Here is a 139,110-nt window from a genome sequence, read left to right on the forward strand (position 1 = left end):
TGCGTGTTAGTGTAATTAGTTAATTAACTGAAGCTCCCGTCAGTCTTTGGTTTACCAACCCTCAGAAGTTGACGTTATCACAAGTCATGTCAGAAAGCACAAACACGGCAAAAAGATAATCTACGGAAAAAACTAAATGCTTAAAAAATATAATTTAGAAAAAAAACGGCATACCATTCTAGTTGTGAATCAGTCACAGTTTCATAATCTCACAATAAACCTCTCTATACACACACCTTCATCAAACCCTGAGCGAAGAGGATGAACTTAAGACTTTCAATAATAAGAATCTATCAAGTGACAGAAGAATACCTGTTATGATATGTGTATCTCTGCGTGCCTTGACCCTCTCATAATTCTTACTGAGGGATTCACAGGTTTTTGGATCAGATGCAGTTTATGTGGCAGTGATCCAGGCTCCGAGCGAAGAAGATAATGTGGCTTGTCTTCCCGATGAAAGTTAAAAGAACTATGCAGTCAGGTCGGTGTGATCAGATCAGACCAATTAAATCAGATGTTTTTCGTTTTTTTTTTATTATTATCAAATATCAGGTATCGGCAAGGCAGTGTCATAAAATGATATGGGTAATATTTAAGTATAGAAATTACATGTGAATTTTGGACACAGACACTTACAAATGTATAATGTTGCTTTCTTAATTGCCATGAGGGACACAAAACAAATAACTGCTTCAATAAAGAACATGTAAAATGAAGAATGGGACATTTTTATGACCTAATTTAGGAAATTTTGACAGAAAAGAAATGTGCAATGTTATTTTTTCTATACTTATTTCATGATTTCAAAGCTTAGCCACAGAGGCTCCTAAAATGTTAATGAACCTCAAATTTAAAGTCCTCCATTGGTCTATTCAACAGTTCCCACAAATCTCAGTTAAATTGGACAGACATAACCATAACTGTCCGTCAAATTTGACAGTTTCCTTGACCTGTCAAAAGTCCTGGGCAGTTGCAGGAGGTTTAATGAACTTTCCAAAAATTCTAAACATTGATTCTAGCAAACAAATCAAGAAGGGACATTTTCTGCAAAGCACAAAGTGACACAACATGCGTTAAGGTTTTTAAAGAGCTGCGACGACGGCTCAAATTGTTTTGTGTCATGATGGTATGAAAGCCGTCTCAATGGCTTTTCAACCCGAGATAAAACAGGAATTAAATTCTACGGAACACCAACAAAGCATTAAAACAACGACATGTGTCAGGGTGGTCTGTGAGGTCATGGCATGACAATGCGGATGTATGTAGCCGACAATATAGGAGACATGCACATTATTTAAAAGGTAACTCCCGCATAGGCCGACTAATCCCAACTGGCCTTGCCTGTAAACTGCTGAGTGGACAAGCAGATAATCCTGACGACAGATGGCGGCAGAGAGGAGGGAGGAGGAGGAGGGCTCGCTCTGCTCTCAGCAACTTCCCATCACTGCAGAGCACGTCAGCCAAGAGACTGAGATGAGTTAAAAGGAGAGCCGGAGCAGGGCGCGGTGGGAGGATAGAAGGGGAGGAAACAATGGGGGATGAGGAGAGTGTCACACACTTTAAAAAAGGAATGACCTGCAGCTTTTCATCTCAAATAAAAATGGTCGACTGAAGTGACGACCATTGGTTTCGACGACAGTGAAAGTGGAGAGTTAGGATGAAGCGTAACATTGTATGAATGTAAATCAGACTTTTCTCCTTGGTGGCTCCGTTTGGCCTCAGATGCAAGAGGTAACAACCTTTTTCATTTGCACCCACTGCTGCCTATCTGGAGACGAGCCGGGGGGTGGGGGGGGGGGGGCGTCGGGGGGCGTCGGGTAAACCGGACGGTGGGAGAATTCGGCAGAAAGCAGCACAAAGAACATGGGATGTCGTCCAGTAAGAAGTGGGCTGGTCAGCAACGGACAAAAGAGGGCCGCTCTCTGCTGGACTCTGGCCAAAACGAGACGAACGAGCCCATCATTCAGCAGCTCAGCTCTCCTTACACCCACCCTCTCCATCCACATGCTGCTCGTCAGCAAACAGGCTGTCCGTCTAGCGAAAAGAGGACTCATCACCCCCCCAAAAAAAACAATGCTACCCACCGGTAGGACAGAGCAACAAGATCCTGAAATTTTTTCCAATTGGTTCTTAGAAAAAACCTCTTCCTAAAATTAGCTCTTTGTAAAGTAGGCAATTGAAATGATGTAACTTATGAAAGGAGAACATGCAATTCCCCAGCAATGAAACATAACCCTCGCTCATTTCAGCACATACCAACTGTCTGGTGTGACCAGTGGCTCGGTTGGTGACAAAATGCTACATAGACATTGCCGCGTAACTGACATGACTGAGTCAGTTTTACGTCCTCTCTCCACTCGTACTGGTGTCACTCTACGTTTCAGCATTCACGACGATCCCACACTTTTGAGTCACAGTAACGTAAGCTCACTTTGAACGCAAAATGGACGAAAAAAATTAAATAAAAATGGCGATCATGACACAAGACCATCTGAGAAAGTGACGTGTGGAAACAATTTTTTGAAAATCGAAAAACTTGAGATGAACAGTAGACGTGGACGAAAGGTAATCGGTTTGCGGCCTCTTCAAAAATGGAACTGCCTGCCTTACAGTCAAGGGATCGGGACTTAAAACCTGCGGCGCTCGTTAGCCGTGTCAGTTCCAGTTTCAAACGATTTTCTTATTAGTTGCATGCAAACTTTTTTTCAAAGAGAGAAAGAGAGAGAGCCCTATCAAGTCAGTATCCTATCAAGTCAGTATCCAAACAAGAAAACTCAACCAATTCGTCAACTGAGCTGCAGTTGTAAACTTGTTGGTGTATGCTACAAAAATGTTGTTACTTATGATCAATATACACTTTACAGCATTACATGAATTTAAATTGATCGGAACACTACTGAGGTCAATTTATAAAGACAAGCAAAAAAAGTGAAATGCAACACGAGACCATGATTTGTAGTGTGTAGTTCCAGTAGAAATGTACAGCAAAAAAATAAAATGGTCCCAAAAGAATAACAAACTGAGGTGTGGATCAATCCGAAATTACTCAACATTAGTGTTGCACACACGCACCGCAGCCTTTTTTTGCATAGATTGAATTTGCAGGACATAAAAAAATGCCATAAACCACTCTTAAATCAGTTAGTTCACTATAAAGCTTAAATGACCAAGAATATGTTAAATCAACCTCCGGGGTTAGATCGTGTATGAAACTAACCCCACTGTATTCTTAGGAAAATAAATATGAAGAAACAATATTCTCAAGATTGAAAGTGAAGCATGTTATTTTCTCTAATAAATGCCTTTAAGATTAATGTCTTTATGCAACTGAATACAGCAACAAAGATTGCTTTAAAAAAGAAAGAAAAAAAAGGTCCTTTCAGGTCTAATTACGATGTTGCGATTATAGGTTAAGTTTTAAAACTATTTTAGATTTTTGTGTTGAAGCTAAAACATGATGTAGATCTCTAAAAACATTCAGTATATACAGCCCTGTGTGAAGTACACAAGTGCATATAAATATGTGGAGCCTCCAGGAAACTAAACAGTTACTTCCAGGAATAATCACTCCTGATATCCTTCATTTAATTTTTTTGTGGCTGATCGCTCATGAACTTTAATCTTCTGTTTAAGTAAGGCCCGGCGAGCCTCCGCTCACCTTATTGCTCTGACCTTGGCCCCGAGTTCATCCCACATTAAGCCCCTCCCCTTCTGTGGTCTGACGAGCAGATCTGATTTTTTTTTCCTTCTTTTTTTTTTTTTTTTTACAGGAGAAAACAGAATCTCCCAACATCCTTCACATTTGACCATGAGTCATCCTCAAAGACTGCGTCTCCCCATGCTCCCCTCCATCAGCTCCGTCTGCCAGCATTGCAGCGTTTCTATGGCAGCTGGAAAACGCTCCAGTGTCAGATAGAGATCCTGGATTCAGAAGACAAATCTCTTGCCAGCGAAACAACCTAATTAACCCTCTGCTCTTTGAAAGTGGCTCAAAACATATAACTCATGCATGCAAATGATATATAAACCTTGCAGAAATTAAAATCCTTGCACTTGGGTGTTAGTCCAAATACATCATATCTTTTACTGTTATCCCATCATGGCTTTACATTGTTTATTTAGACATTGAGAGCAGTCTGGTCTGTTTTTTTTCTCCAAGGTTATTCATTTGAGGTCAACTGTAAAAATTTAAAATCCAGCACAGACTTGTTTAATGCCATGCATATCATGAAAAATGTTGTGAAAATGAAGAATGGTTTCCACAACTGAGGTAATCCCTGGTTGGTGCCATCATTCCCCAGCTCCGACAGTGGAGGATATTGCCAAACCGAATTCCTGAAAGCTTTCTTAAAATGGAAGTGGACGTAATCCCAAGAACATGAGTGCAGCATTGAATCCGTGGGGGGCGACACCATGCATACAGAGCTCAAGCCCTGCTGAAAGGGGACGGCTTCTGGAATATAAGTGAGCCTCGGACATAATCATGATGTGACATCAGTGTGTGTGGGGGTGGGGGGATGGAATTGGATTGATGATGCCACTGTAACATGCTCTATGGGAAAACTACAAACCAAATGAACAGAGGTGAAAAGTCACATTAACCGGAGTGTCAACAAAATGTAGCTGTTTTTTTTTACGCTCTCAAACGTGAATAAGGTGACATGTATTCTTCCTGCTAATACTGCCCGGATTTGCTTCCCCCACCTACAAACACTCCCAATCCTTCTCGTCGACGGGTTGGGGCGAATGGATGGGAGGGGAAACGCGACTATCCGGCACTCAACAGCAAAATCATCTCAATAAATACAACCTGTCGTAGCAGCCACTCACACAAACACTGTAATAGACCTTCACAGTCAGCAGAGGCCGTAAACACAGTCGGAGTAAAGGAAAAAGATAATGTCTATCCGTGGAAGCTCTTCTTCAGTTTCTGGTGATTTTTTTTTAAATTTTTAATCCACGTTTTTTTGATTTTCCTATCGCAGTGAAGCAAAAACGATCTTTCTTCAGTGTTGTAAATGTTGACAGATGCAGTGTAGCACTTCAACAAGATCCAGGCATGAGCCAAAATACCCTCATCCACCCCCCCCAAAAAAAAGCAAATCATCAAACTTCAGTAGTAGAGCTGTATCGGTGGAGCGGTCCACTTAGGCAGCAGATATTGTAACAGAGGACTTAAAGTGTGCGAAAAAATGCCCAGGAGTTGTGGGACAAGAGCAGGCAGTCCTGGTGTACTACAGTACAATGGTGGGGTTTGAAATGTGAAAAGTCAAACTAGTGCCTTTGCAGAAGTAGTTGCGTTAGTAGCTGAGTGTGCGGCTTGAGCGGGCAAACGTGAACTTGATATCAATCATCCTTAGAATTGTCAGTGACCGAGGCCGCGGGAGACGAGTCTGGCATACGGCTGCGCCGGTAAAGACGGAAGCCCTTTCGGCAAAGAAGGACGAACCAGTAGACCTGCGGCGCCAGGATGCACACGTTGCCCAGGTTGGCGATCAGCGGCAGGTGGAAGGGCACGCTGTAGAGTGGGATGCCGTAGTGGCGGCCGTACACCCAGTACATGTAGGGGAACAGGGCGATGCGGAACACGAAGAAGGTGAGTAGTACCATGCCGCCGTTGGCCTTGTGCAGCCAGCATTCCTGGAGGCTGAGCTGGTGGAGGAGACACAACACAAAAGAGGGGAGGGACAGAAAGAGGTTGTGGAGGATGAGAACATGTTATAGTCAATTATGTTTCCCTGTGTTTAATGTTCAGTTATCTCTTGGTTTATGTTAAAAACACATCAATTATAAATGTCCTCTTAATTTATTACAGACCTGCAAACTCATGAGGGGTGAAAAAGGTGACACCAGCTGGCGGGCGGAGGGGGGCGAGTCAGTGCCGAACACCATCACTCGTCCAGAAGCTGACAAACTATGATCATTATGGGTTTTATTTATTCTTTTGTCAATACCCAAGTGCACACACACACATTATTTATATTTATATTTATTTATATATATATATATATATATATATATATATATATATATATATATATATATATATATATACTTCGTTACTGTACTTAAGTCGTTTTTTGGGGTATCTGTACTCTACTATTTATATTTCTGTTTACTTTTACTTCACTACATTTTGCAAAGAAACCTCCGATACATTTCCCCTGAAACCTTCGTTACTCGCTACAAAAGAAAAAAGAAAAAAGAAAAAAAACACATCCGGGAATGTGATGGGAAACAGACTCCACCAAGCAGGTTTTGCGAATCACAATATTCTGCATTTTCCCTCTACATCCTCTAGTCCAGCGCTCCCAAACTTTATGCGCCACAGACCGGTTACGTGAAGACAATATTTTCACGGATCGGGTCCGACCTCAGGGAGAAGGGAGACAATGACACCTGACGTGTGTTCGTTATGTCCAGTCTACTCCAAACTAAACCTTTAGTCCAGTCTACTGCTTAACTTATAACGCGCTGCACAAAGACAGGATGTTGGGAATGGAGGCAGGTTTTCGTGCTTTTTTGGCGATCTCAGGATACTCTGCCTTGGTTTTAATCCAGAACACCAGCAGAGTTGAAACAGACTTAAGTTTCATTTGTAGAGTAACGTAACATCTTGACATGTGTCAAGAGGTTCCGTCTGAGGTTACCACAGACGGATGTATCCGGTCATTTTTCACAATAAAACCTCTTTCCTGCCTTGATTTTTTAACTTTAATTTAAATTGTTCATTCATTCTGAATGAGCATACTTGTTACAACTCCTTCATAGTGTCATATTGCTTTTTGGAGAATTATGATTGATGATAAGTTCATAATAGATGCAAAATATTATGTTGGACATAATATATATGGATGGATCACAGCCAACCCAGTTATTTTATCAACACAACTCCTGATCCTTTGCTTTTTTATTAAAAGCATGTACTTGTATTACTTTTAAGTACATTTTATGTCAGAAAAATACTTTTGATACTTAAGTACAGAAAATATCAGATACTTTAAGACTTTTACTCAAGTACGACTTTTGGGTACTTTATACACCACTGTGTGTGTGTGTGTATATATATATATATATATATATATATATATATATATATATATATATATATATATATATATATATATATATATATATGAAAGGCTACCTGGTTGATCCTGCCAGTAGCATATGCTTGTCTCAAAGATTAAGCCATGCAAGTCTAAGTACACACGGCCGGTACAGTGAAACTGCGAATGGCTCATTAAATCAGTATATTATTTATTTATATATATATATATATATATATATATATATATAACCTAAATGAGAAAAACCTAAATGGAGCAAATATTAACGTTATTTCGTCAACCTTTTTTCACAAATGTTCTAAAACACTGGCAATTAGGAAATGAGAAAAGCTGATTTAAATCAGCATTAAGAGGTAGACGATGCAAATGCGCCAATTTGGCAAATTGGCCTGAAATTGACGCTTTCGATGTACCGATTGAGCAAAGTACCAGCCTCTAAATTATGGTCACAAGTATCTGTACGATATCAACCCCGATGCTCACCATAATACGCAGATCACTGATGAATATGACCGACAGGATGCAAGTAATTAGGGTTGCAACAACGAATCGATAAAATCGATAAAAAATCGATTCTCAAAAGTGTTGGCAACGAATTTCATTATCGATTCGTTGTGTCGCGCGATTATTACGCCGGGCAATAAGTCGCGGAGAAGGAAAAAAAAAGAGCGCAGCAGAGCAACTGGCCGGCCAGCGTTTCTGAGATTGGAGTGAGACACGAGAAAAGCTGAGGTTGTGATGTTCTCAAAAATAGAAGATCTTTGACAAGTCGAGTCTTGGCCAATCAGCGTCTTCATGTTCCTCAAACTTGTTTTTAATGGAAGCTAGTCAGCTTGCTATCACGTTAGCTAACGTGTTTGGGTGTGTATTGTCGTTAAAGTGACGTTATGTTCCGTTACAGTTCAGTCTTGCTTGTAAAAAACCGTAACGTGATGAAACATGCCGTCACCCCCCGGTCTGGTTCAGTTCACGCTGTCACTCGTTAACGTTAAACCGGCACACCGGCGGATCTGGCTGCAGGTTTTTTTTTTTTTTTTTTCTCAAAGTAGAATGAAGCAAATCACGTCGTTGGGCTTAGCCAACAACGTGACGTCGTGGTCATAAGAGACCCAGAATGAAAGAGTTTAAGGAAGAAGACTCTCTATATGTAGCAGTACAGCTTCCCTCTGTCCCAGTATTTCATACATATTGATAAAGCAGGGTATGTAAATGCAGCCTCTGGAGGGATCAATTACAGTAAAAAAGGGCTCACATTTGGCAGATGTAAAGCATAGATGTGTATGTTTTTAGTGTTAGTCCATTTTATTGTTTTAATTAACAGCTCAGGGATGTTCAAGGAGCAACTTGTTTGTGCACTTTCTGAAGATGTTTTGCACTGTCACTTCTGTTTTTGAATAAAGGGTTAGAAATGAACGCTTTTTTGATAAAAACATTTTTTTATCCGATTCATCGATTAATCGAAAAAATAATCAACCGATTAATCGATTATCAAAATAATCGTTAGTTGCAGCCCTACAAGTAATCCACATTACATAAAAAGAATTCTGTAATGTCTGGTAGACTTTTAATTTGATTAAATTCTTTCAGTCATTAGCGGCCGCTGACTCAATCTTTCGAAATCGGTACTCCGTGTTGGCCGGGGCACGCCAGTAAGGGTTGTCAGGCTATCATCCGAAGCATCAGATGCCAGCAACCACAAAAACAGCTACAAACTAGTTGAGGGGACCGGTGCATAAGAAACAGTGGGTTTTAGCGTTTGGAACTTTTCTTCGCAAAAAAATTACATGCGAGAGCATGTAATTTTTTTTCTGGCCATTTTGAGAGTATAATGGAACCCACAAATGTGATGCTATGCATATGAAGGCCAGTTGTAAAGCTTCTCTCACCAGCATAACTGTTTTAAGTTGTGCTAACATAATTGTACAAGGGTTTTCAAATCATCCATTAGTCTTCTATGAGATGAGCAAACACAATGTACCATTAGAACACTGGAGTGATAGTTGCTGGAAATGGGCCTCTATACACCTGTACATGTAGATATTTCATTAAAAACCAGAAGTTTCCACCTAGAATAGTCATTAACCACATTAACAATGCATAGTGTATTACTGATTAATTTAATGCTATCTTCATTGAAAAAAACAGTGCTTTTCTTTGAAAAATAAGGAAATTTCTAAGTGACCCCAAACTTTTGAACGGTAGTGTGTGTGTATATATATTTTGTAGACTTAATACTTACAATATGCAATACTGCTGTACTATACTGAATATTGTTTTGCTACTACTACATTTCACTTCATAGTATTACACTTATATGCCATAATATGTATAATGCACCAGCCTTTTTATTTTATTTGACCATATTATGTCATACCACTTTACTTTGAGGAGACGTCACTGTTAGTCTAGAACACTGAATAATGTTTCCACCGGTAAACCTGAACACCTCTCTCTGTGTGACAGTGATTATAACCGCAAAACTCTATAGATTATAATTAACTGGAGGATACACTCTTTCCTACACGTAGATCTTAAACCCTTAAATATAAACAGTAGTCCGGCCACCCTACGGAAGAAACTCATTTCGTTTTTTTAATTAAAATAAAAGTTGGATAAAATCTCCACTTGTCCTCTCCTTATATGTAGTCAGGTGTCGGTAGGTAGAACTGCAGAGCCGCTGACTCGCCGCTCACCTGGCTGACGTCACACGCTGCCACGGACTCGCCGCTGCCTGTAATCTCACTCGCTGTCTCTCCCAACAACGTTAGCTAACGTGTTAGCTAGCTGACTAGCTTGTCATTAAAAAACTGGTGGGAGGGAAATGAAGCCGCTGTAGACATCTTAACGCTGATTGGCCAAGACTCAACACGTCAAAGATCTTCTATTGCTAAAATGATCACAACCTCAGTTTTTTTCCGTGTCCCACTCCAATCTCAGAAACGGCGGCCAGTCCCCCCCTCCCCCCTCCCAAAAACAAAAACTCTTCGGATCTACACAATTCACGTGGATGACATATTTTGATTTTAAAACGGCGAATTTTGCCGAAAGGTGACAAGTTTGCAGGTATGTTATTAATTCTCCCATCGTCCTCCTTCTCGCCGTCCACAACCGGGGCGAGGAGGTGTGGGTTGAGGCCTAAAGTCCACTCGGCCTAAATAGCTTCACTAACTGTTTCCGAAGAGTCCAAAAAGCTGGGTAAAGATGATCATGATCCCCAGAGGATGAACACCAGTAACTTTGGAGGTCATCTGACTCTTCATTTGCCACCAAATGAAGAGTTGTCTAACACCAGTAACACAATTTTTTAAAAAGTCATACAAAACAACAACAAAACATACGTGATATGTGATCTTCTTTTCATCTTTGATGTGAAAGAGTGTGGGAACCCCTGGTCTACACACCAGTGCCTCCTCTGCTGATCCAGTCCAAAGGAGCGTTTTTTTTAAAAGACAAAGGCGAGCAGTGAAGCTTCGCTTTGCTGTTTTTCCTCTGCTAACACCAGATGTCAGCAGAGGCCAGGCAGTCCACTGATTTCACTGGAAAACACAGCAAGGCTATTCTATTCTTAGATCACGACTTTACCAAAAACACGCAGCCGCCGGCTGTGCTTGTCAGCGTGCACGATGTAATGCCCGCTGTATGAGTGGAACAAATGAAGGCCTTAACTGCTGTTAATGGGTTATGAGGCAGAGAGAGTAAACACGGTCATGGCTCCTTAGCTGAATGCCGCTAACTGAAGTGTTTTTTTGTTTTATTGGTGAGCCGTGCACCTTAATTATTGATGGTACGGTGACAAGCTACATCCCAACTAAAATGGAGATACTCAGTTTTTTTTGATGATGCAAGACACTGCACATCACCTAAGCGTGAGGGATTTTCTCTTGCTTGGCCAGAGACATTGATTTTAGACAGCGCAGTTCATATCTTGGCGAGAGATGGTTTCAAATTTCACTTTTGCGGCCCTATAATTTGCGTTTATGGCTATAACTAAATCTGAGGTGACCGAAAATACACTTCTCAACTGCAGCGGAACACAGCCAGTAAGATAAGTTAGCTGGAAAGAAGAACATTAGGAGCTCACTTTATAGCAGACAAACACACTTTTAATGATATTTCTTATACTTTTACTTGTGCTTTCTTATTGCAGCTCCATGCATACCACTTCTGCTCGTAGAAAAATCCAACGCTGGAGGCCTGACGTGTGGTTCTGTTTGCTCAACTGGGATTATACAATTGCTGCTCTTTGGCTGAATGCTCGTTGACCTGTCTGACAAAGCAACGGTGGCCAATCTTCAAATGTTCACTCTACACTTTCTCAAAACCTTTGTTCTTTTTGGATAAAGGGACAGTATGAAGTACATGACAGGTGTATGACTTCCCAGTCTGTTGAATGCACATGCGAGCCGTCTCACCTGAATAAATATCTTCCCCAGGGAGACGAAGGGTGTGCTAAGCTCCGTTAGAAACAAGCAGCCGATGAAGAAATCCCCCTGCTCCCTTCTGCAGAACTGAGAAACAGACAAACAGAGCACACACAGAGTGAGAAAACAAACATGAGCATAGGAAAAATAAAATAAAAAATACACAGCTGACATTCAAGGATGATTTCTGGAACAGTGGGGAGAGGCTTCAAAAAAGGTGCATTATCGAGTTTTAAACACCTGTGTTTCTCAAGGTTGACTGACAGATTTGGACTGATAGTTACATATAGTATTCTGTATAATGTTTGTGTGCTATCTGTTGAGAGAGGATGTAAGGTCTGTCTGTCTGACATAGCAGGACAGATTGGACAGGATTTGGACAGCCTCTCTTCATTAATCAGTTGACAGCAGCACCTGAGGGACCTCACTGGAACAAAGCTAAAAACCAAAATGGCTCCGCTTGCCTCTGACTGCTGCCGTTCATTTGGGTATATACAGTATATTTCTGTAACAATTTCTAAACCGTGATCCAGGTAGTAGCGTGACATTCCGAACGCACATGAAATAAGTGTGTAAGCCAGGATGAAAATAGTTGAACTTCAACCCCTGGAGACCAGGTTTCTCATCCCGTCACCAACGAACAATCTATTGCTGAGTGTCCCAATTCAGGGGAGGGGTGCTTCTTAGACAGTCCAACAAGGTGGTGACCCCCGAGGGCCTGAAAGCCAGACTGAAACGGCTCCTCCTTTTCATTGGGAAAAGGACGCAATCTAGCCTCACAGAGAACTATAATGGCATGCACAATAAGGTTCCAGAGTAACTCAACCCTTATTTTCTCATGCTTTTGTGTCTATGTGTTCCAGTCCGGTACTGAGCAACAGCACGACAGCCATGTAATCAGTCTGTTCCTTATGTACATCCACAAAAGGTGCTTGTTTTTGCCTCCGACAGGGTCAGATTTTTTTTAAATCAACATCATGGAAAGCATCTTCGAGAAGAAGAAGACAATATGTTTCTTTTACCCTTCACTTGATCTGGTACTTAACCAAGTGTCGCTCAAGGAGATGTCTCATAAACAGTGAAAATAAAAACAGAAAATAGCTTTCTGTACTCCAACACAACAAACTTTTCCTGGCACTCCTCTCACAGAGATTATAACAAACAGACCGGATCAAACGAAAGGTAAAGAAGAAATGACCGAGACGGCCCTTTCACCGTAACAGGGAACAAGAATATTTTGCTCAAATGTTTTGTTATTATTTTGTTCTGTGGAGCCCAGCGCTTGACAGAAAGTTTGCATTTTGCTCAGTAAACCAGTTACAAAAATTGTTGTCTCTATTAGTCAGTTGTGGAAAAAAAGGGTTCAGGTAAAAAAAATAAAAACGTTACCCTTTAATTGTAAATGTCTATAAATTGAATTTGATAAAATATAGTTACTTGCAACATATTCAGGCTGATAAAAAGAGCCAACGTTTTGCTGGTTTAAGCTGGGATGACATCGGGATGACAGCGAGGAGGCTCGCCTGAGAGGCCGGTTCACAATAGAGAACTCCACTTCCTTCAAACACAGGCAAACGACGACGCCACGTCTCTTATGATTTAGGGGACTTTGGACTGCAACTTTGATCAACAACAGTCTCGACAAGTAGGTTGAGCTCCATGCTTGAAACTCTAAAAATAAACGTGAATATTTCGTGAATAAGACTGTCAAAAGTCACCCATGGTTTAGTGGTCTTCTTTCGCAAGACTGAAAGTACAAGTAATGTCCTGTACTCTACTCCACATACACAGAAGTACCGAGCATGTCTCAATCCTTAATTAAATTTAGGTGGATTAAATTTAAGAGCAACACCCGGAGTGAAATCCTTTACCGGATATTGGTCTGACAATCTCTGGGGTTTTCTTTTTACAATGCCACAAACCGCAAAAGGCAGATTCAGTCGGATTCTAACAGAACTTCAACATAGCAACAACAACAAAAAAGGTAGTGTGCGGCGAGCCGGAGCAGGAGGCAGTGATGTCCTGTGCATACGTAATGAATAAAGCTTTCTGTATAGTTAAAGGGGCCGTCCTAAAATAGGTGAGTCAGTCGAGATGGATAAAGAGACTCCAGACAAAAGATGAGCGCAGTCTGGTAGCCTAGCTTGCTGTGTGGCAACGATGAATAAAGCATGAGCGGCTCTCGACGTGGCCTTGCCATCTGCCCATGAAAGAATGATCGAGACCGCAGAGGGAAACTTTACACCGCGACTAACAAACTCAGAGGCTACCTCATCCCAGGCCCACCTGCTGTGGGTGTGCGTTACCTTTGTCTATTGCTGTCGGAGATGCTGCAAAAGGCAGCATTTGAACTTCACCCTACACATGTTTTATCCGTCAAATACAAATTTCAACCTTGCTTACACAGCTGAAAACACAAGGCCACGTAAGGCCTGTGAAAGGGCAGTTTTAGTCTTAGTCCCAGAATTGTAATGTGAGACAGCTAAAAACTGACCTGAGTCAATAATAGTAATACTTTTGATACTTTAAGCATATCTTGTTGTCCCGGGACCATCACATCGGGGTCCACAGAGGATGTCGTTTGTGTTCAGATTGTAAAGTCGTCCGAGGCAAATTTGTGGTTTTGGGCTGTACAAAATTTGATTGAAATTGTTAATACAATATTTTACTTTATTCAAGTGCAGTTTTAATAACATGTGCAATCACTTTGTTATAGAACTTTATTTGCATTGTTCTATCTCTGCAAAAAAAAACTAATATTTGGCAAAAAAAATACTTATTGTGGCTGCAAATAACCTGTTTTGCACTGAATATATTTTCAAGATAATAACAGTAACGTTCAACCTGTGCAAAACAAAATGAGTTCAGATGTGTGAGCCATCACGTTGTATCAGTATTAGTGGCTGCAGTGAGCTGCTTTCCTCTATAAATATTTTTTAAATGAGATGGTAGATTTGATACGGCCGCTCTTAATTCATGCTCAATGTTGAGCTTAGATGTATATTCTGTTTTGAGAGACGCAACAGCAGAAAAGCCGATCTAGGCCGGTAGGCTTTTAGCAAAACGCCAAGAATCGTTGAGTAGCACATGCAAGCGTAACCTGTTAACGGCGTAACGTAAACATTTCCACGAAAGTACAGGCATTTCTCGTTTTTATTAATGACGTTTTATGTCTGTGTTACTTTGTACTTTTATACTATGTAAAGTTATCATGCTCATGGAGAGAGTGGTCGTCCTGAAACCAGAAGGTAGCGGTTCATCCCTGTTCTCCATAGTTTCATGTTGAAGTGTCCTTGAGCAAAACACTGAAGCCCCAGAGCTTCACAGCAGCACACTGCTCCCTAATTACTAAGGATGGGTAAAATGCAGAGAATAATTTCAGAGAATAATTTCCCCATTGTGATATTAAAAAAGGATTACATAAATAAATTACAAAATATCTAGAATTTTTTTTAAATTTGAGATGCTGTTTTTTTTTAATATATATATATATATATATATATATATATATATATATATATATATAAATAAAAAAAACAGCATCACCTCCCCGCACCTCACAGTTTGAGAACCACTGACTTAAGTTAACAAGTTCCAAACGCTAAAACCCACTGTTTCTTATGCACCGGTCCCCTCAACTAGTTTGTAGCTGTTTTTGTGGTTGCTGGCATCTGATGCTTCGGATGATAGCCTGACAACCCTTACTGGCGTGCCCCGGCCAACACGGAGTACCGATTTCGAAAGATTGAGTCAGCGGCCGCTAATGACTGAAAGAATTTAATCAAATTAAAAGTCTACCAGACATTACAGAATTCTTTTTATGTAATGTGGATTACTTGTAGGGCTGCAACTAACGATTATTTTGATAATCGATTAATCGGTTGATTATTTTTTCGATTAATCGATGAATCGGATAAAAAAATGTTTTTATCAAAAAAGCGTTCATTTCTAACCCTTTATTCAAAAACAGAAGTGACAGTGCAAAACATCTTCAGAAAGTGCACAAACAAGTTGCTCCTTGAACATCCCTGAGCTGTTAATTAAAACAATAAAATGGACTAACACTAAAAACATACACATCTATGCTTTATATCTGCCAAATGTGAGCCCTTTTTTACTGTAATTGATCCCTCCAGAGGCTGCACTTACATACCCTGCTTTATCAATATGTATGAAATACTGGGACAGAGGGAAGCTGTACTGCTACATATAGAGTCTTCTTCCTTAAACTCTTTCATTCTGGGTCTCTTATGACCACGACGTCACGTTGTTGGCTAAGCCCAACGACGTGATTTGCTTCATTCTACTTTGAGAAAAAAAAAAAAAAAAAAACCTGCAGCCAGATCCGCCGGTGTGCCGGTTTAACGTTAACGAGTGACAGCGTGAACTGAACCAGACCGGGGGGTGACGGCATGTTTCATCACGTTACGGTTTTTTACAAGCAAGACTGAACTGTAATGGAACATAACGTAACTTTAACGACAATACACAACCAAACACGTTAGCTAACGTGATAGCAAGCTGACTAGCTTCCATTAAAAACAAGTTTGAGGAACATGAAGACGCTGATTGGCCAAGACTCGACTTGTCAAAGATCTTCTATTTTTGAGAACATCACAACCTCAGCTTTTCTCGTGTCTCACTCCAATCTCAGAAACGCTGGCCGGCCAGTTGCTCTGCTGCGCTCTTTTTTTTCCTTCTCCGCGACTTATTGCCCGGCGTAATAATCGCGCGACACAACGAATCGATAATGAAATTCGTTGCCAACACTTTTGAGAATCGATTTTTTATCGATTTTATCGATTCGTTGTTGCAACCCTAATTACTTGCATCCTGTCGGTCATATTCATCAGTGATCTGCGTATTATGGTGAGCATCGGGGTTGATATCGTACAGATACTTGTGACCATAATTTAGAGGCTGGTACTTTGCTCAATCGGTACATCGAAAGCGTCAATTTCAGGCCAATTTGCCAAATTGGCGCATTTGCATCGTCTACCTCTTAATGCTGATTTAAATCAGCTTTTCTCATTTCCTAATTGCCAGTGTTTTAGAACATTTGTGAAAAAAGGTTGACGAAATAACGTTAATATTTGCTCCATTTAGGTTTTTCCCAGTAGGCCAGGCTAGTGAGTGAGCATGCACAATACCTGGACCCTTAAACTGGCACATCTAAATGGAACCCAGCCATCATTTAAAATGTTAAAGCTATGCTTTTCCTACTCAAATTTTTCCAAATGTCTACTATAAAAAATAGTAGCTTGCTGCATTACTCGACCAGCTCATGTGTTGGGGGCATAAAGCTGACAGGTGAGGGAAAAAGAGGAGAATCAGAGGGAGAGGTGGTGAGTTTAGAGAAAAGAGATGGTGACTGCGGCTAGAGCTGAATAATGTAGGGTAATGTGATCTCATATTGACAGTGCAAACAAGAGGGCTGGGTTTCCACTGCACCTGGCCTGCTAACCTGGGTACCACTCGGAGAGGAGGGTGGCTGTGCTATGCGTTTCTGTAAACTCTTTGACATAAATACTCTGTCGGCCAGTTGAACTTTGTCAAGTGTGTGGGACGGTATTAATTGGCTTCTATTCTGGCCAACACTAAAATCCTCAGAAAATGGAGCACTATTATGAACTTCCTTGCATGCTTTACTGCTCAAACTGTGTTCAGTGAACTCAGGTTTAACAGTTCAGTAGGTTTATAGTGCACGTCAAAACCTGCACTATAAGTCATCATGGTCCACAGTACGTCTCCTTTTTTGTTTCCTGCGTCCACCTTTTTGCCCTAGCTGAACAACCGACTGTAGATTCATTCATTCAAATCACCTTTTCCGTGTTTGATTGAACATTGAGATCTTTGCCTGGCGTCCATTTGCCAATACAAGGCAAAAACAACCTGCATATTTCACTCTCACTTCCTGTCTATTCTTAATGGATCCGTCTCTCTGCAACACTTACAATTCAAGGATGTAAAAGAAAAAACATAACTATTGGTTGCTATTTGTTCAAGGCAAGTAATCAATAATTGGTACATTATAGTTATCTACCCTTTCCTGCCATTTACTACCTTGAAGCCAGCAGTTATTCCTTTGGACTGACCAAGTTGTACTTTCAATGGACCACACAGTAAATCAGTTAAGTACTCCACGTTACTGCATAAACCTGCCAACTTCATGGTTAGAATACTTCAGTCGTAGGATTTATTCATAAAAATGCTCATAAATGTAATCCATGATTAACCGTTCTAATGGGGATGACGGTGCGTGCTTTCTGACAATCTTCCCTCCCTCAAAAGGCATTCACAGTGTTGATGCAGATATGAAAAATAAGGTGTGAAGAATGAAAAAAAAAGAAAAAAAATGAAGGTTATATACAGGCTGTTTGCCAATCCAACAAGTACTTTGGTTCAGACGTATACAGAGCCCTTTAACCTCACCACAGCGTAATTTAATTTGAACCGTTTTAGTGTCACTTGACATTTCCAACCATTTTGCTGATGAGAATCATCTTATTCAGTTCAGACTCGAGTTCAGTAGTCATTTCGGTCGGTTGCTTTCTTTAAGGTCATTACAATACAAAAGGAGGCCTGTAAAAACCAAAGAATATATAAGCTACAAGCGGAGTCAAACTTTGTACACTAAATGTGAAGATGATCTTTACATGTATGCACTATACATGCCAGTATAGTGTGTATAAGTACGAAGAGCTAAGTGAAACCGGAGTCAAATTCCATGCATGTGTAAACTTACATGGCCATTAAAGCTGATTCTGATTCATAATAGATGCTTTCAGAACCAGTTGGGATTAGCATGTTGGCACACTAATGTACTTGAAAATGACTTGATTGGTAATCCATAACAGTGAACATCATGCCTATTTTATTGTTGCCACTTAACTAATCATTAGGAGATAATGTGGCTCAATTGATTTGAAAACAATGCACTACATTACTAATGACGGATTACTGGCAATGGACAGTACTGAGAGAACACATGACTTCTCACAACTCTCTTTGATGCAACGTATCATGTCATCAGCACCAGTAGGATTGTTTACTGCTCCACAAAGTAATAAAAAATGCTTGTCATGAAGGGGTTGAATATCATTGTGAGACTGCAGACATTAAAAGTGTCATTTTGTGTTGAATTAGGAGAAACCACTTGTAGTATTAGTTGTGTCGAGCTATTCTTGTTTGTTGAAAGTTTGTACATTTTGCCAATAAACCTAATTTTGCAATGGCCGTTCCATACTGAACTGTACACATTTTTAGAATTCTGACGGGTCGGACTCTCCTCAGTGCGAGAAGTCTACAACCCATCGGACCGGTCTTATATATATTTTTTTATATTGTGCACCCTTGAGATCAACGAGTTGTAGTAAACAGGCGGTAATCTGTGCTGCTAATCACTTTAGCACCAGCACTGCAGGACAGCGATTCCTACCAGCAGTCGCTGCAGCAAGATAGTGATCCACGACCAGTACTGCCTGCATTACATTCGGTTTGATCTTAATTATTGGCCTTGACTACTGACATCAAGACCTCATCAATGCCCCCTCAATCCCGCCGTAATTTTTCTCACCACCTCTCCCTCCCCTCCTCACCAGTGTGACGGGCAGCAGGATAGTGAGCAGGGCGATGTGGTGCAACACCAGCAGGAAGTCTCTGCGGATGAAGGTTTTTACGGTCTTCAGTGAATGTCGCTTGTAGTCCTCGTGCCCTTTAACGCGGAAACGGTGGTAGTGACTGAGGTACATGGCGAAGATGTCGTACGTCATGTAGGGCACACCGTACCAGATGATAAAGTAGGTGGCCAGCCAGTGCCTGAGGATGAAAAAAAACAAACAACTAATGCAAATATTCATCTGTACTCAATACTTAATTCATGCTTCCATCTCATGTTTTCCTATTTAAAAACACATTTGCCATGTTTGCAATAGCGGTAGATCCGTTGCACCAAATCTCAAACAATGATTTTATTTATATGTGATCAGAATCGTTTTGCACAACGTTAGCATGGCAAATACTGGTCATTGATAAGTTAATGATTCGGTAGTACTTGAGTACACTACACACACTAAATAACCTTTAGTATCAATAAAAGAAAACACACAGAAGCTAATTTATCGGCCTTGCCTCTCTCACATAAGCATACAAAGGCTTTAAGGCAGACTAAAGGGCCATTCACACCAGACGCGACTATTAAAAGCGAAGCCGCTTCAAAAACGCCTTGGCAAAAACGCGCCGACCAAAAAACAAAAAACTGCCCGGTGCGCCTGTGGAGCCGGTCTGTGTGCGCAACCGGGCGATAATCAACTGCGGGGCGGTAGCCGGGCGATCTTTAACAGGCGGTAGTTAAAGATCATATTAATGCCTCGTCGGAGTTCATACCACACGAAAACAGGAAGGAAGTGGTGAAGTAATAAAGCCCGCCTCTTGCTTCATCCGATTGGCTGCCCTGGCCGAGTGTGACATTGATGAGCTGTGCGACTCCGCGCAAGGCGCTTAAAGTTGAGAATATTTCAACTTTTAAGCGCGCCCAAAAAACGCTAGAAAAACGCGTCGCGCGGCAAATAAAAAGCGTGCATGAAAGGTGCACCGTACCATATGAAAACAATGGTTTTGCTAGTGACGCGTTTGAGAGTCACGTCTAGTGTGAACGGCCCCTTATGTTAGTACAGTATAATAAACGGCGTGGATGGCTGCAGCCCTCTAATGAGCACCGGTTACCGTGATGGTTAATTATGTGGACAGCACGGAGTAAAGCTGCAGGGCAGAGCTGAGCTACTGACCTCTGACTGGGCTTTTCAGCTCTTTAGGTCAGCAAATGGAGATTAAGAACAGTAAGGCACAACACATCACTCAGTGAGGAAAGGAGGGCTACATGAGTCAATTCTGTGGCACACATACATACATACATACATACATACATACATACATACATACATACATACATACATACACACGCCTAAAGTGCAAAACAAACCGAACAGATACCCAAGAACTGCGATACAAACCGAACCGCTTGTTAAACTGTTGCACCCCGCAACTAGATAGAGTCGCTTTGCAGCTTTAAAGCATATGTCATTTTTGGAAAGCGGTAAGATAGGTGTGTTCTTGTTTTTAAGTTAATCTATTTAAAAAAGGGACAATTCCAGTGTATTACAGCTTTTTTGTAGCCTTAGGCATCATTTCCATTGGTTAGAACAGGGGTGGGCAAACTTTTTGGCTCAGGGGCCACATTGAATAAAAAAAATTGACAGACGGGCCAGGCCAGTATCAGATGGATGGAGAGTGTTTGTGTGAACCGGTCACTTTTTCAAATTTGTTTTTGCTCTCTGGACATAAGAGACCTGCTGTTTCTACCATACATTCTTTCAAAAACTCTCCTTCAGAGAAAGGTTTGCTGGCTTTTGCTAATTTGAATGCTAGCAAAAAACTTGCCTTGGTGCTTGATTCTTGTATAGCAGTTTGGCGGAGAAAAATATTTTGCTGACTCTTTAAATTGGCTGCCAACCTCTTAGCAGTAGCCGCCCGTTCTGTCGTTGACTGTTGGCTAGCATAGTTAGCATGCTTGGCGGAAAAGTGGCGGCTAATATTGAATTCTTTGAATACTGCAATGGTTCCTTGGCAAATAAGACATACTGCCTCTGATCGTACTTCGGTGAAAAAATACTTAGCAGTCCACTCATTAAAGACTCTGCACTCACTGTCGACTTGTCTTTTCTTGGGTCCACTCATTGTGACAGAAGGGATCAATGCAGGAGGCTGGCAGGAGGCTGACAGACAGAACCCTATATGTCACATGACATGAGCGCGCAGGGTGGCGCAGTTCCGTGGGTCGAATGTGGTTAGTTATGTTAGTTATACTGAGGAAAAATACTCTGCATGCAGCTGTCAGTTCATTTTACAACTCTAAAACTGTTGTAGTACAAACCCTGTCTCCGGCGACAGAAAGTGACTCATATTACCGTAATTCTTCTAAAGTTAACGCTTTACGCCATAATTAAAAGAGATTCTGATCGCTAAGAAGTGGAGCTTTTCAGTGTTTTGCGGTATATTACGGTAATAAAAAAAATAAAAAAGTGTCGCCCTTGTCTGTGGGATCAGTGGGGGAGGGGTGGAATTGACCAGCGCAGCACAGCAAGTGTTGTGTGTCGCTCTAGTTCAGCAGAACACGGCAGGCAGCGGTCCGCACGGCGCGTACAAACTGCTGTAACGCCTCTCTGTTCCCGACTTGATTTTCCCAAAGCACGATGACCACAACAGACCAGCGTTGATGTTTCTTCATGCTTATTTATTGCACAGCGCCCTTTTAGGCTTTTTGTGTGTGTGTTCTTTTGCAGCAGAGCCGTGTGCGCAGCAGAAGGCATTACAGCGGTCTTTCTGCTGCAGCAGAACTAAATAAATAAGCATGAAGAAACATCAACGCTGGTCTGTTGTGGTCATCGTGCTTCGGGAAGCTGAATTTGGGAACGGAGAAGCGCTACAGCGGTCTTTACTATAACTTTTTTTTTTTTTTAATGTTATAATAATTATAATACTCGGCTGGCCGGATTAAAATGCCCCGTGGGCCAGATCCAGCCTGCGGGCCGTAGTTTGCCCACCTCTGGGTTAGAATGACAATGTACTGTTCGGAAACGTGGCAACGTAGCAAAAGTGGAGCCAGCGGGGCAAGCAACAATCAAACAGGTTTCAAAACACACCCAACAGTTGAGCTGCATTATCTCAACCACTTTATTTGGAGGTAAAAGCAAAAGTGGTGGCTACGGTTCGACCGATAACTGATGATGGCCAAAAATGGGCAAAAGAAGGGTCCCCAAGTTGTTCTAAACAACGAAATGAACTACAATAAAGAATTTTTGCAACTTTTTGTGAAACTGGGTACTCTTTTCATTTAGCTGTTCAGTGATGAGAACATGGATACAAAACCATTCTTGTGTTACCATGGGATAGAATATGCTCCACATCGACAGTCAACATATGGACATGGACCCCTAATTATTCAGCCGTTTAAACGCCAACCTCAGTATTGGATGATTTTCCACTGCAAAACCTTGCAAAAAGTTACTGCAACAGAGGCAATGAAGGCTAAATAAAGTGACAGATTGTGATAGAGCATTAGAGTATTCATGGGGTCTGACTCTGGAGCATGTGTCCCATAAGCTCCAGGCCGTGTGCACGTCACAGGACAGCCGAACTGAGCAGCGCTGTGGAGGAATTAAACCCTGTGGGTGAAGGGGAGGGGCAGTGGAGATTAGCAGCCTGAAACTGGGCCTGCCAGCGTCAGGCCGTTCACTTGGTAGGATTATTACGCTAGTGGTAGCTTAGCCTCACACTCTGCCAAAAATGCGCCGGGAGGCTAACGCTGTGCTAACTTGCTACCAGGGTGCAGATGTGAAGGTAGAGCTCGGATAAAAAAAAAAAAAAAAAAAAAAAAAAAAAAAAAAAAAAGGAAATTGAAAAGGCTGTAGAGGCTAAAAACATATTTTTGTGGAAATAAAAATAAAGTTGCCTTTGTTTTGCCAGACTTTATATGACATCGCAATGGCTCAAAAGCACTTAGGAACCACTGCGCTGCAACTTCTCCGTGGGTCAACCCAGTCCCATGGGGTAAAGCCTACGACGTCTCTACGACAAGATGCAGGACAGTCGCATCTGAAGCATGTCAAGATGAAAGATAGCAAACTCTAGTACAGATATAGCACAGCGGTACTATTCCTAGAACTTTTTTAGCCCAATCAACCACTCGCCCTATCCCAAAACATCAAATCATTTAGCAAAGGGGACTAAAGACTTCACCTGTCGTTGATGACGCTCTCCCGGCATGATGACACAACGATGACTCCTACAGTGGTCGCCATGAGAGCATGGAGGGAGGACACCAGTCTGAGAAAGAGACAAAAAAAACACGAGACAATACATTCATGGACAGTTATTAATCACACTCTACAGCAGCAAATATAACATGACGGTATTTATGTTTTAAGCCATGATAGCATGGCAAGTGGACCTAATCACCATGATGTCACCCACTGGTTTGGTCTGTTTTAAAGCCTCGAGTTCAGTGTTTTTTTGTCCATTACATCTTGATTTTTTGCAACCAGAAGCAACACATGAGGGTTGAGCAAAGGACAACCGACATCTGAACAGGAAGAGTAAAGTAAGAGTTTAAAATTCTAAAACAATAACAGACACCAGACCGGAGAACGCTGTGGTAGCAACCTGTCAATCACAAAAGCAGCCCCGCCCATAAAGCACACCCTGCTCAACTGTCTCCTTTACTCTTCATGAGACCATGATTCACAAAATGAGCATCATGCCATGTTGAAGAAGACTTTAACCTGGCGATCCCGACACTGAACTCATGTTCACAGTGTTCGCTGAGGTAATAAATACAGTGAGAAGTTGGGTCGTTTTCTCATCGACTTCTATACAATCTGAATTATTTTTGCAACAGGAGGAGTCGCTTCCTACTGCCTATTAATAAGAATGCACGAGTAAGGCGCTTCCCGTGTTGGCTTCACTTTTCAGGACTGGAGGTTGCTGCCTGGTTGAAACCCGATGAATCTGAGTCAAGTTTAGAAAAAGTGTCCCTTCAGGTGAACAGCATAAGCAGTCAGACCTACAAGTTGGGTGTAACATCATGGGATTAGTAGTGCTTGGCCTCAACTTTCCTCGTCTATAAACAGACCTGTGACATAGGAGAACTTGGTACATCTTTATTTGAAGTGTCACCGTGTGAGGTGGCGCAAGGCACACACACTCAGAGGCACCGGCCTCAAAAGTATACTCACACGCCGTGAACTTGTGTTCAAACAGTAACTTCTACATTAAGAGAAACCCCTATCCCCACCCCCGTAGTGTTCTGTGAAAAAAAATTAAAAATACATTCTGGCCATCTCAAAAACAGGACGTTGGGTTATATCACCAATTTGTTCAAACTATGAATGGCCGCTTTTGCTCTCTCCCTGGCTGTTCTCCAACTTGGCAGCACTGACAGTAAGCTGCTTTGAAATCAGAAAACATGTAATTCATTCCCCAACACTCACTGCAGCCATAATGGACAGTCAACCCTTTAACACAGCACTGTTTAACTGTTTCAGCTTTTACTGCACTTTATGTCGGGGGTTTCTGCTCAGCACCTACTCATCACCACCTACGCCGGTGACTGGAGACAAACACAGGTTACCTGGGGAGATCGCATCTGGTCGGGCACAGTCACTCAGTTATGGCTTTTTTTTTAGAGACTTTTTTTAATTTAAACCTTTTTCTTGTGGTTTGCAGGGCTTATTTAGTGTTGATACTATATTTGGACCATTCAAAACTAATTTGAGGTCAGGTCTGTCAATTTCTTTTATCACCAAAATGAATTGTCAGGACTGTATACGTTTATATTCATGCACACAGTGATCAGATGAAGTCCAATAGTTTGATTTAACATTCTATTTTGGGCACTCCACAATCCCTCTTATAGTACACTTAATTGTTCACCGTGTGATCTCATAATGTCACAGATTGCCATGAAATTCACAGAGAAGTATCATGCTCCCAAAGGGATAAACCCCTTTGATTCCACACTTAAGGACACATTTTACAGTTACAGTGTGAGGATGTGAAATCAGTATAATTTTCTCATGTGATCAAAAGGTGTTGGCTCGAGCAGGTATCTTTATTTTTCTAAAATAATTTAAGATAAAGATCTAAAGATTAATAAGGGGCCGTAAGGGAGTCGGACCCGATCCCAGGAGACCCATTCAGTTCCAAAATACTGATCACCAAAACAAACTACCTAGAAAACACCAACACTGGTGATGATGCTCTGTCAATTAACAAGCATCTGAAATCAAAAAGAGCGGCGGCCCATTCAGTTAATTTTTCCTGCACTTTATAGATCACGTGATCAGAGCTGATGGCAGATCCCCATGGATCCACTGACTCTAGGCCTGTCAACAAATAGTTTGATGTATGTACGAATTGTAAAAATAAAAGAAAAAGGCAGCACTATCGCAGCTGTTTATCTCACCTGCATTGAATGCACCGCCAAAAAGGAGTTAAACAACGTCACTTACAAGCCCTTACAAATTAATTGTAAGGGCTTGGTCAAGCTGCACGAGAAATAATTAAAACAAACAAACTTGATGATTGCAGAGATACCGTATCATGTAAATAAACCACACATCTATGAGCTGTGCGCCTGAGATGCTGGAGATGTAACGGCATAAAAAGGTGGGTTTCCTATTGTGATATTCACTGGAAATGGGCTAACAGCAAGCCCGGAAACTTTCAGGCAATCTCCCTCCAGCCAGCCACCACCGTATCTAGCTTTTTGTAGTGAAATGAGGGGAGTATCGTAAAGATAACTCCTCATTTCAACTTCACAAATCAGCAGTTTCTCATCCGTTGTGGCTCTTTCAACGTGAGGAACAGGAATACATAGATGAGGTCCGTCTGACAAAAGTTCAGCTCAAGACGGCAATCGTGGCGAGGACACACAGTCATGGACATACTGCACAAATAGTTTGAACACATGTATTTTTTTTTTAGAACGAATACTCTTTTTTGCACAATTTTGACTGAGATCTGATTAGAGTGAATATCATTCGGACCCAGCCCGACTCGGGTCTCAGGTCAAGCCTCAATTGTTAGAGGACCTGTGAAATCCCTCTGCGCAAGGAAAAGATTTAGACTTTTAGTCCTGCCGTTAAGTATTGACCAGTTTTACAAGGCCAATAAAGGGGGCTTTTCTTTCTCTTCTTTAACAAGTAAATTGTGTGTTGCAAACGGCGAGATTGAGAAAACAAAGGGTGCATTTGTGTTTCCTGCTTGAACCTGCTGTCACCTCGCACCAATCTCCATGGGAATGCGGCCATGACACCGGCAAGGCAACAAAGGCCACGTGACCGGCAACTATAAAACCAAAGCCCGGGATGGAAATGACTAACTGGACTCCACACACACACACACAGCTGCCTTCAAGGGCTGTACGGTCGCATACTCGATCACAAGACCCAGATTTTACACAACTCATTCATTGTGTGTCCGCCAATAACCCCCCACACTCTCCGCTGATAAAAGCTGGAGGTTGACGGGGTGAGTAGCGTGGAGAGGGCAAAAAGGGGATGAATGTTATGCTGCCTTCTTTGGCAATGTTGTCGTTTCCTCCCCACTGTGTCGGGCTGGTGACAAACCCGGCTTCTTTTTCACTTACAACCCCAAATCTTACATCCGACAGTTCCGTTCCACACGGACAACTTGGTCTTTTATGTTCTGTCACACGCTCAGTGTCTGACAGTCATGAGTGGTGCTTTTTAGCTCCTCCAGTAAATGGGCTACGTAATCTGTAGTTGCATTGGTGCTGCAGCAGAGCGAAAGGAAAAAGCCACAGCAGAGGGGGAAAAAACAGGAAAGAAAAAAAGTAAATGGGGTGCATTTCACAGGAAGTAGGAACCCCGTCTCTGGATGCAGCTACAGCCCTCGCTGCATTGTTCCTTAACCACTTCGGTAGGATTACATAAAGACGTCAGTCAAACAATCAACAGAACGTTATCTGGATATGTGTGCTAGTCGCTAACCGATTTCACAATATTCTGTCATTTTATGTATTACGGGTTACCAAAATCAATAGATCAAACTGTCCTTAACTATGGCCTATAGTTGGTGGCCATCATAACGCAAACTAAAGGAAAGAAAAGGGAAAACAAATATTTCAAAAAGGGTATATATTCTTTTAAAGTTATTAAAAGACGGTTTCTTCATGTGACTTACTTACTACCCCATTAGCCTATATAATGTTTATTAAACTTTTCCTAATAATCGGTTGATTATTTTTTCGATTAATAGATGAATTGGATAAAAAAAATTAAAAAAAATAAAAAAAAAAAATCATTAATTTCCAACCCTTTATTCAAAAACAGAACTGACAGTGTTCAGAAAGCACAACAGGTTGCTCCTTGAACATCCCTGAGCTGTTAATTAAAAAAATAAAATAAAAATGGACTAACACTAAAAACATACACATGTATGCTTTAAATCTGCCAAATGTGAGCCCTTTTTACTGTAATTGATCCCTCCAGAGGCTGCATTTAGCATACCCTGCTTTATCAATATGTATGAAATACTGGGACAGAGGGAAGCTGTACTGCCTCTCTCACATCTGTTTGGACCTCCACCTGCCTTAAACTCTTTCATTCACATCATCTGATAAATATCTGGGTCTCTTATGACCACGACATCACGTTGTTGGCTAAGCCCAACTACGTGATTTGCTTCATTCTACTTTGAGTAAAAAAATAAAAACCTGCAGCCAGATCCGCCGGGTTACGGCATGTTTCATCATGTTACGTTTTTTTACAAGCAAGACTGAACTGTAATGGAACATAACGGAACTTTAACAACAATACACAAACACGTTAGCTAACGTGATAGCAAGCTGACTAGCTTCCATTAAAAACAAGTTTGAGGGAAATTAAGAGCTTGAGACATCTTAACTCGGATTGGCCAAGACTTGACACGTCAAAGATGTCCTATTTTTGCGAAGATCACGATCTAAACTTTTCTCAGTGTCTCACTCCAATCTCAGACACGCTGGCAGGCCAGGTCTGTCATTGTGACATGAAACAGCAGCGTTTCAATTAAAAAGTAATCAAAGAATAAGAGCGGAGAAGGGACTAATAAATAGCCAATCAGGGGCCAGTAGTTGTCAAGCTGTTATCAAGCAGTCGGCTGTTCGCTGGAACAGAGTAATAATTGATTGGTTAGCAAAAATGAATATGTAAGAACTGTTTTTGGTATTCTGAATGGCTGATCTTTTTTGTAGAAATCCTAAATTGAGTCACAATTTTGGTCTGTAGGCTGGCAATTGCAATCAAGACACACGAGAGAAACTGTAAATTGAGTCACTTCCTGTTTTGCCACCGTTACAAGTGGGGTTTGTTTTGATGGTGATGGGGAGAGGTTGAAGAGCCTTGCCAACTGTAAATGAGGAGTGGTTTGGGAAAGGTTATGCCTTCAGCAGAATTCCTAATGGATTCACCGCAATTGTATTCCATTTTCATCCCAAGGTAATGTAATGGATATCAACTTTGAGATGATAATGCAGAGAAATGCCAAGCTCGACCTGAACTAATGAAGTACAAATCTCCCTTTCTCCAACTGGATTACTTAAATGAAAGGACAATTGGGTTAAGGCATGAGGTAAGCTTCCAAGAAGTGATGTTACTGTATGAGGACTGAGTGCAGTGTTGCAGTGAATTTGGAGTTAGTTAGATGTGGTGAACATGCAACGTTAAGTGCTACCCTTCGGCCTCTAATATGTCGGCTGATTGGGTGCTTCAAGGTTGCTGTCAAGGATGTGGTTGACATTCCTATTGGCTTGATTTGCCTGGGCTTCACTGTTAATGGAGACGTCGCTGGCCTGCCAGTTTTGTCTTGAGATATTGTGAAATGGGAATTAGGAGTGAAGATGAGCACATCTCCTTGTTGTCAACGTGTATGTTTACTTTACTAAAGCTTACCTTTAAGCCAAGTTAGCATGGCTAACATTGTTTGCATGTTATACCTTATCTGCTTAGGCAACAGATCCATACTGGCGAGAGCTAGCAATCAGCATTAACTTTGAACTCGGCTAGTCTGTTACTTGGTAACGAAACCAAAATAGGTAACCTACGTGAATCGTGTAGATCCGAAGAGTTTTTGTTTTTGGGAGAGGGGGGGGGGTCAACTGTCCGCCGTTTCTGAGATTGGAGTGGGACACGGAAGCTAACGTTGTTGGCGAGACAGCGAGTGAAATTACTGGCAGCGGAGAGTCCGTGGCAGCGTGTGACGTCAGACAAGTGGAGATTTTATCCAACTTTTATTTTAATAAAAAAAACGAAATGAGTTTCCTCCATAGGGTGGCCGGGCTACTGTTTATATTTAAGGGCAAAACAATATTCAGGATAGTATAGTAGTATTGCATATTGTAAGTATTAAGTCTACAATATATATATATATATATATATATATATATATATATATATATATATATATATATATATATATATATATATATATATATATATATATATATATATATATATATATATATATATACATACACATATATACATACACACACACACTACCGTTCCAAAGTTTGAGGTCACTTAGAATTTGGGGTCACTTAGAATATTTTTCAAAGAAAAGCACTGTTTTTTTTTTCAATAAAGATGACATTAAATTAATCAATAATACACTATACATTGTTAATGTGGTAAATGACTATTCTAGATGGAAACGTCTGGTTTTTAATGAAATATCTACATCGGTGTATAGAGGCCCATTTCCAGCAACTATCACTCCAGTGTTTTAATGGTACATTGTGTTTGCTAATGGTATAGAAGACTAATGGATGATTAGAAAACCCTTGTGCAATTATGTTAGCACAACTTAAAACAGTTATGTTGGTGAGAGAAGCTTTACAACTGGCCTTCATATGCATAGCATCACATTTGTGGGTTCCATTATACTCTCAAAATGGCCAGAAAAAGAGAACGTTCAGCTCTCCCCAGGTTGGCAAAAAAAGCATCTCAAAATGCATCAGATTGATGCTTTAAAATATGGAATATTTAAATTTTTCTTACGGGGGAACATGCCCCCGGACCCCCCTAGAGGGGTAATATCCTTCTCACCTTTTTCACCCCTGACCCGTTTTCATGCCTGGACATTACCATTGCTGACACTCATTACCCACTTCTCCCAGACACACTGGGTACTGGAGTGGCAGACGTACAGTACATAGTACAGCTTAGGTTGCCGATAGTTTGAGATTACTAGAAAGTTAATAACCAACTCTTTTTGGGGCAACATTCTTAGCTTCTATTAAGGATTTCAAAAGAAGCTTTGAATGATTGTTGGCATTATGTGTAAGGTCATGATACAAAAGATGTGCAAACATTTACATAATATAAATGCTTATTTGAATTTATGATGTTGTTAGATTGCTGCTAGACCGCACCGTTACTACAGACGCGTGCCTCCCTTTGAGTGAAAAAAGTCAGTTGACCACAATTAAAATGTTTTTGAACGGCTTAAGCCCAACAAATATGGATTGAAGCAAAAATATTTAATTAGATAAAAAAACTTGAATGAATTGCAGAAATGATAACATTATCTTTTTCAAAAGTCTATTGAACTTGACAAGGCACTAGTTATTGGAAATGGTTGGATCACACAAGTCTTAAACAAACTTAAGCCGTCTCTTCCTACAAATAGTATAATACTAATATTAGTGTGGCCTTGTTGTTATCTGCAAATGTTCAGGAAAAAGAGGGTTAGACGCAATGAACAGGCATGCAAGTAAAAGCTGATTTAAAATTTGAAAGTCAATTTTCAGAATGAAGCTTTGAACTATTGGGGCATTTGATCATTTCATTGTTTTCCAATGTTACCGAGTTCCTTTTTCTATACGTTCTCATATGTGTTTCTATTTCATCCGATAGTAAACTTCAGATAAAAGCAAAAACACTTTTAACAGACTGCCTACAATACAAACTGGAGATGTGGAGTTTAAAAGACATGGTCACATGCATAGAGAGTTGCATGGGGGACGCTATCACGGGGGAATTGTAGCATCCATTGTTTTAGGAGCTTGACCCATTCTCTGCATTTTTTGGGGGCTTTTCTGATTTGATTGTGACCATTCTTCTTTTAATCAGTCTCTCACAAGTGTTGTGGAACATCCGGATTCCTTTTAACTCGCCAAACAAATATTATGCACTTTCACTTCTGAGCTAAATTGCATCGTAGTAAAACAAAGTGATTAATTGGACATCTCACAGTTAAGCCTAATTTATGGTTCTCCGTCAGGTCGACGCAGACCCCTACGCCGTAGCCTGACGTGTACCTCCAAAAAAATCCTAACTACGCATCGCGTTGACGCGGACCGCAAGCGCTGTGATTGGTCCGCTCAGAACGTAATTTCCGGCAGTTGCTTATTCCCAGCCCCGACCGGTTTAGTGGTCGTACAGACCACCTCCGCAAACGTCTTCTCTGTCGCCTGCGCTTCAACATTTGCAATATAAGCATTTGCTCTTCAATATTGATGAGCTCCGACTCCAAATGCAGCCACTCCAACTTGGTCGCCATTGTTTACTGTGACCGGAATTCGGCTATAACCCCTGAAACCACACAGCCACACACCCCTGGCGGCATGGCGGTTAATTGCAGAGCAACGCGGTCCCTCGACGCAGAACTTCGAATGCTCAACGACGCCGTCACGTCGACGGCGTAGGTACGGCGTCGACCTGACGAAGAATCATAAACTAGGCTTTAGGTAGATGTTTTCATTACCTCACCGACTACAGTAACCTGATTTGTGACTTTGAACACTATACATTACATTGCGTACGTGAATTCCAAGTCACAGTGAACCGTCATGTGCTGCCCGTTATGTTTTACCACATGCATTTAATTAAAAAGGTAGAGCACACACATATTTAACACTATTAGATTTGCACAAAAGGCACAAGAACCACACAGGGACATAAACACTAAGAAGAAGCCACATAATAGTTTAGTACACATGAACTCTACTGAAACTGTTCCACTATAATCAAAGAGACGAGCGTGATCCAGGCTTGGGACCTTGGCAGAGCAGATACAGTCGCCTTTAGAGACGGGTTAAGTCGCAAACAAGCAGCGAAATATCCCCTGAGGCATGTAGGAACATTTTCCGTTAGCTGAGCGTTAGTAAATTAGTAGAAGCATTATTCAGGAGTAAGGTTCAGTGTTTTCCAGCGCATAGCTAACTCAGCATTCGACCCTGACCGGAGCTCAGAGGATTAGCAAGAGTGACAGCGTACAAATGAGCATTGAACTGAGCTGTGCACATGTGAGCAAGTCACACTGACCCACACACGCATACACAAACAGTGTTAATTATCATAATTTTGCCTATATCCGTGCCAGGTGATCTAAAAGTTACTGAAGAGGCTGCAGATTTAAAATAATAAAATAAAATCACGTGTTTGTTCATATAATTTATAAGAACACATGGATCAAGCTGGGGTTTGTTCACATGTAACACAATGTGTCACTTCTCATTGGGACCAGTTACAAAGCCCCTGAGGGATGCTAGGTTTTTAATGATGTCCCAGACTTCTTTTTATTGCATGAGAGTCACCATCAAACCATTGCATGTTATATTATATATTATATTTATATTATTATATTTTATATTATTTGTTATATGTGATATTTGCAAAATCATCCTTGTAAAGATTATTTTTGGGAGGGATTACTGTGCCAATTTAGCACAAAAAGCAATAACGTTTGAGAACAAACTAAAACAGGAAATTTAATTTGCACAAAATGTACACATGCTGGTGATTCGACAGACGTAACAGTAATCGTAAAAATACCAACGTTACATTAAATAATATAACAAGATTAGCTAGCTAACTGAATGGGAAGAGGAGAAGGGGACGTTACTAGCTACAAGCCACCAAACAAGGTCAAATGCTATACATTAGCTCACAGTGTTCGGTCATATTTGGACAGGAAATGTTGCATAAAATTATGAATTTATCTGGTTTACCTCTCGCTGACCAGCACCACGTCGGCATCGCTCCAGTGTTTGAACACACACGGCAGGATTTTCCTAAAGGCGAAGAAGAGACCGGGGAAAACTACGGCGCCACAAGCTAAAACTTGCAACATCCTGCCTGTATTTTCCTCTAAACCTGCCCGGAGACCTGACTCTCTCCCCTCCCACGAAGTTTCGCCCGTTTACACGCGGCGATGAGGCATTTTAATGCGGGCCGGTGGGGGGGGGGGAGGGTGTCGGTGTTTTAACGGTCCACCATCCACACATACACACCGCCGAGGCTCAGCAGCAGCACCACTGTCGAGCTAAAAGGCAAGGAAACAAGCTTAGCTATCCAGGGCTGCTGTCAAAATAAAAGTCTTGACCCGGCGCCGGAATAAAGGGGGCGCTTCCGGTTAGAAGGTTCACTTGGCGAGCCGTGTTACACAATTTGCGCTTTTATTTTGAAGGTCTTCTCCGTTGTCGACAGATGCGCTTGGAAATAAACGGTGTAATAAACGAATTTGATTTTCTTCTTCTAAATATAAACGTGAACGTTAATAGTTAATCAATACTTTATTTAACATTTTAATTTGTTTTTTTATTTTTACATGAAGAGGAACTTCAAGGTTGAATGTTTTACTGAAGTTATATTTTTGGGGGGAAATGTTTTTGTTTTTTTAAGAAGTAAAATAAGTAGCCTCTTCCCACATGTCCAAATACTGTAACGAGTTAAAGTTCTGCATTCAAAATGTTGTTCAAATCGGCATAAAGTCATGTTTTGGCCTTTAAGGATCAGTCAGCTCACTTTAATCACAATATTAACATGACATATCCTGATAAAGGTCTTATGGGGAAGGTCTCAGGTTGCCCTTAGACGGATCCAACAGACATTATCAGTTGTTTGGTACTGGGTAGGTATGTGGAGAAACTGTGAATGTGCCGTAAAAACTCCAAACAATGAGATAAAAGAATCTACACCTCTGACCCAGTCCCTGTATCTGCAGTTCATGTTAAACTGAAGCTATCAGCGATCAGATGCTGCATTCAACTGTTAATTAAAGACCCCCTTTAAAGTAAATTGACCTGGCTTCACAGGCTTCACCTGGCTTCACCTGGCTTCACAGGACAGTTGTAATGTCTGATAGTTGCTGGTTAAAGAAAGACTGACATCCAGAATCACAATAATCCAAGCAAACGTCCACATCGATCTATCTATCTATCTATCTATCTATCTATCTATCTATCTATCTATCTATCTATATATCTATCTATCTATCTATCTATCTATCTATCTATCTATCTATCTATCTATCTATCTATCTATCTATCTATATATTGTAGCTGGGACATGACATATGGGTTGCACTAATATACTACTGCAGTTTTTAGAGCATTCATTGTTCACAAACAATAATTTAATTTAACCCAGCAGACTGGGTTTACAAGGACGGATCCAATGATGACCTCACGTGATCAATAATTAATCAATTAAAAGGTACAGTGTACAGCACTTTGGGGAATCCATGAGCAGGAATAAATAAATAAAAAGTTGTACTAGTATATTAGTTTAGAATGATCCCCTCATATCCACATAGTGAGCGGGTCCAACGTGTTGCACCACCATATTTATATGGTAGCCCAGAACGGACAAACCAAACACTGGCTCTACGTTACCTGAAGGGCATGTTCTCTGATGCATTGAGAAAACTGTGGTAATGTGAGTCCCAGAGTGTCAAACCGTCTGACTACTGTTGTTCTTAAAGAATTTATATTATGGTAAGGATGGACTCTGAGCGAGTACCATGGTTTTGCATTCGCCTACTCACGATACAGCAGCCTTGGAAAGGGAGAAGTGAGCAGAGGGGTGTTTAGTTAGTTGCAATTCGCAACCACACCACTACATGGCACCAAATCCCACACACTGGACCTTTAATTGATGTTGTCTATTGTCTTTAAAATGTCAGTAAATACCTGTCACAATTTCCGAAAGCTCAAGGTCTTTCAAATCGTCTGACAAAAAGTCCAAAACTCTAAGGTCATATCATTATCTCATACAGTAAAGACCAAAAGCAAATTCAATTGTAAAGTCAAATGAAGTGAACTATATATATTACAAATAACCAAATTGTGCAATTATTAATTACAACTGCCACATCTTTACAATGGCCTGCACCTGTGACCAATTTAAGTCGTCAGGCAGTCAGTATTACAGCCTTAAGTTTCACATCATAAAGGGTCTACGTTTCTTGAAGCTCTGGAATTTTCCATGACTCACAGATCCCAATAACTTTAAGGATCAAGGCATCCGTGCCTCCAGATAAGCTTCTAATTACCTAAATATTACATGTGTTTCTTTACCCTGAGAGCATAGTTGAGTTTCATTTAATCTGAAAATGTAGAGAGCAGTGAATCACAGTTTATTGTTGCAGAGTGTGTTGATACAAGATTACGGTTTCTCTGATCTGTTCTCAAATAGGATGGTTGATAAAGATTAGATTGAAATGTTAAAATGTAACTAAGAAACCAAACTTCCTCAGTGGATTACTTACTTTAAGACATAAGTTTCAATATGCAAATTGAACATTCTCGTATTTAAGATGTACTAATTTGCAAACATTTCCTTAACACAAGTTAAAAAGGTTTTACAGAGGTATTTCTGGATACTTATCTTTATCACATTATAAATCAGAAAATACTACAGTCAAAAAATATAGTCAAAAATAGTCACTGCGAGCAACAAAGTAACGACTATTTGCGGTCCTGTCTCCTCAACGGTGGAATGAGCTCCACATTGACATCAGGACAGCAGAAATCTTCCGTCGCAAATTAAAAACACATCTTTTTCGACTATACCTTGATTAAGGAAAGTAGCACCGCAGTAGCACTTAAATGGCACTTACTGATAGCACTTTGTAGTTTAACTTTATTGAAGAAATTGTACTTTCTTGATTCTTGTTGTTGAAATGTAATGTAAAATAGGCAGATGAGGGATAATCTAATGCTAACATTTGATGAGTTTAAGTGAAATCTATAGAAGCAAAAGAAAAGTGTAGTAAACTCATTAAAAGTGTAAAGGCAGTACTTTAGCTCATAAAAGATGTATACGTTTTTTATCCTTTATGTGATATGTAGTGAACTCGTAGCAGTCATGTATCTGCCTGATGTCCAGTAACTGGGTAAGATCATTACAAAATATATTCAAAGAGTAAAGAAACATGGAATCAAATAGCTTTACACCCTAAGTGAGCCAAGAGTTCAGCTTCACTTCCCGTCATGGTCTACTTCATGGTTACAGTAAATTGTCCTCAGTGCTTTTATTGTTTTTTTATAATGTAGATTCTCAAATCCGTATCAGGTGTTATCTTGGGTCACCACACTTTCAGACTACTGTTAAATATTCCCAAACTAACACATTGGACTTTACCAATACATCCGGCCAGACATTAAAGCCATTTTAGACCATTTCAAGACATTTCATCAAGCTTGTACACAAATGGATTTGTAATTAATATTATGTTAATGTTATTTTTGAGCAACTTTTGGCACAAAAAGACGTTTGGGATTCTATCCATCGATTCATCCATTTTCAGCCGCTTATCCGGGGCCGGGCGTGGCAGCAGGCCCAGCAGACCGACCCAGGCTTCCCTCTCACCCGCAACACAGCTCATTCTGGGGGATCCCGAGGTGTGTCCTGGGAGATATAATCCCTCGTTCTTTTGGTCATAGGTGAGGGTTGGAATGTAGACCGACCAGTAAATGGAGAGCTTCGCGTTTCGGTTCAGCTCCCTCTTCACCAAGACGGCCCGGTGCAGCGCCTGTTTTACTGCTGCAGCCGCACCGATCCGCCTGTCAATCTCCCGCTCCATCTTACCTTCACTCGTGAACAAGACCCAAGATACTTAAACTCCTTTGCTTATGGCATTATGTCTTTCAAAAGCATACAATGTTGACTAAAATATAGCCATGATGTCACATTTCATCAAGTATTTAGGTGGAGGTTACAGAAAAGGCTAAACTGCTCTCTTGTTGCTGTTGGCCTTGATATTTGTATATATAAATAAAGTACAACTTGTCCCACGAGTGCAGAATGTCATGAACAACACAATCAGGCAAAAACTCTAGACTTCCGTTGCTGTATCACGACTTCTTCATCGTCTGTCGGAAGGTACCCATTGTCATTGAGAATGATGTGGCTTGGTATTCTGTTCCAAAACTGGCAGCACAGCACAAATATCAAGACGGCTTCCACAATTATTTTCACAACAGTCTCTGAGAAAACAAGACGAGACTGTTTGGAACGCTGGTCATAACAGGTTGTATTTCCTAAGTGAAAGATAGGGGCGTCTGTGTTTGGTAGCTTTAAATCTACTAAAACTATTTTGTCCTCCCTCAGGGGTTCCACAAGGGTCAATCCATGGACTTTTGTTTTTTATTTAAACACGCCTCTGCTTGGCAACATTATATATATGTAGAGATAAAACAGTGTGTTGTTTATATTCTGATAGCAACAATTAACTTTCTAATAAGGTTATCTCTGACCCATAAACAAGCTTGTAAACTACAATTAATGAAATAACCCGGACACTGTTTTATCGGAAAGTACATCCAAAGAAGATTCACATGTCAAGATGATCGTGCATTAATCTCAAACAGGTTAGACGGCTGTAATACTCTTTTGCTGGATTGTTCACAAAAGTCACAGTTCAAGCCAAAACACACTGTATTACTCCAGTTACTTAAACCACTGTATTCTCTGGAACAAACTGTCTCCCGTGTATTAGTTTTATTTTCTTGTATTTTTATTTATTTTGTATCGTCATTTTGGTTGTTTGAATGCCTTGTAATGTCAAGCATTCCTTTAACAACACAGATGTCCTATTCTCCAGCTTTGGCACGTCAGAGAAGCAACAGCTCTTTACTCTCTCTGGCTGCACCCAACCTCACCCAAACAATAAAACAGTATTTAAGTATTTTTGTGTTTACATTGGAGATTTGACAGTGATATTAGTAGGACTTTGTTTCTTTTGGACATAGCAAGGCTCACTGTTTCCCTCTCATTATAGTCTTTGAGTTAAGCTACTCTAACCACTACTCAGGTCCTGTCGACTCATCCAACAATCAGCAACTCAAATGCAACTTGCTCACCAAGCGCTAATGGGTAAAAAGTGTCTCCTCTTTGGTTTCCACATGATGTGGCCAATGGCACGACTTCTGCATGACGGCAACACATGTACACGTTTGTACACCAAGATAACTAAAAGCAAAAAAAAGGTTTTCTACAAACTGTTTTTTAAATACAGTGTACACATTCATATCAACAGTGTCTTTTATACTGGCCCCCAATTGGGGAAACGCTTACTGGGCTACTCAGGGATTGATTTTGGTTACAGGTTGGTCACTGGGAAAAATTGTCAGCTGTGAGTGACTCTTCTACACCGTTTCCATGTAAATGACATGCGGCTGTGCTGTGGCGATGGTGTGTTTTCAGCCACAGTCTGCTGAGCAGCTCACCAAGCACAGCAAACTGAAGGACATTTTGACAGCAACCTTGTTCTGCAAGGCTGTGTTGCCTATTGGATCAATCTTTATTGCTCCAGCTAGCGATGCACACAGGCTAGTTCAGGAAGCGCTGCTGACTCAAGGACAAGCGAAAAGATACCAGTGCAACGACTGCAAGAAGAGGGCAATTCACTCTGTAAGTGTTTCGGCAAACTAAGGTCTTGTGTTGGGCGTATTGTTATAATTTTGTATCTTTCTGGCAAGTAGGTTTTTTTTCTGATCCGTATAGTAAAGATCTGGTTTGGTTTCGCCACAAAAACTATTGGACAAAGATGGATATTGTTAAATGAAACCAATGTTGACTGTTGATAGGAAACAGTAGCCAAACAGTGTCACAATCCCAATCTGTGAGGACCAGACTATCCCTTTATTCACAAGGTGCATACATATAACAATATCTTACCTCTGCTATTGCATCTGACACAGCAAAGTTCTAATTCATTCAAATGGGCCTGTCAGGGAAATACCAACATTTTGGGTCAAGTCGCAAGGGTCATGTTGTCATTTTTCTTGTGAGGACAGTCTCAGCTTTTGGCGTTAGCTCCCTCCACATTGTTACATCTGACATGTTCTTGATTGGTTGCCACCAGGATACAGAGAGCTTCGACAGACTTTTTGGCATAGTATTGATTTATTTATCTTCCTATTAAAGACATGCCATTGAAGTTGAAATCCTACACATGACACAAAAGTAGTAGCAGTTAGCTTGACATCAGGCTGCTCATCGTGTTTTGTCCATGCACACTCCGAGCTCCACTTTTGCCTTCATGCATTACGGGGAAATGATAAGTACTTCCTGACCGATGTCTCCTAAATGCGCAGCAGTGAGTGAACCATAAAAAAATAAATATAGCCCTGTGGTAAGCAATAATAAGCCTATTAAATCAATACATGCAATGTACCCATGGCTGAGCTGTGCTGATATATTACAACACACACACACACACACACACACACACACACACACAAAGATGGGAGGGCTAGAGATGATGGGCTGGTGTGATAAAGGGGTCATAAAAGCAGAGTATCCCCTGGTCTTACGGGAAAAGAAGAAAGTCTTCATTGACAGCCTCTCAGGTGAGTAACACAGCTTTCCTCCAACAGATATGTTCGAAGAAAATCTGGAGTTCTACATAGAATTCCACATGTAGGACAGATAAATCTTTCTTACAAAGAGAAACATCTTTTGCTAGTTTTTATAAATTTTTACTTGAAAACCGGCGGGCAGGTAATTACAAGTAATCAGATATGACTAGAAAATGTAAGCTTTAAAGTTATACTGTAAACGTTTTTTGTAATTGTATGTGTCTGGTGTCTTCTAATTGTCAGGAACAGTGATGGCGGTACACAAACTTTATTTTTATTTCAGAATAGCATTTATTTTTCCCACAAAAACATTATTTCCCCATATCATTCATGTTAATTCGAAAACTCTCAAAAAAGGTCTAATTTCTGCAGATAGGAACAAGGACATGTCACATTTAACGTGTTTTTGTGCTTCCAACAGCCCTGCTCGTAATCCAAAAGACATCTTTCAAGACAGACCTATCCCCGTTTTTTGTGGCACTGACACTCTGAGACAATGCAACTGAATCTTCCTGTCTTTGTTCTTTGCCTTCTTGGCTCAGGTAAACAAATACATTAATATCCACATTTACTTTACAGACTCTTCTTGGTAACAGCATCTAATACGATTCGCAGAGTTATTAGGTTGTAACTAATGGCTTTACTGATGGTTAATAAATCATTTACTAACATTTTATTGATATTAACAAGAGACGTGTTTCCTAGTTGTTATGCAGTTATAAATGTTGGCAATCCTTTAATAAATGTTTATGGTTCAGGGAACAAAAGTTAATATAACATGAATTATTCGAAGACATGTAATTTGTAAGTGTTATAAGTTATTTTAGAAGCTAAGTAGTGGTCATATGGTCCAACCAGGCAATCAAAAAGTTGTTCTCATCAATGCTTTTAGATAATTTAGAAAGCATTAGTCAGAACATATATCCCTTCTATAAATGATGCCTTGATAGAAAGTCGCATTAGGAGAGCGACTGTGGCTCAGTGGTTACCCCTCTTTCAATCAGAGGATTGGTGGTTCGAACCCCGGCTCCGTTAGTCCAAGTCAATGTGTTCTTGAGCAAGACACTTAACCCCTAATTGCTCCCCGTTGCTGTGTCTACGGGGTATAGAGCAGAAATGTAAGTTGCTTTGGATAAAAGTGTCAGTGAATGTAATTAAGTTCTTTTTTATAATGGTGAACTGTGCAAATTACATCAGTGAGTTCAGACAACTAAACAATGGAAATTTAAAGGAGCAAAAGTGAGACTAAAGTGAGCAAAAGTGAGACATCAGCAGAGGGTCGATAAGGACACATTTTAACGTTGTCCTCAAATGTCATGGAAAACCTTTATGACATCCCAAATTGGGAATATGCCAAAAACAGTGAGGAGGAAATGGATATGTGTGAAATTGGATTGAGGAACACTGGACATGTGTACCATTACCTTCCTCAAATCTACTTTATGTTTCATTCTTTGATGAGTATGACATTTTAGCGCTTTATTAAAAGTTGAAACCCTGTCCTTTTTATTGGGGTAAAACCTGCTGTACTTAGCTATGGATAGAGGTCATAGCTTCAGGGTCATAAATGTGGTTGGTGTTTGTTTAAAGGGTAAGTCAAGCTGTGGCACTATTTGGTCAATGATTAGGTTTATTATCTTTGACAATGTCCCTATAATTAATTGAAAACATGTAGTTCTTACACGTACAATGGAGACCACAATCTGAACCCTCAAACATTAAATTGCTCCGTAAATACTGTTTGTTATGATTAAGCCAAGAATATTTCACACTATCTAAATTCACAGCAAACATTTTGACATTTTATAGATGTTGCTAAAATCTCAGGCAGCTTTGAAAAATGTGCGGAGAGATTTGACTAAATAAAAGTTGAGATGAAGTCAGTACTTGCATTTTGAACATTGTATCACATTGTAATGATTCTCATTGAAATGATTCTCCTTCAACCCTTTACTGTCTTTTTGCTTTCACTTACGCAGTGATTCTGTGTGGAGGGCAGACAACCACCGTTCCCCCAAGTTCATCACCTATCCAGAGCACTGTGGCCGCGTCCACGACAACAGCCACCCCTGGTCCAGCCACCCCTGGTCCAACCACCTCTAGTCCAACCACCCCTGGTCCAACCACCTCTGGTCCAACCACCCCTGGTCCAACCACCCCTGCCGGATCGTCTACACAAACTCCACCTTCTACAGAAAAAACAACAGTCCCGATAACTGACTCTGTGGGAGCAGGGTCGGTTGGACTCTCATCTGGAGAAATAGCCGGCATTGCCATCGGCTCCATCGCTGGGGTGGCTGCTCTTGGTGAGTACAATACAAGCCCATCCATCCTTTTATGTATACACCTCATTTCTGCATCCTCAATGACACATCGTCCTGTTATCCGTTTACAAGGATTTGGCAAATTTGATATTGAACAACGCGAGGATGTTTCCTCGGCACGACTCCCACCTCCTCCTGATCTCGAGCGTCTGAATAAATGCAGACCTCGCCATTTCACCGATCGAGAGATAGATGTAGCCCAGTGTAAACACATTTATTGGTATCACTTTCTTTTTAAGCTGTGAAAGCCCATTCTCACCAAGAGGAGGAAAAAAAAGGGAAAATAAAGTTGCAAATGATCAAAACATCAATCTTGTGAGACATTACATCTTAATTTAGTAGTATAGACAAAATATGAAGTCAAATCTTTGACGTTCTAGATCAAAATCATTAGATAATAAATCATACTTTTGGGACAGTAAGTAAACCCTATGATGTCCTAAGGATTCTTACAACTTTTATTTATTATCTCAAAAATATCAAAACTCAAGATGGATTTCAGTATTTATTAATTTCAAGGATTTAAGTATTTTTCCTTTATTTTTGTACATTTTCGTGGTAACGATGGGCTTCCATATGATCCATTGTCCACCTGAACAATGGACATTGCTCTCAAGTTGCAAGCAAACAAGTGGAATAGAAAAAGATTCACAAATCCTGGCTGAGTGTTATGTACTAATTGTAATCATACTTTGAGTATTCAGCACATGCACACAGGACACTAATTCAAAAGAAAGCATGCAGGTTTAGATTAAACTAAAAAAAAACTTGTTTCTACTTTCAGGTGGAGGTATCTTTGGCATGCTGAAGTACACTGGCAAGATCTAAGGCCGTTCAAATCCTGACCCCTTCAACTGGAAAATGAAAAGATCTTAATGTCTGAAAGGCTCAAATCAGAATAAAACAATACATGATAATAATGACTTGGACCAAGAGGAAGACATTAAAGTACATTTGATTATGACATTTTGACTGTCAGGAAATACTCTTTAGTTGATCAAAAGACTATCAGTTGAGATCGAAAATGTATTTTATATACTTATTATATTTTTGTCATGTGTTTTCTTCATTGGCAGAAAAGGGTGCTTATAATTTGAAATAGAATGGAAAGTCCTTTTCTAATGGATTAAATGTAATTGTCGGGAGAGTTTGATCTAATAGATATATTTATCTTAATGTCCTTTAGATCTAATAACTTTGGTCTTTTGTATTTCAATATTCAGGGTAGCTAAATAATGAGGCAGATTTCTTAAAAACATTTTCTTTTCTTTTTTTAAATAACAAATAAGCATGTGCAGGTCGTGAGATCTCAGAGAAAAATACATTGTCAACGCAATGCCACTGTGATACAGAAAAATACTCATCTTTTTGTGTCAACTGTAAAAAAATAAAAATAAAAAATTAATACAGATATTCCTTGAGACATTCTTTTCAGCTGAGTCTTTTGTGTTGACTGGCCATTACATGACTTGGTCATTACAATTCCAAATACCTTTGTTCTAAATGAGTCAGAAGTTAAGTGACACCTTATATTGTTATCTTTTCTCACTGAAAACATATATCTGATTGACCTCGGCCCATAAATTCACCACTTGATTTCCTGGTCAGGTATAATGCCAGTCATTTTGATCTATACAAACTTGTTATTTATTCCCGAGATTAACTTTATTTTAAAATGTAGACGTTGCTCTATGTTATAACTATAGATTGTATGTGAGTTAATATTAAACATGTGAAGGCTTGTTTAGCCGGTTGGTCAAATTATAACACAATAAACAATAAGTTAGAGACAAAGGTACAGTTTGTGACAGCTGATATAAACCAAGGGGAAGGGCTAGGTCAAATATAACTTGTAATAAAAATTCCATTTGTCAAAGATTTTGGGTGTAATATGCTGGTACAAAGCACAATGGCATTGCTTCAGTGCTATGCTTATAGGCAATTTAGTTGTATTTATCGGCTAAGGAAAATCCACATTGCAATAAATGTTGTGGACATAATTAAGCAACATAATAAACTTACAGCAGAGACTATCAGGATGACACAATTATAGATCATAAAAATACGAAGAAACGATCCGGGAACACGTTAAGCAGCTTCCAGGTGCCGGCAAACAGACCTGAGGCACATGACCTATGCTCCTCCATGGAGACCTACGAAAGAGGACAGACTAAACAAACACTGGAGGCAACGCTCAAGCACACCATTCACACAGATAAGAGACACAGAAAACAAGCACAAGGAGGGAGAGAGGAAAGGAGAGGAGAGGCGGGATCTCCTGGAGGACGAAGGTCCACAGTCAAACATCTGGAATGATGCACCGATACCCGGGAGAGAGAGGGAGAGAGAGGGAGCGGTCCCAGGACAGCCAACGGTCCTGCTTAGACAGGAGAAAGGGGAGAAACGAGGGAGGGGAGTGGTTTTCATAAAGTTTACAGTGTTCTCGTCTGCAGAACAAACACTGACTACAAATTGACGGCTCAATAAATGTATTAAGCCTCGGGACAAGGATGTAAAACAGGTACAAGGCCTGAAGAAATCAAATAATGAGCAACTAACTGCAGATGAAGGCGAAAAGATTAGTTTGATTCAAGTTTGCATCGTAGAGCCCTCAACAGAGTCAGACTGACAGCAGCTCTGTACTCTCATCGTGACGAGTCCTGATTGGAGTATACGTTTTAAGGAGATCATCAGGTACTAAGGGACGTGCCCATTTACAGTCGTTATAGGTGACACACAAAGTTTTGATCAACAGTTTCTCGACACGAGCTGCAGAAGTGCAATGCTTGATGACAAACAACTTGCGAGTAGATCGAGCTGAGCGCTCATTGGGAGGTTTTTACCTCCAGCTGTGGCTGAAGCTCTACAATTTGCTCCGCAAGTTTTACATCACCACTCACAATTAAATTCATTCATCAACGTTCCTCTACAAGAAATTCAGCAATAATACATGTTTGTAATTAATTAACAAATACATTCCAATGCATTGAAAATTCTATGCATTCTGTGTCTTCTCCATAAATGCAAACAATTTAAAGTGACTTACATGCAGTATTCAAACCCCCGTGTTGATTTATTATAGAATGAATAGACTTGAGTCACATTCATTTGTCGTGTTTTGCCATTGTTGCCTCTACACTGCTGTCTTGCTTGTTTTCTTTTTTGTTTGTCTTTATTTAGAGGAATATACTGCTTATGCGGTGCACAGTTGTTATTCAACACACATGAGAGGTAGACAACTTCCAGTTATAATTGATGACAAGTTTTCTAATCTTCTCCGCTGCTGCACCGCCCCTCTGCTGCTGCACATTTGTCAGGCTCCCACCCTATCTTCATTTCATCCCTTCCCTCTTTTATCAGACCATTGCCTTATAACTTTTGAGTTTATACTACCAGATTGTACAGCGTTAGGCAAGAGTTTTTACACCAGATGTCTAACTGATGGTGCTGTTGCTAGATTTAAGGAAGCGATTCCTTCTGTATTTGATTCATTACCATGTCTCAATATAACAGAGGACTCCTGTGCTAACTTTACTCCCTCCCAGATTGATCAGCTCGTCGATGGTGCTACTGGCTCATTGAGAGTGACACTGGACTCGATTGCCCCTCTAAAAAAGAGGATCATTAAGCAAAGGAGGCTCGCTCCATGGTACAACCCTCAGACCCGCATATTGAAGCAAGCATCACGGAAGCTTGAGGGCATATGGCGTTCCAACGGTCTGGAGGAGTCCCGGTTGGTTTGGCGGGATAGTCTGAGAACATATAAGAAGGCCCTCCGTAATGCCAGAGGAGCCTACTACTCATCACTAACAGAGAAAAACAAGAGCAACCCTAGGTCCTATTAGAGACAGGATCGGTAATCTCCTGCCCTCGACTACTGCCAGTCCATCCTCAGGTGGGATGGCCTTGGAGGAGGCTGTGGGCCCTGCTGTGTGTCTGGATGGATTTTTTACCATCAACCTCGAGCAACTGTTTTCAATGGTTTCTACTTCTAAATCGTCTACCTGTCTCCTGGACCCTGTTCCGACTAAGCTGTTTAAGGAAGTTTTACCTTTAGTTAGTGCCTCTCTACTAGATATTATCAATGGATCTTTACTAATGGGTCATGTACCACAGTCTTTTAAAGTAGCTGTAATTAAACCTCTTCTTAAGAAGCCCACTCTGGATCCAGAGGTGTTGGCTAACTACAGACCTATCTCTAACCTTCCCTTCCTCTCTAAGATACTGGAGAAGGTAGTCGCAAACCAGTTGTGTGACTTTTTACATAACAATAGTTTATTTGAGAAGTTTCAGTCAGGATTTAGAAAGCATCATAGCACAGAGACAGCACGAGTGACAATTACTAATGACCTTCTAGTTGCATCAGATAGGGGACTTGTCTCTGTACTGGTCTTGTTAGACCTTAGTGCAGCGTTTGACACCATTGACCATGACATCTTATTACAGAGACTAGACCAGTTGATTGGTATTAAAGGTACAGCACTAAGCTGGTTTAAGTTGTATTTATCAGATCAATCTCAGTTTGCATTTGTAAACGATGAGGCCTCGGTTACCACTGCCGTTCGCCATGGAGTTCCACAGGGTTCTGTGCTTGGACCAATTTTATTCACCTTATATATGCTTCCTTTAGGCAATATTATCAGAAAACACTCCATAAACTTTCAGTTATGCCGATGATACTCAACTATATCTGTCGATCAAGCCAGATGAAACCCACCAGGTCACCAAACTTCAAGCGTGTGTTAAATAGGGATGGGTATCGTTTGGGTTTTTTGCGATACCGGTGCTAAACCGATACTTTTAAAACGATACCGGTGCCTAAACGGTGCCTGAACCGATACTTTTTTATTGCCAAGGCAATTTTTTTTCTTCAAATTGAACAATATTATTAACTGTTTAAAGTATACTATAGATAGAAATAAATAAGTACATACAAAACACACTTCAAACTACAGCTTCAAACCTTTTAACTTCAAACTATAAAAATATATATTTAAAAAAAGAACAGACACCAGTCCAATCAGGTGGCCTGATGGGACCGTGTGCAACATAACTCAGACACTGTTGGATCCTAAAACTGCTGCTTTTTTTCTATATACGTATATGTATCTATATATATACTGTGTGGAGAGGGATCCTCCTCTGTTGCTCTCCCTCAGGTTTCTTCCCCTTTTTTCCCTGTGAAAGGGTTTTTACTATCTTTATTGGGGGAGTTTTTTCTGATCCGATGTGAGGGCCCGGGATAGGAATGTCATGTGTACAGATTGTAAAGCCCTCCGAGGCAAACTTGTATTTGTGATGTTGGGCTATATAAAATAAACTGAATTGAATTGAATTTCAGCAAGCCCTCAAAACCCACCTCTTCCAACTCACCTTCACCTGCTAAACCCCTGCACCGATCCTCCACTATGACCCACACATCTTCTCCAGTTTTCTTTTTTTGTTATTATCAAAAATGTTCTGTTTGTAAAATGTAATACCAAAATGAGTTTAGTAAGCCAAGCAAAGGGCATCAGTAAAGTCAGACAGGGAGGCTATGTGTAATGATTTAGCCATATTTCACAAACATATCATATTCAGACTATGCATAAGAATCAAATCATTAAAAACAGAAAAACGTTCGAGGTGTTGATGTATGTATAAAAACAGCATTTCTTGTGGGGTTGCTCGTTGATATTGTAGCGACCCTGGGTCAGGAAAGCTACGAGACGTAGATGGCTTATATGGTGTTTATTCAGGGAACATAGAACAGGCTAATGTGGGCCGTAGCCTACGCCAAAACAACAGCAAAACCCCGTGAAAGCCTCTCAACCAGCTTCACGTCTGCTCCGGGTCATAGACTCTGCTTCGAACGGGTCGTAACACAACACAACAACATCACTCGCTCTCCAATCACAGACACGCTTCACAGCTACCAGCTCATGAGACGTTTACTTACATCCTGAACATAACATTTATAACATACCATTTCCCTCCGTTACAATATGTTGTATTATTAGAGCATGCTGGTGGACCTTGATTTGATCAGATGCTCAGTCGAACACTTCATCACCTCCAGAGGAGGGGGGTGATAAGTAGATTCATGAAATTCACACGCGAAGGGAAGCAAATTACGTTTCTTTGGAGGTGGAAATTATTTAAATTACACAAACAGCCAGCTGGAGGTCTCGTCACGTAACTCGCTGGCTCGGCTGTGTTTAGTGATATGCGACTGCTTTAACCTCAGATTACGCTCCCTGCGTGAAGGTTGCGTCCATAGATTAGCATGCAATGGGGAAGTGAACAGCTGCTGGTGATGCATATCTAACAACAGGCCGCACAAATAACCGCGTCACGTTTAGCGCCGGCTATTGAGGAGGCTGAGCTCGGAGCGAAGCGAGCAGAGGCAGCAACCGAAGCTAACGCTAAGATACAAAACTAGAAAATTTCACAAGAAATTTTGAAAGTGTGGCTACTACTGCCGTAAGACGTCGCAATATGTATACATTACCGGTAGTGAGATGTGTTATTGAGGTAACACATCTCTCAATAACACAATAACCTCAATAACCTCTGCCACCTTCAGAATTATCAGATCAAATGACTTTCTTTGAGAGGGTGAAAAACGTAGTTTTTTACACAATGAAAAAAAAAATCCTTAACCGAAAGCCAAATAAAAAAGAGCCAATCAGACTTCTTCTATGGGAGGAGCCTAATCGGATTCGTTGTGTTGTCCATTTTTCCCCAGCAACAACAGACTCATTGGGTGAAAGGTCGATCCAAGTTGTATCTCCTCACTCACCAACTTTCTGGGGTCAAAAAACGTGCGCGCACACACACGCGGGCGCACATAGACACACACAGTCAATCGTTTTGTGATAATTCTGTGTGTGTGTGTGTCTAAGTCTAATGTATGATATATAAGAATGTGTGTGAAACGTTTTTTGTAGAGTTTAAAATAGAGTGTCTTGGATGTCAGCTGACCAACGTCAGTTGGCTCCTCCTGCGTTTGTGTCACCGGTTGTCATGGTGACAGCCCTGATTGGCTAACTTAAAACAGGTGTGACACTGTCACAGAGCAGGAGACTGAACTGTGGATTTAATGAGAAAACAACCTTTCAAACTATTGTATTTGACAGACAACCGTGAATCCCATCACGGAAATAATGACATCATGAGAAGCACAAGACTTCTGAGAACGTTTCCGTCTACTTAAATATTTGTAAGGATTTATAAATGAGGGCGTAAATTCAGTTTGTAAAGTGCTCACGTTTCCGTCATGAGAGAAAATTGTGGTTCGATTTAACATGGAGGTTAATGGAGCAGTTGGCCGTCTTCATGTCGCTTTCAGGCTTGCTGACAAAACAGTATACATTTGTTGGATTCCACGACGCATGTGTACCACCGGCACAATATTTCCAACGTTTTCATGTATAAATTATGCCTCAAAAGTCAATATTGTGGAGTGAATGGCAAAATACAAATACAAAAAGGTTGTTTAGGACACAGCTCTGTAGTGGATTTCTATGTTCCTGAACTTGAATAAAAGCCAAGGGGATTGAATAAGTTCAAGGATTTAGAGATTAGTTTATATTTAACATTAATTAGAATAGGAGGAGGGGAGAGGAGCTCTTTGCAGGGGTCTGGGTGAAAGTCTCTGTGGGTGCAGCTCATTTGCATAAGGCGGGAAAACCGTGGGTGTGGCTCATGAGCGTCTGACAGAGGACGTTATTAATGGTCTAAAATGTCTATTTGTGTGCCTTATTGGTAATATTAGGATGTTTAAACCGTGTCTATGAGTCTTAAGCTTGTTTAAGTGTTTAATAAGAGGAAGCATATGGAAGAAAAGAAGTTAAGAGGCGTTTATTTGTGTCTTGAGACCGGTGTAAGTGTAGGTAATGAAGATGGGCCATTATTCGAGGTAGGGCGCAGAATTGAGTAGGGAGGTGTGGTTACACCAAGAAATAATACTATTGTATTTGACAGACAACCATGAATCCCATCCCATCACGAAAATAATGAAATCATGAGAAGCACAAACAGTCAGGATGTCAGCTGACCAACTGACACTTCCTCCTGCGCGTGTGTGCGTGTGTGTCACCGTTGCCATGGTGTTCACTGAGAGAGAGACAGGAGAGTTGATTTAATGAAAAAACTAACTTTCAAACTAGTGTATTTGACAGACAACCATGGATCCCATCACGAAAATAATGACATCATGAGAAGCACAAGACTTCTGCGAACGTTTCCGTCTACTTAAATATTTGTAAGGATTTAGAAATGAGAGCGTAAATTCAGTTTGAAAAGTGCTCACGTTTCCGTCATGAGAGAAAATTGTGGTCCGATTTAACATGGAGGTTAATGGAGCACTTGGCCGGTCTTCATGTCGCTTTCAGGCTTGCTGACAAAACAGTATACATTTGTTGGATTCCACGACTCATGTGTACCACCGGCACAATATTTCCAACGTTTTCATATATAAATTATGCCTCAAAAGTCAATATTGTGGAGTGAATGGCAAAATACAAATACAAAAAGGTTGTTTAGGACACAGCTCCTCGTGCTCTAGCGATGACATCACAGCTCTAACCTTCCCCACACACACCCATTGTAAACTCTGAAATGGTTCCCACATTTTCCTAAACTTGAACAATAATTACATGAAAACTGTGCTAGCTATCAAAAAATGCCCAATTGGGCAAATAAACTCCAGACTTTTGTCAACGTTTTAAACTTTAAATCATTTCTCTACGATACATTATGGCGAGTCACTGTGGGCACAAAGATGTATGTTTTTTTGCTCTCTTCAGTCCGAAACCCCAGTCAAGTGAATGGGACAATTTCTCGCCGTTTTTCGCACTTTTCGGGAAAATGGCTGGTCGAATCTCTTAGAAAAGTCATAGCTCACGATTCCCGATCGGGCCGCACGTTTTGATGTATTTTTTACGCATGTGCGGGCAACGCTGTGGGAGAAGATACGGTCCAAAGTTTGGCGGAATAAGAAGAATAATAATAACTAGAAAATTTCACAAGAAATTTTGAAAGTGTGGCTACTACTGCCGTAAGACGTCGCAATATGTATACATTACCGGTAGTGAGATGTGTTATTGAGGTAACACATCTCTCAATAACACAATAACCTCAATAACCTCTGCCACCTTCAGAATTATCAGATCAAATGACTTTCTTTGAGAGGGTGAAAAACGTAGTTTTTTACACAATGAAAAAAAAAATCCTTAACCGAAAGCCAAATAAAAAAGAGCCAATCAGACTTCTTCTATGGGAGGAGCCTAATCGGATTCGTTGTGTTGTCCATTTTTCCCCAGCAACAACAGACTCATTGGATGAAAGGTCGATCCAAGTTGTATCTCCTCACTCACCAACTTTCTGGGGTCAAAAAACGTGCGCGCACACACACGCGGGCGCACATAGACACACACAGTCAATCGTTTTGTGATAATTCTGTGTGTGTGTGTGTCTAAGTCTAATGCATGATATATAAGAATGTGTGTGAAACGTTTTTTGTAGAGTTTAAAATAGAGTGTCTTGGATGTCAGCTGACCAACGTCAGTTGGCTCCTCCTGCGTTTGTATCACCGGTTGTCGTGGTGACAGCCCTGATTGGCTAACTTAAAACAGGTGTGACACTGTCACAGAGCAGGAGACTGAACTGTGGATTTAATGAGAAAACAACCTTTTAAACTATTGTTTTTGACAGACAACCGTGAATCCCATTACGAAAATAATGACATCATGAGAAGCACAAGACTTCTGAGAACGTTTCCGTCTACTTAAATATTTGTAAGGATTTATAAATGAGAGCGTAAATTCAGTTTGTAAAGTGCTCACGTTTCCGTCATGAGAGAAAATTGTGGTCCGATTTAACATGGAGGTTAATGGAGCAGTTGGCCGGACTTCATGTCGCTTTCAGGCTTGCTGACAAAACAGTATACATTTGTTGGATTCCACGACGCATGTGTACCACCGGCACAATATTTCCAACGTTTTCATATATAAATTATGCCTCAAAAGTCAATATTGTGGAGTGAATGGCAAAATACAAATACAAAAAGGTTGTTTAGGACACAGCTCTGTAGTGGATTTCTATGTTCCTGAACTTGAATAAAAGCCAAGGGGATTGAATAAGTTCAAGGATTTAGAGATTAGTTTATATTTAACATTAATTAGAATAGGAGGAGGGGAGAGGAGCTCTTTGCAGGGGTCTGGGTGAAAGTCTCTGTGGGTGCAGCTCATTTGCATAAGGCGGGAAAACCGTGGGTGTGGCTCATGAGCGTCTGACAGAGGACGTTATTAATGGTCTAAAATGTCTATTTGTGTGCCTTATTGGTAATATTAGGATGTTTAAACCGTGTCTATGAGTCTTAAGCTTGTTTAAGTGTTTAATAAGAGGAAGCATATGGAAGAAAAGAAGTTAAGAGGCGTTTATTTGTGTCTTGAGACCGGTGTAAGTGTAGGTAATGAAGATGGGCCATTATTCGAGGTAGGGCGCAGAATTGAGTAGGGAGGTGTGGTTACACCAAGAAATAATACTATTGTATTTGACAGACAACCATGAATCCCATCCCATCACGAAAATAATGAAATCATGAGAAGCACAAACAGTCAAGTGTCAGCTGACCAACTGACAGTTCCTCCTGCGCGTGTGTGCGTGTGTGTCACCGTTGCCATGGTGTTCACTGAGAGAGAGACAGGAGAGTTGATTTAATGAAAAAACTAGCTTTCAAACTAGTGTATTTGACAGACAACCATGGATCCCATCACGAAAATAATGACATCATGAGAAGCACAAGACTTCTGCGAACGTTTCCGTCTACTTAAATATTTGTAAGGATTTAGAAATGAGAGCGTAAATTCAGTTTGAAAAGTGCTCACGTTTCCGTCATGAGAGAAAATTGTGGTCCGATTTAACATGGAGGTTAATGGAGCAGTTGGCCGGTCTTCATGTCGCTTTCAGGCTTGCTGACAAAACAGTATACATTTGTTGGATTCCACGACTCATGTGTACCACCGGCACAATATTTCCAACGTTTTCATATATAAATTATGCCTCAAAAGTCAATATTGTGGAGTGAATGGCAAAATACAAATACAAAAAGGTTGTTTAGGACACAGCTCCTCGTGCTCTAGCGATGACATCACAGCTCTAACCTTCCCCACACACACCCATTGTAAACTCTGAAATGGTTCCCACATTTTCCTAAACTTGAACAATAATTACATGAAAACTGTGCTAGCTATCAAAAAATGCCCAATTGGGCAAATAAACTCCAGACTTTTGTCAACGTTTTAAACTTTAAATCATTTCTCTACGATACATTATGGCGAGTCACTGTGGGCACAAAGATGTATGTTTTTTTGCTCTCTTCAGTCCGAAACCCCAGTCAAGTGAATGGGACAATTTCTCGCCGTTTTTCGCACTTTTCGGGAAAATGGCTGGTCGAATCTCTTAGAAAAGTCATAGCTCACGATTCCCGATCGGGCCGCACGTTTTGATGTATTTTTTACGCATGTGCGGGCAACGCTGTGGGAGAAGATACGGTCCAAAGTTTGGCGGAATAAGAAGAATAATAATAATAATAAGCCCGAGCAATAATATGAAGTGCGCTTTGCTATAGGGGTCTATGACCCCTCTAGCTGAAGCCACACTTAACTAGAAAATTTCACAAGAAATTTTGAAAGTGTGGCTACTACTGCCGTAAGACGTCGCAATATGTATACATTACCGGTAGTGAGATGTGTTATTGAGGTAACACATCTCTCAATAACACAATAACCTCAATAACCTCTGCCACCTTCAGAATTATCAGATCAAATGACTTTCTTTGAGAGGGTGAAAAACGTAGTTTTTTACACAATGAAAAAAAAAAATCCTTAACCGAAAGCCAAATAAAAAAGAGCCAATCAGACTTCTTCTATGGGAGGAGCCTAATCGGATTCGTTGTGTTGTCCATTTTTCCCCAGCAACAACAGGCTCATTGGGTGAAAGGTCGATCCAAGTTGTATCTCCTCACTCACCAACTTTCTGGGGTCAAAAAACGTGCACGCACACACACGCGGGCGCACATAGACACACACAGTCAATCGTTTTGTGATAATTCTGTGTGTGTGTGTGTCTAAGTCTAATGTATGATATATAAGAATGTGTGTGAAACGTTTTTTGTAGAGTTTAAAATAGAGTGTCTTGGATGTCAGCTGACCAACGTCAGTTGGCTCCTCCTGCGTTTGTATCACTGGTTGTCGTGGTGACAGCCCTGATTGGCTAACTTAAAACAGGTGTGACACTGTCACAGAGCGGGAGACTGAACTGTGGATTTAATGAGAAAACAACCTTTCAAACTATTGTATTTGACAGACAACCGTGAATCCCATCACGAAAATAATGACATCATGAGAAGCACAAGACTTCTGAGAACGTTTCCGTCTACTTAAATATTTGTAAGGATTTATAAATGAGAGCGTGAATTCAGTTTGTAAAGTGCTCACGTTTCCGTCATGAGAGAAAATTGTGGTCCGATTTAACATGGAGGTTAATGGAGCAGTTGGCCGGTCTTCATGTCGCTTTCAGGCTTGCTGACAAAACAGTCAGCAAGCATGTGTACACGACGCATGTGTACCACCGGCACAATATTTCCAACGTTTTCATATATAAATTATGCCTCAAAAGTCAATATTGTGGAGTGAATGGCAAAATACAAATACAAAAAGGTTGTTTAGGACACAGCTCTGTAGTGGATTTCTATGTTCCTGAACTTGAATAAAAGCCAAGGGGATTGAATAAGTTCAAGGATTTAGAGATTAGTTTATATTTAACATTAATTAGAATAGGAGGAGGGGAGAGGAGCTCTTTGCAGGGGTCTGGGTGAAAGTCTCTGTGGGTGCAGCTCATTTGCATAAGGCGGGAAAACCGTGGGTGTGGATCATGAGCGTCTGACAGAGGACGTTATTAATGGTCTAAAATGTCTATTTGTGTGCCTTATTGGTAATATTAGGATGTTTAAACCGTGTCTATGAGTCTTAAGCTTGTTTAAGTGTTTAATAAGAGGAAGCATATGGAAGAAAAGAAGTTAAGAGGCGTTTATTTGTGTCTTGAGACCGGTGTAAGTGTAGGTAATGAAGATGGCCCATTATTCGAGGTAGGGCGCAGAATTGAGTAGGGAGGTGTGGTTACACCAAGAAATAATACTATTGTATTTGACAGACAACCATGAATCCCATCCCATCACGAAAATAATGAAATCATGAGAAGCACAAACAGTCAAGTGTCAGCTGACCAACTGACAGTTCCTCCTGCGCGTGTGTGCGTGTGTGTCACCGTTGCCATGGTGTTCACTGAGAGAGAGACAGGAGAGTTGATTTAATGAAAAAACTAACTTTCAAACTAGTGTATTTGACAGACAACCATGGATCCCATCACGAAAATAATGACATCATGAGAAGCACAAGACTTCTGAGAACGTTTCCGTCTACTTAAATATTTGTAAGGATTTAGAAATGAGAGCGTAAATTCAGTTTGTAAAGTGCTCACGTTTCCGTCATGAGAGAAAATTGTGGTCCGATTTAACATGGAGGTTAATGGAGCAGTTGGCCGGACTTCATGTCGCTTTCAGGCTTGCTGACAAAACAGTATACATTTGTTGGATTCCACGACGCATGTGTACCACCGGCACAATATTTCCAACGTTTTCATATATAAATTATGCCTCAAAAGTCAATATTGTGGAGTGAATGGCAAAATACAAATACAAAAAGGTTGTTTAGGACACAGCTCCTCGTGCTCTAGCGATGACATCACAGCTCTAACCTTCCCCACACACACCCATTGTAAACTCTGAAATGGTTCCCACATTTTCCTAAACTTGAACAATAATTACATGAAAACTGTGCTAGCTATCAAAAAATGCCCAATTGGGCAAATAAACTCCAGACTTTTGTCAACGTTTTAAACTTTAAATCATTTCTCTACGATACATTATGGCGAGTCACTGTGGGCACAAAGATGTATGTTTTTTTGCTCTCTTCAGTCCGAAACCCCAGTCAAGTGAATGGGACAATTTCTCGCCGTTTTTCGCACTTTTCGGGAAAATGGCTGGTCGAATCTCTTAGAAAAGTCATAGCTCACGATTCCCGATCGGGCCGCACGTTTTGATGTATTTTTTACGCATGTGCGGGCAACGCTGTGGGAGAAGATACGGTCCAAAGTTTGGCGGAATAAGAAGAATAATAATAACTAGAAAATTTCACAAGAAATTTTGAAAGTGTGGCTACTACTGCCGTAAGACGTCGCAATATGTATACATTACCGGTAGTGAGATGTGTTATTGAGGTAACACATCTCTCAATAACACAATAACCTCAATAACCTCTGCCACCTTCAGAATTATCAGATCAAATGACTTTCTTTGAGAGGGTGAAAAACTTAGTTTTTTACACAATGAAAAAAAAAATCCTTAACCGAAAGCCAAATAAAAAAGAGCCAATCAGACTTCTTCTATGGGAGGAGCCTAATCGGATTCGTTGTGTTGTCCATTTTTCCCCAGCAACAACAGACTCATTGGGTGAAAGGTCAATCCAAGTTGTATCTCCTCACTCACCAACTTTCTGGGGTCAAAAAACGTGCGCGCACACACACGCGGGCGCACATAGACACACACAGTCAATCGTTTTGTGATAATTCTGTGTGTGTGTGTGTGTGTCTAAGTCTAATGTATGATATAGAAGAATGTGTGTGAAACGTTTTTTGTAGAGTTTAAAATAGAGTGTCTTGGATGTCAGCTGACCAACGTCAGTTGGCTCCTCCTGCGTTTGTATCACTGGTTGTCGTGGTGACAGCCCTGATTGGCTAACTTAAAACAGGTGTGACACTGTCACAGAGCGGGAGACTGAACTGTGGATTTAATGAGAAAACAACCTTTTAAACTATTGTATTTGACAGACAACCGTGAATCCCATTACGAAAATAATGACATCATGAGAAGCACAAGACTTCTGAGAACGTTTCCGTCTACTTAAATATTTGTAAGGATTTATAAATGAGAGCGTAAATTCAGTTTGTAAAGTGCTCACGTTTCCGTCATGAGAGAACATTGTGGTCCGATTTAACATGGAGGTTAATGGAGCAGTTGGCCGGTCTTCATGTCGCTTTCAGGCTTGCTGACAAAACAGTATACATTTGTTGGATTCCACGACGCATGTGTACCACCGGCACAATATTTCCAACGTTTTCATGTATAAATTATGCCTCAAAAGTCAATATTGTGGAGTGAATGGCAAAATACAAATACAAAAAGGTTGTTTAGGACACAGCTCTGTAGTGGATTTCTATGTTCCTGAACTTGAATAAAAGCCAAGGGGATTGAATAAGTTCAAGGATTTAGAGATTAGTTTATATTTAACATTAATTAGAATAGGAGGAGGGGAGAGGAGCTCTTTGCAGGGGTCTGGGTGAAAGTCTCTGTGGGTGCAGCTCATTTGCATAAGGCGGGAAAACCGTGGGTGTGGCTCATGAGCATCTGACAGAGGACGTTATTAATGGTCTAAAATGTCTATTTGTGTGCCTTATTGGTAATATTAGGATGTTTAAACCGTGTCTATGAGTCTTAAGCTTGTTTAAGTGTTTAATAAGAGGAAGCATATGGAAGAAAAGAAGTTAAGAGGCGTTTATTTGTGTCTTGAGACCGGTGTAAGTGTAGGTAATGAAGATGGGCCATTATTCGAGGTAGGGCGCAGAATTGAGTAGGGAGGTGTGGTTACACCAAGAAATAATACTATTGTATTTGACAGACAACCATGAATCCCATCCCATCACGAAAATAATGAAATCATGAGAAGCACAAACAGTCAAGTGTCAGCTGACCAACTGACAGTTCCTCCTGCACGTGTGTGTGTGCGTGTGTGTCACCGTTGCCATGGTGTTCACTGAGAGAGAGACAGGAGAGTTGATTTAATGAAAAAACTAACTTTCAAACTAGTGTATTTGACAGACAACCATGGATCCCATCACGAAAATAATGACATCATGAGAAGCACAAGACTTCTGAGAACGTTTCCGTCTACTTAAATATTTGTAAGGATTTATAAATGAGGGCGTAAATTCAGTTTGTAAAGTGCTCACGTTTCCGTCATGAGAGAAAATTGTGGTCCGATTTAACATGGAGGTTAATGGAGCAGTTGGCCGGTCTTCATGTCGCTTTCAGGCTTGCTGACAAAACAGTATACATTTGTTGGATTCCACGACGCATGTGTACCACCGGCACAATATTTCCAACGTTTTCATATATAAATTATGCCTCAAAAGTCAATATTGTGGAGTGAATGGCAAAATACAAATACAAAAAGGTTGTTTAGGACACAGCTCCTCGTGCTCTAGCGATGACATCACAGCTCTAACCTTCCCCACACACACCCATTGTAAACTCTGAAATGGTTCCCACATTTTCCTAAACTTGAACAATAATTACATGAAAACTGTGCTAGCTATCAAAAAATGCCCAATTGGGCAAATAAACTCCAGACTTTTGTCAACGTTTTAAACTTTAAATCATTTCTCTACGATACATTATGGCGAGTCACTGTGGGCACAAAGATGTATGTTTTTTTGCTCTCTTCAGTCCGAAACCCCAGTCAAGTGAATGGGACAATTTCTCGCCGTTTTTCGCACTTTTCGGGAAAATGGCTGGTCGAATCTCTTAGAAAAGTCATAGCTCACGATTCCCGATCGGGCCGCACGTTTTGATGTATTTTTTACGCATGTGCGGGCAACGCTGTGGGAGAAGATACGGTCCAAAGTTTGGCGGAATAAGAAGAATAATAATAATAATAAGCCCGAGCAATAATATGAAGTGCGCTTTGCTATAGGGGTCTATGACCCCTCTAGCTGAAGCCACACTTAACTAGAAAATTTCACAAGAAATTTTGAAAGTGTGGCTACTACTGCCGTAAGACGTCGCAATATGTATACATTACCGGTAGTGAGATGTGTTATTGAGGTAACACATCTCTCAATAACACAATAACCTCAATAACCTCTGCCACCTTCAGAATTATCAGATCAAATGACTTTCTTTGAGAGGGTGAAAAACGTAGTTTTTTACACAATGAAAAAAAAAATCCTTAACCGAAAGCCAAATAAAAAAGAGCCAATCAGACTTCTTCTATGGGAGGAGCCTAATCGGATTCGTTGTGTTGTCCATTTTTCCCCAGCAACAACAGACTCATTGGGTGAAAGGTCGATCCAAGTTGTATCTCCCCACTCACCAACTTTCTGGGGTCAAAAAACGTGCGCGCACACACACGCGGGCGCACATAGACACACACAGTCAATCGTTTTGTGATAATTCTGTGTGTGTGTGTGTGTGTGTGTGTGTGTGTCTAAGTCTAATGTATGATATATAAGAATGTGTATGAAACGTTTTTTGTAGAGTTTAAAATAGAGTGTCTTGGATGTCAGCTGACCAACGTCAGTTGGCTCCTCCTGCGTTTGTATCACCGGTTGTCGTGGTGACAGCCCTGATTGGCTAACTTAAAACAGGTGTGACACTGTCACAGAGCGGGAGACTGAACTGTGGATTTAATGAGAAAACAACCTTTCAAACTATTGTATTTGACAGACAACCATGGATCCCATTACGAAAATAATGACATCATGAGAAGCACAAGACTTCTGAGAACGTTTCCGTCTACTTAAATATTTGTAAGGATTTATAAATGAGAGCGTAAATTCAGTTTGTAAAGTGCTCACGTTTCCGTCATGAGAGAAAATTGTGGTCCGATTTAACATGGAGGTTAATGGAGCAGTTGGCCGGTCTTCATGTCGCTTTCAGGCTTGCTGACAAAACAGTATACATTTGTTGGATTCCACGACGCATGTGTACCACCGGCACAATATTTCCAACGTTTTCATATATAAATTATGCCTCAAAAGTCAATATTGTGGAGTGAATGGCAAAATACAAATACAAAAAGGTTGTTTAGGACACAGCTCTGTAGTGGATTTCTATGTTCCTGAACTTGAATAAAAGCCAAGGGGATTGAATAAATTCAAGGATTTAGAGATTAGTTTATATTTAACATTAATTAGAATAGGAGGAGGGGAGAGGAGCTCTTTGCAGGGGTCTGGGTGAAAGTCTCTGTGGGTGCAGCTCATTTGCATAAGGCGGGAAAACCGTGGATGTGGCTCATGAGCGTCTGACAGAGGACGTTATTAATGGTCTAAAATGTCTATTTGTGTGCCTTATTGGTAATATTAGGATGTTTAAACCGTGTCTATGAGTCTTAAGCTTGTTTAAGTGTTTAATAAGAGGAAGCATATGGAAGAAAAGAAGTTAAGAGGCGTTTATTTGTGTCTTGAGACCGGTGTAAGTGTAGGTAATGAAGATGGGCCATTATTCGAGGTAGGGCGCAGAATTGAGTAGGGAGGTGTGGTTACTCCAAGAAATAATACTATTGTATTTGACAGACAACCATGAATCCCATCCCATCACGAAAATAATGAAATCATGAGAAGCACAAACAGTCAAGTGTCAGCTGACCAACTGACAGTTCCTCCTGCGCGTGTGTGCGTGTGTGTCACCGTTTCCATGGTGTTCACTGAGAGAGAGACAGGAGAGTTGATTTAATGAAAAAACTAACTTTCAAACTACTGTATTTGACAGACAACCATGGATCCCATCACGAAAATAATGACATCATGAGAAGCACAAGACTTCTGAGAACGTTTCCGTCTACTTAAATATTTGTAAGGATTTATAAATGAGGGCGTAAATTCAGTTTGTAATGTGCTCACGTTTCCGTCATGAGAGAAAATTGTGGTCCGATTTAACATGGAGGTTAATGGAGCAGTTGGCCGGTCTTCATGTCGCTTTCAGGCTTGCTGACAAAACAGTATACATTTGTTGGATTCCACGACGCATGTGTACCACCGGCACAATATTTCCAACGTTTTCATATATAAATTATGCCTCAAAAGTCAATATTGTGGAGTGAATGGCAAAATACAAATACAAAAAGGTTGTTTAGGACACAGCTCCTCGTGCTCTAGCGATGACATCACAGCTCTAACCTTCCCCACACACACCCATTGTAAACTCTGAAATGGTTCCCACATTTTCCTAAACTTGAACAATAATTACATGAAAACTGTGCTAGCTATCAAAAAATGCCCAATTGGGCAAATAAACTCCAGACTTTTGTCAACGTTTTAAACTTTAAATCATTTCTCTACGATGCGTTATGGCGAGTCACTGTGGGCACAAAGATGTATGTTTTTTTGCTCTCTTCAGTCCGAAACCCCAGTCAAGTGAATGGGACAATTTCTCGCCGTTTTTCGCACTTTTCGGGAAAATGGCTGGTCGAATCTCTTAGAAAAGTCATAGCTCACGATTCCCGATCGGGCCGCACGTTTTGATGTATTTTTTACGCATGTGCGGGCAACGCTGTGGGAGAAGATACGGTCCAAAGTTTGGCGGAATAAGAAGAATAATAATAAGTAATAATAATAATAATAAGCCCGAGCAATAATATGAAGTGCGCTTTGCTATAGGGGTCTATGACCCCTCTAGCTGAAGCCACACTTAATAAGCCCGAGCAATAATATAAAGTGCGCTTTGCTATAGGGGTCTATGACCCCTCTAGCTGAAGCCACACTTAATAAAATAAAAAAAATGGTGACATGGGTCTAGCATCGATGAAGTAAGATAATATATAAGTATAAACGGGAATAGAAGGCGTTAGATAAACATAGAGAAAGGAACAAACTAAAAAAGTGCGGATCTAACAGGAAGTTGCATTAAAGTCGTCGGAGTTCTTCTTCTTCTTCGGGGTTTTACGGCACTTGGCGGAAGGTACTTTGCATTACTGCCCGTTATCGCCTCCCACTGGGGGAAAAAAGTGTCCCTCATTCTACAATTATGTAATATGGTGTGTTTTATATGCGTCTGGAACAGAGTTCAATTGATTCTGTCTCGTTTTCACGACACTGTTCGATTTTTTTCCCCATGACGCAAAGCGTACCGTAAAGGCTGCCGTGTCCGATTCTCCATCTGATTATTGTTGTTCTTTCCTGTCAGGCACCCCACTTCTTACCGACTTTATTTTGGACTGAGTGAAGAGGTCTTGTTGTTGTTGTTGTTGTTGTGTTATCCTAATACTTTTGTGCTGGGACCCACATGAATGTGATGTTTTCCTCTTGACTTACTCCTCTAATTGGAAGAACGAGAGTTTGTAAAGCAGATCCTTTATAATTTAGCCTTGACCTGGTTACAGCTTCATATAGACTAAACTAGGGCCTATATATTATTTTAGATTATTTACTGGTGAATCCATTTAAACAATACTAATTTGCTTACATAACATCTACTAAAAAAACAACTCCTGTGATATTACAGCTGCACTTTAAAGTGGACTTTAGCCTACATGAGACCTTCACAGTTTTATGGTTATTAGCTATGAAAGTGTTAACATAGGGAGCGCTTAGTTACGGAAACGACAACAACACTGTTCCCATGCAGCCAAATTACTGGTAATGCCCCTGAGCTGTGTGATTGGCCCATATGGTGTGCATGGGAGCCAGAGGGACTACTTGTGCATGCATGTTGGGGGAGGGGAGTGTCCTATTTGTGTGTCTTTAAAGATACAACATTTTAATAAAACCAAACTAATAAGGGCTGTTTCTTTTTTCTAAAGGGGAGATACCTCAAGTGAATCGGGTAAAAAAAACAAAACATGAACTAATAGATATTGCCATAAAACTTCCCCAGAGTACTAATCTTTTGGTATTATACTTTTTCTGAAAATGTATGTTGAAATAAGCAAATGTGTGTTAAAATAATCAAATGAGGCATGATCTAATGCTAACAGAAAATTGGTGGAGTAAAATAAACACGCTTGATCAGTGCATGAGTAAACAATGTTTTTGTCATTAATAATAACACTCAGAAGAGTTTATGAGCAAGTGTATAATTGTAATTGGGTGTATGTATTTGCAATTGATATATTTATTTATTTTCACTAAAAAAACTAAAATGTCATGTAACGAGAGGAAAAGTCAGGTGATCACCAAAGTCAGTCTCTGGGAGCCATGAATGTCAGTACATGATGTCATCGCAACTCATCCAATAGATCATTATGAGATATGATGTCTTCGTACACCAGCATACAATCAATCAAACTGGGTCATATCTTTATGGCAATTTTGATTTAACGGACTATGTCTGATTTATATTAAGTTGATGAACACGGCCCTATTTTCCCACAACCTGTGGATGCAGGGTTCACATCGTGTCATTGATCCCACTCGCTGCGTGTGTATCCAAACCCTCCTAGTGTCGTGGGAGAGGCACTGGGCCGTGCTCTGATAACTTTATCTTTTCTCCTCACAAATTGGCTTCCTCACCAACAACAGATCATCTGTCTAAGCCACAGAAACCTAATCACACGCGCACAACACACACACACACACACACACACACACACACACACACACACACACACACACACACACACACACACACATTTCTTTCCCCTGCGGCTTTAACAAGCTCAGGGGCTCAAGGATAAGAGAGGGAAGACGCAGACGCGCTGCAGTAAACCTTTGGTTCCAGGTGATGTCGTTGGTTGATGAAATATGGAGACGTTTTTTTAAACATCAAGTATAGCCGGCTGTTGTTTTCTACCTGTTGTGGCAACGGATCTTTTTCTGGCCTCAGTTTTATTCATATTTAACAGAATATATAAATGAGTTAGTTTGTCAGATAACCAGAAGGTACTCATGTCAAGATATCGACTACTCGATAATATATAATAAATATCAGCATCACGATCAGGGTCAGGTAGTAACGGATTACATGTAATTGAGATTACGAAAACAGATTACGAGAAATAACTAATCAACACAGATTACATTTAAAAAGAACACCAGATTATAGTTATGTTTTATTTGCTTGGAAAATGTTGAGATTTTTTTTTTTTTAAGAGAAAAAAAAAAGATTTGTGGAACTCACATTTTTTGTCGTTCATTTTTTTTCTTCGAATAAAAAGGTGCAATATTTTCATTGTTTGATTTTGAAATGATCCAAACATATTTAGATGAGATATGGTTCTAATAAAAAAAAAAAGCCATGTAATCCATATTCAGTAAAAGACTCATTTCAAAGTAATCGGACCCGACCCGGCTCATGAGCGCTGCACACAGCTCCTTCTAGTGTGCGAAGTGTGAAGTAGCCCCCCCCTGTCAGATGGCCTGGTTTTAAGTGGGTTAAAGGTGTTTGACACAGATCCGGTCGGACCATGCTCTGCTCACTCAGCATGAAGTAAACAGCCGGCCCTGCAAACTCACAGACCTCTGCTTGTTATTTTGGTTATACGCAACACTGGTGATTTATAAGGGGCATTACAACTAATGTGCTATTGTGCACAAATAATCAGTTACGCCATACTTGAAGTTTACTGTTTTTTAGAGTACTAGTCAAAACTCTTATTACACAATTACATATAGTTACATGGGCAACCTCCCTTTATGAGGCTGCATATAGTTGTCTTTATTATATTATTTAATGGCAGGTTGCATCACTTTAACTACATTCAAATTGGCTACCTTTCATATTCCATTTAAGCACGACAACGAAAAGCTGCCCTAATTCTGCACAAATTCATATATTTTATAATAACAATGAATGAAATTGCTGTGTGTAACGTAAAGGGTGTCGCTTATCGGGATGAACTCAGAGAATTATGACCCAACAATTTCCCTCAGCTCGTTTTGGTTTTCCGGTCCACAGCTTTGCTGCAATGTACCTCATTTCAACTCTGTATAATCACAATATACACTACCCGCTCGGGACCAAATACCAAACAGATAAAGTTAGAAACTACCCGGTGAACATAATGGAAGATTTTATCCACAGAAGAGCCAGATATTTCCCGCAGGAGTTGGTTGAGACCAGAGACGGAGCTAAAAGGAGAGCATACATAGGCATCAAGTCCATCCAGAGGCCAGACACTTTAAACACATGCTACTGTTGCACTGCTGGACGTAAAAAACAGGAAACTCCATGACTTGTCACAGCTTGACTCAAGGCGATAAAAAAAAGGCCACGCTGCAACAAACTCACCGTCTATACGGGAGAAAACGAAGGAGGTTACTCGAGTTGTTACTAAAAAAACAGTTTATTTAACATAACTAAAATGTCATGATAAACTAACTGGAAGAAAACCAAACAGAGTGGAAGCCAGGGGAGAGAACAACTGACCGACTGCTACCCGTTTATGGTCCCGCCTCCTGGAGGGTCATCACGACTTTGGGGTCGTACGTTGACCTCAAAGTTGTGATACGTTGTGTATCACAAATAAATACATAAATATATGTATTTATATATAAAAATAAATATGTTGTGCATCACAAATAAAGTATATCATACGTTGTGTTTTCCGTTTCTCTGGTTTCATCATCGTCACTGGATTAGCTGAATGGTGAACAATGTATAAAACCTACAATATTTTGACCCTCATGAACTGTTCCTCGACTTCCATTTGGCTGGCTGGATTAAAAAAAAAAAAAAAAAAACACACACATAATGCAATATAAGTTAACATTTAATTTTAATCATCTATATACTCTGAACTGACTTCGGTGTAAAGTCAGCAAACATTATTGCTGCAAGAAGTATTGTTGATCATTTTTATACAGCTGCTTTGGTACGTCGGGCTTTCCCACAGAACAGTTACATTCACTGCGCGGTCCATAAATACTGTACAAAAATAATATGTGCTTGGACATAAAACATCCTCTCTACAATATTGGATTCCCAGTGTTCTAAGAAGAAACTCTAAGGCTTTGTTCAATGACATATCTACAGTATGCACTTTCAGTTACTGGCATTCTGTTAAATAGAATAAATTATATCCTTCACTTGCTGTGTGAGGCATTCTTCAAGTCTCTGCAATGTCGTCACATATTAATGTCCTTATAGTTAATAGTCCATCTCCAAAGGGCAGGAAAAGTCAAAGAAAATCCACTCGACTGGGTGCAGATTGAGGTCCAGGCACAGCTGTTCAGTGTCTTTTTTCTACAATTCTACAACTTTTTTTTTTTAAAAGCAAGTAGTCTTTTCTCCGCGTTACTTCAGTTACATCCAACGTATGAGCCCAGCATGAAACATCCTGAAGTTCCAATGTGCCGTCACATCCAGACCTTTTTCCCCTCGAAAAACAAATTGTGAAGGAAGGTCAGAGGGCGTTTTCCTTCCTGCAACACATTTGCGTGCTCCACATTCACAGCCCGTAATGGCAGGACTCTCTCCACTAGGCGGAGCTCTCTCCCAGCAGACGGCGGTGCAGCTCATCAACTCCTCCGCTGGCGTCTAAAGCCGACACGTCTGATATTTGCTGTGCGGGGAGGGAGCCAGCTCGTAGAAGAGGACGTAAGCGTTGCTGCTGCGGACCTGGCTGGAGGACACCGGGCTCACCCTGCACACAACACACACAACACACCATGGTTATTACAGAGCATTGCTTCTTTGAGAACTATCCGTGCATGCACCCAATCTGCACCGTTAATCAGTCAACAAGTTGACACCCGTTTCATTTTCATTTGACAGCAGCTGCAGGAAGTGTAATTACACAGCGCAGCTTTCTGCTAACTTGATAAGACGATAATGAGAGGTAATGCAATGACACGCGAGTAGACCCGAGAGTCCCTACCTGGAGTCGTTGTAGCTGTACCACTCCCCCAGCGCTGGGTTCTTGCAGTAGGCTGTGTAATGGCCTCCCAGAGCGTTTCCCGAGTGGTTGGATACTGCGTACAGGTTATACACGGCGCGCTCTGCAGGGACACAAAGAGAGGCATTACTCATCAAATTCCGATTCAGCTTGGAAAGTGCGCGTCGCCTTCGGCAAAAACTCACCGCTGCACTCTGAGGCAAACTCCCGCAGCTCCAGCTCTTTGAGAGGGAAGTTGACGTAAGTGGAGAGCTTGCTGGTTCGGATGCTGGAGTCTGAGAAACGCTTCAAATCTGAGGGGAGCATCGAGTCAAGGAGCAGACGCTGGTTTTAAAATGGCATTATTGTGTTTTTAAGTGCAATTTTGAGTATGTCTACTCCACAGCAAGAGGGAAATATATTAGTTAAATAGTAGGGTTTTTTTACATTTTTTTTTTTTTTTTACATATGAAACAATCTGATGCATTGTTATAGATTGACCAGTTCAACACTTATATGCTGCACAAAAATCACTGTTAGCAGAAAGACTGCTGTTGTTTAAAAGCATTTGCATGACGCAAGCATTAAACAAACCAAATATGTGAGGAAAGGATACGAAGCACGAGTATCTGGGGAAACTTCTGGATGCTGAATCTTTTGGTGCATTTCCTTCTGGTTTTGCATCTGTTGCACGTCTGAGAGAGAGAGAGATAGGCAGAGAGGGCAGTGAGATACTGCTGTTTATATATATATATATATATAAAAAACTTTATATAACTTTTTTCCTTTACAAAAGGATCGTGGCGTGGCCCCTTACCGGTCTCTCTTCCCCGTCCAACACATCCTCTTTCGTAAACAGCCTCAAGCAGTCTTTGAGACTTACTTCACCTGAGCTTTTCTGCAGAGACGGAGAACAAAGCAAGTCCAGTCAGGAAACAGCTAACTACATGAAACGACACATTGTCTTTTTAAAATCAGCATTTGATAATTACAGACAAGAAATTACGTGTTTTTACAGCTTTGTCAACACTATTTCACAAAATATGGATTGGATAAACCTTTCGTGTGTGTGTGTGTGTGTGTGTGTGTGTGTGTGTGTGTGTGTGTGTGTGTGTGTGTGTGTGTGTGTGTGTGTGTGTGTGTGTGTGTGTGTGTGTGTGTGTGTGTGTGTGTGTGTGTGTGTGTGTGTGTGTGTGTGTGTGTGTGTGTGTGTGTGTGTGTGTGTGTGTGTGTGTGTGTGTGTGTGTGTGTGTGTGTGTGTGTGTGTGTGTGTGTGTGTGTGTGTGTGTGTGTGTGTGTGTGTGTGTGTGTGTGTGTGTGTGTGTGTGTGTGTGTGTGTGTGTGTGTGTGTGTGTGTGTGTGTGTGTGTGTGTGTGTGTGTGTGTGTGTGTGTGTGTGTGTGTGTGTGTGTGTGTGTGTGTGTGTGTGTGTACCTGTGCAACAGGAATGGATAGGTCCCAGAAGGGATCGAACACCGTGGAGCGGAAGCCACAGACAGTGCAAGTCACAGAGCTCTTCAGCTGTCCAACAAATAGATCTAAAAAAAAAGGAAGAAACAAGACATGTTGGATTCATTTAAGGTGCATCTACATTTAGGGATGGTTTAAAAAATAATAAAGTAATCATGCAGCCATCAGGGTTCATCCCTTACCCACAACTTTGCTGTCCTCCCTGTCCAAGTACATGTTCCACATCCGCTTTCCTTTTTCATCATCCCTGTGAATGAAACCAGACAGAAGTGTTTAGGGAAAAAAATACTCGCATGCGAATATTTCACATCAAATTTTTCAATAAAAGACTTGACTAGCTTCTCACAGGCAGAGGACCAACTACAACAACAGGATCGGTCTCAGCTAGACTGTTGCCTCCGTGTTGTTGTGTTCAATATGTTCGGTCTTTTGATGCGTAATATTCACCATGAAACAGTTAAATTATGCTGTGTGAAACAATAGCATTACAAAATGCATTGTCTATTGTCATTGAAGAAAATATTAATTTAGAAAATGGTAATTCATTTCTTTGTAATGAATTAATAAATACATATTTTATGTCCACATTTCAGGCATGCAGCAGCGTTTTTCGGCAGTGACAGGGAAGGTTGTGAGTGACTTTCTGGGAGCAGAGGAGAGACCGGTGGGGGAGGGGCTGACTTACGTGAGGTGGTCAAAGTCCTCGACGGACACCTTCGGGCGGACTGTCACCCTGTTCACCTCGTTGTGGAGGCCGTCCAATAAGAAGCGTAGAAACTCCTGGGCGTCCTGCTGACTGCAAGCAGACACAAGGAGAATGGTTACTTTCTTCACCGTGAAATCCGCTGATGTTCTGTAACTGAATCGAATGAAAAGGCCGACAAGCGGAGGAAGTGGAGGAAGGAAGACTTACTTGCAGCCCACAAATTTGGGAGCGAATCTCTGGATCTGGCTCCTGAAGTCAGAGGGACTGATGGCCTCGTTGTTCACAGAGGTCCACAGGCCCTGAGTCAGCTTTGCAAACGCTGAGGTGAAGAAAAGAAAAATAATAACAGAAAATGAGACCGCAATCGTGAAAAGAAGGTTTCACAACACCATCCTTTCCAAAATTCAACATATTCCATGTGTATTTCTTGAGCTAAAAGAGGCAGAGTTTTGACTTTGACGTTTCTGTAAATCAAGCTGTGGCACCAACAAGCCTGAACTTCTGGGAGATTTGTACTTATTTGAATGAAAATTATTATTATTTCAGCTTCATGAGAACTAGTGAACAGCATTGACTCAACCAGGGGCAGAGAGAGATAGAGATAGAGATAGATAGATAGATTTTTTTTTTTAAATAACGAAAATCCAAATAAAAAATCCCTAACTGAAGATATTTATTGTTTTTTGGGCATCGAAGGTAATGCTCGACTCGGTCTCACTTTCTTTCCACTGCACGTGAAGGTCTTCATCAGCGAGTGGAAGTGGCTCGGGTGTCGTTGTGTGACGGTGATGTGACTTCAAGTAGGTCACGTGAGGACACCTGAGCCACTTCCTGTGCGATGATGAAGAGTCTTCCCACCGCTGTGAGACGCGGTCGAGTTGAATATTTTGTCACATAAATTCATTTTGAAAAAACTAAACCGAAGACTGAAAGAAAAAAGGTGAGGCACATGTCGTCTTTTTTTATTATTAAATGAGAAACAACGTTGTGCTACAACTAATTGGCCTTTTATACTTCCTGAAAATACATCTTATTAGTATATCACTTTCATAACAGACTCTTATATTTTTTGTTTATCATACAGTACATTTTTTTACATTTCTATTATTAATCAAGTCTTGTATTGGCATGGACCAATCACGATCCCAAATTCCTTGCATGTACAAACACACTTGAACACAATGTGACCTGTGAGAACATTGTGTGCCAACACACCCTCTAAAACACCCCGGAGGAGAGAAACGCTCCCTTTCACGTTGTGCCAGCACACATTTCATCTCGCTGTACATTATAGTTGAATACAGCGGATTATAAAAAGCTTGGGACAGACTCATTCCTATAGAAATAAGGTTTACGTAATGCACTTATAGCACTCAAGTAGCCCCGCTTACAGAGTTTAAACATTTAAAATATATTTAAAATCATTTCTGCTTTCAGCGGACGTGATCACGGTATCAGTGGAGCACAGCGACGCACAGTTTTTAAAGATCTGAGTAAATAAAGATCTGACAACGTGAGACCGTCTGCGGAGCCATAAAGTGACTCAACAGCGACGAGGCTTCGCTCGTGTTCCTCGTCACGCTGCAGACTCGTGCTTCTGACAGCTCGGCGCGCTCGTTCTTACCTTCCATGAGAGCCGCGTTCGTCGTGCAGTTGTTATTGTTGAGGTCTGTGCGATGGACGTTTCTCAGGCAGTAGTCCCTCAGCTCGGGAGTGTTACTCAGGCATTGCAGGATGGAGTTCATGAAACACTGGAAAAGCACAAAGATGAGGTTAACGAGGCTCCGGACTCGGCGGGTCAAAGTGCAGCGTCTTGTACATCAGACCGCAGAGGGAAAGCGCTTACTGTGTTGCCCAGGTTCCTCAGTCCCACCAGGCCTTGGGGACTCTTGTTCTGTTCAAATAGAAAAAAAGAGATTTTAGTTCATGCTTTTATTGGAGAATTGTAAACTGAACATAAAAAAAACCCAAAAAGGTTTTAGACAGCATGAGGGGGACCTAGCAGAAATGTCAAGTATAAGGAATTTATTCAACTCAGGGCTCAACACAATTTCTCCAAATGAAGCAAACATTTCTGGATTGGTTTCGCACTTCTAAATGAGTGTCATTCACGGGCCCAAGATGGGCTGCACGTTTGGTCTTGGGCTCATGATTGGGTCAATGTGGGGACGACGGAAGCAAAGGGCCTCCTTGTGTGGTCCACTTTGAATACGTGGCACTAAGCCGGACCGTGAAAAGGGACATGCCGAGTCATCATGGGGAATTGAACAGTTCAAATGTAAACCTTAAATAGGAGGCGGACAACTGAATGATTATACCGCCTTGTCAAATGAATATGTAATGATGTATTGATGCATAAAAGACACACACAGCCATGTTCTAAAAGTGTCTCTACAGCTCTTAATTGTTCTTTCCCCTCTCGTCTGTGCAGCCCGCTGTACATCCGCAACAGATCTGCTTGCACACTGTGTAAGTGTGATGTAACTACTGCACGACTGCCACCCCGTTACATTCCTCAAGTGTGAATAAGCCTGGAAGGGCGGCCTGGCCTTGATTCAATGCACACCATCTGACGGTCACGCTGTTGGCACCGAGCGTGGCAGCGCTGGGCTGCGTGGACATCGGCTACAGTTTCCACATGCTTGGATGAAACGGCGGCACAGTGTGTGCCTGCGCCGAAGAGCCCACCGGACTGACGCCACTTGTGGTGCAGTGACGCCGTGCATGTGTGACGTGGCCCGGGTAGAAGAAAAAAAAGCTTCTGCTGAGAAACTGTAGAACACAACGCGGTGTCAAGTTGTCTGTGCGGAGGGTTTTAAGTCGCTGCCCGAGACGAGGATCAACATGTTTATGGGACATGTCTGGTGCAACCTGTGGTGTTATTCATCTGTTAAATACTGGTGCAAGGCTCTGAAAGCTCTAGCAGGGCCACAACTGGAACCAGTGTTCAATTTAAATGTAGAATTGTTTTTGGGCTACATAATTAATATCAAATCAATCACAAATTCGGTTCCCCACAGTTAAATGAACATGATCGACGCCCCTCTTGACTAAAAACACGTGCTCCGCTTATTTTAAACTACCGATGCATATTAAAACAAGCGCTTCCTAACAGCCAGCCACATGGCTTTACTGTGTGCTGCTTCTTCTTCTTCTCTGAAACAATACACAATTATTACATTTTGATTGTTGCCATTATCTGCACCAAACAAATATGTTTTCTTAAGTCTTTAGAAGATGCTGTGTAGACCAGGACATCTCTGCATCACCACAATATTGTGCTCCCTGTGATTTTTAAATTGCAGGAGGCCAAATTGAGATTTTTATAAAAAAAAGTTGGTATGTCCCATGTTGTGTTAGTGGAGCGTGTTAGTGCCTTGTGGTGGTCGTAATAGAACTGTGAAAATATCAACCATCAACATTCCTTTTGGCCGAAATCTCAAATATTTCTCCTCTTTTCGAGTCTCTCTTCTTCACTGCCGCGTCTGAAGGTGACCATATGGCGCCGAGTCCCAATGTGCTTCACTGCACTGGTAAATACCGACCAGCGGGGCTTGGCACGCTCAGCGGGCGGCATGTGATCTCAAAGAGCCGGCGCAAAAAAAAAAAAAAGAAAAAAAGGGAGGTGATGCATTCAGGTACTCTCTCTCCACGTGCGCTCTGAGCAAGAACTCTCTCCTCCGGTTGGGATGACTTTAGAAGGAGCGAGGGAACACAGTGTCCTAAACCAGCTACGCGTGCCTGGTCAAGGCCGCATAATGTGCGACGGAGGAATGACACACGGACATGCACACGCCACTCCCTTAGAGAGAGTATAAACATGCGTCTCAGTTACATAACAGCAGCGCTGGGAGAGGTCCAAAAGGTTACAAAAAGTTTTGGCACGCTTCTAAAAATCGGAAAACGATCCTGAAGAAAAAAAACACAGCACAGCATGAAGAGCACATTTCATTTTGACCAGCTGATGATTGAAGAGCAACGACCAAAGTTGCTCCGTGAGGATGAAGTCCAGTTAGGAGTCCAGTTGGCAGCTCTGTGAGGCATAATGCTAACGTAAGCATTTGAAGATATCCAAAAATCAAATCTTAAGAAGGAGGTTATCTTGCTCATCATCACAGTTTAGCTTGCTAGCATGCTAACGTTTGCTCCCCTTGGAGCCCACACTGTCACTAACTGCACTTCCTGAATAAATATGATCCTAATTTTGAAAGAAAACTGTGTAAAAGTGACAGATAAGGAAATTGGCTTTAAAGCTGTGCTTGGTCATAAGTCACTAGCTACATGTATACTTTCAGTAGCTAGCATAGAAGTGCTAACGCAAATAAATGTCAGCGTTCGGTGAGCTGGACTTAGTGAAGGGTCAGATCATGGGAATCTCATTAGCTTTGCAGGTATTTTGGGCATAAAACAAAGTATTGGAGGGTCATTATTCTGCAACCAGTATGATACATTGTTTTGTATTCTGTGGACAGGCCCATAATATCCCCCTTTCAGAGAGGACGTGTACTTAAAGTGCAGCTTGTGACCAAAAATAATTCCTACTGCACGTCAGACCCACAAGTGTATGCAGGGTGTGTGTGTGTGTGTGTGTGTGTGTGTGTGTGTGTGTGTGTGTGTGTGTGTGTGTGTGTGTGAACAAAAAGCAATGTGCAGATGATAAGGTGTCAGTCTGGTCTCCTTATCAGCCGAGCGCCTTCTTATTACGCAAAACGCCCCACTCAAGTTGCTACTTTGATGCAGGCAGCCGCTGTTCTTGACTCCCCTGCATTGTGCTCATGCCTGTGCGATTACAGTCTCCCCCTCCTTCTCCACTTAAGGGCAGATAACAGCCGAAAGGTCACAGTTGGACCTCCACAAAGCTGCGTGTGGCTTCAATTATGCTTTCAAAGTTGAATATGATAAGTACACACACTTCTTTTTAACAGCAGCACATAATAAGACCTTTTTGTGCAAAAGGTTCACTCATCGGCCTCAAACACAAATGAAAACACAAACTAGTGATGACCTTAAAGTGACCTCCTGTATATCATAGTGTCTATTGGGGGGGTGGGGGGGGGGGGTTGCTTTTGCTCTACGCAAGCATAGATAGCCATGATTTTTTTTTTTTTTTTTTTTCACTGGATATGACTCATTTGACTGCGCTAGTTGTGTGGAAAACACTGCGATGTCAGCACACTAGATCTACTTTATGATCTACAGGAAATAAAACTTCCATGAACACTAAAACTTTCACGGGTCTTCACCCAGGTTGAAAAAAAACATCTGGGGAGAAACACATTTATGCAATCACTATAGAAACAAATGGACTCCCCCCGTTCTGAAATTAATATCTCCACAATTAGTTTATATTAAAGACTGTATTTAGGCCATATTTGTGAAAAATAGGAAAATCTAAACAATCTGAAGGCCTTGCCAGACCACCACCAACTCCTCCATGCTCAAGGCTCAGCCCCCAATGTTTTAAAGGTAAAACACAGCGCATACAAATAATAAATGCAAAATAACAAATAAACATGTGACCAAAATGAGTGTGTCAGGAAGAGGCTGATGCTTTCAGAGACCGAAGCAGCGGCTCACCTTGGCCTGGTTGATGATCAGACCCATGAACGTGGACACCAGCTTGGAGCGGGACAACGACGGGCTCTTCCGCCGCAGCTCGGGCTTGTCATGGGGGAAAGCGGCCGGTTCCTCCGGCACCGTCACCGTGTACGAGTGTCGCAGAGACGGCATGTCGGTAGCTGTGCTAAATGTTTTTTTATCTGACGGTGGTGGTGGTGGTGCTCGTGCAGTCCAGTGAAAATCCCACTAACACGCGCATCAGCCGTAGCTGAAGTCAGACTAAAAATCGATAAATAAACAATCGACAGGCGAGACGAGAGTCCGGGTTACTTGTCGTGCGGCTGCGGGTTCGTCGGGCTCCTACGTCCCGCTGGTAAGTTACACAAGCCGCCTGCGCTGGAGAATAACACTGGGGCGGCGCGTGTCGGAGTTTTTACTGCATGCTCTAAACATCTCCGCCCACCCAGCGAGGCGGTGCCTTCAGAGGCCGTCGGAAATAGTAAGACCGCAAACGGTATTGACAGTAACAGAGAAGCTGTGAAGAAGAAGATAGAGAAAAGTAAAAACACCACAATGTAAAAAAATATATAATAATACAACCATTAGACGTAAGAGTTCTGCGTAAGTATGTAAGTATTATCAGCAAAATAGACTTCTAGACTTCTCAAAAGAGCAAGTAAAGTAACACAAGAAACATAACTCATTCTGCAGTGTGCTTCTTTTGTATTTTTTGTTATGTGACCATATTAGGTTTATTATGTAAGCAACATTTTACTGTTGTAGCTGGTTGAGGGGGAGCTAGTTTTATTATTAAACTAAGTTTTTTATTATAACATTATAGTTTAGTCTAGTAGTGGTTCCCGAACCTAGAAAGGGTCAAAAGCAGGGCTGTGTGATCATTATTAGGAAGGACAGAAGAAGTTCTGATAGAGAAATTCTTTACTTTTTTATCTACTCATATCTGTGAAATAATTGTGAAGATTTATTTGAATGAAACCATGTATTTTTGTTAGAACTGCTATTAACTCATAGACATCTGAAATTTTGTCAGGGGGCGCCAACCAGAGACTATTTTCTTAACTGGTTGGGAACCACTGGTTTCTTTACAATGCGCAGCATTTTACACAATCATATATCTATGTATTATTAATGTAAAATCCTTATCTATAAAAATAACTCTCTCAAATAAATGTCGTGTAAACAAGTATACAAAGTACTATTTCCCATCAATTATAAAATGTATATACTCAAGTGAAGTATAATTATTATAAATCTGATTGTACTAAATCTAATAATAAGTCCACTCAACATTAAAAAATATTCACATTTCATTGATAAGATGGGGTTTAGAGCACCAAGCCATAATCAAGCCTTTGGAGTTTGTAAAATAACTGTTTAAATAGTTTGCCTATTGTGTGGCTAAAACCAAATATTTGTGTTGGCAGAAAATAAAAGCTCTCATCAACTTTATTGCACCGCCCAAATACGTCCGCCCCCGACCAGAGAGAGACTTGCTGACCTTGACTTTGATCTTTAGACATGTGGTTCTGACTTGACACAGAAACAGTTGTGAGTCTGATAAGAAACTTGATAGCTGGCCTCATAAACCTTTACAGGTCCTTACGAATCCCTGAGTCCAGTGCTTTCAGAGTCACGCAACACCCAATACTCAGCTGATGAATCAGGGTTTATACCTGCATGTTATTGTAGATGTGGAGCAGTGAAACCACACAACATGTCTCTTAATTGAGCAGAACTGAAGAACAATGAGTCTTTGAAATGGAGTGAAAAACAGAAGGGTTTACTCCTTTCTGAAAACATCCACATTTAAAAGAAAATTAAAATGGGACATTTTGGCTTGATTGTAGCGCCAGAAGAAAATTCAAGGGGTCACGAATAATATTGGGATGATCTATTCTCTGGAGATTGTTAAAACTAACATACAAGTTTATGTTTATCTGACTAGTAACTGACAGGTAGGACAAAAACACAAACACATTAAATGCTATTCACGCCTCACTGCCACACCGTGAAAACACAGTGTACTGTGAACCCAGTGCGTCAGTGAGGAAACACCCATAACAGATGTACAAGCAGACCCATCAGGATCACTGAGGGAGGGAATCCCTTTGTACAAACGTAACAATTAATCACCCGAACGCATTGAAGAAGAATGTGAGCCGCTCACGCTGACACATTCCAGTCATAGCTGATGTTCACTAAACATTAAAAAGCACATACTTGATCACATTGTATCTGATCACATTCCAGGTTTGTCAGTTCCAGAGCACATTAATGTTTCAAGGCAGATTAACTCACTGGATTTGTTTAATTATTGTTTTAAATGACCCTGATGGCCTTTTGTTTAAACACCTCTCTAATAACAATCTTTACGAAATCATTAACCATTAATATGTGATATATATAAAATGTGGCAAAAATGTAGGGACATTTAAGGGGGATAACACCTGATATGAGAGATATCATCAAGATAACAGCCATGTGCTGCTGACTATTGTTAATAATCACCTCTGAATGTCATGTCATGTTATGTAACCAGATAAGGGTGCATGCATTGTATGAGTGTTATCAACACAGACAAAAATCGCTCTGAAAGCACATCCACAAGTAATTACGACAATTTCAAATGCATCTTTTCTACTATTGTACTATTGTACAACATGACAAATATGTACTTCCACTTTGCTCCTCCACCCCCAGGCGAGGCCTACATCCTGCACACATGTGCGTCAGCGAGAGAATACCTCAAGCCATCATCACGCTTTGTGTATTATTTACCACAGTCACCATCTTTATTTATTGTGTTCTCATGCTCACAGGTGGCAATTATCAATAACCACAAAGTACAGCAGAGCCTGATGTGAATGTAATCAGTGCCGTAGGTATTTGATCATGGATCAAAGCCATTGACAAATAAAATGTTTGACTTGCAGGTAAGTTAATACATCACCAAATCTCTTCCAATCCATCCTGAGGGGGACATGAATGTTGGTACCAGATTTTACACAAGTTCTTCTAATTATTGTTGAGATTTTTCAATCAACACCACAAATGTTAACCTCGTGATGACTCTAGGGGAAAAGTCAGACGCACAACCAAGATTATTGAAAGTGGAATATGAAAGTCCGAATCAAATTCATTGGCTAACCAATTTAATTATTGTTCAGATATGTCAATCGATTATGGCGAAGTGACCAATGGAGAGAACAACGTGGCATCCAGTTATTTTGGATATTCATCGACCCCATAGGATGAACTCATTCCATTTTGGAAAGCTTTTTTAAACTGTAATAATTCTGCCATTTAGAAGTCTCACTGGGTACAAAATAAAAAGAAAAAAAAAACGAGACCAAGATTTGTACTTTTCCACAAAGACAATAGTTTTAACACCTCTCTAAAAACACATCTTCACTAAATCATTAATCATTAATATGTGATATTAATAACATGCGGTGAAACTGACCTTTAGGGGGGGATTCAACTTGATGAGAGAGCTATGATCAAGATAACAGCCATGTGCTGCTAACTATTGTTAATAATCACCTATGAATGCCATATTACGCATTAAAACATACATGCATGCAATAAAAATGTTTTATCTCAAAGACATACAGGTGTGACGTTGCTACTGTATTCATCAAGAGGGAAAATTGCTGTGAAAGCACTCTCCCAAATAATCACAGCCATTACAACTTCAAACACACCTTTTCCATTATACCGCTCCTCTCATTCAAACTTGCAAAGGTGTACTTTAATTTGCTCACATGCACATCAGCGAGGGAATACCTCGAACAGCAGTCACGCAAGAGCAAACAAAGGAAAACCTTTTCTAGAAACGTCACTTCACCTAAACTTTACAGCGAGTCACATCCTTAGCTGCATCTACAGAGAGCAGGGAACCCAGAAATATAAGCAGGAAGACAAAATAGGTAGCAGATGCACAGGAACTGCTTTTTAAAATAGTGGTTTATTAGATTTTAGTACTAACTAATAACTAATAAGCAAATGTGTTTCTTATAAAAAAAAAGTCCAAGTAGATGCTGAATTACTGTTTTGTATTTTACTCTTTTTTACTTTTACTCCTGTGAGTGTTTACTAGATCAGGTACTGTGTTGTACTTTTTTTATGTAATACTTTGTGTATTCCTGACATGAAGAACAATACAACACATTTGAGAATCCAGTTTCCTCATTACTGTAGTAACTCATCTTTACAACTGAACCCTTGTTCATGGAATCTCAGTGTGTTCTGATTTCTGATTGTTGTGCAATATTGTTTTCAAAGTTTCCCAATTACTTTGAAGAGAACTCTCAAAGCCGCCTTGTGTCGCCAACTTTCAATGGAAGTGTGAGGGCAGAAGACTTATGAATAACAAAGGTTATAAATTGCACTATGAGTAGTTGTGCTTTTTCTTCCAGCCTTGTTTAAACAGTACTTCCTTTGTCTCCACATGAAGCTGCTGTCAAACGTCAATGATAGCTGATGGATGACTAAAGTGTACATAAATGCCTCGAAGGCAGGTTTCATCGTGGAAGGAATTTACTTGAAAAGAAGTTGCAACTTTCAAATAGCTGAACTCAATCACAAGGTGTGGACTGGATGAGGCATATCGTTTTATTGCAATTATGTTGCTAGGCTACTTCTTCCACCTCTCTTGTAGCCCCGAAAGGCCATAGCTGCATGTTATGCATCAAATAAACTTGACTTGCACTGACTTTGAGAACTTATTCATTTATTAAAAGTCGGGTGGCACTGCTCTCAAAGAATAAAACATCTTTTGGTCATGTTTTTAAACATCAAACAAAGATACTGTATACTGACAAGAAATGACTGTACATTTGTACATAGAATGTAGCAAAACAGGCCTACCGATGAAAAACTGCCATCTAACTAATCCAAAATGTGAGTAGAGAACACTGGAGTGTTACATAACATGTGTGGTGACATAGATTGACATTGAGAACGCATAAGGTGCCAAATAGAAACCTGGCGAATGGAGAACTTTACTCTATTGACAGTATTATAAGTCCTCACACGTCCATCTTTACAGGCAACATGTTCAATGGATCAATGAGTTATAGCCAACAGTGCTACAACAGTGTAACTGATTAAGATAGAAAGGATAAAAATGAATAAAAAACAATTGCATATCTTTCAACCTGGGCTCTAATCTGTGGCACCAAACTTTTAGTTAAAAATGAAAAGTACTCATTCCACAAGGTGCCCTTCTCACACATAAATACTCACTGGATGCACAATGTACTCTCCACACTGATAACATGGAATACATCATCCTTTCCTCTTCGCTCCCACAAATTCACAATAGGCCCTAAAATAGGCATTTAGGCTGAGTTCACAGGCTCCAGTTGGTTTTATCTAATCAGTTAAAAGAACTGAATGTACGTACCCTTGCCTCTCAAATTAGATTCAATGTCATGAGGAGGCTACAGTTATCAGAACAAACATTAAGGCTCACTTATGTGTCTCAAAGGTGTACTGCGGATTTAAATGTTGAATAAAAAGACGACAGAGAAAGTTCTGTAAATTTATTTGGAGACCCTAATAAAAATCTCCTGCGTCCCACCTACGGGTCCAAGTCTTTGGGAATGACCGCCTTAAACACAATGAGAAGAACATGTCTTACTTTGGTGTCATCTGGTGGTAGTATATAAAAGAACACTGTGGCAGACAGTAACGCACACATTTTTCTACAAACAAAAGCCATCAGAATAATTTGAAAGATGGTATAATCTCTGCACATGGTGGCTTTAAGTAGATGATAATACACAGTGAGGTGTCCTGATATATGAGAATAATGGAGGAGGTGAAGGAGCCGACTTATTTTTCTTGTTTTGTTACCTTCGGTTGCATCAATAATAAGTGGACTCAAACATTTGTAAATGCACAGTGTCCTGTTTGGATATTTCGACTGGATCACAGCTGATCTACCGACTAATTAATGCTGATGAACTTTGTGCATCTTCAAGTCTTTTCTGTGTTTTGTTCGTCTCCGCGTGTCCCCCGTGCTCGCAGGGTGTTAGGAGAGGAGAGCGTGAATACGAGCCGGGAACATGGAGATCACAGCGCTGATGCTCAGCAGAGAAACCGCAGGTGTGAGGTTACTGCTCGAGCTCGCAGCTGGGAAAAGAAGAAAACATTAATTATGTAAAACGCTCGGTGGCACTTTTTACTTGCGTTGCAGCATCAACATCATCCAATGTGTTTGTGTGTATACATACATTTATATATATATATATATATATATATATATATATAGCTTTGTTTGTTTATTGTTTTGTATTGCTTTGTGTGTGTGTGTGTGTGTGTGTGTGTGTGTGTGTGTGTGTGTGTGTGTGTGTGTGTGTGTGTGTGTGTGTTGCTTTGGGTGTGTCTGTGTGTTGCTTTGTGTGTGTGTGTGAGTGTTACTATGTGCGTGCGTGTGTGTGTGTGTGTGTGTGTGTGTGTGTGTGTGTGTGTGTGTGTGTGTGTGTGTGTGTGTGTTGCTTACTCCGGCAGCTTTTCCCATCTCGTTGCAGCATCCCAGTCACACAGCTGCAGACCGGTCCGGTCGTCTTACTGGTGCAGATCTGCTCACAGCCTCCGTTTACCTCCTCGCACCAGTCGGATTCTGAGAGGGAGACGTCACAGGCGAGTCATGAAAACCCCAGAAAAAGCTTGGGAATTTAAATGAATAGCTGATGGAAAGTGCTGGAAATTAATAATTTCTGTAAAAGTTGTTGACATGTTTTTTGAGGATATGAGAAATTAAATTATGAGTTGTTTTACTTTGAATCCCGTGCAGATTTTCGTTGATTCTAGAGGTAATACCAAAGAGAAGTATGAAGACTAGTAGGTCAACACTTACCTCTCCTTCTTATGGGTCCCACAGTCAAGATTTGCTCTTTATGATCGCTGTCCTCCGAGTACATCCTTCTCTTGTGTGGACAGTTCTGGATGCACAGTACACACACACACATCAATAGGGCACACATTGTGTCATCACCACTTTTCACTTTTGAGACTTCAAGGCTTCCTCACCACTTTGCAGGCGTTTGTTTCAGAGTCACAGAGGGTGACGTCACAGTGGAGGTGGACCTCCTCGTAGTCCCCGATGAACTTGAAGACGGTGACGTGGAAACGACAGGTGAGCGATACGCCGTTCTCTGCCATGCCGATGGTATTGTCCTTGATGTTTGGACACCTGGAGAGGGACAGGTGTTAAAAAGGAGAGGACGGTGCTGCGTGGCCTTTATCCAACGCACATAGTCCCTCAACAGCCACCTGCTTCATACTGCAAAAAGTAGGCACTGCTCCTTTAAAATGTGTCTTTCTATTAGACAAATGTCCTTTCTACCTCAAATGTCTTTTCATCCTTAAACTCCTCATTGCTACATTCACCACCCTCTATAACACTGATATAGCTCTACTAACCGTCTCATGCTTAAAATCTGACAGATTTAAGGCCTTACACACCGGGGGTGTGAAAGATACACATTTCACACGGTGCTGTAAGAAGATCATAACTCACTGCAAGTGCGTTCATAATGAATTATAGACATGGGCGCTGTAGAAAGTGCTACAGAGAATACAAAATATCTCATTTAAAAAAAGAAAACTGATTTAAATATTTCACCAGGTCCCTACAGTCTTAGCATAGTAAAAGCATCGTAAGAGCATTGATTCTCAGCATTATGAAAAATAAAATGCTGAAACGACGCTTGAATCTTATCATAGATTCAATGTTTTGTTTTCTAACAAGCAAACATTCACTGATTGTGGTGCGCTTTATATCACTGTAAATCAAATATATTTGTCTTTTTAACTGTTTTGGACAAAACAAGCTATTTGAAGACACCATCTCTGGGTCTGGGACATTTTGGTTAACAATCTTTACAATTTTTTTATATTTTATTGGCTAAACAATTAATTTAAAACATCCCTAGATTATTCAGCAATGAGCATCAGTTGTGTGTGTGATGCTCAAGACGATTACATTGTGTGTGTGTGTGTGTGTGTGTGTGTGTGTGTGTGTGTGTGTGTGGTGTCCAAGCCTACCCTCTCTCTATGATGACATAGCGGAGTCGGTCACTGCTGTAGCGGGACGGCGTGGCCCAGCACATGTTCACTATGAGGATGAGCTGGTTTTCGTCGGCCCCTTCCACAAAGACGCCCACAAAGAGAATGTCTCGCGTGCTCAGCACCACCTCGCCCTCCCTGTACGGGTTTCGGTACGAGGAGTTCTTATACAGAGCCATCTTGGTGATGAAGTTTCCTTCCTGGGTCGGTATGGTGAGGTTTATCACACTAAGGGGGGACGGACGAGAAAACGTACCCGGTTGTTATGGCTGGTAATGCCATGGTATTTTGTTTTAATTGAAGAACACCTGTTATTCTACATGTTCTCCATCTGACCTGAGCATGGGCTTGAGGACAGTCTCCAGCGAGATCTTCAGGTCCAGTTCGTAGGCGCAGGAAAATTCCACGTTGATGGTCTTGTCCCTGGTGATGACGTTCCCGGTGTTGTTCACGCTCTCTATCCACACGGTGTTCTTATACATGATGTGTGTGCTATTCGACTGTCAGGAAAACAGAGAAGCAAGTGAGGCGAGAATATCATTATCAATCTGGTCAGCTTGCTTAAACTTACTAATTATGCATTTCATTTATTTAATTAGCAAACACATTTTTTATTATTTTATTTTTATGTGGAGTGCTTTTTTTGCCGATCACCAGTTTATTCATTTGACCAGTACTACTGATAATATAAATCGTTATATTCTGTAGATATTCTGCATTTCATTATTCTTATGTCTATTAGAGTTCAGGTTGTGCAAGGTCAGTTTAACAAATACTTTCTGTGAGAAGTTTCTGTGAGAACAGTCCGGTTGTCTGTTCCTCAAGGTTCCACGCTTTGCACCACAACACTCACACCTGTTTATCAGCATATTGACATTAGGGAAGCAGACTGGTCGTTGCATGTTCCAGCCTTGTGAGAAAAGATGAGGACATGATTCTCCTCCTCTTAGACAAGTTAGAGACAATAGAAATGTTAGATGTTCATGACGGAAAACCGTGTATTAAAGAGCCCAACTTCAGGCTGTTTGGGGTGTTTTTTGGACGGTCAACCTGCGTGTTGACTGGACGACTCCCTGCTATCGTGATTGCAGCATTTGTTACTCTACTTGTGATTAAATAAATTCAGAGAACGAGAGAAGTTGTTTGACTAAGTTCTTCCGGACGCTACACCAGGCATCCAATAATTAGTAAGCATTAACACTACTTCTGAGCACAGGTTGCCAGAGTCGGTTTGACCTCAGGTTTTGGTAAATGTCTGTCGAGTAAGAAAGGGAATGAATGTAAGCCGACCTGTACGATGGAGCCACAGTGACCCTTCGTGTTGTTGATGCGGAAGGAGATAAAGTCTTCTCCCTCAATACCGGCACAGTGCTCGTCGTTGACCCTGACGTCCTCACGCTCGAAGCCCAGCTGGAAGAGCTTACACTTGGAGATGGAGACCTCCATCTGAGCATGCTTACAGTTCACCTCTGCCTGGATGATGTCATCGTCACCTATCAGAGACACAGACAGACATCAAGTACTGCAGATGGCTGTGTTTTTTCCAGGTTGAAAACTACTCATTCACTATTGTTCAGGCATGTGACTCCTTAGATTTGTCTATATATGGCCCAGAATCCCAAAGGTTTGGCCACCCCTGATTTACAGCAAACTACTGGGATGGGATATAAAATGTGGAAGAATGATATGAGGACCTTGTTGCCTTGTGAAGCGCTCACCTCCAGTATTGGTCGGCAACTCCGGGCAGCCACATAGGTCACCTCCGTTCTCCAGCTCACAGGTGACGTTTGTGCACATCTCTCCTGCACAGGGGTCGTAGATCCATTCTGCTAAAGACAGGAGCACACACAATGTTAGCTGTCACACACATTGTTAGCTCAAGAAGTAAAAGAAGACTCAGTCTGGCTGTCTTACATAGTCTCTTATTTAACATTTTGTATCTGCAGTACGCCTTGGAGCCACACGAGGGAGCCTGAATGTCGGTATCTTTCTGATTATTGTTGATAATATATTTCATCTAAATGCATTTATTTGGTTTCATTTATGAAGTATTCAAATACATTTTCAATAACACATGCATAAAACTGAACTGTAATTCATCAAATGTATATCTGTTCAAAATAACTGGTTTTCCTTTTTAAGATAAGGTGATAAAGATGGTCAGGAAAGTCTATATGCACAAATTCCCTCTTCTGACGATTCATAAATATGGCCTATTGTATATCGGGTCGCGATGGTTTGTCTTTTTTAAATTTTATTGGGTCCCCAGAAGAATTGAAGAAGATTTGGTGAGCATTGTAGTGTGGTAACTCAACAAACCCAAACTATGGCTGATGAAAGGCAGAATTTCCACTGGGGATGAGGAGGACATGTCCCTCTCAGTGTCTCCTCCCAACTGTTGCAGTTTCAACTTAATTCACTTAAAAGGTTAATTTCCTTTTACTGTCCAGCCGAAATTCCCCAAAACATTTGATACACTCATCTGTTAACCATAACACTTTACAAGAGCCATGCAGCCATGTGTGCCCTTACAGCAGTTCTCCTGGGTGATCCACTTGGTGCTGAGGGTGCCCATGGAGCGGCAGGCCTCTGCGTAAGCGGCCAGGGAGCCGCAGACCTGAGCCTTCTGGTGATTATAGCAGCCGTCCAGGTAGCAGGACTGGTAGAAGGGCCGGGGGTCCAGCAGGCCGTGGCACGGCTGAAAGAAACCCTTCGGCTGGGTGAGCTTCTGACATGCGTCTTCACTTTGCAGCGCCAGCACCGCCGTGTTGTCACAGGACTGAGCCAGGGCCACAAACTGGGTTTCATCACAACTGGAGGAGGAAGGGAAAAGAGCCGGCCATTTGAGTGATGGAGGGAACTAATTAAACCAGCACTCTCTGAGGTAGTGGGTGACAACAAGTCTTTAAGTGAAACAAAAAAATGGTTGGGGATGAAGTTAATTGACTTGAGTGTTAATCTGTCTACAAATGTCCCTGTACAGATGCCGGATGACAAAGGAACTTACAGGCCGAGCTACACAGCAGAAGTCCCAGTTTTATCCGGTCCTGACAGCCCGACTACATTACAATCAAACTCCCATTAGTGAATGTGCCAGCTTGTCAGCCCAAACCAATGTAAACGAAGCAACATGATCACTCATTCGGAGTTGTGTTTCTGTTCAATTGATGAATATTCACTCTCCCTCTAACTCTGTTTTGGTCTCCAGCAACTCCTGAACGGAAGCTGCTCGATGTATCACTTTCTAAACCAGCTTGTGGTCAACTATGGAGCGTGATGAGAGAAGATTTTGAGGGCTGTAAAGCCAAAACAATGAGCTAAAAGAGGCTGAAAGATCTGAAGAGTTTGATGATGAATCTTTGAGAGTTTGTCACTATGACAGACCACTTTTACAATACATGTATTAATGTGTTGCATTTCGGAGGTGATCTCGAAAAGATTTCACGAGAATGGTAGGATCATATACATGTAAATAGTATACAATATATTCCACCATGTTTGTAAGCCTCACCCACCTGTTCTGCATACCGTTGGTCTTCCAGCTCTGGGCAAGCTCCAGGGCGCTGACGGCCGGCTTCCCCCTGGAGGTGATGTAGTCGTCACTGGGGTCGCCGTTGAAATTCCCACAGAGGCCACACACCTTGTTCTGGAGCCGCTGGCCCATTGTGATGCTCAGCGTGTTAAAGTGGTTGTACCGAATCTGGATGTCCTGGGGTGTGTCGATGACAATGAAACCTTCGGACGTCGACAGACGTGTCATCAGCCCTGTTAGAAACGGTACCGATACTGTTGTACCATTGACCTGTGAAGACACAGGAGATGGAGGTCTTTACATATCTGAGATAAGACTCACTGTCCCTTTTATTTCATTTATTTTCAGGGAGCAGCATGACATGCCCTTTCATGGCAAATTCTGCACTCTCACCTAAGTAATAATAAACCCTTCTCATTTTGAAGAGCATGTAAGTTTATAGATAATATACTAGATAGTTCGTGGATGGTATGAGAGCACCAATCACATATATAGAGTATCTATACATATATCTATAAATCCATTGTTTTTAAAAATGTTTTACAGCTGGGGTCAGACTTCTGAGATATGTCCTTAGAAATATAATTTATTAGGAAATGTCATCATTTTAGTAATGTCCTTAAATGAGGGAATCAAAGATGGAAGGATGCAAGCTTCTGCAATTAATGTACCAAGATGAAAGGCGATATTACAGAGACAACAATTATTGCAGTTTTTTTTTCCTGCCTGAGAGATATGAAAACAGAGAAGAGGTGTTTGAGCCGAGACGTCCTTGGGCAGGAATGTAGATGAAGGTGTCATCTGCATAAACTCATTTACTTTTTAAGACAAAGGATGTCACTGAGGGGTAGCATATAACAGAAAGAAAAGGAAAAGATGACAGCCCAAAGCAAAGATTATGACAGTGCTGTAATTACTGTTCTGGTAAATATGACCCTAGCCCATTATCACTAATACCTTCAGTATATAGATCTTGAGGCAGTTGAGAAAAATGTGCAGTCAGTGGCTCACTCAGATCAAGCAGGATTAAGACTAAGTAAAAAAAAAAAATCTATCAGCAAGTCATTATCTTCCTCTGTGAGTGCACTTTCAGTGAAATGTTATGGCCTAGAGCCTCAACTTGAGGAGCTCTACCAGACTATTAGTGGTAATTGGTAAATTGGAAGTACTCCAGATTTGTCTCGGGACTGTTTGGTAGGTTTCTCGAGGAGAGGTTTGATGAAGGCAGACAGCACATCGCCAGAAGAAAAGTAAGTTTCTTATATAAACAAATAATCTTCCAATAGAGATAAAAGTTCATGAAAGCAAGACCATGTAGCATTTGAAAGAAGAAATATTACAAACTTCCTTTTTCCAAAGAAAAGGGTTTTTGTCACCCAAACAAACACAGGACTTTCACCAAGGAGGCAGCTGTTCATGTCCTGTGTGAAACCAACAACGTTGTTTGTCTTTGTGTCACTTTCAATTTACAAAAGTCACATTTCTAACCCAGATCACAATCATTTTTTTTTACTAAACCTAAGCAAGGGTTTTTGACACACTGGGCTTGTGTGTGATGAGTTGAGTTGTAACATTACCGAGTCAGTTTGCTTACCGTGTAATTTCTCTTTACTTGTGGCACTCTTACTATGTTTTGTTTTTGCATTTATCTAATATATATAACACCTTTCTCATTACACGTAATTAGTTGATCTGTTGTTCATATACAAATATTGATTAGTGTAACAATAAAGATTTCAGAGTCAATGCAATTTAACTAAACTGCTGTTTAGAAATCGTCACAAAATCAATCCGTGTTTCCAATATTTGGCTGAAGCACGAGGGTCCAACGCTTCGCTCACCTTGACCGTGTTGCCAGAGATGAGAATATTCTCCTCATTGATGTAAAGGTAAACATGAGAGATGGTGGTGAGGTTGGGTGTGCTCCATTTATCGAAGTTAGCGATGAGCTGGAAGGAGAGGCCAGGCATCTTATGGCAGATAGTGGATAAGACGAAGGAGCAGGATGCCGGGAGCCGCAGCGACGCCCCGTCGAAGGTCCTGAAAACCCCACCGCCGGACGCCACGCAGTGCTGGGAGCGCCGCGCAAAGCAGCCCCGCACTCCGTACCGCAGGGTGCACTCCTCCTCAGCCTTACAGCGCCTCGGGTCGCACTGGATCAGGTTTCGTCCGATGCACTGGCAGCGCTTGGTGCAGTCATTGTTCCAAAACAGCTGTTTGGGCTGAAATAAAGAAAATATGTCAGTTAGAACCAGACAGAAAAGTATTTGAAGAATTTTGATCACAGGCTTTGAATGCAAAATGTCCGTATCAAACATTACTATGTTCCAGTTTTTTCCCTCTTGAGGATTTGCTGCTTTTCCTTGTCTTAGAGAATTGGGAGAGGGAAACAACTAATTTCATGACAACCTCTTAGCCTTAAAATGGGACATATCATGCTCATTATAGGGTCATACTTCTATTTTGGATTTCTACTAGAACACGTTTTACATGCTTAAATGTTCTAAAAACCCATTATCTTTCTCATACTTTGCCTGAATATACCTGCACTCACCCCACTTACTACTCACTCCATCTTAGTCTCTTTAAGCCCAGTCTGCTCTGATTGACTTGCGATAATAATATGGTGCACCTTCTCAAGTTCCGAAGCCGTTGGAGATACTCAGATGGATGGAGGTATATTCTAATGGACCTTCATGTGACATAGGGAGGGGTGCCAAATCTGAATGACTTGTTGAATTGCATGTTTTCTGATCTAGGCTGCCGATACAAAAAGGACTGGGTTGTCTTATTTCACAGTTTTAAGGTTGGTATGTATGGAGGACATAAAATTACTTAAGTATAAATAAATAAATAAATAAATGCATGAATAAATAAATAAATGCTTAAATAAATGTATAAATAATTACAGGAATAAATAAAACAATGCTTAAATAAATGTATAAATAAATACAGGAATATATAACTATAAGTTATACCTAAACAGGACATCATTAAATAAATCTACAGTATTTCTACATTTCTGTATTTCTTCATTTATTTATGCTTGTATTTATGTGTTCACACGTATTTATTCATTTATTTATGCCTGTCTATTCTGTGTCCTTATATGCAAATGAGCTGAGGCGGTCCGAACCTCTGTCGAAAGCATGATTGGTCACAGTAGTGTGATAGCACCTGGTATGTTATGCTCTACTACTTCTGCCTTGCACATGTTGTTTAAGTTGGCAAGCTCAGCTAACCGTTAGCAGAAGTCGTCGTTAGCACTTGGCAACATGGCATTGTTATTACAAGCCATTTCAAATCAATTACGATCTTTAGCAGACGATTCAAGCTGCTCAGCCACATCCCGCAGTAGGTCTGCCAGCGGCCGCTGGGTTAGGCTGACCAGACGTTCGGGTTTTCAATGCCCTGTCCAGCGTCCGGCGCAGCATCAAGCCGGACGCATATTTGTCCTCCTTTTTGCATACCTGCAAACTTTACACCTTTCGGCGAAATTCACCATTTTGAAATCAAAATATGTGAAAAATATGCGTTTCTGAGATTGGAGTGAGACACGGAGAAAATCTGATGTTGTGATCTTCGCAAATAGAACATCTTTGATGTGTCGAGTCTTGGCCAATCAGCGTTAAGATGTCTACAGCGGCAGTTTCTCAATACGCGTTCTTCTCTGTATTTGATGAGAAAACTCATAACTGAAAGTTGACGTTCTCTGAATACTACTGTTGTTGAGTTGAGTTGTTAGGATGTTTTCAGGCGAGAAGTTAGTTGTTTAAGCATCAAATCTGTGGTCGGTTAGTCAAGAATCAGCCTACTTAAAAAGATATGGCAACGAGTTGAGGTCCTGCTCACGGGACCGGTGAGTCCCGCCAGCACCAGGCGGTCAGCGCTCTGCTGCCCGCCGAGAGCAGCCTGATCTCGGCAGGACTTTTTGAAATGATCAGCTGGCTCCGATTCCTCCGTAGTGGTTAAACATGAGATATAATTCAGTTTTGAGGATCTAACGAGCAATCTTTATTAGTTTATTATTTATTCACAGAAACGTTACATCAGTTTGACGGAGGGAAAGGTTAAGATTCATAACTTAAGATTTTAATTGAACTTTTACTATGAACTACAGCGGTGTCTTATTACTTTTTATTGATTGCAATTATATAAAAATATATACGTATATATATAAAAATACATATTAATGAATTGTTAATTACAATTAATAATTACATATTAATAATATATTACATATATATATAAGATATATATATATAAATATATATATATATATATATATATATATATATATATATATATATAAAAACATTATAATTACAGTAAAAAGGGCTCATATCCCCTTTCTTAACACATAATAAAATCAAACTGCACCCCTCCTATGCAATTATTCACAGCCTCACAAAATACCGCATAGTGTCCTCCTTTTTGGTGTTATGGATATGCTCACCCTAGCCTGGACAGCTTTTTGACTTCGTCTACAGGGGCCATGTGCTAGGGATCGGTTGCTTCTGTCTTGCTCCCCTACTTGACCAATCCTGTTTAACAATGAGGTTCGGACCGCCCTAGCTCATTTGCATACATAAGGACACAGAAATACAGGCATAAATAAATGAAGAAATACATACGGACACATAAATACAGACAGAAATAAATGAAGAAATACAGAAATGTAGAAATAGATTTAGTTACTGATGTTTAGGTATCAACTTATATTTATTTGTTCCTGTATTTATTTATACATTTATTTATTTATTCCTGAATTTATTTATACATTTAAGCATTTATTTATTCCTGTATTTATTCCTGCATTTGTTTATTTTTACTTAAGTCATTTTCTGTCCTCCAGAGGTAGGCACTCCAGATACTCAAATGCACCTGCACAAGCACTAAAAAAAAAGTGAATTTTTCCTCAGCAAGTCATCTTTAGTTTCAGCAAACAATTATACATTTTAATGCAACGCTGCAATTCATAAATTTGCTGTGACAGATTTCCTTTTTAGTCCTACGTAATACCTGCCTGATTTAACGTGAGTTTATTCTGTGTAGTGCTGGATGTGAGACTGACCTCATAGTACTTGCCATCAGTGTAGCAGCCACAGTTTTGAGGCAGGATGCAGCTCTTGCCGTTGAGCACGTAGCCCGGGTCACACTGGCAGCCCTCCACACAGTCCTGGCTGCAGTCCCTCTGGCCGCGGGCTGGGGCGCACTGGGGCGGGCAGACCGACACACAACTGGAGTAATGGCTGTTAGGTGAACAGCTCTGGACTGGGGGCAGGCAGGTTGGCAAAGATATTAGGCAACGACTGCACTGAATATATTGTGCACATAGGACATTTTCCATTATTACTTTTTTGAGGGGTAAATATTTGTGGCATTTTGATTAGAGAGTCCACGGCAGCTCTTCAAAGAAATAGCTCAACATTTTGGGAAACATGCTTATTCTCTTTCTTTTTTTAGATGAGAAGAGTCAGGGCATGGTTAGCCTATCTTAGCATAAATACTAGAAGCTGAAGGAACAGCCATGTTCCATCTAAAGTTCAAGAAAAATACCAACACCTCTAAAGCCCACTAATTAACACGTCGTATCTCATTTGTTTAACCCACACAAACATAAATGTTGAATAACTACAGTCTTTAGTTTTAGAGGAGTTGAACTATTTCCTCACAGAGCAACCAGGTGCAATTACTGTGTGTATTGTTTGCATCATAACTGTTTTACCTGGTTCTCCAAAATGAAAAAAATAACACATTCTCCCATTTACCTCCGGTTGTGTATAACCATGCTGATACTTTTGGTTTTATGTGCCCAGGGTTTGATATATATGCATCTCTCTGCCTTAAACCCAACATTATGGAGTTAAAACAGTAAACATTTAAGAATCTCACACAACAAATACGTCCTCGTTACTGCGACTAATCCACAGACCTAACTTGCAACAGTTTTCACTGGAACTACTTTCCACCAAAGAAAATGTCCCTAAAAAAACTGTTGACAGTGGGTTATTTACACCTGGACAAATAGAAGGGGATACATTTGCACCACTGCACATGTCGGGGAGCCAGACTTGCACTCACCACACGGCGTGTCGCTCCTCCAGCCGGAAACAGGCGCCCCTTGGGTCTGACAGGTGCCGGCATACATCTGCAGCCAGTTACAGACTGTATCCTGAGCTCCCTGGTCCAAACAGGTGTCCTGCAGGCAGCTCTGATAAAAAAACACTGGCGCCACCTTGCTGTGACAACGAGCAAACGCACCACCTCGATCTACAATCAGCCCACAGAGCCGCACTGCCTCGGGCTCCACAAACACATACAGTCCGTTTCCGATGTGGAAGCGTATGCCTGTGTCGACTTCATTTTCCCCGTTGTCTGGGTCTAGGTTCATGCTGGCATCAGCCACCATGAGAGGGGAGTCATTCACTGCGCTGGTCTCTCCCAGACCACAGCGCGGGCAGGAGTCTCCACAGCCCACCTGGCAGAAGGTGTCCCTCTCTGCCCAGGCCATGCCCCAGTCAGTGGTGGTAAGGGTGGGAGGGGACAAGGGCATGCCCTGGCAGACGCCGCAGGAAGAGTTGTAGAGGTCGCGGGGCAAAGTCAACAGCAGGAGAGTGTTCCAGTCAAAGACCACCTTCAGGCCAAAATCTGTCTCCAGAATGAGCTGCATGCCCCAGGTGAAGATGTTGACCTTCCCTGGGCCCAGCTTCAGAGGAAGGTACAAACGCTCCTTATTCACCTGAGGGAAGAGACATTTAATAAAACTGCTTTAAACAGGTTTAGCTCTTATTCAAGGATACACATCAGTTGACACACACACACACACACACACACACACACACACACACACACACACACACACACACACACACACACACACACACACACACACACACACACACACACACACACACACTCTCCTATGGAAGCCTTTTTTTTAACCAAGTCACAGTTTCTAATCCAACTGCATATTTGTGTGATGAATGAATGGATAACATTAAGACTCACTGAGATAGCCTCTATGCATTTTTATGTAATCTAGACTAATTGTATTGTAATTGTAAAAAACACAGAGACAGAAAGAATGAGAAAATATCTGGTTGGTGTGTGTGTGTGTGTGTGTGTGTGTGTGTGTGTGTGTGTGTGTGTGTGTGTGTGTGTGTGTGTGTGTGTGTGGGCGTTGGGTGTCATTTCTATTCCTCCTCAGATCTTTTAGTCGGTTTGTGAACCCGGTCCAAATGTCGCTCAGGGTCAGGGTTTTGTCTGAGCCAAATCCCGCCTGATAAAAGATGCCCATTGAAATTAGATCCACCTTAAGCCAATCAAAGAGGAATTCAGCCTCTGCCTGGTTATTCAATCGGCTTGATTAGAAATAACGTGTCCTCACAAATATAACAAACTTTGACCTTCAGGGGTCATGCAGTGGTTCATATTTTGAGCCAGACCATAGCTGATTCCTTACTACAGGCATTCCCTGATATGAACACGATATATAATCATAGCTCCTGTGTAATTTACTCATCATGCACTCACCGTGACAGTGTTTTTGTAGCTTCGAGACACTTCAATCTCATACTCGTAGACCTCCAGTACAAAGCCCCTCACCCAAATGGCCTGGCCTGTGTCCCTTTCCTCATTACGAGCTGCCAATTTAAATTGAGGAAAAGTTTCACTCATGGTGGCATGGTCCCTGTTCTCTCTCCCACAGCTGGTGGTGGCCATCCTTAGAGTACAAGAGCTATGCAGTTCAAACGGGACGCTGCCAAATGGCAAAAAATGTCCATAACCAGCCGCCACGCACAGGACTTCAGTGCGCGGCTGGCAAACGTACAGGCCGTCATTCTCCTGGCAGTACTCCTCAGGGTGACAGGGTGTGAGCTGACAGTAGACACTGTTGTCAGAGCCATTGCAGTAGCAGCGCTCCTGGCACTCCCAGTCTGTCCAGAAAGTCTGATTAGTGGCCAGCTGGCGCCCGTGGCTCATGCAGCCGCAATCGCTGCGTGCCACACACAGGCCGTCGCGAAGTGCGAAGCCTTCCTCGCATTGACACCCTTCCTGGCACGACAGAGGGCATGGCTCTTTGGGTTCATCCAAGTTGGCACAGGTCAGAGGGCAGGCGCCGGTGCACTCGTCAAAATGACTGTTCTGTGGACAAGGAAGAGCTGAGACAGAAGAGCATTGTGAGAGAAAGCAAGAGAGGAGCAAAGACAACGGACAAATACATATTACAAGAATAATCTGCCAAAAGAACCGTTTTGAGTCACTCAGTAGCAAATGTATAAAGTTCGGATTCAGCATGGATACAATGGACTCCACGAGTGACCGAGTTTATGGCAAAAGAAAATGTCTGTGTTCTCAAATCGCTCCTGCAGCCTAATCCACAAACTGAGGTGTCCATCAATATGTATGTTTTTTACTTTCCTATTGTTGTTCAAATATGACTTTTCCTTGTCAGTAGCACGGTTAGCTGTGCACCTTTGTTCGACAAAACTGGGGGAGTGGATCTAATGAGGAATACTGGTAGACCTTTTTACTTTCACTTGTCAAACACAGGTGTGACTAATGCATGAATAAATTGCTACAGTGCATTTCAATAATTGCTGAAACAGAGTCACTGTCATTGTCATTAGTTCCAGCTGTGCTTTTCCAGCTATGACAAGTCAAAAGGACTGCTGTGAAATAGGCCTTTGAATCTGATTTGGGCTCAATTAAGAAACAAGAATGCTCTGATGCCAGCAGTACTATCAAGATGCAGGTTATTCAGAAAGCAAAATGAGATGTAATGTTCAATTTAGTGTTTTTACATGGCGAACATACATACTTTTTGGCTTCCAAAAGGGGGAATGACAGTATAGTTATAGAGGAAATTAAATGTGAAAATAATAGGTATATTTGTGTCTACCACAGCGAAAGGAAGCAGAAAGATAAGCCGCGCTCTAAAGGTAATTGTACATGTTCTAACCACTATATTTTATTTTTTATATATACATAAAAAATGTAAAACTGTTTCAGTTTTGATGTGTTGTAGACAGACTTTGTTGCTAACAAGTTAGAACAAAGTAAGACACGTAGAGTTGATATTTTAATCTCACTCTGGGTTTGATGCCAGAGAATCAAAATATGAACCTGATGCTCTGAAGTAAAGATATATAAACTCACGACAGTTGGTGACACTCCTCCAGGAAGCGAGGCCTACTTGGGCGTCCTGACAGGCGGTGGCATACGCCTGCAGTGAAGAACACAGTGCTGAACGATTCCCTTCCTTGACACACATGTTATACAAGCAGTTCCTGAAGAATGGTGAGGGGTTGACCACTGCATGACATGCCAGAAATGAACTATTCGCCGGGTCATTGATGTTGCCACACATCCAAGGATTCTGGTAGAGACGCAAGTCAGTGCACATCCGATACAGGTCATCGCAGTCACCATTACAGGTGATGTCATCAGCAATGGACCGCCAGCCATCTGTGAACTGTTCAGTAGACTCCGCCAGGCGTCCATTTGGAAGACGAAGGTCATCGGTGGTATTGCTGTTGAAGACGCCACATAGACCACAAGTAACATTGTAGAAGAGGGTGGAGAGGGAGATGTTGAGGAATCCCTGGCGAGTGTACTGGACACGAAGCAGACCTCGGGACTCCACCACTGTAGCGTTGCCTGGTGCTTTGTAGATCATCATTGTCTCCATCGGATGAACATATGGAAGCACCACTGGTTCACCATTCACCTGGAACACAAAAGGTGTCATCGGTATAGGTATGCAACAGCTAGATGACAAAAAGGATTATGCTCTGTAGAGAAAATACTAACCTTTACTATATCGAAATCTATCCCTCCCATCTGAGCCTCCAGGTTAGCCACTGTAACTACCACAGGTCTTTTCCAAGTGGGGCCTTTGTTCGCCAGCCGCCTGCCCATCTTCACCTCAACCATCGAGCCATTAGCTGGCACTGCACTGCAGAGCTTCAGCAGGTAGTAGGAACTGTCATCTGGGATCGGCAGGAAGGTGCCATCAAAGGAGGTGGTCACTGAGTTCTGGGTGATTGAGCACACACCCTCCCTTCGAGGGTAGCAACCCAGCAAGCCCACCTCCGCCACACACACCTCCCTCTCCTTGCAGGAGTCATTGAAGCAGGAGACTTCCCCAGCAGGCCCGCAGGTGCAGCGGAGGCTACATTCACCTTCCTCACCACTGGGGCCTGCCCAGAAAGTGTTATTAAGAGGGTAATATAGGTTGTTGTGCTCACAGCCACAGTCCTCTAACTGAACACAACGGCTGCCACTGAGAACATGGCCCTGGTCACACTGACAGCCCTCAGTGCAAGGGTGAGCACAGTATAGAGGAGCGGTGAGGTCCGAGCAGGAGGCCGGGCAGGCGCTTGTGCAAACTTGGTAATGGCTGAACTCCGGACATGGTAAAGCTGAGAAACAGTAAAAGAGAAGAAATTAAGTCAGACGACACAAGTGAATTAATGTATGATGAAGAATCTGCGTAAACTGAATCAAACTTAATCTCACCGCAGAAGGTGCGAGATCTCCATGGTCGTATAGTGACACCAAGGGCCTGACAGGCCAGAGCATAGGCCTGGATGGCCTGGCAGAGCGTGGTGATGTTATCCCTGTTGCTGCACATGTCATATACACAGCTATACACAAAGGCTGTAGGGTCCACTACAGCTCGGCAGTCCCTAAAAGGTCCATCGGTTTTGTTGATGAGCCCACAGTAGTCTGAGCGAAAGTAGAAGGCTTCTGTAAGAGCATCACACACGCTGCAGTTCTGGGCGCAGCCATCTGTACACCTCCAGTCCGTGTCCTCTGCTCGCCAGCTGCCTCCTAATTCCACAACGCTCTCTGCTAGCGAGCCATCCGGAAGCACAGGATCATCAGCTGGGTCATCGTTGTAGTTACCACAGAGGCCACAAGTGTTGTTGAAGTAGGAGCTGGGTAGGGAGATGGATGCATAGTGTTGGCCGTCGTAGGTTACCAAGAGTCCAAAGTCTGTTTCTAAAGCAATGGCAACCCCAGACTGGTATACCCTGACAGCACCAAGCTGGAGTTGGACCGGTAAAGTCTTCATCAAGCCGTCCACCTGGAGAGGTGAAGAAAGGAATAATCAGAAAAGTAACAAAGGATAATGATTGACAACTTGGTGCATTTACATTACTGTCACTATCTTCTTCGACCTTTATCATAACAAAACTTTCAAAACTTATATTCTGGACCGTCAGCTTGTACTTGGATATTATCATTCATCCAGTTAGATGCAGCAAAGAGATAATTTGTGATTGGTTTACCGTCCAAACTACTCTAAATGCAGCCACATAACCCAAATCAACACTCCAACTCAAAAGCACATATTGTGATAGTTTCCAATAAAAAGGGGTACACAGATTCTCACCTGGACTGTTCCCAAACTGCCTTTGGGCAACAGGACTCTGTGACCATATACCTCAACTGTGACATCTCTAAGCCAAGAAACAGAGGCGACCCCACGGTTCTCATTTTTGGCCTCGATGCTAAAGAAAGGCAGCCCCGCCACCTCCCAGCAGGGCCGAGCTAGCAGGTAGGAGCAGGTTCCCTGGAAGTGATATAGGAAGCCGTCGAAGGTGTGGTAGTGAGGGTCGCCAAATACCACGCAAGTGCTTGTGCGGGTTGGCTGGCAGTAAAAGGCCCCTTCTTGCTGCTCGCAGGTCTCCAGCTGCCCACATGAGACCTCTTGGCATTGTACCTCATTGTTAATGTCAAGGCAGCGGCATCGCTGTAAACACTGGTCAGACAGCCAGAATACTTCCCCTCGTCGGTAAAAACGGCCTGGACAGAATGCATGGAAGACAGAGGAGATTATTTACAAGTACAGTTCTTCACAAGAGAAGCCTGTGTGGACATAAATATCAGTGTTTGATGTTTGAACTTGCCGTTGTAGCTGCAGCCGTTAGCAGGATCTATCAGTTCAGTGTCTACGCGGAAGAACCAGCGCCCAGGGGTATTTACATTGGTTGTCTGTTCAATGTTGACGACTTCATTTGAGCGTGATCCTGGTAGGTTGAAGAAGTGGCCGATGTCTCCGCCATTAAAACCTGACTGAAAAGGGGAAAGGTGTGAGCGTGGTGAGGTAAAATGTTTATCAATATCATTAAAAGGATGAACATTTGATGAAATGGCTGCGGACATAGTTAGAATACCTGAGCTGTCGTCCCACCCAGTCCTGTTAAAGGGTCTCCACCACTGGCTGTTCCTGTGCTCCATGTGATTTCTCCGTAGTTGAACATGCTGAAGGACGTCACGCTATCTGAGATTAGTACAGTTTGGAATGTGTTCACCTTTTAATCAAACAAGAGGATGAAAATAGTTTTAAAAAGAGAAAAACAGACGTAACACACTAAAAAGAAGAATGACCCAACAGAGACGGAACATTTCAACGATCAACACATTTTCCCCTTGCAGACAAAAACACCAGATTCACAAAATTGCATTTGAGAACAATTACACTGAACACAAAAAATAAATGGGTGGATACGTTTCAAAATGGCACAAGGCAAATGTCTGACTAAATTATATTCTGTGTCTGAAAATTTTCGGAAAATACTATTGTTAACATTTGATGGGAATTAAATGATATTATGTACATTCAAAGGTATGTCAGTTTAATCTAATTTGTGTCCCTTGTGGTTTGGGTGCAGATCAAATCATGCATTGATGTCTACTAGTTAAAAAAATTGACAAGTTAATCACAGTTTTAACTCAATGTATGAAATGTCTTTGGACCAGCCAATCACCAACTAAATGCTTACTGGGCCAGTAGACATTTTGGATGTTTTTAGCCTAGCTTCGAAAAAAGACTGAAAGCAGGGGGAAACTGCTAGCATCCAACACCAGATCTTTGCTTGTTGTTTCTGAAGGTGATAGACATGAATATTTCTATTGACCCGAGCTACCAGTTTTCCCTGCTCAGACTTAGTTTAGCTAAGCGAAACAGTACTGTGTGTAAATGTGTTTGGACTTTACCGGGGTTGTCTGGCTTCCTCCATAGAAGGTGACTTGGTGCCATGTTGCAATAAAGACCCAGTTGGCTGTGAAAGTGGGCATGGTTTTGAAGTACCTCCGGACATCTTGCGTTGCCCTTTCCAGTATTTCTGGTTCGATGGACTCTCGGTAGAACACATCTCCGCGGATGCCGTTGTGCACATCTGCCCAAAGTGGAGCAATAAACGATCGACTGTCGCTCAGGGGAAAAGCTTCTGGTGTGAACTGGCTAACCTGCACGTTGAAGGAGATCACACCGTTGTTGTTGATCTGTGGGTAGAACAGACAGGGTTGTATTTCATGCTTCAAACGTAAAGATTGATGGACTATACATTTCCAGTAATAAGAGTTTTGATCAAGGCTTACATAGATGGTACGGTAGGGGACATTGAAGAAGATGAATTGAATGAGCAATGTAATTTCAGCAGAACTCCCATCATCCATCTTCGGAGTCTCTAGATCCCTATGGCCGGGTCCATATGGATACAGGATATCCTTACTAACTAAAAGGCGAATAAATAGCTCATTAAATGGACTTTTCTCCAACCTAAAAGATGAAGGAATTAGTGTGGAGGATGACTCGTACCTCCCGTCTGTACAAAGATGCTGAAGAGGTGGAGCAGAATGACTGGACAGCCTGGCCTGACCATTCTTAGAAAACAGAGAAACAGAATGAGATGTCTCAGCAACTGTCACATTATCTGTCTTGCCTTTTCCTTAATGGAAATGCAGGCAGACATGAGTCATAGAACAACTTCTCATAAACAATGCCCTTAGACAAAAGTGGAGAGGAGGGAGAACCATCAAACCAACGTCACATTACTTCTTTAAGATCAGGCTCCCAGGTCTCCCCTGAGGAGCCCTGAAAAGGCCCTATTATACATGCCAGAACAATGTGTCAGGATCACATTTGCCTTACGGTCCCATGTGAGCCAGGAACAGTGGACTACGGGCCTCTCTGTGCCTTGATTCCCTACAGCTGACCAAACTGCCCCGCTCTGCTCCTGTGTCTCTGTGTCTGATGCCGCAAGGCTGCTTAGGACCTCATTACCACTTCTGTTTGGGATCCATCCATGCCTTGTTGGCTAAAGGGAGGGAGACGTAAACACTGGAGCACTAATGGCTTTAGGTGAGTAGGTTTGAATTGCCGAGGTCCTTGCAGTGGCCCTTTGGGACTGTTCAGTGCTTGGCTTGGCAAGTTTCCATTGGCAAAGTAGAGTGTACAGCCAAGTTTTTCATCACCATATAGAAATGTAACCAAACTTTAAACGGTATTGTCTGTACATTCAGTGAATTTAAACATTAATGAGCTTAAACATCACAGCCAACTTTACAGAGTTAAAACGGGTCCCCTTTGGACATCATAGACCTTCCGAGACATTTTGTCTCAGTTCTCAATGTGAATTCTCGTCTGTATTTGTGTCATGGCGGATTTTCCCATAATAATGATAACTGAAGTCCCCACCAGTATCCCAGCATGCATTTAGCATCAATCAGCAGTAACGGCAGAGGATATGAGCCAGATCCTTAACTTTGGTAGTGCCACAGTTTTTTTGTTTGCCAACTTTTAGATGAGGAAGCAACTGCTCAGGTTTCTTATGCATTGACAATTTAGCAAAAATAATAACTAATGATGATCACTGGCAAGCTAGCCTGTGATCAACGTCATGCATGGTAAGACTTCTTACATGTCCATAATAAAGCCACACACATGAATAATTCAAAATGAAAATGAACAAAGGTTGGTGGATGGGGTTATTTCTTTGTTTTATTATCCACAAACACTGCAGTAAGGATAACAGGTGTTCTGTTGGCTTGACGTTACAGTTGATGGTACTGAATACAAATATAGTAAATAGACCCCTAGTAGAAACCTTGATAAGTGGTATGATTTAGGAAACTATATACGCACAGCCTTAACTTTTTATGTCCTAAATACAATACTGTGGATACATTAGGTAATTATCTCAAATCTTCTCTTGAATGTGTGAGTTCTATTCAGCTTGATGGTTAATTGTGCTCAGGTGGGGCAATGTTAGTGTGCACTGCTGAGAGAGGTCTTCTCTCATGTCATCAGCCTCTCATCATACATTGTCAACAGGAAGATTAACACAATTGCTCTTTTGACTCCATCTTATCTGACTGGCATTAACACGTTGCCTTTTAGCGGGGCAATTAAGATAAAGACCCTGGGTCTTAAAAGATGAACAAGCCACTTCAACATGTTTATGTACGAGGTCAAGCTTAAAGACTGACAACCATTACCGTATCAGGTAAGCTACATGCTTTATCAAAAGCTTCACTCTCTAAAGCTCATTCATTGAATTTAAGTACTTCTGCGCTTGAAAATGAGGTTAAGTCAGAATTTTGCAGTTTTTTGTCTGAGAAGTGGACTTTCACCAAGTTTTAAGGGGGTTGTTTTAGTTCTCATCAGTTATATTAGACCATGAAGCAACAATGATATCACCAACAGCAACATATAGCACAGCTCATGTTTTCTAAATAGAATATTGCAGCATCAAAAAGTGACAAAAGTCTTATGATGAAAGTTTAGGTTTCTTTTGCCACACAGTGAGTGCATGAATACAGAAACCACTGACGAGTATAGAGGAGGAAATCATGCTCTCACCTGCCTTCAGAAGATGGACATCAAGCACCTCAATCGTCTAACCCGGCAACCTCCTTAGGGATGTGTCCCATTCAGCGAGGGACCATCCACAGAGTGGTGGGGATGGAGGGAGTAAAATGAGGCAGTGGAGGTGATAGTTGCTGAAGTTATGAAAAGAGAAGAGGGTCTGTACAGGAGCTGGATTTCCTGATAGAAGAGCACTTCTTGTCCAAATCCAGCTCCACAGGGTTATCAGCAGAAGCAACGACAATCCAAAAGGTTTGTGTTGTGTCGTAAAATTGTGATGTCCTTGAATGAAAAAAAAATTGAGATTGAAAAGAACCTGTTGAAGCTGTGGAAGGACTTTTGCCTGAAAAAGCAGGTGCAAACTTTACCTGGGATACTGTTCAACTTAATCCGAGATCAGTGTTTGGGGAAGGGGATAGGTGGAGAGGAGAGGGAAGTTGAGGGGAGGGACAGCATAGGAATCTGAGGTAGAGAGGGAGTGGAAACGAAAAGAAGGGATGTCAGAGATGTGGAAAAGATGCAGGGAAGTGGAAAAACCAAAGAGAATTACTGCTTGAGGGTGTATTTTAAATGCAGTATAAAAGGAATGTTCAGTACAAAGAGAGGCTCTCATAACGGATGAATGTCAAGCCTTTTGTGCAGGATCTGTCATTAACACCTGCAAAGTGCCAAATGATGATAAAATATGTCTTTGCTGGAAAATTTGGAGGAAACACTGCGGCCTTTATCTTTGTGGAACGCTGATGTTTGAATACCACAATTTTGTATACAGTTTCAAACAGCATCTGAAGCAGCTTTTAAAAAGTATTTGGTGCTTAAGTTCTATGGAGATGTACAGTGTTGTTTAATTATTTGTTTGAGAAGTCCTCAACAGGTATAAAATAGAGACTGTGTCTTTGGATTGAACCTCAATTTTGGCAAAGACTTTGCAAGAGTTCATTCAGTGCAGTTAAGGCAGCTTCGGAGCACCGGAGCACAAACACTGGCCAAAGTAGTACAGTCTCACTCTGGGGCATTTATGGACAAAAAACAGAAACACAGACTGAAACCCTGCTTTTCAAGCTTGGTGGTAGGTAGAGTTACAGAATTAACATTAGTCACTTTGGATACTTTGTGTACCCCCTTTTTTTAAATTAGGAACAGCCTCATTTACAAGGTTATACAAGACACTTCATTTCAATAGATGCTGGAGAGATAGCGAGGAGAAATCTCAGGTGGATCCACACTGATAGGGTCTGGGAAGGAGAGGGAAGTCAGTTGGGTCTTTGTTGCAAGAAGACAGTGGAAGTAATTGGAGAGGCAGGGAGCAAGATGTGTGAAAGGCTCCAGGTCTGAGGGCAGGCCCCGGGCCCCCATTAAGCAGCACTGAGGCTCTCTGTGGAGGCTTCTTTTATACCTCCTACGCCTTGTTTTGTAAATGGACACATACTCTTAACCAACCTTTGACAGAACGTCGCACAAAGAGGGACCAAAAAAAATATATCAACAATTACAAATGACCCACAGGGACGGGGGAGCTTCCTGATGTTCTGTTTTGGGTTTTGGGAGATGTGGAGGATGCAGAAGTGGGAAAGAAGAATAAAGATGGGCCGATACACCCGGTTTCTCGCACTTGCTTTCCCATTCAGTGACCCTCAAAATAGCTCACGAGGAAAAGAAAACATGGAAGAAAATCATAATGCTTTTTTCTTCTTCTCAATACTTAAAGCTGAGCTAAATCAATAGGTCTGTTTTAACAAAACATTCAATGACTATATGTTAGTGTAAAAGGGTTGCTTGGAGTAAAAATGGTATGTAATAAAAATGATTGGGCAGACAGTCTGAACAAGACCTTTGTGTCTTTTAGCTCATCATTTTGGTTTTATGGCCCGCAAACTCGGTCTCAAACAGACTTCTCACCCAACCCTTGTGTGTGGCCATTTTGAACAGGCAAAAACACCTTCACCTTTGGCCCTGGTCAGGTGACTCGTACGACTTTATTTCATTAGACTAATTCTGATTCCCTGAATCATTCACTTACATCCATACCTTTTGCAATACTGCAACTTCTCAGTCTTCAACTTTGATGACCTTTGATGGCAACTTATGGTTGGAGGGGACGGTGCAAACAGCTCTTAACAAAAGCAATACATGTCACCTTTGATGCTGATTGACCAAAGCGGCGATATAAGCATGAGCTCCTAAGTTAGACAGTGAATGGGAGGCACATAGGGCATTGCACTGTACGCATATAACTGAGTTCAACATCAAGATGTCAATGATTCTTCGCCTGCCTGTGCACATCCAAAATTTTGAAACTACGTGGTGGAGAAAATGGAGAACTTTGAAGAGCTTTGAGAGTACAAAAGATCCAGATGTTTCCTTGTCACTATTCCACGCCAGATCATGTCCGTGAGCAGTCTGTCATTGCAGAGCCGTCATTGCAGTAAGTATAATCGAGGTTCAGTGTGGCTGCTGGTGGGTGGCTCATACCACCTTTACAATGTTTACGATGTTGCAAGAGACAGACAGAAATGACATCAAAAGTTTCTCTGCAGTAGGAGGGCACCTTGTGGGAACAGGGTCAAAGTATCCAGCATCACACGTTTTGGAGAATCCATCAAGCCTGACCTTCACAAAGAAGGTCCTGGACTGGATACCCACTGAGCTCTATTCGGTAGACACCTAATCCGTGGAGTGGGCCACTCTAATTCAACCTTGATGCCCAGCGGTTGGCTCTGCCCTGCCCTCCTCTCCTTCCTTTCCATTCACAATGGTGAACCTCCTTCCAGTAACCCAAACCTTCTTAACCCAACGACTCCTTCACCTCAGCATACAATAGGCCCTGTTCAGCCCCCCTGCCCTCAATCCCACTTCATAATGCAATGGGGCAGATCAAGGGCAGATCAGAATACCAACTGTGCAGCGGGTCCTGTTTACGCAGCAAGGTGTGATCTATGCAAAACAAACCGCATCCATCTTCCAACTGAAGTCTGAACACAAAGTAAAACTCAGGCCAATGGGAATGTCATTATTTTTGCAGGTATTTGGTCACAAACTAAAGTATTGGACAAATTACACTATTGACTTGACAGTTTTGCTAAATGAAGAGTCAAGGCACCACCAACCATTCTGTGGGACATGCTACTGTCTGAGCTACAGGTCATGACAATCCATCCAATAGTTAGTTATCAAGATTTCATCCTGAACTAATAATGGCAACCTGCCAAAAGCACGAGATGAAAAGTCTGGGGTTGACCAAAGACATGATGATAGAACGTCTGGGACATGCCATGTCATTACACTCAAAATAAAAAATAACGCCCTTATGGTGTCACAAGAGGAAACATCAGCCGTCATTGTGAATCACCCGTTAGGGACATATATGTCAGCTCATCTAATAGCTGTTAAGACATTTCATTCACTGGAAATTGAGGAATAACATACACATCACACACTGGAAAAACCTAATGATCGAATACATTTCAATGGAAAATCTAACCCCCTCCATCATTTACAATAAAACAGAACACCACCCGATCTGGTCATCCTTCACTATGTTTTTACAAACTTGACTTAGCCTGAAACCCAATTGTAACCCATGTACATGCATAAATACATGTAAATCTGCTCTCATTTATATTTTATTTTTAGATGAAATCACACACACACACAAACGGACACACACATCGTACTTCTATACCACACACCGTACTTGAATATATGATGTTTTGCTGACTTGTGTCTCACTGTTTTGTCGTCCTCTTGATGTTATGTCTATGTATTGTCTTTTTATTTTTACATGTCGTCCTCTTGATGTTATGTCTATGTATTGTCTTTTTATTTTGACAATAAAAACTATAAAAAAAAAAAGAAAAGACATTTCACTCACAATAAAAAGTGTCAACCCAATGGCGGCGCTACAGTAGATGCCAGAGGAAATGAGGTTTCCTTCATTTTATGAGTGATCTGCAAATTTGGAGATCGATCAGATAAACTCCTTAAAGATTCCTGAAATAACTTCAGTAGTTAGTTGAAGGTGATTTTTGGATTTTCATTATTCCAAACCCCAGTTACCAAGGTAAAACAGCTTCCACTGTATTTCTGAACGGTGCATCAACGTCTATGTTCAGGTCCTTGTTACAATCCAATAAAATGTGGAGAACACCTTAACTCTGAGGAGGTCCTGCTGGTGACTGTGTGTTGGAGAGGTGGGTGGCATAGATATCCCACACAGGATTAGAGCTGCTAGAAGAGAAGGAGGGGGAAAATAGAGGGAATGCCCCAGAAACACAACACTGCCTGACACGTATGGAATGGACTTTTTGCAGCTCGGCTAAAACCAGCCTGCCAGAATGAGAGAAGATATGCAGAATTCCATCTTCTCCCCGGCCAAGTGTTCGGCCTGTTAAACAGAGCCGTGCATGCCGAGCACGTGCACATTCTGCCTGAAACACAATGCTCTTGTCTTTCAATGAAGACCGGGAAATGGTCAACAGTAGGTGGTATGTAAGCAAGCCAATTATTTTACACCAGGTGCTTTATTATTGTACTAATTTAGTCTGAATATGTATATAGTTATTGAAATGATGCAGTGACGTGTTTTTGTTATTTCCCTTTGGTAGTTTGGATAAAGATGTTTGATCGCCTAGGATTAATTATAATGAACTTAGTGAATCTTATCTCTCACCTAGCACCGACATCTGATCAAAACGTCATGGTCCATGAAATCATACAGTACCTATAAACTGTGTTCAGCACAGTTCATTGGTTCTTCTCATCAAATTCAACGTGGCCTCATTAACAACTGACCAGTACAAGCACACCGTTTGTATATGCAAAAAGTGACAGAAGTGGCTATGTGGTGAATGGAAATATGATAAAAATACAAATACCAGCCGCAGCAGAGGGCATGGCAGAGCATAGAGTGAGCAGAGCACTGAGGGTTCAAGTAGACCCAAATATGGCCAAAAGTTGTGTTTGATATACATTATAGAAGAGCACGTCATGTGAGAATAGCTGACTCAAGATGTCTCCCTGAATTTTGGTTGACAGGATCACTTTTTTTTGTAATAAAGATGTAATACTGGAATAAGCTGAAATATGTATTTCTTAAAGAGAAGTCAAAGCAACATTACACAGTCCAGGTGTAGATATGGCAAGATGATCTCAAGAAAGAAAACAAGAATTTACCATTACAAATATTTAGATAAACACAGAAAGCAAGCATAATAAATTAACACAACCCCAGGCAAACTATTATAGATTAGCAACTATCTTTTATATTTTAAAATCTGAATATAATCTTTGTATTTGGTATTACTGGAGGATAAAAGTGAGGGTGACAGGTGCACAGATAACATGTTAGTGTCAAAATTACAAATGCCCATAAACAACACTTTTTTCCCTGGAATGACGGATCTCGTACACATTTTAAATCAAATATATCAAGAAATATCAGAACATGCAAACAACCAATAAATCCAATATTACTTTAGAAATAAAATGCTTTAAGTTTATCCCATTACTTCCCACGAGAGATGTTCTGACACCATCTTTTACATCCCCATACCAATTCCAATACCTGAACTTCTGATCCTACTCTTATATCTATTACATATTGCTGTGCAAACATATCTTTCAAACAACTAATATGCAAGTTTCTCATTTATAAGATTACAATTGAACACATCAGGTTAAAGTTATTTACTTTTGCACAAGACTTATTGTTACTGAATAGAGCGTGAACAGATTACAGTGGAACTCAACGCGACCTCCATCAATGGGAATTGTGAGCTCCGTTATTTAACCAAGCAGGATTGTGCTGTCCACCAGATCATTTACAAACCAGATGTGTCGTTCACTATGGAAAACACAGGGAAAACACAGGGTGCAAGTGAGTGTTTACCCACCGGTGTGTCGTACTAGCTCTCCAGACGGCACTACGACAAAAAGGGTCTAGTTTGCTCTGTCCTCTCAAAAACATGACAAGTCCTCTTGTTCTCTATTGTTGACGTGTAAACATCGTCCATTTCTGCCACTTGTCACGACATTGCTCCTCTTGAGCTCTTATTCTGTGGGTTAACAGCTCCATCTCATATATTTCACTCACAATTTTCAACCATCCATCTTGTGATGGTGGTTCTATTGTGTGCTATCTCTTTGTCATAGCCTTTTTACTAGCTGCTAGCAGAATTTTCAGCAGATATCTGTCTTCCTTTAACACAGTGTCTGTTGTCATATTACCAACATATAGGAACATACAGGATTTAGGTGTGTCATAGCCCAGAATTTTTACAATAACCATATGGACCTTTCCCCAGAACTGTACAATTTCCGGACATAGCCAAAATACATGGGCGTGGTTTACATTTACTGCCCCACATTTCCTACAGCATGGTTGATCAATAGACAGACATTTGTTTGTAATTTGGGGAGTAATAAAGAATCTAATTACAGGGCTCTCAAGTTTTTAAGACAGGTGCGAGTGACATATCCCCCCCGGCCGCGCCCTCGCCCATGCCGTATGCCCATGGACCAGCTCCCCTCCTCCCCATATTATTATTAGCTTTATTTTCATTGGTTGCTGGATTACATTTCACCCAGATACAACAGATATGTTTTTTTGATTGGCTATTCGTGTAGCCCATTTCTTTTTTTTGATTGGCTGATGAGTGGCACCTCGCGGCAAGACCTCCAGGGGATTCGGGGGAGACGTGCTTGATTCCTCCATGGTGAGGGCAGCGCGACCAGGTCATGTTTGTGCGCTGCGGCACATTAAATAGCCTAGAGTTTTTTTTCAGCGTGAGAAATACGATGTGTGGCGGGAGGGCGTGACTTAAGACCGAAATACGTGACAGTCACGCTCAATGCGTGACACTTGAGAGCCCTGTAATTATATTTTTCCAACAGTTCGCGCAGATTTTGAGGAATGTTGTATCTTCCAAATATTCAACCATTCATCCTCTGTAATATTCACACCAAGTCCCTGTTCCCATTTCAGTTTTACATCAAATGTTATATTTCCAAATTTTTCCATCAGATTTTGATATACGGTTGATATGTTTCTATATTTCTTTGAGTTGTAAGCTCCTATTATGGTTCTAATTATTGGTTATTATTATTGGTAGTGACAAGCCTCCTTTATTTTCCCCAATCTGTAGTGTTTTATATTTGACTCTTTGCCTTTGGCCGTTCTATATAAACCTTGAAATAATTTTATCCCAAGCTCTGAATCTACTTTAATATAGTTGGCTTTATATAGATCCTCAGTACTTTTTGTTAAAGTTATCCCAAGATATGTCATTCTTTTAGAACTCCAATTTAAATTAAGAGTTTGTTGTATAGTTTCGGATGGTTTGTAGTTTAGTGTTACAATCTCTGTTTTTAACAAATTTAATTTATATCCAGAGTAAAAGTCAAACGTCTCAAGTTGGTTGATTAATATAGGCCTATATTAATCCCCAACACATTTTCACACACTTTTAGTAACAGAAAGCTGATTAAGTGTGTTCAAGAGAAACATTTGATCCTTGAAGCTCACGTCACCCACTGTGGTTTCAAACACTCCAACGTTAAAATCAGCCTGACACGTCTGTATTTGGACTATGAGCTTAAACCCAAATGATTCTTTGTATGACGCAATACAAACCTCCTGAAAAGGCGATGGGTTAGTATTTCCTGGGCACCACACACCATTTATGTTCATGAATACACAGCAAGCAACATCTGTACTCGTGTTCAAAACCTAACTTCTGTCAGGATTTGGCGATCACAATCTGCACACAGTAGGGCTGCACATTTAATCCACTATTAAGCGTGACCACAATTTGGGTTTCCCAAAATTACTTAAATGAACGCGATCGATTGATGACAGTGACGTTTAAAATGCATGCTCCGCTCACTGAAAACTCTGCTGCATGTTTCCTTGAGATATTTTGGCTTCAATTTTGGGGAACTCCTAAGGTCGCTGTCCACTTGCCCGACAGCAGCATCATCATGTGGAAAACTGTGCTAGCCTAGATACCGTATTTTACTCACTATTCCCATGGGGCAGTTTAGTGAGGCCTTACAAGGTTCTAAGAAGTTTCAGGTTATGAGAAACCCCAGGTTGCGGGCTGCTAAATTCCTGCAGTGGAAGAGGCCGTCCATTGCCAGAAAGTGGTCAAGCGTTTTTCTATCTATTCTCTGATTTTGAAAACAATCATTGCCAATGTGAGCCAACGGAAAAGTCCACGACCCCATGTCGTGTGACTCAGCGGACACTGGAAGTGTCAGGTTTGTCAGACGGATGTGAAGGAGAGACTGAGGTGAATGGTTGAGGGACGAGAACCCATTGTAACTTAAATGCAGTGGAAGTGTCCGTGACACAGCGGCCGGTGTGTGGTAACCACACCGACTGGGCCTCAACGTTTCCCAGCTGAGAGAGCTGCTTCATTCATGGGCTGGATGGCCACAAGACCAGCAGTAACTTGAGCATCAACGCTCCTTCTTTTCTCCGTCCCAGACCCAAGCTCACCTCGGACTTGTCTCGTCTTTCTGCCAGCGCGTCTTGACCGAGCAGCAGCTCCGATGCGCTATGCGTTATCCCTGACACACTGTAGCTCGGGGTTTATTCAGGGCTATTTCATTGGTATCAAGAGTCATGTGGAAAGAGAGGGATCTGAATGATGGGAAGAAGCAGGGAAAAATCATTTAAAAAAATGTGTACACACACACACACACACACACACACACACACACACACACACACACACACACCTGGAAAAGAACATTCGCGTCGGAAAATCCAGTATGCTCAGAGAAAAGTTGAGGAGAATTTAAGCTTCTTTGAGACAGTCATGATCATGAAAATCTAAATAAAACGTACATCAAGTCGGATTGGCTGCTGCATGATTAGGGTACATTGTTTGCCATTGTTCAGGCTTCATATGAGTAAAAAAAAAGTTGCACTGTTCACAGTTCACTGTCAACAAGCCTCAAACGAATCTTCTATTACCCAAATAATAATGGAAAAATGGAGCAAAAACATTGTAGAGCTGCTGATTATGATGCAGAAAAGCATTTAGAAAACACACTGAGCAGTGAAAGTACAGAACTTATGCACACAGCAGCTTGGATTTTTAAAACCTAAATTTCCATCAGAACTTGTGTATCATCTATTGGTTTTGTCACCCAATCAACATGTTTTACTACTCAAATAATTGGCACAAGCAAGGGGAAGTTTTTTCCTTCTTAAATCTCAATTCTGATCAGAAAAACACCTTCATTATAAAATAGATTTAGTTTTTAAATCAATGTGCAAATTGTACAGTCAGTAGGTAATTATGGCAGCTGTTTTTTCAGAGGACTATTTGCACTATGTCTAGATTTTGAGATTTAAACTGCAGTCTTACCTCAAGCACCACCGAATTGTGCAACTCAAAAGATACGATACATGTGGAACTCCTTTGTGCAAATAGACTGTTATATATAGATTATTATTATTATGTATAGATTTGTTCAGTGTGGTGGACAGCAGTCATCTCTACATTCAAGGCTGAATAAATTGACCTTTTCCTTTAATCTAAATAAAGGCTCAAATCAAAGTAAGTGTTCGTCTAACAGTCCTGAAGTCCCGTTCATCCAAAACCAGAGAGCCTCCTGACTCAAAGACCTGAGGAGCTGCAGCGACTTTTGACTTTGGGCACGACAAGAATCTCATCCCCGTCTCGGATGCTGTAGGAATGGAGGGCCCGGCTGCCGCACTTCAACTCCTCAGGTCCCACGACCGAAGACATCTCCCGGTTGATGTAGAATAGCCTGATCCCGCTGGTGGGCAGCTGCAGCAGAGCTCGGAGGCGTTTCCTTAGGTCGCCCACCGTCTGCTCCAGTTGAAGGCTGACGGCCTCCACCCGGTCACCCCAGCGAACGTCCACCATGGTGCTGCGGGGGCTCAGGTCCACCTCCGCCAGCGGGGCCAACGGACCATACTTGGATACAAGGATGTGGTACCTGGGAGGAAGCACATCAGATCACTGAAGGGTTTTGGCTTTTTATTGTTGTTGTAAAGACTTCTGAATAGAAATTTTAAAAAAAAGCAGTTTTCACACACAGTACATGTTTTATTGTAACCTGCGTCTGCATCATGTGCCAGTAAGAATGTGATTATGTTAGTCTTCAAACACATATTAAGAGGTCAGCAAACAAGTCAAATGATAAATTTAACACCACTTCGAAAGCAAAGTAATTGAGACGCTGTATTTGTGATTTTAAGGCAGGGCTCAATACCAACTTTCTTCCACATGTACCCGGTGTTGTTTTTAAATCAGCCGATATGGTAATGCAGAGGAGGGCGAGATGCAACAAGTGCCCCCATCTGGATTCAAGCAAGGGACGTTGCAAATATGCACCCTCTTATTCTTTGTGCCAACTCCTCCAGCTCGGCCCAAAATGTTTTGTGCTCTATTTCAGATTTCTTCATGAATTTCTGGCCTTTCCGCTGTTTATTTCTTTTACAAGAAGATTCAAAACGGGCATAAAAACCGGTAAGTCAAAACATAGTGTACCTTTTGTGTGTGTTTAGACTAGAGGCCGTGAGAAAGCTCTCTGCCACCTCAGGGGAATGCATTTTGAGATAAGGAACCAGGAACGATTAAATAAAATCCAGGAGAAAAGGACCTGTGCTTTCAAAGCTACTGTAACAGCTGGGCCAATCAAAGCAATTTCCCTCTCCTCCCCAAAACTCCCCGACAAAGCCGATCCCCTGGCCTGGGGTTTCTGGCCAAAACTTGTGGTCCACCCTGGGAATTCTCCTCTCAGGCCACAGTGCACAAAGTGCCATTCTAAGAGAAACCATTTAGCTAAAAAGGCTTCATTTAAAAAGGTGGTTAGCATAGTATAATAGACCAAATATCGCTGCAGGTGATAACAAGTCAGCATTCCAGTTGTCTTTTCAAGCATTCTTTGATAATGAGGAGTAAAGTAGCTGAAAACAGCTTGTGGTGCTGATACAGACACTACCTGGCGCAGATCTCTTTTGGCGTTTCATCCTCTCTCATGCTCTCATTTCTACAGCCTTCTGGTTGAAAGACAACCTGCTTTAAAAGTTATAATGTCCATTGCCCCTCTTCCCTCCCATGCTGGCCCTCAATGTGTTTCAGTCAATCTCTACTTATTCTCCTGGATACTCTGAGTTAGATTTCTTTTTCAACCCAGTCCTCTCTTTCACTTTTTCCTTGACACTAATCCTCTCTGTCCAGCGAACACATTTATTTCTTTATATTTCTGCTTCCCACAACCTCTTTACCCAGATTATTCACAATTCTCTGCACATCCATAAGAGATTATTGAGGTGTTTCAGTCTCTACCGGTGTGATTTATGGTTTGAGCTGCGTTTATAGTTACTCAAAGCCAGACTTGTTGTCAGATTTGTTCACCTGAGAGGCTGTGACCCACCATGCAGTGATCTGATCTCTCCGGGTAGCATGGCCACAGCCCCATCCGAAATGTAAGGGGATATCGGTGTGTTCACTGCTTACCGAGTGTGTCCGACACCCCCGTAGCACCCCAAATGCAGTCATGGCGATCCCTAACCTCGGACCCACACCGAGAATCTGGCTACAAACCAGGACCACGAATACGGAGCATTCACTAACAGGAAGTGGTGATTGAAACTATGCAAGACATGATACTATGTAGTGACATGGTTTAAAATATGCGCAGCATTTTTACCAAACACATCTTGGTTCTTCCCATGCAAAAAAATAGTCCTTTTCTTTGCCGTAACAAAACGTGATTCATAGCGAACAGATCCACTCCAGCTCCAGTGATATCAGAAAATAAATCAATCTCTCAACTTAAGGTTTGAGGTTGACAGAGTAGGTGTATACATGAAATAGAAAATCAACCTGCTACCTTGTGTATCACTTTTCCAATCAGAGAATTCCTTGCACAAAGGACTCATTGAGCAGGGAGAGACTGGTGGCATTGTCTCCCAAAGGTTAGTTTCCCCCTGTCAGAGACTGCACCTTCCTTCACAAATCCCTCTCCAACATTCTGCCGAGGTTAAGTGGAATGCAGTCAGTGAGGAGCACTGGCAATTATTTGACCGCTGTCAGCTCCCCTCACCCCATTGAGGAGGGCTTTCCAAATATTATATCACATACTGTAAATGTATAGAGGACAAGGGATGTGTTGTTGCTGTTGTAACGACTTCACAGGTGTTCAAAGAGTCAACACTTGGTGCCACACGTTCAGGCTCCTGATTAATACGAACTATGAAGACAACTATCATTGTGTTAAATACCTGCTGGATACAAATACACACAAAGCTCCGCCTCGCAGGGTCAATACACGCATACAGATTATTCTAGTTCTGTTGAAAACATCCAAGAGGACAGAATGTTAGTAGTTACACTTCACATCTGAAGACTCATCTTTTTGTCATCTTTTAAGTAGTCTGTATCCTTTTATTGACTCTTATTTTGAATTGCATTTGCATTATTCGACCCAGTTTTATTGTATTTTAATGTTTTGTTTGCCATCTTTTAAGACGTTTGTTAAATGTTCTTCTGAGGTAAACTGGATTGTATGGACGGTGCCATACAAGTAGTTTATTATTATTAATAGTTATGTTTAATAACATCCATGGCATACACAATTGTGTGTGCCTACTTTGATATTGATTGGCCATTCCAAACCAAAACCAAATCAAATAATACAAATGAATACTGACCTGTTGCTTCACTTTGAAAACATGCTATGTTAGTTCCACCTTGTTCAATAAAGGCCTATTTTTGTCATTATTTCAGTAAATAAGGAGTTATGTGCATACGCTGTTACTTTAAATACGTTTTGTATATTATTCTGAACTCGTATGCCGAGTTGTATAATACAAGCATACTACACGTCTGAGTACCTCTCAGAAAGTTCCTGTTGTGGGGAGTCCTGGTAGTAACGGATGAAAAGCCTCTCAGCATCCTCTCTCTCTCCATTTGACACTGAACTCCCATTCAGCAGCACGACAGATGGCAGCCTGCAGCCAAGGACATTTGTAAGCATGAGGATTAGTTAGCAAATAAGAAAACATGCCATCCTGCATGGGTGTGTATGTGTGTGTAAGTTCAGGCTCACTGTGCTAAAAGGAGGCTACGTCTTTCGTGGGTGGTGTAAGGCTGCAATAAAGGAATCCCCTTTGCTTTGACCTCCTCCAGCTTAGGGAAGAAATTCAGCCTCTCAATGTCCTCCCATTTACTAAGCCCTGCATAACGCAACATCACAGAGTTTTAGGGCCACAGAAAATACAAAAATTCCCAGCATGCACTGAATACTGAACATGGCGAGATGAAAATGTGGCCGTCCCGCTCAGACCTGAGTTGTTGAGGTTGATGCTGCGCAGGTTGGGAAAGAGCTGCTGCAGTCCATCACGGGTGTCACCCACAGAGCCCACACTGTTATTGGCCAGAACCAGTGTTCTCAGACTCGGGTACATCTGCCCAAACTTCCGCACTTCTGTCCATTCCTGCAGCTGGTTCTCTGTAATCTGCAGCAGGCGTAGAGATGGACAGGAGGTCTGGGATTCGGACACAGTGTTGTAGCCATTCAGGCACAGAAAAAGCTCCTCCAGCCTGTATGATGTGGTTAATTGGTTCAGGTTGAGAAATACAACAACGTTTTCTGGACAAATCTGCATCTCACAAATGTGTTAAATAAAGGGTTTGTATTGGCATCTGCTTAGCCTGCTTTTATTCTAAACTAAAAACTAACAGTGCATCTCTCCATACTTTATGACTTTTCTACCCGAGACCCATGCCCATTTGTTCCTGCTGAAAATGGCAATCCCTATAAAAAAAAAAAAGGTTGCAAATTTGTAGTTTCAAAGCAACTTCATCTGGGCTTTGCAGGTTTCAACAAACAGTACTTACATTTGCTACAAGGATCTTTAATTTTGTGTTGCATTTGGTGGCCCCTACAGACAAAAGTGAAGTGCGTTTCCCCGCACCAGAGTCCCCAAGACAGGCTAATGTTTTTCTGCAGCAGGATCTGACAGGTATTCCCTGTACAGTCACGGTTCTGGTTCTCCTGTGCCTCCCTTCCCCCCCGGCGGGCCCAGCAATGCGGCCTGGATCATGTAGGTCATGTAGATGCATCATAATTAAATTGAGACTGTGTCATCACCAGTTAAAAGTTCCTCACAGTAACTTTAAAACAGCAGTACATTTTCAGCTGCAGGTTGATACAGATTTGATGCTCTTGTGAGTATTCACAGCAGCAGAGAGGTAAATGTGGGTAACTTTCAGCTATATTACTGTGTGATGATCACCGTGGTAGAATAGACGTATTATACAATAAATAAGGACACATCTGTTGTATATTCTGGTCTTAATACTTCACCGCACAGTCAGTCATTCTATCAACAACCACAGGCAACATTTACACGTTTCATCACTTACTCTGGTGTATGTTGTGTGAGTGTGTGCACGGTGTCCCAGCTGATGTGTGTGTTAATGAGGACAAGTTGCCGGACCCTGGGGAACACCTCAGCCAAGCTGGGCTCCAGCTCTACGCCGCTTAGAGGGTTCATGCTCAGATTGAGGAAGTCCAGGTGGGGGATGTTGGAAACAATGTCGCAGATCTGGAAACCCACAGGCATCAACGGAAAAAATAAAATAAAATAAAAGGAAAACTTAGAGAAAGATTATGTCTGGGGTAGCTCTGCATTTGAGAAATATCAGTTAATAAAACTCTCTGTGGGATTTCTAAGTCTTTGAAGGACACCCACCTCTGTCCAGTCGTTAAGTTGATTGTGAGACAGATCCAGCTCAACCACATGGGCACAGAAAGCTGCAATGTCTGACCTGTCTCCAGCTTTACGGATCCCAGAGTCACTCAGAACCAGGATGCTCGGCAAGAACAGGCGATCTGCAAACACACTTAGTTAGTAAAGCTTCACTTTAAAACTTCAGGAGCCTTTTGATATGAAAATGTAAAAAGGTGGAGGCCATGTCAGTGCTCACGTTGCACAATCATTGTACTGGTGATCATAATCATGGCCTACATCCCTGCAGCATTCATCTCTCACCTTTCACAGGGGATCCTGGCGGGCTGGGCATTACCACGACTCCTTGGCCATAGGGGAAATTCTCCGGGCTGTATTTCTCGCTGAGGACTTGGACGAAGGTGCGCACCTCCTCCTCATCAGAGGACGAATCCATGGTCCCAGCCCTGAGGAGGTATGAGAGGGAAAGACAATCAACTTATTGTTTATTTACATCCCAATCGGCCATACAAATCCTATATCTGGGTTATGGTTAGAATGGATCTGAGTTTGTATGTCTGCACATACTGCACTTGTAGGAAGTGGACACGCAAAGTTGTATGAAGCGCGTGGCTTTCTAAAGATTCAGGCTGTAGTAATGTAATAAAGTCCTGAATCATGTACAAGGTTAAGGTTATTTCTTAACAGAAAAATAGAGGAACTTTCATTTTGTGTTGATTTTAGCGGAAAAAAGCAGCCGTGTTTCCTCGCACCAGATTCCCGTTAGAAAACCTCATACAAACTAAATGTGTTCCATCTATTAGTGTGAATGTTTACTAATAAAATCCACTTAAGAGCCTTGATGTTTTAGTAATAACTACACCTATTTTATTGACTTTTTTTGTATTTGCACACTGTAAAAAGACACGGCTATCTTTCATTTGTTAAATATTTGGTGTTTTCTCTCTCAGGACACAAGCAGTCTTCTATGACATAAAGGGTCACACACACAGATGCAGACACTGTAGAGCTGTATCTGCAGGGCATGAATGCACTTCTTGTGAAATAGTTGAGTCATTTTTCTAAACAATCCTCAATTTCACTTGTATTTTCACATTTAATATAAACCATTAACAAAACAAGTGGGTTTGGATGGTTTTAATGGTTTTGTGAAAATACATTTTAAGTGTGCTGCCCCAAATGTTATATACATGGACGACGTTAAAATCATTTGTTACGGAAAAAATAAGTCATTCATTACGAGAGACCTTGAGTCCCCAAATTAAAATTATTTTATTAATTAGTAACAGTAGGAAATCTTCTTGAAAATAGTAGTAATAATAATAATAATAATAATAGTACTAGTATTTGTCTAACATCTACTGAAATTTGCTAACACATGAACATTTACAGTGATGCTGTGACGAATGTCAGTGTTTAAAAGAGCCCTTTTAATAAAGAATAAAGGAATGACGTAGTAATTCCTTTATTCATATTTGTGTTTTTGAAAAGGAAAAACAGGTAACATAGGCAGGAAAAAACAGTCAGGCCTATCTATGTACAGGGCGTTACAGAAACGTGAGAGGCCAAGTATCACTGACAAGAGCAGGTGCACAGTTGACACAAATGCACTTCTCTCAGTGAAGCTCAACCACCTGTTGTCCTGCTGAAAGTAATTCTGTGTGGTGCTGAAACAATTAGCCACTAACTGAGAAGTGGATTAGCAGAAAGTTGTTCGTCAGTTTGATAATCATGGATAATGTTTGATCTCATTGATAATGTTGAAAGCAAAATGGCCTCAAAAGAAGCTTTTCCAATGTGTTGATTTACTGCCTTTCTTCATTGCACATCATCGTGGCATGAACATCTTTGTTAGTTGGAGAAAAAAAAGACTGAATATTTCTGACAATTTATAAACTAAATAAATCAAAACTATTACTGATCAAGTTTCGACATCACACAGACAAAGACAATTCCAACTATGTGTTTGAAACAGAGAAAACCACAGTGTACTTATTGTAAAATGTGTTATTCTTAGTATATTTTTCCATTGAAGCTTGAATCCATCTGCTTTTTTTTCTCTCCATGGAGTTAGCAAAAAGCAGTGACGAAGGTTACCAAAGCAAGCCAATCAATAATAATATTTATATATAATATTTTTTTTTTTCAAGTGGGGTGTATGTATACTCCAACGTCCTGCAAGGTAAGATCACTGTTTTTGTCAATGGACTCCTAAAGCAGGCAAGGTTAAGCAGATGTAGACAGGAGCTGCAGAGAAATACATTTTGCAATCCCAAAAAAAGAAAATAATATCAGTTGAAGTGTATGCTGTATTTAGAATATTGTCATTGCTTTACCAGGGGGGGAATGAACGGCATCGATCTCTTCAAAGCCACAATACTCTATTGACTAAACAAGTTATTTTACCTTGCAGAACATGGGACTTAGTTAGTTAGTGGTTTGTGTTCCTGTGTGCCTTCCGGCCCAGCGTACGGGCCATCCACAGCAGTACATGGCTTCGCTTCCGAGTCGGTACCAACCCTCTGCTTCCCCAAAATGAGAGCATGCCGACCCCCCCCACCTAAATTACTGCATCTAATACACAGACTATGGATCAGGGTATCCAGTATGTATTAAAAAACATAATGCAGTAACCTACATTTTTATTTGGGGATTTTAATACATTAAGAATACTACTGGGAAGCTACAGAATGATATAAATACAGAAAAAAAGAAAGAAAATGCCTGCCAAGCATTACTAAAACGTACTGCAGCAGAAAAAGCAGCACAGAGGAATACAAAGTAGAATAGAATGTGGTAGTAGTGATAAGTAATAATAATAGTAGTAATAATAGTAATCATCATTAATAAGTAGTACTAGGCGCAGTATCAGTAGTATTGTAGACTATTAAAGGAGTTCAGCTTAAGTCGTTTCCTAATGTGATGAGTGTTGCATTAATGAAGTAGGACACAAAAACGTTGTTTTATATTTAGTATGATTTTGCAATGACATCACTAATAACAGAGCATACTACCTTGACTTTGCGCGTCCACACACACACACACACACACACACACACACACACACACACACACACACACACACACACACACACACACACACAACACACAACCACACACCTCACCCTCTCTCTTCAACCCCGATCAGCCCTATCAGTTTCAGACAAACGGGGTCTGATCATCTTAAAAACTCAGCCCGCCCGAGGAGGTGTGTTTACAAAATGGCTGAGCGTTACGTCCGGACTCCATCTGATGTTTCTGTCATAGCTCGTTTCTTGTTTCACAGATTCCCTGATTCACCGCTCTGATGTAGCAGAGACCAAAGGAAAGCCTGTTTTCAACTACACATCAGATCACATCTCCCCGGCCGCTAAGAGAAAATGTTGATGAGAGCTTTGATGAAATGACAATAAAAGAGAGCTATTTGTGGGTTTGGGAACCAGAGAAAGTTAATTTATTCATCCAAATATAAAGAATCTTCGACAGCTGCATGGTATATTAATGAAAGAATAACAATGCCGGCTTTCAAAATGAATGAAACTTGCATTATGAGGCTGACAAAAGACAGGTAACTTTAAAATGAAAGAAAATGACTATTTATTCTTCATTATAAAAAGAAAATCCATCTATTTATAACATAACCCACACAATGTTACATTTCTCAGGTCACCTGTTACACTTCCTGGGTATCTTACATTTTATAAGTTCCTCAAGTCATTGAAGTTATTTCTCCTGATAAGAGTTCAAGTTTTTAAACTACTCGCTGCTGCCCTCCGTGGTGTAGTTTGAGGGCAACAATACGAAACCCCAATTAAAACATGTATAGCTTTACATAAAGTAACAAATAGCGTTTTGTTGACAAATTGATCCCGAATTAAATAGTGACCCACAACGACTCAAGAAAATATCATAACTATTAATGTACATTTGATATAGACTAACTAGCAAGCAAGGACAGTTTAACTCGCAGGTTTTGCAACAGGGTTTGGCGAAATATTCTTCAAGCAGGATTTATGGGTCTTTGTGTGTGTGTGTGTGTGTGTGTGTGTGTGTGTGTGTGTGTGTGTGTGTGTGTGTGTGTGTGTGTGTGTAAGGGGGTTACGACCGAGGCCTGGTTGCACAATGTCGCAGGTGCCTAAAACGAATGTACAACATAACGAATTTAACGTGGAAGTTACAAAAGTAGCGGAGGTCACATGTATCCATTTCACAGCCGAACAAGCTCGCGACAGTTAGTTGGAGTCGACCTCGAGAAGGTGCGCAGCTACGTCGCTACCTTCAGCTCTATCTCGGGGAAGGTGTTGAGATGTTTTTCACGGATCACCAAGCCAACGTCACGTGCAACTTATTCATGTTGTATTTTGCAACTGACACCGTATAAAGAGAGACCATTGCACTCACCGTCCCCGGAACCCCCTCGGTGCTGCGTTTGTTATTGTTGTTCTTCGGGTAGTTGATAGTTTAAGATACGCCCACTTTGCAGGAAGTGACGTTATTTAAATATCTTGTTTTTTCCGTCTGCCCTACTGTACAAAAGCTATGGACAGGTTATAATTAAAGCATTAAAAGAGACACAATATAGATATTTAGTGATTTGCTGAAACACAAATAAATGAAGAGAGCTGTTAAACTATAATTTTAATTAAACATATATAATACTAATTAAGTGTAAACATTAGTTTCACCTCACCATGTGTTATTAGTAATTACTTGAATTAATTGATTAGAGGAATTCATTTTGAACATGTAACAAATAAGAAAAGAAGAATACCGAATAAAATAGACAGTAACTATACACAGATACACAGTAAGTCCTAAAACTAAAACTAAAAAAATATTTGAAAAAAAGATCCTTTTGTGACGACCCTCTCTGCCACTGGTTGTTATCCCTGCAGGTGTTGCAGGTGTGCGTGGCAGAGGGTCATCAGGAGAGTGGGGACACCTCTGCTAATTAGCAAGCCTAACGTGTGTTGTATTATACTACCTAAGTTAAATAAACCCTTTTTGTTAAACTACACGCTTGTCTATATCCCCCTTCTCTTGTCATGGCCGTGAGGCCCAGTTCGTGACACTTTCTAGGACTTATAACATATCCACATAAAAAAAAAAAGAACTACTCATATTCTTCTGAAATTCTAAATGAATAATAAAGTAATAGATTATACAAGGAACTCCAACTATCACAAACATGTGGTAACAAAAATATGAAATATATTTTCACAGCTGAAATGTATAGTTAAAGTATAACTTACTCTTAATGGAAATGCTCTGAAACTGTACTGTACAATAAAGCATATTGCCATCTTTGTGGAGGCAAACTTGATGGAGGCTTTAATGGAATAGGTTTGCCACATGCTGCCACCAGATGGCAGTGTTGTGGGGGGAAAGGATCAGTTGATCTTTCCGTTTTCCTTTTACAGTGGGGAAACAAAGCAGGAGACTACTATGTACTGTATGTAAAGAGCTGTCCATCAAAAAGCAGTGGTGGAAGAAGTATGTAGATCCTTTACTTAAAAGTACCAATACGACACAAGTCCTGCATTTAAAACCATACCTAAGCAAATGTACAGACGTATCCTCTGCTAAAGGCAAGTGTTACATGTAAAAATAAGGCAACAATTGGCTCCTTAATTGACTTACTGTCACATTAGGATTTTGAAAACTGATACATGAATTCATGAGTTGTTAACATTTTCTGTCTGTCTCCCTCCATCTATATTCCTGAGTGTGTCCCTTTTGAGCGGTTGTGGAATGCTGGGTGTGTGTGTGGCACTGGGGAGCGGTGCTGTATGGGATGCTGGACAGACATACACACCATTTGATACCATGAGGTTTAATCCACAACAAACTTCCCATCAACTGTTAGCTGGACCAAAGTACACAATGCACCCACTGTGAACCATTGTGTCTGTGTATATGATTATCAATTACATCCATTTGACGTCCTGAAGGGTTTATTGCTGGTCAGACTCCATTAGATTTTCCGTCTCTTTCAAGAAATTGGACTTTCTCTGGATAGTTAGCTGTGTCGTAGCTCATTCACACAGTTAATAGGCATTTGGGGCGATCCAAAGTTTGTTTTTGGAGAAAACATCTGATATTACCAAGGGAAAGCTACAAGGAATGTATTGTTTTCCTATAAAAACAGCACAAATATGTATACCAATGTCTGTTTTATTTTAGTTTCTATATTATGTCCAACACCACCATGTTCCAAACCAGGTCAACAGATGCCAATCTGTTAGTAAAAAAACTCATGGATCACACTTCTCTCCAGATTGTCAGTTGTTGTGGACATGTCTGTCCAAGGTCCCAAAGCAACATCACCCATGGCTCAAATAATGCAATCAATGGATTAACAAGGCAATAGAATGTTTCATCTATCCAAACAGTTGAGCTCTTTGTCCACACAGAACGGCTGCAGTTTTTTGTGTTACCCTCTGTACCCCACAACTGGCAGCAATGATTGAATGGTGTGCTTTTTTTTCTTCAAATCGCCAGTCAGTGAGGTAAGTCAGTGAGGTAAGAAATTAAATGAGATATTTCTGTCAAATGAGATATTTCTGTCAAATTTTATTCATACATCTCCTCACCTTCATCATCTTGAACGGACAGTTTGTAGTATTTAGCGGGATCAATTTGCAGTAACAGAATTTCAAATTGACAACTGTTTTCATTATAATCAACTGAAACTAAGAATATCTCGCTATGTTGCGCCACAAAGTTTCTACAGTTGAACGGACAAACAAAACACTCACTCAACCCAAAGCTCGACCTATAGTTTCTAACGTACTTTTGAAACTGCGGTATCACAAGCCGAGGAGCGCAAAACCGTTGTAGAGTAGTACTGTTATGATAAGGCTTCTGACCGATCTCGTAATTTTGTTGATTTTCTACAGCTGTACAGCTCATTGTTCAAGAGTGAACCCATACACTTCTCTTATGCAATTAAAAATAATCAAAATGGACCAGGACCACATACTATTATTCTTTTATGTCTCACAGGCAGAGGAATCTGATAAATCAGATGGTCTTCAGGAAGCCTTATGGAGGTGGAGAGAAGAGCCACAGCTGCTCTTGAAGAGGCCTTGAAGAACGAAAAAGCCGCTAAAGCTCAACACAAAGCGGCCCTGAAACAGGAGCGTTAAGAAATAGAGGCTCTAGCAATGGCTCTGAGGAAGAAGCAAGCTGAAAAAACAACAGCCTTCGTGTTGAGGTGGAGTACTTGAAGGTCCAAGTGGATGATCTCAAGAAGTCACAGAAAGATCAGCAGAGGAGCAAGGCAAAACTGAAAGGTGCAACCGCCGCAATGACCGCAGAGATCGTTGAGAAGTTGATTGAGAAGCTCCAGAAGGATCTGGAAGCGTCCTTTTGTCAGCACAAGAAAGAATCAGCTGAGCGTCATCTGGTGAATTGTGCCAAAATCAAGGCACTGAAGCACAGACGAAGAAGCGCTTTGATCAGATGATCTCGGAAAAGCAGGCTTTAGTGGAACGTCTAGAAATCCTCGGTAACCAGCTGAGAGACGCATCTGCAGGCTCAGAGAGTCAACATGCAGACTTTGAGGGTGGTGAATGCAGACATCAGGGCTAAATTCCACGTCACGGAGATCGAATATGACAGAATCAGATCTAAACACCGCTCTCTCTCTCTCTCTGAGCGCCATGCAGAGATGGCGTCAAAGAAGAACGATACCATCACTGAGAACCAAATTACCATCATTAAGCTCCAGTGCGCTGTAGACGGGCTCAAAGAACAGCAGTCAGAGAGCAAGACCAGACGGGCAGAACTTGAAGATGCCTTAAAACAGGACAAGATGAGAGTAGAGTTGCAGCAGAGAGCTGATCAGGTCGGACCTGCTCTTGACAAAGAAAGGGCCCGGTGTGAGAAGCAGCGTGTCGAGTTCAAGGAAGCTTTGACCCGGCAGATTGAAACCCTGGAGGCTCTCTAGGCTTCAGGGATAGCTGGCAAACGTTTAGCACAGACACATCAGTAACAGTGAGCTCAAGCCCAACCAGCAGAGAAATGCTCTGGCTGAGAGCACAAAGGCTCTGCACCACCTGTAACGGGTGGTTACAGTCAAACTGTAATCTTTCTCCATCAAAGGGGATTCTTTTGGGGTGTTTTGTGGACAGAAGGTGTTTTCTGATTGTATGATTATAAATAGTTGTTTTGTTATACTGGATGTGTAAAAAACTGCCGAAGAAGAAAAATAATAAACTTCACTTTGTACAGCCAATTATATTTTACCTTTGCCGTTTCATGATCAAAAAGTTGGATTCAAAGGCATTCGGACACAGCACTATTCAATGTCGGAATCAATTTGTAATATTGAACATATACTTTCATATGGGGCCAATATTATCTAGCAGTACCAGTAGCTTTTGGAATATGAGTACAGTAAAATGTCAAAAAATGGCTTTCGCCATTACTGAAAATAATATACTACAAATAACTCACAGATCAGTTTGCCATCTTGAAATAAGGGCAGCTGTTTTTTTATAATGCATTTTATAATTTTACTTTGAAGGCCAAATGACTCCGCATCCGTTAGTAGTTGCTTAGTTGTGTAACTTTACGCGACAGGGTGGGGAGGCGCGAGACGCTCTTTACAGACAATGGATGGTGGCAGTGATGGAGTCAGGCCATTTTTTAAGTAAGTAAAAGTTTAAGAAGATAATAATAACAATAATTGATCAACTTCTGGTATTACTACTACTCACGTTTACTATGAATTTAACCTGATCATAAGACAATATATTTGTCTGGAAAGTGTAAAGTCTCCATCTTGTGTTCAGGATTCATACAGTTGCAAGAAGTTGATACTTTTATTTCAGCTTTATATTTAAAGCATATTTTATGAATGGAATACACTGCACCATGTTTCATAACACAAATCCCAATGTAAAACTTGTAACATTACCATTGCCGAAATAAAATAATTGCACTTTTTTGTACATTGTCATAATCCCAGTTCAACAGAAATCTGTAATTTAACATAATAAAAACACATTTGACAGTGACCTGGCTAAAGGTGGTTATGTAGCGTATATGTTAGAAGTTACGGACTGGTGTTTTCTCGAAGCTATAAAAGGAGAGGATGTCACCGATGTATCACAGACCGCCCCGTCAACATCTTGCAAAGACGTTCATAACTGACCTGGGTGACACTGAGGCTAATCCTCATGTTGTTCCTCTTTAAATGCAGGGATTAACTTGTAAAAGCATGCCATACAAACATTAATTAATGGGACATGGCTCACATGATGTGAAACAAGGGTATGCATCAATATAAACACGTTGGCACATGGCGCGAGAGTCAACGAGACAAATCAGTCAAGAAGGAGTGAGGAAGATGAGAAGGGACGAGGGGGAGTGGTCAATCCTAATCCAGAATTATCCAGTGAGTCAGCCTTAGTCCACATTAATCTGCCAGTACATCTCACTGTCTGTGGGACGGAGGGAACGTAAACAGTCAGAGGAGTCCAAAACCAGCTGCTGGACATTTTAGTCTTGTTTTATCACCAATAATTGCATTTTGTACTTTTGCTGCTCCAGGATTATCTCCATTATTATTATCAGAGGAACTGGGACAACAGCAACACATGGCGCTCCTGAGGTCAGGCTGGCTGTGGAGACAAAGTGAGTAGAGACCGGATGTTTCAAACAGCTTTCAAGGGAAGAGGGATAGCTTTGGTTTTTATAATAAGGGCACAGTTCCAGTACCTCTAACGTGAGAATTCTCAGTTTATTTTCCCCTATCTCTCTTAATATATATTTTTTTCTTCTTAAAATTAGAATCTGGACACACCAATTTCAGGCTTTCAGCACTCTTTATTTTTATGTTTAAAATGCAATGAAGTGCAATAAAAAAAAAAAGCCAATCAGAAAACATGTAAATGCGAATGGTCCTCTCGAGAGCAAGTGTTTGGTTTGTCCGTTCTGGGCTACTGTTGAAAACATGGTGGCCGGCTCAGTGAAGAACATGCGTATGTAGATATAAACCAAAACCATGAAGTAAAAAAAGCTTTAAGTTTACAAAAACACAACGCGTCTTATGTTCAGGTGATTATACAATCGAGAAACATACTAATTCATATTATAAGCCATTTATGCCCATAGATCCCCTGAAATGTTACACATACGTACACATCAGTGAAAACAGTACCTGTTATGAAACTACAATTTTCGTGACTAATCCCATTAATTGTCCCTGGCAATGTCTTCCAGTGGCTTACCCAGGACAGTCAATGTGGACTCATGCTCTTGGAAACAGAGCTACAAAACAAACACACATCTATGTGTAGCATGTGAGATACTTACAAACACGGTTGGTGCACTGACTGTGCCACGTGTCTCCCCTCTAGCTTCTGTCCTAAAACGCTGGAAGTTAAACTGGTGTGACCTCTGGATAGATGGGAGTCTTTGCTTCTACAAGACGGACAGCCGGCGAGAGCTGGAGCACCGTGTCAGCCTCAAGACGGCGTGCGTGGACGTGAGATCGGGCCTGGAGTGTCGAGGTAAATCAAGCTGCCTTTATAACCTTTTCGGCAAGTACATCTTTAAACATTTTTTAAATAAATAAAAAAAGTTTTTTCAGCAACTAAGCATTGTTCAAACCCACAAAACATTCAAAAACTGTTTTTAATTTTTTTATGCACTGATCAATTTTGAGATATTTGCTTCCATAATGTCTTCTTTTCAGACTAGAGGAAAGAAAACATCCAAAATGCAGATTACGGTGCTTATTTCACGAAACAATTTTTTTTTGCATTTGTAGATCTCTTCGAAATTCACTACAATTTAGCGTTACATAATGGATCATTTGCCTATTTAAACATAACATTTGTAATACAAAGATAATTGATGAGATCCATTCGTCAATGTTATACCCTGTTCACCTGCAGTGTCTTTTAAAAAAAGGTTTACGAAACATATCTTTAAAAGGCCGCTTTCCCCCCCTCACACTATGCCAGATATCTCTAATTTTCCCTTGCATCCACAACATTTTACAGTTTTATTAGTATCTATATTCTGAAGTGGGTCAGCCAGCTAGCAGACAGACAGATTTATTTAATTTAAGTTCTGATAAAACTTTGGTGCTTTTGAAGTTGCTCATAGGAGGAGCCATCCACACCCGGAGACACTACAAAGGAAATTCAAATGTCCTCATATCAGATTTCAGGCCTTCACTGGCTGATTCATTTTGAACTGCAAAAAAACATCCGATTGCACAGTGGAGCTGCTGAACAGTCCCAAATATTCATCGCTGTTTACACGACAAGCACTAAACCGGAAGAACAAATACAACCGTGTTTGTTCCAGAAGAGGAAAATAGGCACGGCAGCAGAAGTTGAAAGGACTGCATACAATAAGTATTTAGTATGGAACTGGGACACATGCTCTTGTTTGAGGATTGTTTGAGAATGCCCCCGCAGGATCTGCGGGGGCATTTAGCAGCCAAGCCGAGTACGAGAGCATTTTACAGAACCAGATGCCCCCGTGGAGGGCAAACACAAATCTGTCACCAAAGAAGCACAGCTTAAAGAAAAATCTAAAATACTTTCACAAAAAAGAAGAGCACACCAAATGTCTTTCATCACATCGATATCAGGAGACGTCATGCAGACGTCCTGAGAGCTTTTTAATGGCCCTCCACTGCGGGTGTGAAAACATGACAACGTGACGAAAGCTGTTCTCAAGGCTTTCCAAGGGTACTGCTCCTTCAAGAGTTCTGATATAATTTAAAAGGTTCATCATTTGAGTATCAGCAGACTACTAATTAATACATCTTATAAAAGTTTTTCAACCATCTACAGTGTAGATTCTACACGACTGATTTAATTCGATCAGGTATATAATGTATAACATCCAAAATGTACTATTTAATTGTACCCAACTACACTTAATGTAGGATCTTCCATCTTTCTTTGAGGTTTTTAGACTAACAGAAGACATGATGACAACGTGCTCATGTTTGGTCACTACTGTCACTACTTGAACCTGTTTTTGGTGCCGCAGGTGTGAGTCCACCAGAGAGTAATCCCAGGGAGAACCTCATTGTGGTTCAGCTCACAAGCGGCTCAACGGTCAACCTGTGTGCTAACAGCGAGGATGAATCCATGTAGGTACTCTCCCTTCACTCTTGTCTCGTCTGCCTCGATTAGTAGTGGCATGTAGTAGTATAGGCCTACTTAAGTTACAATTGAGGTCTTTACATTTTATTTAACCTTTATTCAGTCAACATGCTCCCATTGAGATTCAAAATCTCTTTTCTAAGGGCCTCCTGACCAAGATAAAAAGTATACAAAAGGACAAATAACAGACTTACTTAACTTGTAGGAGTTTTTTCAGTGTGGTATTAGCTCTTTTCCTTAAGAAAATTATCTGAATACTTCCTCCACCATTGCTCGTTACAACCTTCTGTGAGTGCTTCATTTCTGTTCATGTTTTTATTTTCTTTAGCGCATGGAAACTGACTCTGCTCGACACCAGGAGGAACCCGGTGAGTGATCCATTGTTCTTTGCAAGAGCCGATACATAATCTGCTCACTCTCGGTGATGCTAACGGTTTTCTTTCTGTAGGTGTTCACATATGACCCATATGACGACTGCTACCAAGCTGTCCCTATCAACAGCTACCATACTGTCTACATCACTCCTGGAGCAGGGCCAGGTACTTCACCATAATGAATGCAGGACACACAAAAGCGAACCCTAAACTTCCATAGACTCAACATCTCATTTTGACTACCTTTAGGCCACCAAATGAAATTCTTATTTCACCCTCAGATGTTTTTTACTGTAAGTATAGAGGGTTAAAAGCAACATTTACATTTTTTGGACTGCCTGGCAGTTCCTCACAACTCCAAAATCAAAACAACCATTGTTCAAAACAGTCGTCTGAGCATAAAGAAAATGCAAAAGCAACAATGTCTTTCTTCTGGAACGTCACCGTAAAAAAGTGAAGTGTGTAAGCAACAATTATATCACTGAAAATAATATACATTTTGGTCTTCTCAATGGTGGCAGCATGCACACCCACACCCAGTGCATTCTGCTTTTTCTCTGACCCATGTACCACTAATTAAAGGTATATATATATTTGCACCTTTCTACTTCATAGACAGACTATAGTTGTTATCAAAACACCATCTTTCTTTGCTTGTATATAACTGCAAGATGTGAGAGGGGCGTTTCTTTTTTGGTGCATTGGAGGAACTTAACCTTATGACCTCAGTATTTTCTAAATCCCTGATTACAGGCCTGGTAGTCCGCAGTCATCTAAAGGCAACAGCAGTGTTTGCACTGTCATTCAGCAATTAACACATTAATCAAATACAATCAACAGAGGAACCCAGACAGCATCAAGTATGCCTATAAATTAAGCAATATAAACACACATGCATGCGCCAACCTGACCTCTCTGACCTCTCGCCTGAGAATCTGTGACGACGTGACTGTATTTTACTGTATTTTAATGTAGATGAAACTCAATATAATCCAGCGGAATGCGATAGAAATTCCAGTTTAATCCTTTTTTTAGACTGCCGCTGTTAAACTTCTTAATACTTCCCATGTTGCGCCGTGCCTCTCCGTTTCCACACACGTGCCGGGCGCGTAGCCTAATTAAACGGTGGAGCGCTCGATTTGAGACACTGAGCGTGCTCGCAGGGCGGTGCTTTAATTGAGTAATGGATAAATTAGAATCAAGCAATTTTTTTTACCAATGTGATAACGACAATAGTAATAACTATTGTTAAAATAAGGACAGGCAATGTGTATTAACACATACTCTTTTTTGCCAGTTATCCATCCTTGCACATATTTGCCTACAGCCTAATCTGCAATATAATATGCATATACAGAGAGATATTTACATATATATATATATATATATATATATATATATATATATATATATATATATATATATGTATATATATATATACTACATATATATACTATATACATATATATACTATATATATAATTCTATATATATAGTATATATATATGTGTATATATACATATATATATACATATATATATATATATGTAGTATATATACAGTACATCCAAATGTAAATACATACATATGTATACATACATATGTATATCAATATATTCATATATAACAAAATCTTTTTGTGAATTTGCCCAGGAGGACCCCCTATATACTCCCAGTCCAGACTACACCCGGGGTTAAAGGGCCCTAGGCTAGATTATACCCCCATGATATCAGTAGTGTTGAGTGATATATACAAGAATTACTTAATTTTTCAATATTTTATTGGGGGTTCAGCTTTGTCAGGTAAATTAAACGAGAAAGCTAACTGACTTAAATCTTAAAACTCTAAAACATAGACTTTTATAAAACTGAAAAAATATTAGACTTCCACAAAGATCAAAGATTACTACGTCCTAAAACTTCAACTTCTAAGACTAGCAAATCCTTGCTACAATATAAATGTTCAACGTTAAACCCTGATAACAACATCAAAACATCCACAAAGATTACTACCACACTTCTCAGTAGGGTTACACATTAAAATAAAAGCACATTCCCAAAACATAATGCAATTGTAACACAATGTAATAAAAGTCATAACGCCCTGAAACTTCATCTTCTAAGGCTAGCAAGTCCTCACTACAGTATAAATGTTCAAAGTTAAACACTGATAACAACATCAAAATGATCATGCTTGTTTTCAAGAAAAAAAAGTGCATGTTCTGTTGATGACTGCAGATTGAAGCTTGCGGGATAGGTCAACCAATCCATGGAGTCACCAATTTTTGTGTGGATGACGATGTCGCAACTCAACAGACAGTTTATCCCCTGGGGTATACTCTGGCATGGAGGGGTATAGTATGGCCTAGGCTATTTTACACCCCCGGGTATAGTTTGGCTTAGGACAGTTGGTTTAATCTGGGCGGGGGTTAATTTGGCCTGTCACATCGGTGTTGTCAGAGTTGTTTGTTGTCTTGGAGCACACAGAGCAGAGCTTATGTTATCTAAAATATTTTCAATGTCATGACTGAATATTAAGATGATTTTGACAAAGTGGATGTGATGCAAGACTTCAGAACGAGACTCGATTTGGCAAGAAAACAAACAGTCCGGATCAAGTTAATCGTAAATTCAAAAATCAAGCGTAAAGAAAACATTGTTTTCCATAATGTTGTCAGACACAATACCGGACCAACAAAAATGGGTTGTTCCCATTAGTTACCCTAGACACAAAAAACATAGAAAAATATAGTCCAGGTTGATAAATCCTGCAGTTACCCTCTATTGGTGGGAGAATCAGATTTCTTTCTCTCTCTCACTCTGATTTGCCAAACACGGATCAACCAACAAGTCGACCATGAACATTACATGTCTTCCCTTTGTCTTTTCTCTCAGGAACCCACCAGGTGGTTGTTCAGAGGGACCCATTTGATGGAGTCTTGGAGCATCTGGCACTGGGATTACTGGCAGGCATGGCAGCGGGGACGGCCATGCGATCGTTCCTCTGGATGCCCTTCTTTTTCTGTTGAGACGATCTCCATCACTGACACGGCGACACTGCGCGGGGACCGGGAGCCCAACATCAGCACGAGCAGAAGATGGAGTAATCTCGTCTGCTGTAACAAGCTGCTCTTCTGGTTGATCTGCTTTTTTTTTTTCTTCTTCTTATGTGCACTTTCACATATAAGACTTAAGAAGCTGAAAAAGGATGCCACGTCATTTTATGTTCTCCCTGCTTGTACATCACGCTGAATCTACTTATGATTCTTTGCACGAGCCAGGAAGTCGATTTTTGATTCTGACTGTTCTTAAATCTGCTGCACGGATTTTACACTTAATAGCTTGATAAATCTGTCGTCCGTAGTAGGAAATACATTGATGTAATAAAACACAATTCTGAATGGTGATCCAAAAAAAATCATTGTTTGATTGCATACAACTAACAAACCATATGTTTTGAAACTGCATTGTTCTAGTTTGATAAAACAATCCCATCTCAGGGTCCACCAATTAGCTCCCCCCGCCCCCGGCTATCAACCACATCACACTGTTCTTTATCAACTGATGGAGCTTCTGCAGTTGTCATGGAAATCGGTCTGTAATTCTCATACTAATGATGCAATCACCTCAGCAGATAGGGAGAAGGCATGAACTCTGTAATTCAAATTATCCTGTAAATTGAATCTCCACAATTTATTAAAAAAAGAAACTTAGAAAAAACTTGAACTTTCTTTCGAAGCAGTTGTTGGTTTGCTGCGTTTTTCAGGTTCAGTCCGAACTCATAACACAAGTGTCGATTAAGAGCGACGTAAAAGCACACATTCAGATATGTTCAGACACATTCGCACACACACAAAAAAACAACAACCTTGATTGAAGACCACATATGAAAGTGTCCCAAATCAGAATGAAATCCATGTGATTTGTGCCGTTCACTCTGTTAGTAAAAAAAATTCTGATTCTGGACACACAAACTCCCGATGTCAGCCTGCTTGTCTATTTATTGGAACGTCAAAGAATGTAGTGATCCCAACACAGCATGGCCTCCTAAAAATTATGTTACCATATCTCGAAAATGTATTGTCAATTTGGAGAGGAAATGCATTTTCTCCCAGCCCAGGTCCATTCTCGGGGGCCCTGTGTGTGTGTGTGTGTGTGTGTGTGTGTGTGTGTGTGTAGACATGCAGCTTAGGTGAAGCAAAATTGCTCATAGGGGTGAATGTGAGCGTGAACGGTAGAGAAAAATGCAACAAAACAAATGTAACGGAAGAAAAACCAACATGGATATATTCATGTTCAGAATTGTTATTTATTAAAATAATGGTATCCTATACCACATCAGCCTACTGTCACCAATACTCGATCCAGCTCTTTGAGTCAGTATCGGACTGATATTAGTATTGGTGCATCTCTAATGCACTACTGTAGAAGAATTGATATGAAAGACATTTTTGGTTCAGAAACGTTTGAGATTCAACGTATCCGGTTTGCAGAAATGTGGAATGCCAACATTGTAATCTGGCAAATTGGGTTGATCCCAAAGCTTGCCTTTAATGACGGGAATCCGGGGGAAACCTTTCTCACATGCAGTTTATCCAGTGTTTCAAATCTCACAACAGCTCATTTGGCAAATGCAGGAACTCAAATTACGCTGCGATTCGTTTCCCAGCCGAGTATGGGTGTAGCACATTGTCTTTATAAAAATATCGATCACATTCAGCACTTAAATGGCACTTCCCCTTCTGTTACTCCTCCTTACACGTGACTCCTCTCTGAGCATCTCCATTAACTTGCCCTACCGCCTTCCCCCTGCCGTCTCCTAACTTTCCCTCCGCTTGAAGTTTCCGGATCAGATCATGGGGACCCTTCCCCATCAGAGCCGACGGGTGCCTGTAGGAGCCCCCCAGGCGGTCCCACAGAGTGAAGTACTGTCCGTAGTTGTAGTCGAAGAAGAGGTGGTGGTCAGTGTGGTGAGCCGAGCCGTTGACGGCACTCGTCAGAGCGCCGGGCACGCGGTAGTCCCCGTCGTGGATCGAGATGGTCCAGATGTTGACGAAAATGTACAGCGCCAAGTAGAGCACCTTGTGGAGGGGAAAGAGGAAGGGGTAGATGTGGTACGGGAGTCCCTGCATGAAGCCGTCCACGGGATGAAAGGCATGGCTGGCGAAGGGAGAGGGGATCTTCCACAAGTGGTGTGGTTTGTGAAACAGCTGTTTGGGGAGAAGAAGGCAGAAATTGGTGAGAGAGAGAAAGTCACGGCTTTCTCAAAAGAAATCTGGATCACTAAGATTTTATATAATATCCATTTATATATGTTATTATAAAAACATGTCAAATGAGTGACTATGGTAAAGACACCACAGAAGGGTGTATGAACAGTGAAGATAAAAAAGATGATGTGAATATAGTTCACAGGGGAGGAGCAGTTATGATGCTTTTACTTCTCTGGTGTATAACTTTGGTGAGGGACTAATTGACAATATAAAATTGAATACCTAAACCTACATACACATGTTAGATATACACACACTAAAAAACATGACATTAAACATGAAATATGGCTTTATTTGGTGTAAATAAAACGATGCATTATTTCTGTAGTTAGTCACCTTTGGCTGGTTCAATATTATCTGCTGATATTATTTGGTGAATATTATCTGCCACTAAATAATGAAAAGAATTGCAGAACAGAAATAAAACCTGGATAAATAAAGAAAAAAAAAATCCCCACTATTGTTCTCACCTTGTAAATAAGCTTGTGATGAAGGAAGCGATGAATCCAGTAGATACACATGTCAGTGAAAAGCAGGAAGGAGATCATACTCAGGAAGAGCCCCGGCCAGCCTGAGAGCACGCAGACCGAGTCACCACCAGGACGTCACACTTTTTATGCTCAGGGTGTCAAACGCATGCAAACAACAAGATAACAGCGCGACTAAAAGCCGGTGAGGTCATTCTTACCCAGCGGAGACTCATCAACATTATCGTACAGTTTGCTGAACCCTCTGACTTCAGCGAAAAACAAGGCCACTGTGGGGATGCTGATCCAGGGCAGAGAGGTCATTGCATACTTAATCTCCCTCTGAACCTGATTCTGAGTAGGACAAAAACAAATGGATTTGGCAATAAGGAAAAACTATGGATGATTTCAAATTGATCCGCATTAAGACTAAGTATAGAAATAGCCAATATTCTCCCTGATAATCTTGTTTGCTTATCAAAGTCATTGAGAGGCGTCAATATGACTTTCAGACTCTTTAATTTTGACAACTCCTCATACTAACTTTAAGGCAAAGTGTGCTTCAAACAAAGTGCTTTTTAGATTGTCTGGCTAGGGTTTGAACTTCTCTCTCAAGCTTTCCATTTTCCTTCTTTGCACAACTTCACTTGTCTTGTACATTTCATTACCAAAGCAAAGATCCAGGCCGAAATCCATACCTCTAGGAATTGTGGGTGTTTCATTAGATTGTGGTCAAAGACGAAGAAGTAGTTGATGACTCCCAGGCCCAGGTACAGGACCGCAGCGCCGAGGTTGGTCAGCACCAACAGGCTGATAATCTGCCGCAGGGCCCCGTCCTCGGGCCACGATGCGGGGTACACGTACGGGGACAGGACGTAATAGTCGGCAACGTTCAGCACAAGATCCATGGTTGAATCTGTAAAGTATGGAGGGAGCACACATTATAACACTGCATTTCCCAGAAGCCCCGTTGTTTGCGGTCATCTCTTGTGTGGTAAAACTTTGCCAAAGTGTTTATTTATGCATGTATACTTATACATTGCATTAACAGTTGATACGTGGTTTAAAACTCACCATAATGCGTGTTAGGCTGCAAGCAGTGTTTAATATGTGATGATTATTGTTATTTGTCAACTACAGCCTTTCAGGTCATCCATAACAGCTGTACACCTGATAGTGAATGGTTGACTATACTATCACAGTTAATCAATACTAGAACAATCTTAAACTGAGAAAACTCCTTCCACTAATGAAAGTAATAATATGAGGCTGAAAGCTCTGAATGAAATCTAATAAGTGGACACATGTCTTCATGAGATTTAAACACATAAATTAACAGTTTCAAATCATTTAATTAAATGATGCTATGACACATCAAACACAAGAAGCCCTGCCAGTAATATACTGTATGCGTAATAACGTTACATATTTCTATGATAATGTCTTGATGGACTCTGACTGGACTCCTGGACGTGGCTCTCTGACCCCGGGAAGGTGTCAGGGATCCGGACTCCACCGCTTTGCAACGGATTTCATTTCCAGCACAAACACCATGCCGAATCAACCGTGAACGTGACACTATTTCATATGAATTAATTATGGAGACCACGCGTGTACATTACGTTCATTCTGTAATCGAGATGTCACATTTATGTAACTTCCTTGACCGACAACTTCACCGAAAAACTCAACATTCCTACCCTTGCTAAAAGCATGAACTCAACACAACACGGTTGCAATAGCACACAAACATTTCCGCTGTCGTATTGTTAATATAACGTAATGTCTATACATTTAAATAGTCGGCGACTGTACCTTGTGTAGGTTGCTCGTATTCCGGTACAAAAGCGGTGGGATGCGTGTCTGACTAAAAGGTAAGCGAGTGACCAATCAGCGCGGTGCGACTCTGTACGTCATACAGATGGCATCCAATCAGCGCATAGTTCCTCATCACGGCAGGGTTGTTATGATTTCTGATTGGCCAATTGGAGAATCTGCTCATGGTGTTACAGAAACGGGTCTTCTGCCCGCTTAAAGGTCCTGTCACAGCTGGAGCAGGGGCAGACACGCCCCCAGATGGTTACACAAACCTAGTTGATGCATTATGCTTTATTAAAACAACAAGCCTTTCATTTTTACATGCATATTATACAGTGGAGATCAGCTACAATCATGCACTAATCATGCACGCCATTCTCGCTTGTGACAAATCTTCCTTTACAAACGTATGCATTTAAAGTCATCTAATTTTTTACCCAAATGTATTTAACTGAGATGACAAAACTCCACAGGCCACATTAAGCTTTGGGAGCCATTCTTTAATTTGGCATCTTCCAATAAGCCAAATATTGTTTTTCTGTTTAATATTGGCCCTGATGTTACTTACACTCTCAATTAGCTTTATGCAACTTGTATGCCTGTAAGCGGGGCGATGAAATGTTTTATTATAACCTCTTATTCAAACACTAAGATGCTGCATTTCAAGAATAGGCTTCTTAATAGGAGAATCTTTAAATTCATTTATGTGAATTGTAGGGAAAACACGCATGGCTTCATTATTTTTGCAAGATATCTGAATTAAGAAACCAAGATACTTTGCACGGACACAGACACAGTATGGCTACATCATTAGTACAGCACTGTGATTTGCATCAATTTTAGACAGTTTGGTTTTTAATGGCAGAGGTGACAAATTGCTTCCATACTGCTGTAAAACGGACCCCCATCCTGCCACAAGGTGTCACTAGTGCTCTAATATACGAGAGGTAGTAACCTTAGCCTTATACTGTGTTGTTGTTGTCCACTGTGTCATACATGAATATTAAAAAGGAAAACCCACTGGAGATTAGCTAATTCAAAACTAACATGAATTCTATATTAGACACACTATAATCTCCTATATTAGGCAACAGTAATGTTTGGGGGATATTACAGCAGAGGGAAGGTTATAGCCCTCTATAAACCCCACAATTTATTTATTTGTTTTCTATAAGGATTATAAATCATATTAGATAATGATACATCAGTTCAGTACCAATGCCAGGATAATGATTGTTTCAGAGCCAGCATGTACTCTTTGGTTTGCCCTGAAGGCAACTGTCTATTTTATGTTAAACCCCCATCAGAAGCTTTTCAATTATTTGTTCATAATACCACGAGGGACAGACTGCCAAACATTAACACAAAAAAACATATTCTCCACGCACTTAAATTGCCCTCAATGAACTTAAAACTGCAATTTAAAAATAATTCTGATCTTCCAATCACTTTCAGAAGTTGTGTCCAATTGAGCGGACCTGCATTTAACATTCAGAGCGTTAATAAAGCAGCAAACAACAATTTGCTATGTAAAGATAGAGTGGAGTAATAGCTGCTTAAGGCGGAGAATGAAGTCGCTATCTCCTTGCTTTGTTGACAGAGCCGGGCCGGTCGCTGGTGCATGTTTGTGCACGCGAGCGTTCCCTCGAAATATGTACATTTGTATTCGATGGGGAGATAATTAGCATGCAAGACAAACTAATGTTAGCTTTTATTTTAATTATAGTCCATTCTTCATTCAGTAATCTTTTTCACTTCCTTTTTTGGTTATTATTGTAAACAACTTATTAATTTACACAGACACTTATACCTCTATAATTAAGATATTTATTGTTACTTTACCCTTTGCCCTACTATTGTTGTTGCCACACACATCTTGAATCTTACCTTGAAGAAAAGATCCCAAATTTATATAAAAAGTAGATTCAACTGTTGTCTCAATACAGCCATTCTTAAAATATGTAACTCTAATATTTAAAGGGGTCAATTCATCCAAATCACGAAAAACACATCCTCACCCTTCTCGCCATCAATCCATGCAGAAACTTTTATTTAATGTGCGTTTAATTGGGGTGTTTACAATTGTGCTTTCACCACAATAATGTACAACTGGATGGAAAGTAGTTAGTGCAGTCCCAAGCATTACACTGACATCCTCCAGCTATACACTCTGCCAGCCAGAGTGGACCGATCTCAGCTGACATTGGGTGAAAGCAGGGTACTACCTGGACCGGCCGCCACACTATGGCAGGCGCTGCCAATCACGCTCACATGTTTCTGCGCTGCCCTTTAAGCATCAAGCTCTCCTCCGCTGCTCCACTTGTGGTGATATAAGGACAGCAGATGGCCACACTTTGGTTTATCGTTACAAAGCTGTAGATGGTCTTGTATCATGAATATGATTTCCTCAGTTCCTGCATATAAAGAATACATAGCTGCATTAATAGTGCGCTTTAATCCAAAGTGCTTTAAACACACATTAACACACAGACAACAACAAGCTCCCATGCAAGGTGCTGCCAAACCATCCGGAGCAATTTCGGGTTCAGTGTTTTTCCCAATGACT

The 139,110-nt window shown here is 41.1% G+C and overlaps 5 protein-coding genes across 5 annotated transcripts; 1 reads left to right on the forward strand and 4 right to left on the reverse strand.

Moving 5' to 3' along the window:
* Positions 1-5,346: 5,346 nt before the first annotated feature.
* tlcd3a (TLC domain containing 3A) lies at positions 5,347-33,184 on the reverse strand (the record flags this gene model as incomplete). Its single annotated transcript, XM_079238003.1, has 5 exons — positions 5,347-5,652; positions 11,483-11,578; positions 19,090-19,309; positions 23,288-23,374; positions 33,063-33,184. The coding sequence occupies 5 exons, from the start codon at positions 33,182-33,184 to the stop codon at positions 5,347-5,349; spliced, it is 831 nt and encodes a 276-aa protein (XP_079094129.1).
* Positions 33,185-65,575: 32,391 nt separating this feature from the next.
* usp2b (ubiquitin specific peptidase 2b) lies at positions 65,576-74,831 on the reverse strand. The gene is made up of 12 exons (XM_079213944.1): positions 74,464-74,831; positions 70,733-70,780; positions 70,511-70,637; positions 69,094-69,205; positions 68,866-68,976; positions 68,363-68,427; positions 68,145-68,248; positions 67,529-67,609; positions 67,328-67,406; positions 66,918-67,025; positions 66,715-66,835; positions 65,576-66,480 (listed from the first exon to the last, which is right to left on the reverse strand). The coding sequence occupies exons 1-12, from the start codon at positions 74,614-74,616 to the stop codon at positions 66,375-66,377; spliced, it is 1,215 nt and encodes a 404-aa protein (XP_079070070.1). The 5' UTR covers positions 74,617-74,831; the 3' UTR covers positions 65,576-66,374.
* A 5,672-nt stretch (positions 74,832-80,503) lies between these two features.
* Positions 80,504-120,923, reverse strand: tecta (tectorin alpha; the record flags this gene model as incomplete). Its single annotated transcript, XM_079237813.1, has 30 exons — positions 120,877-120,923; positions 116,779-116,921; positions 116,479-116,618; positions 116,150-116,331; positions 115,068-115,324; positions 114,831-114,957; positions 114,616-114,732; positions 99,703-99,754; positions 99,470-99,625; positions 99,086-99,373; positions 98,263-98,400; positions 97,996-98,161; positions 97,479-97,891; positions 96,599-97,169; positions 95,891-96,501; positions 95,237-95,807; positions 93,611-94,239; positions 92,159-92,816; positions 91,149-91,348; positions 87,916-88,296; positions 86,058-86,344; positions 85,075-85,355; positions 84,261-84,371; positions 83,833-84,035; positions 82,879-83,042; positions 82,522-82,770; positions 81,505-81,667; positions 81,332-81,416; positions 80,975-81,094; positions 80,504-80,604 (listed from the first exon to the last, which is right to left on the reverse strand). The coding sequence occupies exons 2-30, from the start codon at positions 116,909-116,911 to the stop codon at positions 80,504-80,506; spliced, it is 7,554 nt and encodes a 2,517-aa protein (XP_079093939.1). The 5' UTR covers positions 116,912-116,921; positions 120,877-120,923.
* A 5,157-nt stretch (positions 120,924-126,080) lies between these two features.
* On the forward strand, positions 126,081-132,015 carry plekhb1 (pleckstrin homology domain containing B1; the record flags this gene model as incomplete). The annotated part of the gene is made up of 6 exons (XM_079234649.1): positions 126,081-126,117; positions 126,843-126,995; positions 128,497-128,599; positions 128,941-128,980; positions 129,061-129,151; positions 131,882-132,015. 6 exons carry the CDS (start codon positions 126,081-126,083, stop codon positions 132,013-132,015), a joined length of 558 nt encoding a protein of 185 aa, XP_079090775.1.
* Positions 132,016-133,281: 1,266 nt separating this feature from the next.
* On the reverse strand, positions 133,282-135,637 carry LOC306753238 (lathosterol oxidase-like). Its single transcript, XM_079237104.1, has 4 exons — positions 135,425-135,637; positions 134,948-135,080; positions 134,730-134,830; positions 133,282-134,196 (listed from the first exon to the last, which is right to left on the reverse strand). The coding sequence occupies exons 1-4, from the start codon at positions 135,632-135,634 to the stop codon at positions 133,732-133,734; spliced, it is 909 nt and encodes a 302-aa protein (XP_079093230.1). The 5' UTR covers positions 135,635-135,637; the 3' UTR covers positions 133,282-133,731.
* Positions 135,638-139,110: the final 3,473 nt, after the last annotated feature.

Source organism: Taurulus bubalis, assembly GCF_910589615.1.
Source record: "Taurulus bubalis genome assembly, chromosome: 2".
In the NCBI taxonomy this organism is placed as follows: domain Eukaryota; kingdom Metazoa; phylum Chordata; class Actinopteri; order Perciformes; family Cottidae; genus Taurulus; species Taurulus bubalis.

Bases quoted from the DNA above. Each gene is read 5' to 3' on its own strand.
- usp2b (XM_079213944.1), bottom strand. From the start codon at position 74,616: ATGCCGTCTCTGCGACACTCGTACACGGTGACGGTGCCGGAGGAACCG. The intron at 70,781-74,463 runs GTGAGCCGCTGC...CTATTTGAACAG, and splicing joins TGATCATCAACCAGGCCAAG to AACAAGAGTCCCCAAGGCCT. The intron at 67,407-67,528 runs GTAAGGGGCCAC...TCTCTCTCTCAG, and splicing joins TGGACGGGGAAGAGAGACCG to ACGTGCAACAGATGCAAAAC.
- LOC306753238 (XM_079237104.1), bottom strand. From the start codon at position 135,634: ATGGATCTTGTGCTGAACGTTGCCGACTATTACGTCCTGTCCCCGTAC. The intron at 134,831-134,947 runs GTAAGAATGACC...GCGTGCTCTCAG, and splicing joins TGTTGATGAGTCTCCGCTGG to GCTGGCCGGGGCTCTTCCTG. The intron at 134,197-134,729 runs GTGAGAACAATA...CTCCCCAAACAG, and splicing joins ATCACAAGCTTATTTACAAG to CTGTTTCACAAACCACACCA.